Genomic DNA, 144,179 nt, shown 5'->3' on the forward strand with positions numbered 1-144,179 from the left:
TAAATTATTAATTCAATTATTCATTATTTTTAAAAATAATTATGACATTTGAGCTGTGCTACCACCATTAACACTGGATAAATTATAACTAATCTTTGCATTTGAACTCTTCTGTAAAGAACTTAATTGGTCAAATACTAAATTCTTGGCTCAATGTATGGTGTCTTTCTAGGCATAATGAGATTTTAGGTCTAACATGGAAGGGTTTCTTTCACTATTAAAGTCCCCTGTTTCAGCTTAAATATGTATATTTCTTCTGCATTTATCTATTTGGGTTTATTTGACATTTGACAAATTTTTTCATTCAAGCAGGTGGGGAGCCTTTACTTTCTGGCTTGCAGTGTTTAGCAGGACAATTGCATAGGAGAAAAGTCAAAATGCTAATTGAGTTAAAACTATCTAGTGAATGTCTATGACAATATTTTTGCCATGTCTACAGGAATCATGTGTAGGTAGTTTAGAAATTACATTAAAAACTAACAATTTTATTTTCTATTATCAGGAATTTTTTTCTAAGAGATATAGAACCAAAGCTGTGGAAGTTTTTAAGCTATTTGCTTGAGATAAAGTGTTCAGTAGAATACATTAACTTTCAGGCACAAAATGCTTTACTCAGGTCGAATGTTTGATTTTTGGACAGAAATACTATATTTTCTGCATGGATAGGAAGGCATGGTACAAAATTGGTCTGAACAGGTAGACTAAATCTGAAATATGTGGAATGGGTGCACAGACCCAAACAGAAGAGTTACTTTTATAAAATGGTGTATTCACAGTGTAGGCTTGCACTGCAGGCCCAAGGTGCCTGTTGGGTGTCTATACTTAATTAAGGTTTTCTTGATTCTCTTTGATACGCAACTGGCACTTCCTACTCTATTGGTTTAAAGTCTTCTTTTAACAATGTCTTAAGCAGTGATTTCTCAAAACTGGCAGTAGCCAACATAGCCAACAATACCTTCCAAAAGCAAATGTACTGATTATTTGGTAAGCCGTATAAATTGTAGGTTTTAGACAAGATGAATAGAGACTACTGAAATACTGGGGTTTGCTGTTCTTTGTAGGGCTTTATCTTACTACAAAGGATAATTGTGTCTAAAACTGCTCTAAATTTGGATCACATTGAGTAAACAGTTTCCCCTGATCTCTGCGGATTTTAAAGCAATCTACACACGTTTTAGAAAAGCAGTTGTTTTTGGAAGGAGGTGTTTCACAAAATGTCAGTACATGCTGCTCTTGGACTACTGTCTGCTGTCAGATGTTTATGTGCATATACCCTTCTGATGAGCTGGTTTAAAAGCAGCTTGAGTACATCATACAGTAGAAATGCAGTATGGTGTAGACATACATTTAGAACTAAAAGTAGAAATTTTCCAATGTTGTCAAAATAAAAAAAAAAAAGTTGCAGGGCTTGACCATTTCCCACACAATTCCTACAGGTAATGCACATTCAAGACAAAAATCTAAAGTGATACTTTTCTTGTTGGAATAGATTGATTGTGATTTTCTTGCTGCTCAACAAGTTCAGTAGGACAGTACCTGATTGGTAACCCGGCCCCACTCCTCTCTTCCTTTGAAGGAACCTGCAAGCAGGAGAAAGATGTGACGACTGGAGCATGAGTGCCCAAGAGAAGCAAAGGAGCTTTCAAGTATGGACAATTTGGAGGACAGAACTGATATTTATCTTACATACACGAGTTTATTTTTCTTTTCAAAGAGAACACAAAAGTGCCTTCTAGCTCTTGCCCTAGCATCTTTCTAAATCCTTAGGGAGACAGTGGCAGAAGGAACAAGAATTTCAAAGGTGTAACAGATGTGAACTTTTGACTGAAAGAAGTTCACTACATGGTACATGACTGCTACTCCATGTGACTGAGAATAAGGATTGTCCTGTGTTGCCCTGCTACGGAATAAGACATTTTTAGGTATGCAAGTAATTCAAGATAGATATTGATATGATCAATTTAAGACACATATTGGTATAATCTCCTGAAGTATTACTATACATGTGGAAAGCTACTCTAATGAATGGATTTAATTTTTGTGTCATCAAAGTTGCAATGAAATATAGATAGGAATTCAAATCCATTGACTTTTTGGATCACTAATTCTACATATTGAAGAATGTTTCACATGGATGGAGCTTCCATTCCTTATTTTGGTATAGATGAGACATTATAAAAAAATATCATTTTTGAATCTCAAACCTTGAAAAAACACTTCTTAGTGCACTGCACACCTTTTTAAAAGATGATCAGTTCAATGACACTGACAGTTCAATTACAAAGGGTTGAGCACTTCTGCCATTTATCTGCAGGGGGGAATGAGACTGATTTAAGGGTTTTGGGAGATTTGGAATACATTAACATTCTTTCTAATAAGTTTGTGTGGTGTTGACTTTATGTCTACTTTTGTATAGTTTTCAGTACTTTGTGTTAACACAGAAATATACTGAAGTTCTTCTTACGTCTTTGAAGTGAATGTCTCTGATTTATGAAAACTAAGGAAAAACACAGTGTTTTGATATGAAAATCTGAGAATTTTGTTTAGTACTGTGATGTATTTTCTCTATTCTTCCTCTATCAACACATCATAAAACAAGAGACTTGTTTCTTTTAAGAGGGTAAATTAAGAAAAAGATAAGAAAAGAGGATCATTTCTTTAAGGAAATTCTTTAATGTTTCAGGCAGTTGTGTATCAGGATCTGACCCTTTTACCAGTTCCAGACAGCTACATTTCTCCTTTCAATGAAATGTCTGTATTCACACTCTTCTTGTTTAGTTCTTGGTTCTTTTTTTTTTTTTTGTGTGTTTTTTTTTTTTTTTGTTTTGTTTTGTTGGTTTTGCTTGTTTTTTTTTTTGTTTTTCAACTTAAATGTTCTCTGTATTGCTTAGGCCCTTCCTTCCTTCCTTCCTTCCTTCCTTCCTTCCTTCCTTCCTTCCTTCCTTCCTTCCTTCCTTCCTTCCTCCCTCCCTCCCTCCCTCCCTCCCTTTTTTTCACCAAAAAGGGGTATTGCAGACCAAAACTTAGCCTTGAGAGAAGCAATACACACATTTCCTCACTTGCATGCCCAGTTAAGTGACATCTGTTTCCTGAAGAAATGTAGTAATTCTTACATGGTTTTTTCCAGAATCCCTCTTACATTGATCAACACAATCCCCCAAAAAAAGAAAGAAACAGCAAATCTCTGAGAAGCTAAGGAAAGGTAGTTAAAATTAATCTGTATCTCAGGAGGGAAAATTTAATAATAAAATTGCTCTAGTATAGAACTTAAAAAAGCTAGAGTTTTTCAGGGGCTATAGTCTGCTATTCATTTTTAATCAAGTTGGTATAGCAGGCATGCAATGTTATGTAATGATCTGTGTGAATTTTGAGTTTGCTTGTCCTGATTCCAGCCAGTAGTGGGCTTGGCCAGGCCCTGGAAGTTATTCTGTAGCACCTCGTGTCATTGCTGGGGCAGAGGGAAGGGTGTCACTTCTGGGCAAAGAGGTTCCCTTCCATTTGAGTAAGTGCAACAGAGGAGTGGTAGGGTAACACCAGTGCTGAGCATTTTGCATATGAATCACTTGCCTCTCTCTTGTATACTTTTGTTTTTAATATTGTTACTATTACTGATAATTGTCTTATTTAATTGTGGCTTCCAGTAAATTGTTCTTTTCTCAGCCTTTGATCATTCCCCTTTGTTTCTCCAGCTCTCCTATGCAGCCTGCCACAGGGGAAAGGGAGAGGGGGAGAAAGTGAGTGGCAGCAAGGCTTGAAGGGTCTCAGTGGGAACACTAGACTGGGGAGTACCATCCCTAAACCATGACACACTTTTTAAACAGTTGGTGCAGAGAACAATTGAAGACATAAAGATGTTTCTGACAACCTGGTAATTTTTAAATAAGCATAGTAGATATTGAATCAACTAAGATAATAAGTTTGAATATTCTTAACAGAATATATGAAGGTACGGTATCACCTCCAGGGGAGCAAAACAGGGTCCAGAAAATGTTGGTATTACTTTAGCACTGTCTTCTGTTAGACTGTATCATACCTGTCTCAGGGTCATGCTGGGAGTTCAAATGAGGTCTGAGTTATCGAGCCCCTGTGACCATCAAAGGCAGCATGCTGGTTTTTCATTATCATAATATGAGCTACTGCTAAATTCTCAGTTAGGAGTTGTTTTTAAACCAAATCCTAGAATTTCTAGGCAGTTGCAATATATGTAAACACTTTCATCTACTGATACACTCTAGATGATGAAATTGATAGTTTGCAATTGCTTCTCCACTCCTATGAAAATTGCTGCATAAATAGGTTTGATCAGTCAATACCTGTTAATAAGAAGTAATATTCAGATAGCAAAACACCATGTGATTCCTTTTGTTATATTCAGGATCTGGTGCTATGTCATTTTCTTGGTCTGTACCTGGAACTGTCAGGGTGCTCCTGAATTTCGGTTTAGTGTTTATGAAAATAGCTGCAGTGAAGATTAATCTCAAAAATAAAATGTTTTTCTTTTACTAATGTCAGTATAGTGGTGGTTATGACAGGAAAATAGCAATAATAGGACTGATTCTCTGCAACACTCAGCATACTGTGATAGGACTAAAGTATTTACAATACTTACCCTTGTTGCTTTCAGTTTGCTATCCTGCACAGAATATTGCACAGAAATATTTGATTCTGAGCTGCACTTGCACCTGGCATGTTTCTGTTTAGAGCCACACAACTCTTCTCCTTTCATCTCCATCTTCTCCATTGCTGACTGCTAAATGAATGCATTTTTTTCTTTTCTATTCCACAGTAGTTCCTACTTGTCTTACATTATTCTTAGGATATTGCCAGAGCAGAGCTGCCATACACAGGAATCAGTAAAAGTGGAATACTGTCATTTTGATTCAAAATCATTTTACACCTGCTGCACACTCAAGCGCTACTTTGTCTGGAGTGGATGTTTCTCTGACACCTTATTCCAGGCCACTAACTCTTTCCTTTTCATGTGGTCAGGCCATGTCTCTGCTACTCCTGTGGGTATGGCACCATGATCTAATATGACTTCAGCCAGACTCATGCACTGCAGTTCTTGTCCCCTGACTGCCAACCAAAAATCAGATTTGACATGTACAGAGTTTTGCTTTTGGAGCTTATAGGCAATAAGAATGTGGAGTGACAGAGGAATGATTTATGATTTATTTGTTTGAAGGAGAATAGAATGCAGTATGTTTATGACACACTTTATTAAACATATCTGGCATTTCAGTGAAGCCTGATATGATGTAGCCTTGCTAAATCTTGCAATTTGCCATGTCTCTTTGGGAGCAAAGCGTGTCCTAATTCAAATTACCCTCAGTCTTTCAATATGTCAGATTCTAGATGCTGTGAGGCAGATTACTCAGATGATAAGCATATAAACTCTATTTAAAATCTCTCTGTTCCTGTTTATATCCATGGAACTGATGAATTATCTCTTCACAGCTTTAGAAGAGAAGGATATGTTGAACAGAGTTCTTTAAATTACTGTCTTGGGTCTAGTCTTCTTCAGTATTCAGTTACACAGAAGGACACCACATAAGTATGCCAATTAAAATTTATTTAAAAGAAAAATTGGAAAGGTCTACAGTTACAGGAAGGAAACAAAAAAAGCCCAAGATCTTAAACAATCGTGAATAAATGTCCCAAAGTTGAAACAGTCAATAACCATAACTGCACATGTAGCATATTTAGAATACTTAGTTACACCAATGCCTAGAAATAATTTACCATATAGCTAGGTCTACAGCAAGGTTGAAATTGATCATGAAATGAAGCAAGAATCAATGTTGTGTTGCACACATTGTGTTAGCAGCAGTAAATGCCAAACAAATATGTGAATAATGTTTCAGTGATGCTTGGGAGCTGTAAGATTCCAGTAAGAGCAATCTGTGTAATTCTGGGCATTCCAGTAAAAGAAATACATAAACCAGTTAGGAGAAACCTAATGGACATTAACAAGAATATCTAAAGGTAGCAAAATGGAGGTTCATGAAGAAAGGTAGAATGAGTCATATATACATGCATATGTGTGTTAGAGAGACAAAAAAGGAGATAATATGGTCTTCAAGTCCATAAAAATTTTCTTACAACAGGAAATACTCTGCATATTCTTGGTGACCACAATAGGATGTAATGGAAAATATTGTAGAAATGGGAGAACTTTTGACAGTGAGGGGAGTAAAACAATGCAGAGAGATGGGGCATCCTTTGAAAACAAATTGGCTAAATATTTTTCAGGAGTAGTGCAAATGAAATACTGTCCTGAGAATAAATTATATTTTTTTCTTTTTGTTGTTTCATGAATTCTATTACTTCTTTATTTTTCTGTATGAATAGCCCAAGTATTTTGCAAGCCTTGAAAACAAACCCTTTTTGGACAAGAAGAATCTGGTGAACGTTGTATTGTATAAGAGCAGTGTGTGTGTGAGAGAATTATATCTATCCAAATGTAAATTGGATTGAAATAGAAGAGAAGAGAAAAAATTGACATTGGTATAAAAGATATATTATATGATAGGTATATTCCATCATAAGTTAAATCACACCTCCTGTCAGAGGAGTTACAGGCTGTTTTTATCATGACAGTCTTCTCCAAACATTGACAGTTTTCCCATGAAAGTTTTTTATTTCAGGCCAAAGGATTTATTTTATGGCACATAAGGATAAAAGATCTGCACAGAACATTTTGGAAGGTGGACAAATCCTTTAAAGGCTAGTACCAGGTGACGGCTGGACTGCAGGTAAGAGAGATTGTGCTTTGTTTCTGCCATCACTGTCATCGTGATATCCTTGTTCCCAGAAAGTCAGTGCTTTAGCTTGCATTGTCCATCATTGAATAATGGCTTGAGATTGAAATGACACTGCAAAAAACATTAAAACAATATGTTTTAGCAATGTGTCAAGTAGCTCTTATCAAAAGGGTTATTTTCTCCAACCTGCAAATATCATGACATTTTTTGTTGAGTTAAAGGGCAGATTTCCCATGTATTTTCTTGAAGAATTATGGCACTTTTTGTATTTACACATACTGTACATTTCAGTCCAGCATTTTCCCCTTTGTTGTAAGAGTAACACCAAGCTTAATGTTGTCTTTGGTTTATATACTCTTGTTTTCGGAACTACCTGAAATTTTACATTATGATAAAAAAAAATATTTCTTCTTACAGACATCAGATCTATTTAAAATATAACATATCCTTTATAAACCTCAGGATATAAAAATTGAGTCTGCATACAGATATTCAGATGTTTAGTTTTTAATATGAGGCTTTCATTAGTATGCCAGAATTTTTTCATAATTTTGGCTTTTTCTCTACAAAAGGTGATCACTTCCTGGCAATGTCAATTTATTAATCAGTATGATTCACTTAAGCAAATAATTCCTTGCTATAATTACAATATATATTATTTATTGCTTACTTCAAACATTAATAATTATTCTATTATTATTATTATTATTATTATTATTATTATTATTATTATTATTGGACATTTGAAAATAAATAGACTGCTTTTAATAATCCAGAAAACTTTAAGTTATCAACTGAAATGGCTGATTTTGAGAGCCTTTCAGGTCACATGAACTGTAGCTGTGATTTCTTTACTTATCTTTCCATTATGTATTTATGTGGTAGATTTTTAAAAATTATTGAAAGACTGAAAGGTAAAGTAACTATAGGTTAAGATGATCATAATAATTTCCTGACTTACTGAAATCCATTTTTAAGTGTAGTCTATTATGATGAATATGATTTCATTAGAAATATTTTTAAAATCTCAACAGTTTTGATTTGGAGAAGACATTTGCAAACCTTTTAAATGAAGCATTTTCTTCTGCATTTCTTCAGGCTAAATGAAGCCTTATTTTTTACCAAACATTTTTATTACCAGGGCAAATGTCAAAGGGAGTGTGTTCTTTATACTAGCAGAGAAGAAGCACTGCAAAGTACTGGTTTTTAAGTTGGCCATAGCAATTCAGCTCTATATAAAAAATGTTGTGGGTTAAAGTGATTTTGCTTCATAGACACTGAGAAAATAATGTGTAGCATTTAGATAGAACTATGCAGTAGCCATCAGAGACTGCAAGGTTCACAGAATCACAGAATACTCTCAGAACCACTTATTGGTTATTGTACGTAGACAGAAAAATAGAAGAATCCACAAATTCTGGTTGTGCACAGAGCTAGAACATGCAGCTGGTACTATTTTTCAGAAACATATTTTTAGTTTCATGAGAAAAAAAAAAAAAGAAGAAAACCAGGGACCTGGAAAGATTACTTTAAGAGAAGTATAACAGTGATTTAGGACATTTTATACTATCCGGTGTTACTTCCTAAAAACTTCATCACGTTTTTGTTGAGTGACACAAGCAACAAGCTTTGGTTAGAAAGTATGAAATGAATCTCTAATATGATATAAGCATTATAATAGCACAATATACAATAATGAAATTTAATACCTATTTGGGTCTCTGTAGAGATTGCAGTAAATTATAAATCAAACACCTTTAAGAATATTTAGAACAAGCACATCAGATTGTGAAAGTAAGACATAAAAAGTGTATTTGGATCTCTTGGAGCTCTTTCCCCATCTCATCTTTGTGTACTTGTCCTTGCCACAATTTACCCTTCCTTACCCTTGCAAATGAGGCTGTATAAAAACAGTAAATATATTTGCCCAGCAGCTTTTGTCTTGTTTTCTGTGAGGTATATCATAGAAGGTAGTTTCTCATGTAGTAATATATATCAATGTTTAGAACTAATCATGTCACTAATTAATTTGGTCTGATGGAATGATCCCTTTACATCAATTTGTTGATTTGAGTACGTATGTTCCAGAAAGTATTAAAGAGAAGAAGCATGTAAACAATAGTTCTACCAATGTAAAATACAAATCAAAGACTTTTAAAAAGTCTATTATTCTCTTTCATCCTCTATTCTCCATTCTATTCTATTCATCTATTCTCCATTCATCCTCTTTCAACAAAAATAAATCCAAGATGGAAGTGATATTCCCAAAAATTAAAATAATCCTATTAATTTATATTTCCTTCTGCTAGCGAAGTTTCAAACCATATCATTGGAAAAGGTTGATCTACTCGACCAGAGGAGATCTTTTCTCTAAACAGAAACAATAAAATTAAAGATTTTATGGAACAACCTTAATTTTCTTCCCAGAGGTTCAGATACAAAACTCTTCAGTCTACAGAATCCTCAATCTGAATTTTTATTATATACTAAATTTAAAAAGTATTTTGCTCAAGTGTGAATATTGCATAAATATAAAAGAAGCATTTAATACATATATATATATGTATAGTAATGGATAACTTCTCCCCAGTAAGCTTTCATAAAACTTTGTCTTGCAAACATATTGTTAATCACAAAAGACCTAAAACACCAGTGGATTAAAAAAACCCTTAAATTGTAATTGATAACTAGCCTTTGAGAGCATGAATATCATATTTAAAAAAATTTCCAGCCCATGAAGTAGCATGGTTTCTCATAAGAACTTTTACTACTATGTCCATAAATTTCTTTTCCCCTTCATCAAATCTTGTCTTTAATAAATTACAGGAACATTGCAAGAAAAGCATTTACACCACAGAAGGTCCATGATGGTGATCTGGAGTTCACCAAAATCACTTTTTGCAGAAGATTTTATTTGGACTATATGCCTCCACTGCATTTCTGAGTGGACTGATCCCCTGGTCTTCAGAAACTGGGGCAGGAAATAAGAATCACACTGATCTGCTACAATCAATATTATTCTTGTCACCTTCAGCTCCTAATATAGTTTTACTCTCCTTGGGATTACTTTTACCAAAAAATGTAGGTGAAAAACTGTAGACCTAACAGTCTGATGGAGCCACATGGGGTAAAACAAATCTCTTTCAAATGTGTATTAGGCATTAAGCTATCAATAAATATCAACTCCGTGTATGCTGTCAGACACACCATTTGCACAGCTGTGGCCATGAAGTGCCAAGGAACTCTGATGTCTTGTCAAACAACAGGTCTACAACCCGCATAGATCTGCAGCACTCCTGTGATGAGAGATAAGGTTCTTAAGAAGCATAATACATAAATGTCTATGTTATTCAGTTTCACTTCTAAAATAATTTACTGCTTGCTCAGTCTGCTTGTGGCAGTGTAGACATTCCACTTCTAAAGAATGTTTGCTCTTGGGAAAAAGGGAATTGACTGCAAGACAGACTTTGCAGACATCTGAAAGATAGTTTGAGGCTTGATTATTTCTTTCAAGATCTGAACACAGTGGCAGACAGAAAGTGTTTCCAGTTCTTCCCTTTAGCTGTCCATTACTCATGGGAGTGATTCTCACTTTTCTGTTCTCCCTTTGAAAATCTGTTGGCTTTGGTGTAGCTGTAGGCAGCACTGCAAATCATTGCATTATGTGACTTTTTTCCTTTCATGTAAAAGGTGAGTATTTGCAGGGATTTATACAGTAAAATCAGTTAAGCAATTCACTGTTACACATTTATTTTCCTTTTTTTTTTTTTTTTTGGAAAGTCACATCAAGTGTAAATTTCTCTGTTCCCTTCCTTGTTTAGGACTTTAATAATTTTAAAGTGAATGCAATAAAGATGATAAAGAGACAATGCCTTCGTATAAATAACATCTAATAGTGCTTAATACTATGTTGAATTCTAATTTCTATTAATATTTATAGTATATATGTCTTAGAAGTTAATTTAAAAAAGATGGTAAATTCATGTTTTGTCCATTCTTAGATTTTGGTATATTCACAAATAAATTTTTCAACAGATTTTTATAATAATTTTCTGTTTTAGAAAGATGCTACAACCCTTATTTTTTTTGGTAGTTTTTTGCCATTTTATAATTATTAATGCTTTAAAAAAAATAAAAATACAAAAAAAAAAAAAAGGTAAATCACACAGAAAAATGGAAGAGAAGGCATTTTTGTGTGTTAAAAGCAGGAAGAAAAATTTTAATGCTTTTTTTTTTCCTTGAAAATATAGCCAGCCCACAACAGTACAGAGAAATAAAAAATCCCCAAGGGTTGACTTTTGAAAAAGACAAGAACATAAAAGTGATAGAATTAATTCAAAATACTGACGATCATTTACAAATAATCAATTTACTTTTCTTTAAGAAAGGATATAAAGTTCAAAAATTATGACTTTTTTTAATGTCAGAAATCTTAATTTCTACTCTCAATATTCATTAGTAAGTGACAATTGAATAATTAGAGTTCCAGCTACATCTGCCAAGCTGGTAGTTGTGCCTGTGATGCTGCTTTGCTTGTCACTTTTATTGTTGAACTAAAACTAATTGCAGGAGAATATTGACTGTGCAGATGATATGAATAGATTACATTAGTACAAACCTTCTACAACCAGAAATCCCATTGAACATTAGGACTCTTATTCTTGCTGTGGGAGGTATTTGCCAGGCATGAACTGTGAAAAGTGTAAGTTTTAATGATCTATGTAGATTCTACTAATACAATCTATTTCATTTTACTTACTGTAGTCAAATGTAACACAACCAAGAGGATTTTTTCCACATTATATTGAAATATCAACAGGCGCCTAGCTGGGCAGTGCTTGGTGCTTGGGAGGGCTTGCCTGAGCCCGAGCTGGTGCCAGATTGCTCTAACAAAGATCTGGCGGCCACAAGAGCATTTCTTGACCTGTGTCATACTTCTGTGACAGCCAGAGGTGCATGAAGCTGGTCAAACCAGACACTCACTGCCAGTTGCCAGTGGTGCCTCCCAGGACTGGGGGAGGTTGTGATGCAGCACCCAAATAGGGCTGGAGGCCAGTCAGAGGCAATCAGGTGTGAGAACATTGGAAAAACAGCGCTGATCATGAAAAGAAAGAAATGTCCCCATTCCACCTTGAACACCACTCCCCACCTGTGGCAGCAGATCTCTGGCCACAGAGAGCAGGCACAGACTTTCCCAGGCATTTTCCTGGGGAAGGCTCTGAGAAGATCAGAGGGAAGAATGAGAAACAATTCTTATCTCCACTTGTTGCACCTGTTGTTGTCCACATGTGGAATGTGTCATGGAGATTTGTTTACCAAAGGTGGTTTCTTAATTGGACACTGGATGGTGTTTGGATTGATTGACCAATTAGGTCAAAGCTGTATGGGAATGGCAGTAAGAGTTACTGAGTTTCTGAATGAGTATACTATAATATAGTATAATATGATAAAGCAATTGATCAGTTTTCTGCAGTCATGGAGTCAATGTTCATTATTACCCAGCTGGGGGCCTGTGGCAACACCCACTCAGCACAGAGCTTGGAGTGCCAACTCACTTTGACACCTCATGGTCTCTGGGTGAAGAAGTCTGGTGCTGTTGAGCAGAGGGATATTGGGAGTGCAAGAACAACACCAGAGTAACAAGGCAGCTCAGAGTTTGCTCTCAGGAGTAACAGTTTGCAAGAATATTACCAATTAAGTTTTTCTATATTTGGACTATATGTATCATTCTAAGAGGACTAAAGAGAGATGTTTGCTAGACTTTGATCAGATCAAGATTTTAATTTGGTTAACAATAAATTCTTAGCTCTATACATAAAATATGTTCCCTTTGTGTTTTTTACACTTTGTTTTAAACCTTGTTAGAGCCCAAATAAACACTTCTTACTGCATACCATATGCACCTAGCACATTATTAGGGAAGGACTTCACAAGTCACCTAATTTATAGGAGAAAAACTGATTTGCAGAGATTTTGCAGGTTCAATGTGATCTTTTAAGCTAATGCTAGCAATTATTTTTACCTTAAATGTATGTCTTCATGAACAGTCATAAATCAATATAAAGTGCTAGACATCAGTAATAACCATGCTGTTTGATATGCATTTGTTTAGTACCAGACTTCTGTCAGGTTCCACAGTCACATTAATAAGAAATTCAGTTTTATTAGTATGTTTACACACAGTGGTTTTCTGGTGTGGTGTTGTTGTTGTTGTTGTTTTTCCCTGCTTTCTTTCTTTGTTTAAGAGTTAACTTGGGCTTTGCTCTCATCCCAGTGGAACCAATTCCCACAAGTATACCTGCACAGACTGCCTTTTGTGGGAATGCTGCTGAGGATAAAACTAGTGAGTAATAAATGGAGCATATGGCCTTAAAGTAGTACAGCACCAGGTCTGAGAGCAAGAGAGCACTGTCCCTTTTTTATACTTGTTCTTCACTTCATTAACAGGTGAACTAAAAAATGCACAGTGTAATATTATTTCAATTTCAGTGTTTGAGTATATAGTAAAAATATTATCATTTGCTTTCATTGGTTTTGTCTTTATAAATTTTTGCTCCTTAGTCAGGGGGAAGAAAGGTCCAACTTTTTTGCACTTTAAAAGTCCAAACTACATTTCACTTTAGGTTTGTTCATTAGAAGCCACAGGGACAAGAGACACATACACCTTTGTGGAAACTCACACTGGAAAGTGGTGAAGTAAAGGACATTGATAAGAGAAGATAACTTGCTGGAAGACCAAAATGGTAATACCTAGAAAAATTATGTGAATGTTTAAATAGGGAAACTTTTCAAACTACAGCTTCAAATGATTAAATGCATGAAATAAAGTGTGAATTAATAGAATCCTTAAGAAATTCACCTGCATGCTTTCTTTATTGATGTTGTTATACTGAGATAGAGGGGGAAACTAGCACTGAATAAACATTAAAATATACCTCTTCCTACTTTTTCAGCATTAAGAGCTTAAATTGAAATATGATCTGTAGAGGTTTTTAATAAGTAACTCATTAAATGTACTGCTTCTAACTTAAGACTGGGTGTTAATAAGTCAGCTTTGAGAAATCTTGATTGCAAGATTTTTCTGAGTGTACTTAATTTAATTTAGTTTATACTTCACATTTTTAACCAAAATCATTCCAGTTGAATTATCCTTTTGTGCCTTTTGTACTGGCCTCTTTTAGACAGATGCATAATACTTAGTGTAACCCTGATGCTACAGGCTGTATTCGGGAATAGTCCCATCAGTCAGTTGTTCCTTTTTAGAATAAATGCTTACAGAGTATCAGATGTGGTTTATACAGTGCTGAGTCACTCCCTTGAGCTCCTTGCTGTGCTCCTCACTGATAGAGCAGGTTGCTCTTACCATTGTCAGGTCACACTGATGCCTTGTGGTTAAAATCCTGTCTGCCAGGACCTCCAGAATCTTTTCAGCAGATCTGCTCTTCTACCAATGAGTGCCAAAACTGTATTGTTGTCCTTTTTTTTTTTTGTAGATGCAGGACTTTACCTATACCCCTGCTGAACTTCCTTTCTGATCCTCCTGGATAAGATTGTCTGGGTTCTTTTGAATTACAGCCCATTCTCTGAATTTGGCAGCTGATGTTATTCTCCATGTCTGGTGTAATCTTCAGATTTTATGAGGGTGCATTTTATCTTCCAAGTCACTCTTTAGAGATATTAAACAGGACAGGTACCAGGACAGACCCCCTGGGGAAATGCCCTTGATTGTTTTCCAGCTATAGAACAAAACAATAACTGGTTGTCCAGACATTCCTGATTGTCCAGATATTCAGACATCTTTGCGTGAGTACAAGAATATTGTAAGAGAAAATGTCAAAGGCCTTACTAATTTAAGGTAAAGAATTTCAACTGCTTTCCATTAATGCATGGATTCAATAATTTTATCATAGCTCATTTCACCTTAATCTGATAAGTTTGTGAATTTATTCTTGATAAACCCATGATGGTTGCTCCTAGTAACCTACCTCTCCATCATGTGACCAGGATAGACTGAACTGGAATTTTCTATGGATTGAAGTTCAGCTAATCAATCTTGTTGCACCTTCATTCCTCACTAATATTTCTTGCCCTATTTTGAAGACAGGTAAAATATTTTCTTCTGTTATTATGGCCTCTCCTTCTCTCTAGAAGTATGACAGAAAGAAGTATCACAATGACATCTGTTGTGTCTCAGCATTTTGATATCCTGTCTGGTCCCACAGGCCAGAGAATACCATTCTTATCTAAAAAAACCCCCCAAAAAACCTGAATTTATAGTTTATAAATATAAAGTGATGAAGGAATTCAGCATTCAAATATTATTTTAATTGAAAACAGTGTATCTTGATTTGCTAGAGTTCCACAGGGGCTCTCAGAGCAGTGGGTCTTCCCAGGTACCATAAGAAATGCAATGACCAGACATAATGAGACTTGATGAGGATAGTATTTTCACTTTATTTCTGACTGCTTGACTTTAACCAGCCTAGGAGCTATCATTTGTATCCTTCAAGAAATCCTTTTTCATTACACATGTCTGGGTATAGACTCAACACTAGTTATCTTATCTTGAAAATCAAGCATCTAGCTAAATCTGCACTCCATCAACATTCTATTTTCATAATATTCCCGAGTGAAATTAAATAAAAATTGATGTGCATACTTTAAAGGCAAACTATAGATTATTGTTTTTTTTATATTCACAGGTAATGAGGGCAACAGGAAGAAGTTAAAGAATTTCTGCTTTAAGTAAATATCTTCTGGTCTATTTAAAAGTTCTTTTTTGTTTGTTTGTTTGTTTGTTTTCTTTACCATATACAGAGAGAAATGTACTATTCTAATATTTCAATAATAAGTTGTGAATTTGGTCTGCCTGAGATGAAGCTAATTTTCATCACAGCAGTGCCCTTGGAGGTGTGCTTTGGTAGCTAGAAAGGTGCTGATAACACACCAGTGTTTCAGTTACTGCTGAGCAGTGCTCACCCAGCACAAAGGTTGGTTTTCCAACATTCCTACTTGCCAGTAGGAGGGGGGTGGGCAACATTTTGGAAGGGGACATAGGCAGGACACAGACCCAAACTGACTGCAGAGTTATTCCATACAATATCTCATCTGATCAGCAATAAAAGCTAACTAGAAGGAGAAGAAAGGGGGATGGGCACTATTACTATGTTTGTCTTCCAGCACCCACATTATGCACATTGAAGCCCCACTTCCCAAAATGTGCCTGGACATCGTTTCCTTATGGGAAGTAGAGAATAATTATCTTGTTTTTCTTTACTTTTACATATGACTTTTGCTTTTGCTGCTGTTTTATTGAACTGAATTTATCTTCACCCATGAATTTTCTTCAAACTTATTTTCTACTTGCTCCATCCTGCTGAGGAGGGGAGGGATAGAGTAGCTTGGTGAGCATCTGTCATCCAACCAAGGTCAATACACCACAATTCTTAGACAGTCAATTTGGTTTGCTCAATATAACTTTGCTAATTGACGCAACAAATCTTTCATAAATACAATCAGAATTTGAGCTACTGCATTTTTATCAATATTATGTTTGTTAATGTCAGCTCATTTGCACCAATGCATTTGATCATGAAGGAGTGACTCATGTTCATACAGTGAATGAAATAGCTGTTTATGTTCAGAATTACTAAATCTATGGTTTCATTATATTCAAAGCAGACCAAAGGATAGTTTAGTTACTGCATAGCAACACAAAGTTACACATAACCTTTTCTCCTCAAACTCTCTGTAGTATCTAATTTTTAATACACAGAGACACCAGGGAGACAAATCAACACATGCTAGATAAATAGATGCAGCAAAAATGTTTTCCAGTCTTCATTCTCTCTTATTCTTAATTTTATATAAATGCTGGTAAGTCTCAGAAAGAAACTGCAAAGCCAGGATACAAGGAATGGGGAGCCCTGACAGTAGTATAAAACTGGTGCTTTTTGTCATGGTCTGTCCATGATTCCTGCTTTATCATTCCACATCTTGGAGCCTGGGGGAGCTAGTGATTACACTGAGGCAGACCTCTGAATAGTAGCTAAGAACCCCATACCTGTTGTGAGTTGCAACTTGTCTGGAGGCTGGCCACCCTGAGCTGACTCTAGACCAGGAACCAGAGACCTTTGAGGAGCCTGGAGCACAGGGTAGGTTATCTTGCCTGATTCACTCCACTCCTCTGTCATCTGCCTATTATTGGCCCAGCTAAGACTATTTTACAGAAATACTGCTTCAAGTAGCCCAACTAGTAATTATTACTAGTTCAACTTTTTCTGTGCTATCGTGCAGTCCAATCTATCCTGGTGATGTGCAAGTTTAGTTTTCTTTTCTTGGTGGGAAAAAGACATTCATCATGATTACTTTTTCTTCTCCATATTTAATTTGGGTTTTTTGTTCCCCTGAATATAATTTGAACCATTCTATTGAATGGAATTTTTCAAGGCTGTAATTTATTCATGTATAATCCACAATTAGCACAAACCACTCTTGAGATATTAAATGCTGATTTTTTTACTCTATCTGCATTCTTAGTTGCTGAAATGTTAATGTTCTGTCAAGAATTCATCAGTAATAGATCTGGGTTTTTTTGCCTCATAAGCTATCTGTGCCCTTTGTGACACATAATACCAGGTACATAATGGCCTGCAAGCAATATAGACTGAACAATGTGAACATCAAAACACAGGTAATGTGTGCCTTCTGCTGAGGAAACATCTGCCAGGAGAGAGTGACATGAGGGTGGAAGTATTAAATATTTGAAGTTGGGCAGGAATGAATAATTAGTACAGAGCAGTTGTAATTGCTTTATTTAACAGATGATGGATAACTCAGTATTGCTTTTGTTGTCAGGTGAGTCCTGAGTGATTTGTCAGCAGTTGGCATCTTAATGGTCCCAGTGTCCATGGCGTATCACCCATGCTCATGTCAGAGCAGGGAATGTGGCTCTCTCAATGAGCTTCAGGCATTCAGTGAGTCAGACAAGTTGTTTCCTTTATAGCACCTGAGCAAAGTCGGTGCTCCAGGTGGGCTGCTAATTAACAGTGGCGATGGCATAAATTTTGTCACCTACAATACAATTTATCTGTTACAATGGCTTTTAAGTCTTTCACATGTTAGCAAAGGACTTTCAAATTCTGGAATAAGAGTCAGCTAGTTTTGCTTATACCTATATGGAGGACAAGTTGTGTGGATTATTCAAAAATATGCTCTTGCTGAACATAAATCTCTTTTTAATAGAAATACTCAAGATCATTTTAGGAAACATGCTAGGAAATCTGCCTTAAATATTTAAATAAAATGCTCTGTAGAAATACAGATTTCTAATTTTGGAAGATGAGTAGAGCTTTATTTCACTCTCAACTAATAGCAAAGCTATTCCTATACTTAAAGGTATTAGTTACACAATTGCAAATATGTGATCAAAAAATATTTAAATATTTGAAACTGAACAATTTCTAGAAGCAATTTTCTCAGATGGACTGCTTCCTTACCAGAAAAAAAAAAAAAAAAAAAACAACAACCAGAACATAAAAATAATAATTATACAAAATAAATCTTATTTTTATTTTTTTTTCACACAAAATATTCTGTAGTAATGAGATTCATGTATTGACAAAGAGATAACTTTAAATGTAAGAAAATGAGATTAGATAAAACTCATAAATCATTTTTAAAAATAGATTTGACTCTAAATCAAGTTGCTACCTAATTAAAAATTATATCACAGGTAATTATATCAGTATTACCAATATTTTTTGCCTCGGATACTAATATGTTTTTCAGAAATGTATCAAACTCCACACTAATAAAGAGTTGCTGTTAAGTCAGAAATGAATCCCATGTTTTCACCCTTACAGTGTCTTCAAAGTCAGAGTATACTCTAGGTGGAAGTCTTCAAATCATATCAAGGATATCAGCAAAATCCCAAGTCACTGGCAATTGCCTATCTCCCAGAATAATAAGACAAAGCCCTGTCCTTTGAATAACCAATTTTGTACTTTTATTCCTCAGCAAAAGCTAATTTGGTTAGAGCTGATAAAAGTATGTTATTACTAGGACATTGTGCAGGATGAGATAGTAAAAAATATGCCAAGAGACACAATGAATAATCATGATATTGTGCATATTTTTGTATTTAATTAATGTTCTTGGCACTGTTAACAGTCATAAACTGACAGACTTGTAACTCTTTGATGCAATGGCCACAGGACAGAATTTACTGTTCATTAATGTAGCTGGTAAAATTCCACTAATCAAGAAAGAGTACCACACCTTTCTAATGCAACAGTGATGACATCAGATTGCGTTACTTCAAGGGTCTCCAAAGTGTGCATGACTAGCAAGATACATGCCTATTTTTGTGGCAAATTAAACCATCTTACCAAGAGCCTTATTGTTGGCTTTTACTATCAATACAACAATCGTGCCACATCAATTTCTTTTATTATCTTTAGTGGAGTGCAATGACTGAAAATGGCTGAGGATTTACCTCTGCATTTTTGTACAGGAACGGCAAAGTACAGGTGAGATGTAGTCTTAGGACAAAATTACTATTGTTTTTGGTGGATCAGAAAGGACTAAGCAATAACATTGTAAATTTTTTCTCTCTAAAATTAACTTTAGTACAGATATCAGCACTAATATCCTGTGCAATGGAGTAAGGTCAGATGTACTTCATTGAAGCAGTTGCAATATCTATTTTACTATTATTGCTCCCAAGCCACATTATTGGCTCTAGAAACTGTGCTGTTCCTGGTTTCTTTTTCTTAATTTGCTTGGAAGCCATTGCCTGCCAAATAAAAGGTCACTTAAAATGGGTTAATTTAATAGTGATCCTGTACCAAGTATCTTCTCTGGTAGATTTCTGCATTATTTAATAAATAATTAGGTTATTGTGCTGGCCTCATAGTGAACACTTATAATGCAAATGAGAAAAACAAGACAGTGCAGCATTAGAAAATTCTAGAAGACAAGCACTGTAAAATATTCTGTAGACTTGTGCTTCTGTTTTCATTGAATATATGCAGCAAAATTGAAATATAGATGGTATTTGACCTCTGCAAGCAACAAAACTTCCTATATATTAGTTTTTTCTCCATAGCAGAATCTAAAAATAATGTATGCAAACACCTCTAATGGTTGTAACTGTGATTTGAATCAAAACTTTGTCTAAAGGATAAAGAATTTATTCTCAAGTAAGGTTCTTATAAACAGGAGCACAATGGTACTTAGTATTTGGAGCTAACACTACCTTAGAGAAAATTGAGGAAAACTAAATTACAACCTATAAGATAAGGTACAGACTGACTGCAAGACTCTAATTTTAGAAGGTACATATCTTCATTTACCAATATTTTTCTTCTTCCATACCTCAGTTTTTGTCCACCTGTCTCTATAGATCTCCACTGCATTTGCAAAGGTCAATTTAATTTGCTTGCCACCATAACACTGTGCAAGATACTTTTGGAATTATCCAAACTAGGAAAATTAATAGATCTAAAGCTGCATCTACAATAATCATTCAAATGCTCAGCACCACCTCATTGAGACACTTGAACAAAACAAAATTTCCAAGAATCAAATTGAGCTAACTACCTATTCTTCTCTGGAGGTGCACAGTATGTACCCATCCTTACACTGTATCTCTACTACCCAGTAGCAATTCCCACCAGAAATGAAATTCCAGTTCAGATGAACTAAGATATCATATACCAATTATATATATACCATATACCAATTTTGTATATATATTTATTGTCATCAAAATTTCATATAAAAGGAAAAAAAAACCTTCTAATACAAAGGATAACCTGAATTGTATTTATAACAATGCTGATGCTATGAATTCCGAAGAAATATTTAACTTAGTCTCCTTAAATGATGAGAAAAATCAACGTCCCTTACATAGCATGACTGTTAATACACACTTCTGTAGGGAAACCTTTATTATGATAATCTATGATGGCTTCCATATGACGTACAAAACGTATAAAGGATTAGAATAATATAGACATGAATAATCCTAACACTTAATATTCTTGGATATGTTTTTTTAAAATATAAGAGTGGATGAGAAAAGTCTATATGACATTAAATTATCAGTTCTAAATTTTCCTTATCATGTACCAGAATGTTTTAATGAGGGAATTTCTTTTAATTCTAGGTATTTTTTGAGCTTAAAAGACCTAAATCTAAACCTCTTTCCTGTTTTCTGCAGATTGTTTCAGTTGAAAACTCATCAAAAATAATATCTAGCATGTTATTTCTTTAATAAGCTTTTATCTATATTAATTTTTAAAATTTTGTGGGGAAGATAAAATGAAATAAATATAACTTAATTGTTTTACTTTATTATTTAGAACATTTTTTCCAGTGGATTGAAAGGTATGCATCTTAAAAAAATTTTGTTTGAGTCTGCTCCTCCTAAGCTGTATGAAAAAGTTTTTCATATCTTTCAATAACCATACATAAAATGAGAACTCATGTTTCATGTTGATGAGTTCAATATAAGCAACAGGAAAAAAAAAGAAAAAAAAACCAGAAATGAAACAGAGGAGGACCTTGTCAGAGGATGGTCTAGAAATTAAAAATATTAATAAGTTTGAAGAACAATTAAATATCTGCTAAACACAATAGTCTAAATATAATCTTTGGCTCAGAAAGTCTGTAATTGTCAAGCACTGGGCACTCAGAATATCCATCAGATAATTCTATATTTTCTATGCGTTATTTTTGGAATTTTTTTTTCATTCAACACCATTTTCTACATGTGTTGAATTACCATTGCCATTCTGTTAATAGAAGTTGAAAAAAGTGTTTAAACAGTAAAAATATGTCTGATAGTCACAATTTCCCTAAATTCTCAGCAAACTTGTTGTTGTTCTTCAAAAATACTTTTCTTATCATTGTTTAAAAAGTAATACATCCTTAATACAGGTGTTACTCATGATAAAGAAGTTTTAAAATACTGAGCTTTTGGTAAAAGGAATTTTAAATGTAAAGAATTCCACAATTATGTTCTATTTAATTCTTCAATTTCTTTTTGAGTGTAAGTAGCTAGCAGAAAAGAATGGTTTATTTATGACCTATTGAATCTCATTAAATTGCTACGTTTCATTTCACTGTATTATCTGAGTTCTCTAATCTGATTTGGTTCCACATATTGAATCTTAAACCCATATCCAGTACAACAGAATGCTCCTTCCACAGGAAGGGATGTCACTGAGAGCAAAGATCACCCTAAATTCTAAGGCAAAATATATTTTTTGTGTAATCTCAAATGTTACATTAGAAACATCAGCAGTTCTCCAAAGGTTTATTAATTTTACAGTTGTGTTTAAGATTGTATTCCTATAGGAGTGATTGTATGTAAATCATTAGCACAAAAATAATCCAATCCTTAATTAGATGAGTAGACATAGCTCTTAGTTTTGCCATTGCATCTTCCATAGTAATGTTCCCTTCTTCTGTTTTAATGCAAAAGTGCTTGTTAGCAGAATTAAATATTTTGGTACTGATAAGATATTAGTCATATGTATCATGGATATCTTCTTTTAACCTGCAGGACAAAATTCTCTACATATATTTTCAGCAGATAAAGATTAATATTTGTCCTAATTGTGTTACACCAGTTCTAACCAACTGCTTTGTATTGAAAGATGAAGTCTAGTTCTGTTTGATTATGTAAAAGAAAACAACGCAGAAATAATGAATGGAGGCTTCTAAACAACACAGTTTTAAGAAATGAAGAAGTATTCCAGATTTCACTACATTAACTGTTAGAGCAAGTAGACAACAAAGGACTGAGACACAGAAATAAACCACACATGAGAGATGCAGAAGTGAATGAAAAGCAGTAGTGGAATGGATGATGTTTTATTGCTGTGATGCTACTGGGGACTGGATCAGGTGAAACTTCAGACAAAGTAAATACCATGAATGTATCTTACCAGCTTTCTGGTGTCTTGCAGAATTCAGTTTTGGACTGAGCATGAACTAATTGTCATAAAACATGGTTTGAATTTCTGGTTAGAATTTCTTTAATTTACTTTGGTTTGTTCTATATTGATTTGTAGTTCCTAGAAGTTTAAAACACAATTCTCCTTGGTATTTCACATGGCTTGAATTTCTGGTTAGAATTTCTTTAATTTACTTTGGTTTGTTCTATATTGATTTGTAGTTCCTAGAAGTTTAAAACACAATTCTCCTTGGTATTTCACAAAACCTGATTTTGTAAATCACTTATATGGTTTCATAGGTGTCTGCATTGCCTAACATACCTCTGGTGAATTGTAGGATACATCAGAGAGAAAAGAGAAATAATACTAAAGATTGCAGCTGCAGCAGCTCTTGTACAATTGCTCAGTTACACAATACTAGTTGTGGCTATGTGCCAGATATCCTGCCTTTTCTTCTTTTTTTCTTAGCTCTAGTTATACCACTTATGAATCAAATAATTATGCAGCTGGATGCCTGTTTTGTCAGATGTGGAACAACTGCCAGTCTCTGCTATAGCAGTTGAGTAACTGAGTGGTCCAACAGGAGATGCAATACAAAAAACCATAATAATGCTCAAGTGATAACTACTTGGGGCTAGTCTTGGTAACAAAATATGATTATTTTCCAGAGGGAGAGGATAAGTAATTTATTTCAACTTTTAAAAATAATTAGTGGGACATTTTAATGGAGTCTTTTGATACTTCAGATGGTTGAGTTCTGCTGGCCAGCATCGCCCAGGTGAACAAATGTAACATTCAAATCTCTAGAAAGGCATGAGTTTTACTCAGGAAATATACATGCAGTTGGCATTAACCTTGATAGGAAACTTAAAGAACCTTATGTACGTTTTTTTAAAATATCTTGAAAAATTGGAAGATATTTGTTTCCCTTTATTTCTAGATATAAATTTAAACCATATGGAATTCGAAGTATAAGCAAATAAATATGTCTTAAGGCATTAGTTAATAACAAAATCTTGTTCCATATTAGAAAATAGAAAAAAAATCAAACCAGAAAACCAGAATGCACAGCTCTAACTAGATAATTCTATTTATCTCCCCATGAGGAAAAGATGTCACATAAAATATTTCAAAAAATGTTTAAGGTCCAAAATACAGGGAAAACTGTAATTTATCCTGACCTCTTCCTGCTAGTAAATTGAGATCCTAACCATTAGGCTAAACAGCTATGAGCATATTATATTTCTAAAAATCATGTTTCAATGGCATGCAATAATATTAGCAATGTACTTGAGGCCATGTAATTGCAAGCAAAAAACAAATACAGCAATATATCAATAAGAAGTTGAGCTTAAAACACAGGAGTTAAACAGAGAAGTAGAAATGTTTTACTTCTGGATAAAAAATATGCAAAGCTCTCAAGTATATAAAATAATCCCCAAAATTTCTTGCCATTGCAAATTAACATCATATTGAAACATGAAATCATATATCACATATGCAATTTAATGTAGTAAATAGTACCTCTAAGTTGCAGGTATATATTAAATTGCTGGTAAATGACACACAAGCCTTCAGTGTTGAGGTCACACGTGTAGTGAATTTGAAATCTTTATTTATAAAAGGCTACAATATTTATAGCAAACAATCCCATTCAAGAGCAGTGGTAAACACATAGCCATGTGTGATTTTTCTCTTTCTTACCCCTTTCAGAATTGCAAGCATCTTACCAAACCCAGTAGTTTACCCCGTCTTGCAGAAAGAAGTATCAGATTCTTCACACTTTATTTTTGACACCAGGTGGAATAGGTATAGGGCAAAAGGAACAGATTGAAATACCCTACTTATTAAAATTTCCCATACCTCTCTATTTATTCACTAGCATTAGGATTGCAAGTGGTAAACCAGAATACATCTATTCTAATCTAATTGCATCTAAGCAAGTGGTAAACCAGAATATATTGGTTATTGTATTGCTTTTATCCCCTTGGTTGGAAGTCCCTAAAGTTGCATTTAAGGTTGCCACCAGTATAGATTAAAAAAAAAAAAAACTGTGAAAAAATATAACAAATTAAATAATTCTTTTCATTGTCATGAAGGCAATGAAATCCTCCTCTTTTCACAGATTTTTTTTTGTCTCCTTTTCATTTTCTGAAGTGTATCTCAAGTATTTAGATAGTTGAAGCTTCTGCTATTTCATGTGAATTTTAGAATTTTATAACAGATATAAGACAGACATAATTGTGTTCTATAAGCACCATGGGTATATAGTACTTGGAGTTCATAGAATACAGTATCACAGAGAACAAAGTGTCCCTGCTTTGTTCTGGCTGCAACCAACAAGGTAACTGCAAGGCTTTGTAGTATTTTTTTCTCAATTTAATATGTATCAAGGCATGATCTGCAAATGGATCATTAACATGAAATAAATCTCTATGTACCTTTATCTATCTAAATATCTATGTATTGTTTTTAGCCTTTTCCCTCATTTTATGCACTGACAGATTTGTCTGTGTACTTCAGTTTCAATCTGTCCTAAAAAAAAAAAAAAAAAAAAGCCCAAACCCCAAGCCAGATCAGCTGCTAACATCTCTCTCATTCTTTTTCCCTCCTCCCATTTACAAAAGGACCCCAATTATTCTCTGCAGAACAATTCTATGTGAGTTTGATTAACAGCTGAATCTTGGCAGGATTGTTCCATGATTTTTTCTGATGACTTGCAGCTGCAGAATCAGCTCATCTCCCTTGTAGCTGATGAGGAACTGGGAATATTATCAAACAGCATCCCTGGTGGCTGAGTCTGAGCCACTCTGGCCCACAAAAAGAAAGTGGTGTGTGGTGGTGGCAGGAGAACCACTATGCAGGGGGCAGGGGCCCTCACCTGCTGACCAGGCTTGTCTCCTGGAGAGGTTTGCATCTTGCTGGGGGCTTGCATTCATGACCTCCCTGAGAGGCGACCAATGCCTCATCCAGCCTAGTGGTTCTATAGTTATTCCACATAGGCACCAATAATATGGACTGGGGTGACCTGGGAATTGCCAAAATATTTGTAAAGAGCTCTGTGGACAGTGTTTAACATCATACACATAATATTTGACTCCTGCCAGTGAGGAGAAGGGGCATTAGGAGGTCTCAGTAGACTTTATGGCTCAACAATAGTTTGCATAGCTGGTGTTTGAGTAGGGCTTCAGGTTCTACAACCATGAGGCTCTCTCAAAGGATCAAAACCTTCTTGTGAGAGACTGGACTCATCCTGACCCAGTCAAACGGGGCATCCTTCCCAACAGACTGAACAAACAAGTGAAGACAGCTGCCTCAAAAATCAAGTGTAGAAGTGTTAGGTGGAGTAGATAAATTAAAAGCTCAGGATGATGAGAAAAAAGGAGACACAGTGATCAGCTGTAACCACCCATGTGGGCACTCCAGACACTGGATTTATCCCACCAGGTTTCAATTTTGCCAGTGATATCAAATCTCTGGGATGGGGCCAAAACTTCAAGCTCCTCTTGTTTGTTCCTCATGCTGTTGCATTGCTGTTAGAAACATTTCAGGTGTGGTACTTTGTAGCCAAGACCTCATGAAGGTAAAAAATGATAAATAGGTAAATTTGTGGATTTTTTTTTTTTATGGTTTCACAAAAAGATTTTGTGACTCCTTGTGAAGTCATTGAGGGAGAGCCTCCTTCCTAAGTAGTTCTAGAAGCTCCGAGAGGTATTATATAACATGCATATCTTTTTCCATATTAACAAAGATATCATAACAATTGTAAAAGTCAAGATCTTAACTGCAGCCTCTGAGCTACTGGACTCTGGAGTAGTCTGTTTCTGCTGTTTAATTTTCTCCATTTGGTATAAAACAGTATTATAGCAGATATAATTTCAGTGCTCTGGTCACCAAGCTGCAAAGTTATTGCCTCTCTTTTGAAAAATTTGCTCTAGTATATACTCACATTATTAATATATTCATTTGCTTTTATTAAAACTGCTCAGAAATAAAATAGAAAAGAGGTTACATATTATAGTCAAGAAAAATATTATATTTAATGAAAAACTTTATTTGAAAAAATACATTGAGTTTAATCTCTTATCTTTGCTCATTTTATGAAATTTAAATTAGATTTTTGGGGATGGCAAATTTCTCCTAAGAGGTAGAAGTAGAAGTTAAACTAACCCTCCAGTTTAAAATGTAAAATCTTTAGTTTTATTACTGACCAAATAAAAAAAAAATCATTGTTAGAAATCTCAAAAAGAGTTCTTATATTTCTATTTACTTTTGCATTTATTTGAGCTTTCTAGTTTTTGTCTTGTTTATTATATTTAGGTATCCTAGTAGACTGTAGGTAATGATTCCTACCTGGGTAGGTCTTTTAATTCAATTTCATGTTCACACACTCATTCATAGCTTGATTCATCACACCTTCTTGTTTGATACTTTGTCCTCACAGACTTTCCTCATTTTTTTAATACTTCTGTCTGCATTTGAGACATATCGAGCATAGCTCTTAGAGGGTTTTAGTGGATTTATCTCTTCCCATTTGTCAGCTCTGAAAAACATCAGTTCTGGTATAACATGATGTCCTTTACAGGAGACTATCCTGTCCTTAACTACTGTCTTTACTGTCTAGTACATCTCTGCATTAGTCTTTTTCCCAAATCTCTCAGTACTACCTACTTCAATCCAAGACAACATCTGAGTCTGTTATACATCTACTCTTAGAAGTACAGCATGATCAAAACAGAGCTTTGAAAAAGCTGCCAGGACTTTCATCTAGTTTTTAACCGACAAAAGTGTGAAGTTTCTGTCCACTCCTTGTACTGGCTGAATAAAAAAGCTCCTTGTAGTTTCACATGACCATCTGCTCAAGGCAAAATTATGTTGTGCAGAAGTGACAAACAAGGTTGTGAACAAAATGACTACAATCCACCTCAAAACTAGCTGTTCTTAATACTCCTTGCATGTTCTTCCTTTAAAAAAAATGTCAAAATAAACAAGAATTCCTGCCATGGCTAAAAGACTAAAGACATGATTTTTAAAAATCAGCTCTTCCTAGTGCTAACATTTTGTCAAAGGGCAGAAGATTGCACAGTACTGTGCCAGAAATATATTTTTTTTTTGCAATGGGATTAAATAGTGTCTGGAATGTCATATGTAAGTAACCTTCATAGTTTGTCTTAGAAACAAACTAAGACTGACGTCAGCTCTCTCTTGTAATGAGTAGCAAAATAATCCAAATGAAAAGGAGAATCTTCTTTATCACCTTGTAGATACTATAGGTTTTTTTCCAAGAATGTCAATAGCCTTTTATATAAATAGACGTAGAATTTAATTGAAATGTATATTCAGATGAACTTTTGTTAGCATAAAATTGTAAACAAAGTTTCTTAGGCATCTTGGAATCTGGGAAGTGGAGTTGAGGAAGATGAAAATATTATATGCTATTTTCTTTGTGGCAAAAATTCTTCAGCTCATTACTACAAAGCTGGCACTGGATTCAGAAAACATTTCAGCTTCAATAATTTAATGTAAAATTCTCTTATACCTAAAGACTACTTTCAGGCAGAATGTTGGCCTTTGAATCTTTAGGACAGATTATATGGAGTCTAGATAATAAAAATGTGTATGTCAGATTTTTTAAAAATATATTTCATAATTTATATTATGAGAATGAGAGTCCTTGAATTCTTATTCCAAAGCAATATTTTCCCCTTTCAATGTAATAATAATTTCTACAATTTTTTCCACTGTCATAGATAATTGATACATGTAATTTATTTATTGCACCGATATGAGTATTTTTTTGAACTTAGAACAATTTGGTGCTGTTGTGATCAAGTAGACTATTTTTTTTCTTTTGCACCTGTGATATTTTGAACCACTGAATAAAAGGCCCATGAACAAAGAAAGATAAATTTCCATCTTTCATTATCAGGGTACAGTATAGTACCTATAAATACACAAGCTTCATAGAAAACGTTCAGGATGTAGAACTAAATGTTAGGTAGCCTAACTTTCTGTTTCTCTCTTTGACTGAATCTGAGACCTACAGAGCCTTCCTACTCAGCAGATCAATGCTCCTGTCCATCTCAGTGTCTTCTGAAAACTTAGTGAGGATGTACTCCATTCCCTCATCCAAATCACTGATAAAGTTATTAAACAGCACTGGCTCCAATACTGAGCCTTGGGGACCCCAGTAGTGACCAGCTACCAACTGGATGTGTCACCACTTGCCACCACTCTCTGGGCCCAGCCCTCCCAGCAAAGAGTGCATCTGCTCAAGCAATGGGCTGCTGGTTTTTCCAGGAGGGTGCTGTGGGAGAAGTACCAAAGTGAGGCACCTGGGTCCTGTGACCACCGGGCACGCCACAGGGTCAGGTCTTCAGGAGCTGGGTAGCACTAAAAAAGCTTCCTCGTGACGGCGGGATGACACTCAGGCGGCGTTGTTTCCAAGAGGGTTTATTGTAGGAAAAGACAGATCGGGGAGCAACAGCAGACAACCTCTCTGGAAGGGAGCTCGCACTGCGAGCCCCGAGCTGAGGGTGGGGTGAGGAATATACCTGCAACAGGGAAGGAGGGTCAGGGTAGGAAACATCCTATGAGGGAAGGGTTCAGGGGCGGAGTAGAGGGTGAGTGATGGAGCTACAACCAGTGGGGACAAGGGGAAGGAGTGGTTACAGGGAAGGAACCAATGTGGGTACAGAGAACGAAGAACTTTCCAGAACTGGGGGATGGCTTACATAATGATGGACAGGAACGAGGGGAAGGTACCACTAAAGATTGACAACAGGGGAGGCGGGAAGTTACATGTTGTTTGCCTCCCATGGCAACTCAGGGGGACTATCTCCCAAGCCCCCTCCCACACCAAAGGCTTTACTGAAGTCCAGGTGGACTAAAATCTTTCCCTCATCCACTAAAAGAATCACTGGGTCATAAGAGGAAATCATAAGAGGTTGGTTTGAAAAGAAAATAATTTTGGGTAAGCAGGACCTGCTTTTCCTAAACCCATACTGGCTGGGTCTGATCCCCTGATTGTCCTGAAAACATCAGGTACATAAAACTCAAGAAATTTCCATTACTAGCAGATTTCTTATAGATGCACCAGAGTTATTTAATGACTTCCATCCCATAGTCTAAACACTTTACTAAGCACAAAAACATAGGTCCCTGATGTACCAAGAAGTTATTCTGAAAACAGTCAAGCCGGACTCTTTTTCAGTCATTCCTATTATGCATTTGAGAGCAGTCTTTTCTCACAAATATTGCATTTCACTGCAAGGTTTATAGTAGCAAAGACTTTAATATTGAGGGTCTTGCAAATGTTAAACTAGAATGATGTTAAACAGAATTTGCCCTGAAAATACACTTGACCACCAGCTCAGGCCCCTGCTGTCCTGCTCTGGCTGTGGCCAGCACTGGGGTGCAGAATGCTCCCTTTGATGCAGCGTTTGTTTGAGTCCCAGCCCTGGCTGGTGGCCTAGCAGTGCCTGCTGGGACTCAGCCTTCCTCTGTGATGGACACACATGGATGTGCTCCCACTAAGGTGCTAACATTTTCGTTATTTGTCACTTTCTAACTCTCTTGGGTGGCACCAGTAGCCAATGGCTTCATTGGTCATGTAGTCCCAGATCAACCTCCCTTATTTTGTCTATATCGAAAGGCAATTAGTGGTCTTTTGGGTGGATGCAGCTAAGGATTCCTTTTCTCTCAGGGGTGGATCTGAGTGGGTGTCAGCCTGTGACACATATAAACATGTTCATTACTGAGTGGATGGGTTGCTGGAATCTGAACTTCTGAAAGCTGCTGGTCACTATGGCTGAAAAACCACTGAGCAATTTTAGCCATATCAGCAGTATCAAATATGGTAATGGAAAGGAAGCGAGTTGAATGCTGTTTTACAAAACAGTATTTCCTGCAATGTCCAGAGAATTTCCAAGGAAAGTACTCAGGGCTTGTGCTTATACACTGATTTTCTTTGTGTTCTGCATAGGACATCAACCTTTCCACCCACCAAAGAAGCAAAAACCAAAATCTTTTCTTAGTGCTACCAGTAAATAATTTTCATTCAGTCCCAAAGTATGGTATAACAGGAAATGTTAATAGAATATATTGATCATGACAAATTTTAACTATGGGATGAAATCTCTGCAGAACTTGCTTCTTTCTTCCTACCATCTTCCCCCTGGAGAAAAAGAAAAAAAGTTAAGCTATCTACTTGCAGCACAAGATTTCCTACTTAAGCAAATAGGAAAACTCACACACTGTATACTCTCAATGAGATTTTATTGAACTTTTCACTTTCAGGAACTTAATTCCATTCTGCAAATATTCATTGTAGAAAAGGGGAAAGAAATCTTAGGGCAATATAAAATTCAGATTCTCCTTCATGGATTTTGTCTCAGAGCATATTAATGTCTGTAGTTTGAAAAATTTGTCTTTACAGACAAGACATTGCATTATCTAGTTAATATATATAATTAACAGAAGGAAAAAGAAAATTGGAATAGAAATTCTTTGAAGAAATTCTTTGTTTCAAGGGGATATGTAATAAACTATATTAGCTACATTGCTCTTGCTCTTAAGGAAATCTTTAGAAAGATATCACCATCCAGGCTTCTGCTGAATTTATTTGCAAAATATAAAAATTATAAAAAGACTTCTGCTTTAATTCATATTCATATTTGCATTCTTTCAAAGATTTTTCACTATGAAAATTATGTGTATAAGTAATTGTAAACCAAATATGCTAGATCTAAACTAATCTAAAAGAAATCATTATCTGCAAAAGAAAACTTGAAAAAAAAAAGAGAACATACTGCAATTCTCTCTGTATGCAAAGCAACATAACTGCTAAAATGTGATTCTGTTGGACATAATTAATTAAATTAAAAAACTCCTAATAGCCTTCTGGCAAATGATAATACCACCCCCCAATGCATGAGTGCTTGACTTTTATAATATTTGATTTCTTGATTTAATCAACTATGATTGTTGTATTTTTTTAAAGAGATAAATTTTAAATTTATGTCTAAAGGGAACAATGGATTTATTTGGAATAAAATAATGGAAAACTTTATCTTATTTAAAAATTGACCTTATGAAACCTTTTTTCTTTTTCCTGTCATTTTTTTGCTCACTGTTGCTCAAAATCAGATTTCAGTTTTTCTGTTATGAGTTGAACCTATAAACATTTCTGAATGTTGGATCAATGAAAACCTTTTTACTTCCTTCTAGATGTCCACTGATATTTAGAATGGCTTTAATATTTTTTGTAATTCCTTAGTTCACTGATTTTTAAATGCAGAAGTTATTAAATGTTAGCTTTAGTGTATTTTTGTTGTAAATGATATCACTTACACCTATAAGCCATTATTTCCTGCATTTTCTCTTTGAAAGGTATCTCTCTTAAAGGAACATGAAAATCCCTGCTTAGAAATGAAAAAATGTTTTCTTTGGCAAAAAAAACCCTCCAAAATAAATGAACAACAACAAAAAAATCACCAACCAACAAACCAACCAACTAAAAAAAGCCCAAAAACCTAATACCACCAAACATAAAAATACTCAGTTGATGATCAAAAGGTGAAAAAGGAAAACTTTTAAGAAGGATAGCAAAATACTAGACATCAACAAAAATACAGGGAAAAAAACCACTCATTTTGGCTTCCCACTCATCCAGGGCAGCATAGTTCCCTCACAGTCTATAATATCATGTTGATAATTTTTTTTTTTTTTCTGTTTAAAAAGTGCCTCTCCTGTAATCATTTTTCCCTCCCTAATTTCAAATCAGAAATACTTCTAGATCTATGCAATGTGTTACACCTACAAGCTTCACTCTTATTCTCATATCGGCTGACTGTATCATAGCCTGGAACTTAGGAAAATACTTTTAAAATAATAAGAGACTAAGAAAATATGCTGCTTGCTCTGACTCAGACTGAGTGTTCTGGTAATGTGACCTCTTATCTTGGAAGCATTCAAAGAGAAAATGAGAGAACAGATTTCAGGACCATAAGCCTCTGGTAGAAACAAGACCTCTTCCTTGAGATGAGGGCTTGAGGACATAGTAGGGTTGGGGAAAAATGAAACCGAGTATCAAGCAGAGACAGGAATCAGAGTGCACAAGCAAGGCAATCTTTTGCTCACAGCCTTATCTGACTGATGCTAATCACTTGCCACCTTGTTGTCTTGGAGCTGTGCAGTAGAACAGCACGATTCCATGCTGCTGGCTGCAGAGGGACAGCTGAACACTGAGCCCATTATAGGGGAGACAGAAATGATTGCTTATCTAAAAAAAGAGGAAAAACCCCTAGAATCTAGCAGTCATATTTCTGTATGTAAGCACTAATATCTATGACTCAGTCTGGATATCTGATTCTGCAAATGTATGTTATGATGAATTTGGTCTAAGTACTGATTAGAGTGAAATAATTGCTAGCAGAGAAAATTGATGGGTATAATGGGTATAGGAGAGATCAAGCCATAATTTCTTCTTTTGTGGCAGAATCAAGACTGGAAATCTATAAATATCTGCAGAAAATGTATGTACAAACATATATATGGACACTATAGTTTTTTTTGTTTTGTTTTTTGGTTTTGTTTTTGTTTTTGTTTTTGTTTTGGCTTACCTTAAGATTAACTTCTCTGGTGGCATATAAAACACAGCAGAATCCATGGATTGTTATGGAATATTGTGGACCTGGCTCTGTTCTGAATATAATTAAAATTTGGAATAAAATTATGATCATTAAAAATATAACCCTTATTAAAATCAGACTAAAACTTAAGGCTAGAAGCCAGAATAAATGTTGAAGCTAGGAGATAAGGTCTTGGCTGATGCCAAGAAGTCTATCTAGGACTTGGTTCCTCAGGAAAAAAGCTCATGGAGTTGCTGTCTCTATTCATTTGTCTGTGAAGTGTTCATTAGCAGGAGCAAACACATGAAATATGAAGGTCTTGTGAGCTTTTTGGAAATTACTGTTTTTTGCAAGGCAATACTGAAGCTTCTTCCTCTTACGCTTTTCAGCTCATAGCAGGGCAGTTAATGCATGCATAGTTTGGAAACAGGCATAAAATTGTTACTCTCTCACTCAGTAATTAGGAAAGAGGAGCAGTAACTGGCATTACTCAAGGAATTAGAAAGAGAGAGATGCCAATTAAAGACTGAGAGAGGGAACCAAATTGAGAATTGTATGGAAGTGTCTTAATAGACTTACAACAGCAGTAATGTAGAAGAATCCTGTAGGGAGTAAGCTTTGATAGTCCTAATTAAGAAACAACTTCCCTGAAAAATATTTTGTTGCAGATGTCAAATAATCTTTAATTCCTTTGAGTCCATTGTTTTCAATAGTGGGTTGTACCAGACAGTACTAATTTCACCAACAAGTCCTGTGAGATGACATGCTGCTTGCTTGCACTTTGCATATTGTAAATGCACCCTGAAATGTTCCTTGCACCATACTTGGAGGCTGAAAGGGAAAGTAAAGGAGAGAGATATTGTCCGTCAGGAATTTTGATATTTGGATAATCTGGCTAATTCTTAATATATGTAGTTAAATATAAACACAATTTGGGGTATCCTATACATGCAAGAATCAAAATGGATTATTTGATAGTGGATTGCATGGCCCTTAGCTAACCCATTGTGAATGATGAAAAAATTAAACACCATACCTGTATCAATTGTCTGTCTTTGAAAATTATATAAAACACAATACACATATTCTGTGAACTCTGATAGTATTATCTGAAGGAGTCTTTTTATTTGCACTAAAATATGATTAGTACAGCAACCATGCAAGTATCTGTTATTCTTTTATGTGTTAAAAATGCTCTTAGGAAGTGTTGTTGATAATTATTTTTCTATGAAACATTAAGTTTTATTTTGTTTATTTTTAATTTAGAGAGTTTGATTCTTGTTCTTCTAACATAATATAACTTTTGAAAGCATTCATTGGAGGCCATTTCTCCAGATCCATGCTTTGACCTTTTTGTGAGTCTGTCAGAAGAAGGATCTATGTTTGGTGTAAACAGGCATAAAAGCTTAAATGATGAAGCTTTAGCCTACTGCTGATTTGAATCTAGTGTCATACATGAACTACTGTCTTAATTTGGGCCAAATATAGTTTCTCTTTCTTTGTCTTACCCAGAAGGAGTTGTCTAGAGCTTTATGTTTTCAAATCTGCTATTGAGAATCTGTTACTGTGAATAGAATTTACAGCATCTTCATATAGCTCTTACTGCTTAGAATAGCTGTGAAAATATTGCATATATTCCTATTTTTTAAAAAATATGTTATCACTTTCTATCAGTTAAAAATCACAGAATCACAGAATAATGAGGTTGGAAGAGACCTCTAAGATCAACAAGTCCTAGACTATAGCATCAAGTGCCATGTCCAGTCTTTTTTTAAACATATCCAGAGATGGTGATTCTACCACTTCCCTGGGAAGACAGTTCCAGTACTTTATTAATCAAGATGTGATCTTGATTCTCTCTTCTCTATTCATCTTCCATCTTTAATACTGCAATCTGTGAAAGAATATATCAGAAAGGAAATTGCTCTTGCAGAAGACTAATAAACACTTCAGCTGCATTATATGGAAACTATGTTTATCTGGAGTTGAAACAAAATATTAGCATAAGAGAAAATCTGAACACATCTTTGGTGCCTTTCATTTCAACTTTGGTTGGAAAAAACATTTCGTATTGTTCTTAAAACTTTTTTATCAAAATAAAAGAAATCTATCAGCATTTCCTGTTAAAAAGATCTTGGTTACCAGGAGTTTTTGGGAGACCAATTCTGTATATATATATAAATTCAGGACATGTGTACTTTGAATATTAGTTGCCATGAATTAGAATAGGCCAAAAGAACATCATACTATTTTTAAACTTAATTGCTTCCAAGCATAACAAACTGGTCTTTTGAAAAACCCGTGAAATGAGAGGAGTGTCTTCAATGCTATTACCTTTTTATGACTCCTGTCCCTTTAAGGACCTTTTTCAAAAGCTACGTTTTAAAAGATTAATGCTGGGGCTTTATACCTATGAAATGCCACCTACTTACTATTTTCTGACTGTGTGACAAGTGAAACCTGCTGAAAATTTGACCTTCGGCAGGAGAGAGCGTGCAGTTAAAAAATAACCAACCAATATCACATATGTAGTAACACAATACATGCAATATCACAACTTTCTCTTTTTAGAGAAAGAAAAGTTGGTGAAGCAAAGTCTGAGGAGAGACAGTGGAAGATGAAAAATGAGGTAAAGTCTGACAGAGTTTCAAAAACAGGCTTCAGAAGTAGACAAGATTAAAAGTAAAACAGTTTGTAATAAAAAACCAGCACATAACAAAACAACAGCCAATCTCTGATATCAGAATCTGGCCAAAAAGAATAAGAGATAGTAAAATGGATCACAGGCTGTAGTAAATAAATTAATCTGGTAGTACTGGTCTCCTGGGATTGTCTTTTGGTATTTGGTATGGTTTTTTTTAAATTAGACACACTCAATGCTCTTCCTACTCTCTAATATTTTCATTAAGAAAATACCAAATTAACTAAGGAAAGGTATGAACAGCCTTTTGCAAGATTTTGTTTTCACTTGATTAGCTTCTGTTAACCACATACATTCAGTCTCTTACCACTCTGACAGAAAACTGGTCTGGTTCATATGGAATTATTAGGTATGAATGCATTTTCTATTTTCATCTATAGTTCCTATATGCTTCAGTTTTTGAAGTGTCTTTGTCATTAGATCTAGCCAGAAAACAACGGAATGTTATACTAATTTGTGAGGTTTCAAAATGCATTTCCTTAATGCCTTGAAATCAAATCTTCCCAAATAATTTTTAATGCACTCTGTCAGAAGCTTTCACTGAAAATGGTAAATTTTGGGGCTTCTTCCTCCTTGTCTTCTCACTTCTTTCTGAATTTTTACAGGAATCTCCACCTTAGACTAAAGAAAACTATGCAGACAAAACACTGTTTAAATTGCAATGTTTTTGTGGGATGATTGTGCTCTGATACTCATCACTCTCATAAAAAGTGTTCCATCACACCCTCATTGTTACAGAGTCAGCAATATATAAAAGTTCCCCTGTATATTTAAGTGCTCCTGACTTACTATACATATTTTTTCTAGCTTCTGCTCTATCCTTGCTAGAAGTTTCCTATGGAATATTTGGATATTCTTTAATCCCAGTTCCCATTTTTGTTGATGAAGTCAGTATTCACACAGAAGTTGAATCAATCAAAAATTCAGTGATTAAATACTCACCTTGTAAAATAATTGATACAAGTTCATTTTAAAAGTGGATGGGATTTTGGATAAAGAACTCAACTTAGAATCTTAGTTTTTTTGTGTATATGAAGATAGAACTGTTGTTTTGTTGGTTTTTTAAATTTTTTTTTTTGCTGTGATACATTAATATGGGCACAGAATTTTGTCCCTTGACATGAGATTATCCATCTGTAACACATCTACAAATGCAGCTTTATGGTCTGGTTTGTACAATCCTAGGATGCAGGTGGTATATTCTGCTGCACTTAGACACTATTGGTGTATTGGTGTATCCTCTTATTTTGAGCACTGAAATTCCTCCAAACATATTTCTGCATCTGTAAATTGTGACCTCAGAAGTGTTCTGACAGGTTTGGTTTCCTTCAGTTTCCCTCACAACTTGATGCCCAGGTATGATATTTACCAAGCTGCACATGAAGAACTTTCCTGCCATTGATGTCTGTGGAGCACACACCATGCAATATATATTCTCCCATCATAAAAAATGGGATTTCCCCACACTGGCTGTGATGTATGATAAAAACTTAAGGCAGTATAGTAAGCTACCAGAAAAAGAAAAAATGTCTTATGACTTACTACAGAAGTAATGTGTGATTAAGTATGTCCCTGCAGCACAAATCCAAGGTGTGAGAGTATTTGGAAAATTATCCCGCTTGTGTTTAGGTTTTTCCTCAAATATGTGTTCTCATCCACACTTGTAGATATCATACTGTTCTAGAGACATCTTTGGTCTCACTGTAGCCAGTCTCACTTCTCCTATTGTTACAGCAGAAAAACATAACAAACTTTTTGAACTTTGAATGCAGTCGTCTGTGTTTTCTGGTAACATGTTGATAGCCTGTTTCAAAAACTATTCCCAGACCATGCTGCTTTCCCCCTTCTCAAGTTCCCACACATACTCCTTTGCAGTTACAATAGGGGTGAATTGTATTAATTGTTCCCACCTATGACAGGTGGTGAGATGCATGAAGCAATTTATTCTAGCTAAAATCAAGGATGTGAAAGTCAGTCCACAAAACCTTTACTTATTAGTTAATTATGTCCTTTTTCTTGCATGATCAGCTCTCCTCTCCTCTTATTTACCTCCTGCTAGTCACTTAAAACAAACTGCCGGATTTTAATTGTTTCTTTTTTTACATTAAGCACGACTTTTCTTAATGTATTCTCTATTACCTCCCATAATTGTTCCTAACTGAGGGTTGGAACAAGTTCTTAGTGGTTTTCAAGGTGGTGGAATTGTCACTAGAGAATATATTTTGTACTTCATACACTACAATTTTTCACTAATTCAATTCCTATATTATCCACAGCTTTGCTTCTATTTGCAATTTCTTTATTCCAGAAAAAAAAAAATACCAATACAGATTACCATTTTATCACAATGGAAAGCTGTGAAAATAATTGATACTCCTGTGGCACAAATTTTCCTTCAAGAGTAACTATAAAAATTTAAGTCTGTTTTATGTTAATAAATTAATTATTTCCTAAATATTTATGTATGTATCCATTTTTTCTTTAAAATTCATACTTAAACAACATATATAAAAAATTGAATTATTAAAACCTTTGGAAAATGTTATTACTTTAATCTTATCCATTAAATGACAATTTTCTGACATTTGCTTGTAGACAACATTAATACTATCCATGCACTTAATATATGACATTGCAACTCTCTTAAGTAGAAAAAAAATGTGCAGCTGTAGAAAAATACCAGTAATGAGAGCTCATTCAGGCTAGAAAAATACAGATATTAAGTTGTCAGCAATAATCCAGATAAGGGCCACATGAAAAGCTCTGCTTGCTAAAACCAGCAGTCTTTGAAAGACAACTTGGAATAGTTCACAAATCTGAAATGTAAAAAGTCTGCAAATAGGAGGCTAAAATTCAATGTATACTGGGAAATACAAAAAAATAGTTGGACAACGTAGTCATTCTGCAAAAAAACCACTCTAAGACTTAACAACAGCAAAATGAGTAAGAAATAGCATGAAAGGCTGGAAAGCAGAACACAAAATAAAATACTAAAACTCACACTATATTTTTAAACAAGGAAACTGATTTACTGATTTTTCCATTGTGCAGCTGCTTTTACTTTCTTTCACTTCAATAGAAACACACTTTAGCTTTCAGTTGCCTTTCAATATTTGGTAATTTATTTTTTAAATAGCTATTCTGTATATGGATTAGCTAGTTAATTGTCAGATTAAGTATTATTCTATGGATAATTCCTGTTAGTTTGGAATCAGTACAATATTGTGTGCAGATATTGTTCATAAAAGCATTTAAAACAGTATAGTTATGTAAAGAGTTCTGAACAATATTTTTGAAAATATTTTCATGCAAGTAGAGTGAGTTGAATGTGCAGATGACAGACTGAATATAAAAGGAATATTAAGAATTTGAATATTCATTGTCCCTGTCCTCTATGCTTAAAAGAAACATTGGTAAATTAGTATTAAAACTAATTAGTATTAGTATTATTAGTAACACTAATACTAATTAGTATGAGTAAGGTTCTTCTCTAAAACATAAAATTTGAAACAGAGTAAAATATCAAACTCTGAGTAGGTTTATCTCGACTTAAGGTCATGGCTTGCATAATGAAAATTAAATTGATCTATATGGTAATACTAGATTTATTGCTACATTAATTTGATAATAAGGTGTCTTCTCTGATTTTGTTTGTGTGTTTGACATTCATTTAGTAGAATTAACTATTCTGCAACTAAATTTTTTTGCATTAAAAAACTTCATTTATATTTATCCTTTATCTGATTCTTCTGTAGGTCTAGACCTTACACTACCCCATGTCATTAGAGAAGATATGTGCTGGAAAAATCAATTTATGAAATCTTGGAACTAAATGCTAAATGTGGATTTTATAGATATATATATAATACTTTTATTAAAAGGCAAATTTTGTATTTTATAGACTAACTCTTGCATCAAGGGGATGGGCCTAGTTTCATAGCCAGCATTTGGTTTTCCTGATTTTTCATATCTATGAGTTTTGTGCATATATCACAGGAAATTGTATTTCAAATACTCTTTTTATTACAGCAGTCAGAACTGAAATAGTTACTGCAAAAAAGCCAACCTATTATGGCCAATATGGAGGACCGTGTCTCAGGATTTTGTTCCTGCCCAGAAGAATAGTTCCTAGAATCTGTATGTTCCAGTTCCTAATTGAGCAGAGTCATCTGCTTATTCTTCCTGCTGCTTTCATTAAAAAAAAAAAAGAAATTTATTTCCCCTTGAAAATTTACATCATAACTATAGATAATACTTTAAAAAATATCCCAGCATCACTTCATTTTCCTTTGTTTTGTATCCTTTACCATTGAATTTATTGAAGTGTCCTGCTACAATATGGGGTTACACTTTTAATTAATGGATATTTAGCAAAATATTTCTTTCTGGATATAAGGGATTTGCTGAAGCTTTGCCTCTACTCTCCGGGTAATAAAGAAATGCTGTCATCACAAAAAGCAATTAATCTCATTTTTCTTAGACATTAACTGAAAGAATAGGTGAGCTTACAGGCACACCACCTTTCTTGAGCTGACATACATATTCATTATGAGCAGATTCATTTGTAGATTGGAGTACAGTAGTATTTTATGCCAAAGTCATGTTACAAGGCTTAGTTAATTAATTAATTATTACAAAGCACTTTGAGAACCCTGGAGAGAAGACATTATAAAAGTATGCAATGTTATTTTAATAATTTTCCATTTAGCTGAGTGGAATGAATTACCTCGGAGCCCTCAGGGTTCTGTGCCTGATTAAGGACTGTTGACTGCATTACAGAAAGTACAGCTTCCACTTCCCTTCTGCTTGGCAACCTCCCAACTTCTAGTTGGAAGCTAGTAAAAAAAGAAGACTCTGTAGATTTTTATATACGAGTGTTGAAATGCTAGAAAAGGTTTTAGAAGAGCAAACATCAGCTAATTTCACCTAATCAGAATACCTGGGAATTTGCTATGAAGAGAAAAAGCTGGATGAGTTTTAATGAAAACAGAGAGAATTGCAGCAAAACATTTTCTTGGTGGAAAACCTTGAATTTCTGGAAGGGGTTCATGACAAGCAGAACAAAGTTAATGCAATGTAGATTTCCTTCAAAAGAGCAAGAAGGGAAATTGTGACCAGTAAACCTCACCTCTCGGAGTAATGGAATCAATCTGTTTGTTTTGACATAAAAAAATAGGACAGAAATCAGGAGCAGTCATATGAATTTTTCAAGGATCATGCTTATTCAGTCTTCTTGCCTTCTGTAAAGGAATTGCTGTTTTTATGGATGACAGGAGAGTGGTGACTGTGACACTCCTGGATGCAGGTAGATCTTGTGACACCAACTCTTACTTGCATTCTTAGTTGGGAGCTAATGTTTTGAACAGAATACTGGGTGATAAAAATGGTTGTATTGCTAAACTCAAAGGGTGTGAGTGAATGAGCTGGTGTCCTGTTGGTGATAATAGCATCAAGGGGACACTGGAATCCATCTGGTCCATTATTTTCCTCAGTGTGAAAAATGTGAACAATGACAGAGAGCAGCTATAGGAAATTTGCAGAAACAATAAAGCAAAATAACTAACTCACACAATGAAAGAATGATCTGCGGTTCTGAGACACCTTGATAAAGTTGATTGAGCAAGCATAAAACTTATGAAGCCTTTCAAGAACAAAACTGGATGCTGTACTGGAGTTCACATTTCAAACCACAAACTGGACTTCCATTAGGAGAAATTCAGCAAAGTGGTTTTTGATCTCTCCCCTGTGCTAATAAGGTTACATGTGGGATAATTGCGTCCATTTCCAGAAGAGTGTTAAGAAGCTGGAGTGAATCCAATGGATTGACACTGTGCTGGTAAGGGGCCTTGAGCAGAGGACCTACAAGGGGGGTTTATTTCTTTAGAATGACTCTTAATAAAATCTTTCACTATGAAATACTGATGAACATCCAGTCTACAGGATCAAACCAGAGCTGATCTAAAGCAATAATCTTAAAACATACACAGTGTAGGTGTTAGTGACTCCATTTCCAACTCTGTCTTTGCACATTCATTCTTATCAATTTTTTTTTCCTAATATAGGTGGGGTCAAATCAGGCTCAGTGTAACTAGATTTCATCCTGGCTGTATAAATCACATCTTACTATCCTTATCACAACTTCTGCCTTGCTATGGCACTGTAGTCTCTTTTAGAGCTGAATATCCAACACTCAGGACAGAATTAGCCCAGGAGAGGGAATGAAGAAGAATGAGAAGCATGATCCTGCAGCATGGGTGGTTAGATGCACAGCTCTGTCCACATCCAAGATCTTCACAAGGTAATATCAAAAACCTGTCCTCTTCCTGCTCCTGTGTTTCTGTGTTTTCCTAAAAAAAGTTTCTGCTTCAAGGAAAATTCTCCACCTGTGTCAATGAGTTGTAATCTTTGTAGGCATGGATGTCCCTCTGAGAGTGAGACTGAAAAATTAAATCTGTTTTCCTTGTTTTTCTGTTGCTGATCAGTGAGCTGTTAGATTTCAATATCCTTCTGACAGGTCTGACTCTGCATGAACTGAAATGGATCCTAGATGATAGATTTCAGAGAAAAGGCCCCAAGTGTTTTATTTAGATATGGCCCATTGCCTCCTTTGCTAAAACTGCAGTTTTAAAAGCATCTAAATCCATGGTTCTAGGATTTTTAAAAGCTCATTCATGAATCAATGCCAAATAAATTGCGAAAATGCAGCAAGCAGCAGTGGAAAAAAATAAATAATTTTTAAAAAGGGAACACTTCAGAGTCTCCTTCAGAGAGGCTCATTCCTTATGCTGAGTGGCATAAGAAATAACAAATTAAATAAAAGGTATTCTAAAAGCCACAAATGTAATGAAAAATCTGAAAGTACATGGTTTCATTATGAAACCATGCAATGTTATCTCATTAAATGGTCAGAGAAGTAAAAACATCCAGTTACATCTTTTCAGATTGAACCTACACTGAGGGGTTTCATAATACAAAGAAAACCTAACAACTCTATTTCTCCCTTTCTAATTGAGTTATTATATGAGCAAAACCAGTTATGCATTTTGGATTTGTCAATTCACAAGTCAAAATAAATGGTAGTACAGTAGGGATACAAGAACAGAGAACTTCAAAACTATTTATATCCAGAAATTGATATGGTGTATGATGACATAATATAATTACATATACATTTTTGCTCAGGCTAATATGGACCCTTCACCTGTTTTTCTGAATTTCTTATTGTTCTGTTTAGTATTTTTTCTATATGTGAAGGCATTATAATTTTTATTAGAATTATCAATACACACATACTATCTAAAGAACATAACCAATTTATTTTTTTTTAAATCATCAGTTCATTTTTTTGAGATTTTTATAAGTAGACATAGACATTAAAATGCCCACACACAGTATATGTATTACTTAAAACTTTTCTATCCACAATGTTAGAAATGGGAAATTGGTAGCATATTCATTTCACCTAAAAAGCAGTCTTTATATTTTTCTGTTTCCTGAGATTGTCTCTTCAAAAAGCTGCTGTTCTAAGCATTTAAGTAAACTTAAGGAAAAGTAATGATTTTGTGATGCAAAATCTTCTAAAGGAATTGTCTTCATTTCTAATTCTGCTTCACTTTTGCATTTTTTACACAATGGCAGTAAATTGTTGACTTGCCTGAAGTTCCTTTTTTGCTCCTCACCTCACATATTTTTTAACCATTTTTTCCTATGTGATCTCTATATTGGTGTTTAGAGGAAGAGGGTAATTTCCTTTTATATCTTTGGTTTAAGCCATGTTTATACCCCTTTTCCAAAAAATTTAAAGACAAGAAAGAATATTTCTTTTATTAACTGTTATCTCCAAGAAAGCCTTATAACATTGCAATGCCAAAACAAAACAAAACAAACAACAGCAACAAAAAAACCCAAATCAAAACAAAACATCATTAATAAAAATAAACTAAGAATAGTTATTGTTAGTAGACTCCATTACAAAACAGAAAAACATTCTTATAGCCCTCTAATTCTTCATTTCTTGAATTTTAAAGCTCACTAATAAGAAAATTTATTGAGTTTACATTTACAGTTTGACCCATAGGTTGATTGGCTTATGCATGCAGTAAAATACATTTAACATGAGGTTTCCAGAATAAAAAGTCATGATAACAGTTTTAAAAATCATTTGCTATGAAAATTCTTTCATACTTACTTTAAAATAACCAAAGATTAACAATCCTTCCACTTCAAATACATGCTAGAAAATGCACAAAAATTTTATACAAAATCCTGCATTGAATTGAAAAAGTAGTTTGTATTGTAGACTAAGAAGAAATTAATAATAAAATTTTATATTTAAAAATATGCCTCAGGAATCTTACACCAGTAGTTTTACAAAGTACATATTCCTCTTTTCCTGGATGACTTCAACCTTTTCTCACTTGCTTGTGCAAGGAGACAGCAGTTAACAACAATCAGCAATTTCTAGGGAAAGCCATTACTACCATCACAGCAAATCAGTGGTAGCTGTGAAATAACAATGTTCACTACTATGATTCTCACATATTTTCTTTACACATTGAAGTTAGAATGTCAGTACATATTACTTCAGCATTTTACTCTGCATCCTGACAGGATATTTTACTTGGAATAGCACTGCTATTTGAGGCACAATAAAAAAGGCATTCCAATAAATTGAAAATGCTCTTAAACTTTTTGAAATAAATGGACTGTATATTTGTTCTTCATGGTAATCTTGAAGAGCTTTACAATCAGATGTCTTTTTGCAGCTGCCATCTGCATGTTCCTGAACTCATTCAGGATGTCATACAGCTCTGAATAGAAAGCCTCATAAGGTCATTTTCTGCCTTAGAGCTTTACACTTAAAAGATTTGGCATATCTGCAGTTGCAAAATGCAAAGCATTTCACCCAGAATAAATTTCCTGTCAAATGACAATTTATATCTATGCAAAGCACAGCTTTTGTTTATGCATCACAGGTCTGATTATGTATAGATTAGCTGAACCCTAGAGAGGTTCTCAACTTTTCTTAGTAGAGGCCAGAACCAGACAGTTTGGAGCAAGAAAACAGCTGGAAACCTGTGTGACAAATATTTTTTAAACTAACCCAGGAACTGAATTTTACATGCATTTTCCTTACTCTATTATCCCAAACTCTGCAACAGTGTTACAGATTTAGAATAATTCCATGTTAAATTAGGATTTTGGATGGAGCTGAGCTCACTAAGGACACATTGTTTGGCTTTTAATTTTAATTTCTCTGAGAGTGTGCTACTTTTTCTGAGAATAGGTTTTATCATTAGTTTTTATTTATACAGTGGAGAGCTTTGGACCAGCATCAGAAAATGAAGAAATATGTCATGAAAATCAAGGCATGCCTCAAAGATCTTTACAGATGAGAACCTTAGGATAGCAAAAATATAGATGCACAAAGTAAATTAACCCAGGTCTTTTAGAAGAAAAACAGTGAAGGACCCTTCTTTATTAATAAATATGTTTTATGTTAAAAGGCCACTTTCTATGGAAGTATATATTAGGAAATTAGCAGATCAAGCTATTATCGCATAAGAACAACAGACAGGTTTGAAGCATTCTGGAAACGTAATGTTTATTCAGCTTATCTGGGCATTTCTAAATGTATATTACCTTATCCTTTGGTGCAAAGGAATTATTTCTGCATTTATCCAGCTTTCAACATCAAAATATGGTCTTTCAAAAATAAAAATTTATAAAGATTGATATTTAATCTTTAACTATGAAATAGCAGAATTTTAAAAATGGTCATTATATGCACAAAATTAAAAGAATATGAACAAATGGGAAAAATACCACAAGGTTGCAGAACTTACTATTGTTTGTCATAAATATCTGTAAAAAGATAAGCCATGTTCTGCACTTGCTTCAACTATGCCATAGTTGCTTTCAACTATGGCATAACACAGAGGAGTGATTGTAAAAGCCATATGTGTGCTATATTCATCCATTTGCTTAAACTAATAATGCCTACCACATACACATGAATCAAATTTCATGACTGAAGGCTTATTCAGAGTCTAAGTTTCTGGAAGCAAATTATGACTTTTGAGTCACCAATACTTTAACTGATTCCTGATTTAAAACCAAGAGTGATTCCTGATTTTAAAGTAAATTGGGTTTTTATATTTTTGGAAGTAGACCTGGAAAATAATAATAGGAAGCCAAGTGAGTTTGCATTTGATATGGGATACTTTCTCCTTATTCAACAAACCCCCCCACCCCAGTTTCTGAAAGAGGCATTATTAAGGAGTCCTAGGTAAACTTTTTGTGATGTCTACTTTCTGTGGAAGACTAATATCACCACAGACCAGTGAACTATTGACAAAACCCATCTATGCTCTATTTACTAGAACATCAGCATAGTTTACAAAGTTTTAAAATAGAACATAACAAAAAAAATCAAATCAATCAAGTATGCAGAGAAGGTAATTTTTCTTTTCAACAGTATATGGACTCAGGAAAGAGAGATGGAGAGTTACAGTACAGCATTAGCCAGTGGGCTGGAGAGATAGCACTGTTAACTGAGAAAATAGGGACCTAAACAAATGATCCTGTTTTGGGGGTGGGCAGATAATTTTAATGTTGATAATAATTTTCTACCTAATGTGATGAAATAAATAGTAAAATGAAGCTTCCTATCACCTATCTAATCACAGTTAGCTATTGAAATGTGTTGGAACATTGTAAACTATTGGCGAAAAACTTAGAAAATAGCTAGAAGAAAATAATTCAAACATATCTTGATGAAAAGAAAACCTAAGTTTGGGGTTTTTCTTTGCCTGGCTACAACAAAAGAAATACAGAAAGTCACACATATAGTTTAGAAGTGAAATCTTGAAAGCTGTCAGTCTTCATTTAGAATGAAAACATAAAATACTAAACCATAATATATAAAACTACATAAAGCAATAAATAATTTCATGACTTAAAGATACTATTTTATTTTTTTCCATTGTCTTCAATGATGATCCCTCATCACTGTCCTACTTTCAAAAAGGAGTATTTTATTTGTAGGTTGAACAATGCATGAGAAAATAATGTCTTGAAGAGCAAGGCTGGAGTTTGGGTCTTATATATGAAGTGAGATTTTTCTCACTCTCATTCCAACATTTAAAAGACTCTTTTTTTCATTTAGGAAAAAGAAAATAAATGTTTTTAAATATTAAAAAACCCATTTGGATTGGATGTGCAAGGTGCTTGCAAATGAGCCTGTTTTTTCTTGTTTTTTCTTCTAAATAGTGCCATTGGAAGGTTACTGGAAGACATGGTGATTGAGATGAATACGTTTCATTTTCATCAACGTTGTTCATGTCTGAAATAAAACTTATTGAGCTAAGAAAGAAAATTTGTGTAGTACAAAATTTAAAAAAAATTGTAATATTATTTGGAAGAACAAGAAACAAAGAAACAAAACTACATGAAACAAAAGACTCTTAATTTACAGGGTTTTAGAATAATTGTCTAAATTTCCATTTCCCTTGTGGTTCACTGAATAGCAGATAAAACCTTGCGGTTCACAGAAAGTAGATAAAAATAATAATAATGCACTTTTTAATACTGTACAGAAGAATACTTATTCTGTTTCACGCTTTTCTAATCCTCAAAAAAAAAAAAAAGGTAGAATTTATGAACAATACAGATGTTTTTCAAAAAAGTCACAAAATCCTGATCTTTTTAATCTCCTTTCATGATTAATAGTTAGTTGACAGTCCTATAAATTGATGTGTCATTTCTAATTTATTGTCATATATATTAATCTTTCTATGAAAATTAGTCAATTATTGCCTGCAGTTTGCCAATAGCTTAGCTACAATTCTGCAATAATCAACAGACTTCCAATCATAAATTTTACCTGACCTAAGTTTGCTTTGGGTTGGTTGACAGCTGCCTAAGCTCTATTTTTATGAATTTTGGGGACTTTCTTCAGTATGTAAAGAACTTGAGATGAAAATGTGGTCTTCTGATTTAATTTACAGAAGTGAACTTCTCTGGAATTATCCCATTATTCTGGTTTTTACTGTGAATCTAAAGTTTCAGGTGTTTTAAAGTTACTGTTCAATTTGTATATATTGTTTAATGTAGCGTCTATCTGCTCCAGTGTCATTTCTGTGATCTTGATAAAAAATATGTTTTCTAATAATATTCTGATTTTTGAAAAGTAAGTCAATATATGCTTTTTTAAAAGTGGCAAAATTATGTTAACTTATGTTGGTCTGCTAGCCGAAGCCTTGTTTTGATGTATTTCTGCTATGTAATTAGAATTTGATATTTATTTTGATTGTTGTAATGCTTGATTCCTTTTTAAAGGAAATCTTTTATACTAGTGGTATTTGTAGACTTTTAGTGAGGCTGAATTGGGATCAACACCTAGCATGCCCATCTTCAGATATTAAATCCCTTCATATAAAAAATTTGTTTACATTTAAGCAAATTGTATCAAAATCTTAAAAAACAGAACTACTTATATTTATTTAAGAAATTGGAAAGGTTTTCACTTACTTTGGACTATGCTGTCACTATAGACTTTAATGTAGCCAGATATGAGTTGAAAGCTTGACCAAACAAACACATATTATACTGTGTTCCATACCAACCAACCTTGACGTTGGTACTTATCAAAACGGGTTTGGACAGGTATTTGTTAAATTTCTGTGGTTTCTCTGGATTGCATGCAACACTGAATGACATTTGGGTTCTAGGGTTTTTTTCAGTTATCACAATCTTCAGTCAATAGAATAGAATAATGCAATTACAAAGAGAACCGAAGCTAAAACTTTAACCTTGACAGCAAACACGTATACAAACACACAATAATTTCATGACAACATACACTTTATTGTTTAAATTTGAACAACCTTGGGGATGTCTTCCTCATTTTAAGAATATCATTGTGAACTTTAAATTCAGTTGCAATCTGGAACAAATATATGTTAGGATCAAACTGACTATGTTTGCTATTAAATTATGAATAACATTATGAATAAACTCAAATTAAAATTCAAATGTCTTATAGATTAAGTATAAGACAGTAGAAAATATTTAGAATTTTATAATGAAAATATAATAAAAATATAAAAATTGAAATATCTCTTGAAGAAAATTATTTACATGGCATAATAAAGGCATAATAGTCTTTCTCCATGTGGAGAAGACTTGGGGTGAGCATTAATGAAAAACTCAACATGAATCAGCAGTATGTGCTTGAAGCCCAGAGAGCCAAGAGGATCCTGGGCTGCATCAAAAGGAGTGTGGCCAGCAGGACGAAGGAAGTGATTCCTCTGCTCTGGTCTTGTGAGACCCCACCTGGAAGAAGCAGCCTTGGGAACCTGGAGAATTCCCAGCTGACTAAAAGCTGGCAAATCTTGTCCCAGTTTTCAAGAAGGTCAGGAAAAGGACCCTGGAAACTACAAGATTGTCAGTCTCATTTCAGTGCCTGACAAAGTTACGGAAAAGATAATACCTCTGGGAGGTATTGAAAAACACCTAAAACACAATGCAGTCGATGGTCACAGCCAGCAGGGCTTCATGAGGGGAAAATCCTGTTTATAAAACCCACATACTTGATCAAGGGAAGCCAGTTAATGTCATCTTTTTTGAATTTCATAAAGCTTTCAACACTGTCTCTCACAGTCTCCTTCTGGACAAAGTGTCCAGCACACAGCTGGATAAACATGTGATGAGTGAACAGCTGCCTCGAATGTGAGGCACAAAAGGGTTACAGTGAATGAGGTGATATCACACTGGTGACCTGTAACCAGTGGAATTCTGTAGGGCTTCATCTTGGGCCCTGAGATCTTCAACATTTTCATAGACCTGGGGCTGGAAGGGATACTGAGCCAGTTCACACATGACAGAATGCTGTGAGAAGCTGCTGGCTCCCTCAAAGGCAGAGAGGTCCTGTAGAGAGACAAGTTAGAGGCCTGGACAACCACCAAGCACATGAAATTCAGCAAGGGAAAGTGCCGGATTCTTCACCTGGGATGGGGCAACCTGGGATGCATGGACATTCTGAGATGTGTGGACAGAATGAGATGCTGGAAAGCAGTGCCATGGAAAGGGACTGGGGATCTTGATTGATGGCAAATTGAACATGAGGCAGCAGTTCCCTGGTAAGCAGGAGAGCCAACATTGCCCTGGGGAGCATCAGGCATTGCCAGCCAGGCAATCGTCCTTCTCTGCTCTGCACTGGGGCAGCCTCACCTTGAGTGCTGGGGCAGATATGGGCACCACAATATAAGAAAAAAATTAATCTTTTAGAGAGCATCTAAAGGAGGGAAACAAAGGTGGTGAAGTGCCTTTCCCAACATAAGAATTATATACAACTGTTGGAACAAGTCCAGAGGAGTGCCATGAAGATGATCAGAGAACTGGAGCACCTATCCTAGGAAGACAGGCTGAGAAAGTTGAGGAACTCAGCCTGGAGAAGTAAAGGCTGTGTGGAGACCTCATAGCAACTTTCCAGAATCTGAAGGGGGGCATCAGAGGAGCCTGAGAAGGACTTTTTGTTAGGAACTGTAGTGATAAGACAAGGAGTAATGAGTAAAAATTGAAAGAGAGGAAATATAGTTTAGATAATAGGAAGAGGGTTAGACAGTGTAATAGGTTGCTGAGGAAGGGTGTGAATGCTCCAACCCTGGGAATGATCAGAGCCAGGCTGAATAAGACCTTGAGCAGCCTGGTCTAGTGAGAAGTGTTCCTGCCCATGGCAGGGAGGTTTGGGACTAGATATTTAAAGTGTGTTTCAACCCCTTAACATTCTATGATTGTATGATTTTATGATTCTATCTATGCTTGACCAAGAACCAAAGAAAACTAAAAAACCACAAAACAAAATGCAAACAAACAGAAAACAGCAAAAAGGAAAAAAGAAAAGAATGGATAAGACTGGTATTTAAAAAAAATTAACATGAAATGATGAATAAAAATAAGTGAAAAATCTATTGTGCATATTCTAAATTCATTCATCTCACTAGCAACAACTTTTGCATATGTTTAAGAAAGCAGTTAAGTTTCTCAGGAGTTTTGGGTACATATTTGTTTCAGCTAAGTGAAGAAAGTGATAATTGGTTATATTTTTCTTTGATGCAGCTGACTAGTTGTAAAGGAAAATGCAAAATCCTCTTTATCTAAGCTCTGGAGAAATGAACCACAGAACAATTTGTCTGCATATAATAAAAGTGCTTTCAAAAAGCTGTCACTCCCAAGAGCCATTTTTCTAGACTTTTTCTGATATTTATATTTTTGGGATATATTCTCACTGTACTGGTTGTTTCTTTGTTTTTCCTGTGATGGCTGTGTTGGAATTTCTTTCTGTTTCATTAATTTATGTGGTTTCTTATAATGCCTTATGTAAACTAAATGTGGATGTCTGACAGATGCTGGCTGGCTCATTTCCCCCACCTCCTTGGCTTTCTTGTTTGCTTCCCTGCATCCAACTCATTGTAAAAGCACTTGTGAAAAGAGCAGTCTCAAGAGTTTGCAAAAAGATGTGGCAAAAGAAAGGCAGAGTAGAAATCCCCCTTCCTACAGTTAAATACAGCAGATTAGGTCCAAAGGCAGAACTATATCCTTGGATACCTTTAGCCAAACAGCACTCCTCTGCCCACATTGCTCAGATGCATGAGTGAATTTGCATGTTTACAGCAGCACACATTCTCTGGGAGATCTTAATTGCTACAGCTACCTACCTGTACAAAGAAAGTTCCATACAACCATCACATGTAGCAGTTTAATTTAGATTTAAGTGCCTAATGACTTGATGCATTATGTATAGTTCATATAGAAAATGCATATTAAAGCTTAATTTTTAAATCTTAGGGAAGTTTTAAGTAGAACAAAATGAAGACAGGAACAGATAATCCAGGATATTTGACCGAATCTAAAATGTTTAGAGGATTAGATGCCAAACAAGAAATTCAGTGACTGAGGAGCATTTAGATGATGCTCTTAGTTGCGTGGTTTAGTTTTAGATAGTCTTGTGAGAAGCAAAGATTTGGACTTATTATCCTTATGGGTCTCTTTCATCTCAGGATATTCTACGATTCTATGATCCTAAAATTTATCATTCCATACTACATAATCTATGGAATTAATTGTTTTCTTATTAATTGGTTTCTTTTGAATTGGGTGAAAACAAAAGGAATATTTTTTGTAACGCTTTGACAAAGAACAAAAGACTGATTGTGAAAGAACAAACATTTTCTTTCTGTTTTATACATTGAGATGCTGTGAGGCTAAAAATAAAATGTGGTATATTGTTATAAAAGAAATCAAACCTATTTTTCAAACTATCATAGGCTTAAAAAGTACAACCTATATATGAAGTCTTCATGTATAAAAAAAATCAGCTATAGTCCCCTAGCATAAATCTTTAATTTTAAATATGTATATTAACAGTACACTCATTCATCTGCTGTTGGAAATATTTTTAATCCTTCTTGAATTACAAGAAGGGGAACTTACACTGGAGATTTTCATCATCTGAAGCTAACCTGGATTTCACTTCAAGTTAGCAAGTGAATTGCTAATTCATAATGGAAATGACCCATCAATGCCTTGGATGAAGGGGCAGATGCCTACTCAGCAAGTTCACTGATGATATGTGAGTCATCAGTGGGAGAAGTGGCTAATATCCCAGGATGTGCAGCCCTTGATAGGCTGGAGCGATCACAGAGAAAAACTGTGTGAAAATCAATAAAGGCAAGTGCAGGGTCCTGCACCTGGGGAGGAGCAACTTCAGTTGGAATGTGGACCAGTACAGTCTCAGGGCTGACCTGCTGGGATGTGGCTCTGTGGAGAAGGACCTGGGGATCCTGGTGGAAAACAAACTGACCACGAGCCCAGCAGTGTGCCTGTGTGGCCAAGAAGGTCAAAACAGGCTGAGGCAGGTGATCCTGCCCCTCTACTCAGCCATGGTGTGGCACATCCAGTTTTGGGCTCCTCAGTGAAAAAAAGAGACCTGGAGATTCTGGACCAGGTCCAGCAGAGAGCTACTAAGCTGGTCAAGAGTCTGGAGAATCTCTCTTATGAGGACAGGCTGAGGCAGCTGGGACTGTTCAGTCTTGAGACTTTGGAGAAGGGATCTCATCAATGTCTATAAATATCTGAAGGAAGGATGTCCAAGGATAGATCCAGGCTCTTCTTAGTGGAGCCAAGCAATAGGACAAGAAGCAATGTGCAGAAACCAATGCCCAGGAAGTTCCACCTGAACATGAGAAAGAACTTCTTTAATGTGCAGTGTCCATGCACTGGAACAGTTTGCCAAGAGCGGCTTTAGAATCTCCCTCACTGGAAATATTCAAGATCCCTCTGGATGCAGTCCTGTGCCATGTGCTCTGGGATGACCCTGCTTGAGCAGGGAGGTTGGAACAGACAGGCCACCGTGGTCCTTTCCAACCTGACACATTCTGTGATTCTGTGAAAGGAAAATACTTGCATACATATACATGTGTGTATATATATATATATATATATATATATATATATATATATGTAGACATACATTCAACATATTTATAAAAATAAACAAAAATAATAAAAATTGTAATGAAAGAAAAAACAAATCATAAATAAAATATTTTAAATTGTATATTGGCTTTTAACAGAGATGTGCCTATTAAAGATATTTGTGATTACTTTGCTCTTTTTTTATAGCATAACCTTGATTTTGAAAGTTGCATAGCAATTAATCCAAAGGCAAGCAAAAAGAGTATAAACCTACCTTAAAGTATCTGTGAGAATGTAAGAAAATAATGTAAAATCTCTCATTCTAAAATATTTCTTTAGAGTTACATGATTCTAATGAAATTTAATGGAAGGAAACCTATAATGTGTATATGCTTCATGTACATCCATAAAGGAATTTCAGTACTCTCCTGACTTGACTCTAAATCTGTCTCTTCAGACATGCACATTGATTTTGAAGATGTTGTGGCACTAAGCATGAAACATTCTTGATCCCTTGCAGTGCTGTCACTGAGATTGATAAGCCACATTATGGTTTGGTGGCCATTTAACTCTTGTGAACTTGACAGTATTTCCCTGGAGCTGGAGAGCAAGGGAAAAAAATGGAAAGACAAATGTGCTTGACTTAGCTGTGCTCAGGATTGCTCTATATATGAAATGCAGGTTTTCTGACAGTATGACCAATTTCTTTCTTTTTTGTTACCTCCTTGCTATGGAATAGAGAGGAGGAAAAGTTTTCATTTAAAGATGCACAATTCAGACTTTTTATTCTCTGAAATAAAAAAAAAAAAAAAAAAAAAAAATAGAACCTCAGTGTCAGCAACAGCAATCTACTGATTTTGATAACACATAAAATTTGGACATGTTTGACTGACCATGTTCAGTTGACCTCTTCCCACTTCCAGGCAGCTCTGAGGGCATAAGGAACTACTAAATGAAACAAAAAACTTCTATGTACTCTTTAATCCTTCAGTAGAGGTCCAGATTGTTGAGATTAATTTCTAGTTCAGAACATAATTAAATCAAGGAAAAAAGACCAGAACCCCCATGAACTGGTTCCTGGAAAATTTACTTTGCATATATTGACAAACCTGTGCTAACTGATGAAACTTGACTTGGTTACCCACAAACTCCAACACCATTTTTGATGCTCAGGAGCATCCAAGTCAGCTGCCCATTGCTGGCATCTGAGAGACATAAAATTTCCTCCCACCGCAGCTGGGGGCAAGGGGAGACACCCTCAGGCATTGCAGGTGAAGCCCATGGTTAACAGAAGGAATTCTCAAGGGACAACATACTCCATCTGCAGCCCAAAGCTCAGTTTAAGGACAGAAGTTCCCTCTCAGTTTTGTGGTCCATCCTTATTTTTGTCCTTCATGTGCATGAGTAGCAAATGGATGCCTACAGACCACTGAATTCCTCTTCGTTTTGGTTCAAGGGCTTGAAAAACTGGAACATGTCTGTTATGTTTGAACTGTCAAAATGATGCGCCACAATGTGGTTGTGAGAGTTTCTGCTTTCAACTCTCAAGTACCTCAGGATCTTTTGTCCTAAAGCTGTTTTAAATCCAGTGTTTCATTTCTCATTTCTCTGGTTTATGTAACATAAGAGTGAGAGCATTTGTTGTCTTAGGGAAAGATGTACAACCTTCACAAAGAAATTGGTATATAACTGTATTTTATAAGTAGGTGTTATCTGAATTTGCTACATTATCAATATTGTGTATAATACTAACTGAAGAGCTAAAATTCAATTGTGACATAATTCAGCATTTGCAAGTAGAAGCAACAAAATGTATTAATTAAAAATGTGATGATTTTCAGATGCCAGAGTGTTATAAAATAAATTTTTTTTTATGATTAATTTAATCAAAATGTTCCTTAGCTGAGTTAATTATATTCAGCCAAGACCCATAAATACAACTAGCTATCAGTTTTATAAACTGTAGTGAGAACAGTTGTATAGAAAATTACTGTTATTTGAAATTTTGGAAGATTTTTTTCAGGAAACAAGAAATCAATTATAATTTGTTATTTAGTTTAATTTACTGCGCCTCTCTTTAGCTTTTTGTTCTCTTCAAATATTAGTATAGTTCTGCTCTACTGTGCTACTGTTCTGATCTGTGGTCTGGGAAATTGCCATGTAATTTCACAATTTTCTTACATGAGGCAAAAATTACAGACACATAAGATTCTGTAAAGATTCAGAAATCCTTCAAGATGTAGAAGTTTAAGTAGAGCTTTCAAAACTGAAGTTCAGTAGTATTTTTAAAATTTCAAAGATTTAAAAATACTAAAAAATATTTACATTTATTCCTGTAAATGCTTGTGAATTAAAGCATATATTAATAGTGATCTTGCAGAGTAGCACTGTGCCCAGGTTCCCAATGTCTGCAGAGGATGACAAGATCTGAATTACACAAAAGACTGGTCTGGCTTGGTACCTGCATTAGGGCGCAGGGACAGATACTAATGGAGCACACTTTTTAAGGACCCATATATTGCATGTGTAAGTGCAATAAAATATGTCACTTTTGCTGAGACAAATCTGTACTTTCCATCTACAGGCTACCTATGAAGCAACAGTATATAGAGAAGGCAGCTCCAGGGTCCAGCATTTTATTACAGATCAAGCAACAGAATTTCCCTGAGATTGAGGAAGATTTTTTTATTAGTTACAAGAAATTTGGTATATATCTCTCAAACTTTCAAAGAGTATAATTTCCTACCAAAAACTCACAGTTTTATATATCTATAAAGTATTTTTGGAATATTTTCTAGAAAAAAAAAGTGTGTTTAGTAAATCACAAGTTATTTACAGATTCTGTGTCACATAATTTCCTTTGTAATATCTTTTAATGGTTAAAAAGAATGGCCCAGTTAACAAGACTTTTATATAAATTAAATATGTATAGAAATATCCTAGGCTGTAGAAGTCCTAGATATAGTTCTTTGCTATGCTTTCATGAATATCAAACTTGTCATGAATCCCTTTGATTTCTAGATAGGTGGTTTTCACAGATTTTCCTGTTGATACTGATTCATGTTGTATGAAGTACTTAAACTTGCATTGCAGCAGATACTGCCAAAGACTTTCTCTGTATAAAAGATGAAACAGATTTTAAGGCAAGTACATTGAAGGAAATTCTTAAGGAAATACTGAACTAGGAAAACATACTTTTTGCAAGTTGGCTGTGCATGTGTGCAGTCTTTTGGGAATGTGTCGGACATCTGGCACTTTTGAGAAGCATCAGACCTACTAATGGCAGAATGACTGTGTCATGCATTCATAATAAGCCCAGTGTTTTCATATGCAGTGGGTAATCTGGATGGTGTGTGCTGATATAGCTCACCTCCCTATGGCCTTATCTGGAGACCTGTTATCCCAGTTTAAAAATTCTGTACATGTATCAGAAAGTTTCCTCTGATAAATACCTGTCAGATTGTAGATGTAGAATAGTCATCTAAAACCCCCCATTCAAGTTTTTGATGTAGGGAAAAAACTCAAAACTCAAATCTTAGAAAAAAAACCGAGAGTGTGATATTAGCACCATTTACATTCTCTTTCACTAGATTGATGAATATTTAAAATAAATATTTAAATTAAAACAGCCTCAAATGAGAAAAATAATGAAATGCCTTCCAAATACTGTACAATATGATGTCTGAGACAATTCATTTGGGTACTAGGAATTTAACAGATAGACAGTATAGTGAATACAGTTCTACTGTTGCAGCATGGTAGGGTGGTAGAATTGCTGCAACCTTCTTTGAAATATCTCCTTCGAAGGCCACTCAGAGTAAGGCCACAAGAACAGCCATTTCAAGTCCATGCACATTGCACACAGCACAGAGAGCTCAGTGGAGGAAAAACAGGAAGGATCTTTGCATTATATATTCCAGCAAGGTTTTATGGCATCCATCAGACCAAAGGGACCAGAATCAATACATAAAAAACCATGTGATCTGCAGGAGTTAAGAATGGAGTCAGCAACCATGACAGGGACGCAGTCATTGGCACAGGGGTGGGCAAAGGGCAGCAACCTGTAGGGATGAATAATTGGGGTGGGCAGTATCAACTGGCCAATGGGGGAGGCAATCTGATGAAGATTGGCAGTAGTGCTGTAGATCACCATGGGTTAAGCCTTCTCTATCAGCCTAGGTGGGGAAAACTCTATGGTATCACAGGATTCCATATCCTGCTATACTCTCAGTTTGTGCCTTAACTATTTGCACATAAAGGAACTCTACATAGCCAAACGTATAATTTTACTGTGAACTGTGTCAGTTTAACTTGCACCTCAATTCATTGTTGTTCAGGTTCTAATGAAAACTAATATATGGAAAACTACATATTACCACTCATAATGCATGTAGCATTGAAAATATCGCTAGTGCTCTTCCAGAAATTATGTTTATTGACAATTGATTTAAGGGGAATATTACCCCATTTAAAGCCTTGATGTGAATTGAATGTGTTTTTGGAGAATTGGAGAATAAAAGAAAAACAAACCTATGGTAGAACTTGCCATCACTGTGCTAAAGAAAGGACAAAACTGTAGGCAGCTGAGACAAATAACTGCCTTTGCTGTCATGTCCTGCTGATCCATCAGCAGTGACTGCAAAAAGAAAATTATATAAACAGGTTATAGGGGCATGTCTCTCCTTAAGTTAGGCAATGTCTTCAATAAATCACAGCATGCTTTGAAATAAACTGCTAGGACTCAGTCTGACTGTCAATGTTTCTCTAATAAACCAAGCCATGACTATTTGATATTAATTTAGGCACAACTGAGGACCATCAGAAATAACAGCAAACCTCAGAAGCTTTTTGCTAAATCAAAGGTCACAGAACATGCTATAAACTGCCTGTAATAGACTTCAGCTGAAGTAATTACCTGAACAAATGAAAAGACAAAGAATAAAACTGAAAAATATCTTGAAGTGAAATATGTGTGTATTTATATTAATTATGAGTAGTTCTCCAATGTTCTCCAGCTGCCATAGAAAAAATCACTGGGTGTACTGAGACATGCAGGATTTGAAATTCATTATGATTTACAGATGACAAACTACTGAAACAGGCTGCCTAAGGAGGTTGTGAAGTTTCCTTCTCTGGAGCTATTTGAAAACAATCCAGACACAATTCTGAGTGAAATGATCTAGGGAACCCTGCTTGAGCAGGGAGGTTGGGTTAGATGACCTCCAGTGGTCCCTTTCAGCCTTACTGATTCTGTGATCCAAGTCCAGATGAGAAAATTACAAAATACTGGGCTTAGCTGGAATCTAGAAAGGTACCAAAAATGAAGTGACCAAATGAAGTGTGACGTATGAAGAGGCAGATGTGTGGGAATGGGGAAAACCCCATAGATTCAGATAAGCTAGCAGAAGACACTAACTATGGAGAAGAAGGGCAAGAAAGCTGATATGAAGAAAGATCTTCAATCAAATCACACAGAAATCTGAAAATTAGTTGGATTTACTTCGGTCTTCTTTTAGGAGAAACGACAGGTGAGAAACAGTTCGATATCTCCAGAGTTTCCATTCGAAATACATGTCATCAGTCTTCAACTTGCAAGGTTCTCATACTTGAACTAAATATTTAGTGTAAATTGAGTATCCAGAAGATATTAAACTGCTTACACCTTACTTAACAAGGAATATGCAAGTGCAAAAAATGAATGTAGCAAAATACTATCATACCATGTTAATAGTGGTCCAAGAAAATTAATTTAAAATTGCTATTTAGAAAAAGAATTTCAGAGTTTAATTTTAAGAAAATGTCTTATCTTTTTCAAAAGCTTTATTTTTTACATTATAAAGCTTAAAAATATTTGATTTTTGCTGAAAGTAATAAGTAATCAGCTAAATGTTTATTTTTTTTATTCATGGACACACTGTGAATGATGAGTAGCCACAGATTTATTGCATGTTTGTGGGAAGAGAGCCCTGATTAGTATGAGCAGGTGCATATTGTCTGTCACAAGCCACCTACATGGTGATATGTTGGTTTTATTTAGCAAATCTGGTTTACACTGCTGTGTGTTCAGGTTGCAGTCTAATTGGAAATCTGGCAAGGAAACATTTGTACTTTTGTGACCTGTTTAGAACATACCAAAGGCTAGCAGTGTTTCACTTATTTAAAAACAACCACAGTCCACCAGAGAATTCTTCCTTTTAGCTGCCAAAAGTGGTTTTGGTCACTAGAGATCTAATCTGCTGATTAAAGAACACAGATGCCCACAAGCTATAGATAATTCTGATAAACTTGCGAATATCCCAAACAATGTGCTGAATTCAGTGTAGATTTACAAAGTAATTAAAAACATTAAAATTGAGACAAACACAGTGCTTTAAAATTGTGACTCTGAGTAATCAATGAATGTAAATTGGTGGCTGTTGTGATATTTTGTAATATAATGAGTAGACAGGTTTTCATTTTTTTTTTTCCCACATCACAGACTGAGATACCTGAGGTCATTAGGTATGGTAAAGTATGTTTCAAGATTCTTGTTAATATTCCCTTCCCACTTCTTGTAGGGGGTCTTTGACACTCATAAAGACGAAGTGTTAGTGAATTTAACAAATAAAACTAAACTCTTCAAGATTAACATTACAAACTCAGCAGGAATTTTGCAGTAGTAATTAAACTTTAGTCACAGTTGGAAAACTGTATGGTAGACATTGTAGAGGTCTAGATAAAAAAGAATATGTTAAGAGTGTGGGAACTATAGAACTGTAATATAATTACTTGATTGTCTTTCAGTGAAAGATAAAATTTAAGTAGCATAAATCCTGGTGCTGTTAATCACTTTCCTTTTGGTTTTATTTGTTTGTTATTTGGCATCCTCTTACAGATCAAATTCCTTATTTTTTAAATATACAATTTAAAAAATAGTTAATTTGGAAAAAAATCCCAGGTATAAAAATCCATTATTGTTTGTAAAAAGCTTACAAGGAGATTATAAACTCTGAAAATGTTCTAAAATTTGAAAAAAGAAAGTAATGAGGTTATTGAAAGAAAGGGCATTTGAAAGGAAGGGTGATTGAAAGAAAGGCTAGTGAAAGAAGGAGTGCAGATGCATTTCATTAAAGTCAGTAAAGAAACTGCATTGGAGGAGGGGAATGGAGATGGGGAAAACTGCATGAGTCACTGTTCTTTGACTATGTGCTCCCCTTCTTAAGGTAAATAAATTCAGACATTTCTTTTGTGTTTAGGTGAATCAGTTACACTAGGATGACAAAATATATTGATTTTTTTTCACACTGAATTACTGATAGACTCTTTTAATCAAAGACATCAGAGCAGATGATTAAACTTACTATCAAAAAAACATTTATTTACTGAGCAATACATAACATGATGACTGCATCACATCAGAGAAAATTTACATGTTTTCATTGAGCAATTATGTTACCCTTAAGTCTAGACCGAAAGTAACAGACATTCACTGCAAGCTGGGACAGAGCTTATCATAGAATCACAGAGTGTTTTAGTTTGGAAGAGGCTTTAAAGATCATCTAATTCCAGGCCTTTGCCATGGGAAAAGACACCTTCGGGTAGAGCAGGTTGTTCTAAGTCCCATCCAGCTTGACTTTGGACTCTTCCAGGAATGGGACATCCAAAACATCTCTGAGCAACCTGTTCTAGTGTCTCACTAACTGCACAGTAAAGAATTTATTCCTAAAATCTAGTCTAAACCTACCATCTTTCAATTTAAAGCTATTTCACCTCATCCTATCACTACCTGCCCTTGCTCTTAAGCTTTGTTGTAGGTTCACTTCACCTACTGGAAGGCTGCAACCAGGTGACCCCATGGGCCCATCTCTTAAGGCTCTCCAGGTCCCTCTGGATGGCATCCCTTCCCTCCAGCCTGTCAGCTGCACCACACAGCTTGGTCTCCTTGGAGAACTTACTGAGGATAAGTGGCACTCAAGCCCAGCGCACAACCAGCTGCCATTTTCTAGTGATGTGAACAATGACATTCAGTGTCCACAGCTTACACTTCCATAGTGTCCTTGGTCAGACTGGGGTACCACCAAAAGGGCTCAGCACAGTGATACCCTGTGAGATGCAGTAAGCAGAACACCAGATATTTTTGACAAATATTTTACAGTATGTATCGAGTTCCTTCTTTATTGTAATGTTCTGCAAAATTATTTTCTTACACCAGAATTTGAGGTACTGCCATGTACTTGTTATTTCTACAAAAAATTTATACCAAGAACATAGTGTTGCAGAATTTGCTTACACGAAACATAAATATTCCAATATTATATTCCTGGCTGTTCAGCAGTTTGTTGTCTAAGGTTGCAATGTTGACAGCAAATTGGAGATATCTATTTTTCTGACCTTATTGCTGAGCAGAATAGGTTTTATTAATTTGCTTTGAGATAGGAAGGCTTTACTAGCATTAAGCACAACATATTATTTTTATTATGTTTTCTATAATAAGTTATTTTAGCAAGTTTATCTCATTTTTAAAGGCTTGTTACAACTAAAGAGGTTTTTCATCTATTAACAGAGAGATTTATATTACCAGATTCATTAGGCATTGCTGGTCTTATTGTAGAACTGTATGTTTCTGTGCTTTACTTCCAATTAAGTAATTTTACAGAAAGAAACACATTTTTTTAAAATGGGAGAAAATTATACAAAATAAAAATACAAGCTCTCTATTAATATTTAATATTGTTAAACTTTAATTTAATTACAAGATAAGTATGATCTGTTTTTTAGATATTCAAGCACTTTAGCAGCAAAAGTTTTTTCAATAAAGAAGTCAATATGTTAAAATGAACACTTCAAGAATGAAATCATTTCTTCAGAGCTTCTCTAACAAAAGATTTTAAAGCCACTGTACAATAGGAAGGAGGACTAGTTTTACACAGAGGAAGATGGGTTGGAAACACTTAGAACATCCAGGTCTGTCACTTTTTTCTTCAGCTTTTACACCCATATCTGAGTATGTTTCTACATTGGAGGGGGAGGGGTGGAGGTTGGAGGAGGAGTTTAGAAATTAGGAAATAATACAATAATCCCCTCGAACTTGCTTCAAGTAAAGATTGATTTGACAGTTTTCCTTTTCTTTTAGAGGGAGTAGACAAGAGAAGGTCCCTTTAATAGAATTCAACATCCGTAAAATAGAGGAATGACAAGTGATGAGGTTGACCTTAACCTCCAGCTGAGCTTTGTTAGCTGCCTCCAAAGCTGAGACAAAAAGCAATTCAATTAGGAAAGAGACTCTGAACAGCATTAATGTTTGAACAAGAAGCACATCCTTTTAAAAAGGTAACAAAATATTGGAAAGGGCTAAAGTTTAAAATTAAGTGATAAATTGTCAGACAGCAAGGACTCAGATCAGTTTCCCAGGAAGACACATCCAGTAACATTTAAAGCTGCCTAAATTATCTAAGATATCCACATGGAGCTGGTTGATGTAAAGCCCATTAGGTTTCAACCTGATTGACAAGATTTTGAAATGTATCTGATTTTGTGACAAGAAACATTTCTGACCAAACCTTGGGCAATATTTATATCACTTATCTTTTCTACAAAAAATGTGAAGAAAAGATATTTATAATTGACAGATTAATAATAATAAACTTGCCATTATGACATCACTTTTCCTTTTGTCTGTATATTCATGAGAAATAATATTTATATCACTTGTCTTTTCTACAAAAAGTGTGAAGAAAAAATATTTATCATTGACAGATTAATAATGATAAACTTGCCATTATGACATCACTTTTCCTTTTGCCTGTATATTCATGAGAAACCACTGGCTAAATTTTGTCACTCACAGGGAATTAACAGTTGGGAAAGGTACCAATTTAGTGTGTTACTTATCTTCAATTGCTAAATATCCATTGATATTTTTCCATGACCAGTTTGTTCATGCACAAACATATTTCAGGTATGTTAATTTGTTCTGTCTCTATCAAGTTACACTTTTCCACTGTAGTTTTGTTCCATAAATCCTTAAAAAATATTTCCTGTTATTCTTATCTGATGATGGCAATATTACTAAACAAAGCTTCATACAACCTGAAGAGATGGTTAAAGATGTTTTGGGTACAAAAGCATTATTTGAAAATTTTGCATCATATCTGTTTGCACCTTGTCTATGCCTATTTATTGCAGATATCAATGAAGTTAGCAGAAAAAGAATACAAAAATAAGCCAGAGATTACAGGTCATGGATGCAGCACAGAATTCTATATTTGTGCACAAAGTCCTTGGAAGCAATGCTGAACTTACTGAGTAAATGGTGAAACTCCCAAAGAATTAGGTGGCTGATTAGCAACATTTATACAACAGTGTTTCAATGCTAATGTTTGAAATAGTGTTAGTATTCTCCTCCCTGTAAACTACCAAAATTATGATCTTTGAAAGCTTAAATATTGCATACATAAAATGTATTTACCTGTCTACTGTAAACCTGACAGTAAAAATTTTAAGAGGTTTTAAATTGTTAATAATTCAATTAATAGAGAACGACTAATCAAGCTATAAAAATAAATCAGAGCATGTGACTAGCATAAAATAGTGCCTAAGTTATCTTTCATCAGAGTACACCTGTGTAGGTATGTCAGGCCAGATATATAACTTCTAATTTTGCCATAGAGGACAATGCTAATCAGTAGAGAAAAATGAGTCTTGGCACCCACCATTTCACTGAATTGAACTGTTCAGATTACATCTGTCATGACTGTATTCCACTGTAACTGAGACACCTTCCATGAGCTCTTCCAGTAGGACCAGCAATAGTGAGGCTGCACCTGGAATGCTGTGTCTGGGACTGCACCCCTCAGCACAGGAGACGTGGAACCCCTGGAGCGGGTCCAGTGGAGGGTGACAAAGATCATCAGGGGACTGGAGCATCCCTCCTGTAAGGAAAGGCTGAGGGAGCTGGGCCTCTTTGGCCTTGAGAAGAATGACTAAGAGGGGACCTCTGCTGTTGAATTGGAACAAGTTTTTTTCCTTCTCTGATAATTAAAAGTAAGTGTTAAAAAGCAGCAATATTGATCTTGGAAAAAGAAGACTTAAAAGATAGCCGTGCTCTAGCATGGCTCCCAGCTAGCTATCATTATCAGAGAACAGGAGATTTTTCATTCAATTAGTCTACCAGGATGCCATTGCTCTGTTAGTTTTATTTAGGGTTTACTTTCAGGGAAAGCAAATATGAAATGCTATCTAAAGAGAGCCATCTATGCTTCGAAGGCTTTTTGTAATTGCTGGAAAAGTAGGGATATACCATGATTTTTCTGAGCTTAAGAGACCTCTCCCAATTACACTTTTGTGTCACAGTTAACTAGGTAATGATACTGTCAACTTAGTGGACATTTGACTTCTCTTCCAGATGACATAAACAGTAAAGATGCCTTTTGAATAATTGGTGTGAAGGGGGCTTTTGGCAAAGTTTTCAGAGTCTTCTATGAAAATGCATATTCAAGAAAAGAAGTCTGAGATAATGGAAAAAATTAAGCAGATTCATTGTTACACGGGTTGTATGCAGCCTGCATGTTTTAAATGTTTTATTTTTTTTATGCAGCATATCAAAACATCTTTCAAATATTGAGTTATGATTGTACTTTTTTCCAAGTTTCAATTGGGGTTTAAATGACTCATAAGCATTAGTAAACTTGAAATCACTAAACCATGAAAAACATTTGCTTTGACAGAAATGTCTGGTGATAAAATGTTCAGTTAGACTAATAAACTAGTTTTTATGTTTCAGCTTCAGAAGAATACAGCAAAGAATGAACACAAGGGTAAATCACAATATCTACTGAAGACATAAAGCTTAAAATTGGATATCAGAGCCAACTATTTTAATTGAGAATTACTTAAAGCAGATGAGACTGAATATATTGAATTACATTTCTGTGTATCTTTTTACATGTTTTTAATTAAACAAAAGTAGATTCTAATTATGTCTGAAAACAGCAGATTAGAAAAGAGCAAGCAAGCTGTCCCAGCAAAGGAATGAAAACAGCAATTTGAAAGTGGAAAGGCTTCATATCTCCCTTCTTGTACTCTGTGAGCTTGGAGTTGCAGCTTTCGTTATTTCTCATGTCACTGTCTTGGATATTAGAATAGGCTGCAATTCTCATTATATCAAAACAATTGCTGGAATCAGTGAAAATTTTGCTGCAGAAAAATGGCCAGCAAATTGGGTTCAATACACAGAATTTTTTTTTTCTTCTTTTTCTTTCTTCTACACTTATCTATCTCATTTTTGAGATTAGTATCTTCTTACTAATTAAAATAATATTGATTTGGTCTGCTTCAGACTAATTTTTATCCACTGAAAGTATACGTTCAGTGCTGATATCTTTTAAAGAATTATTCCTTATAGAGTCTGTTTCTTTCGACTTTTCCTGTATCTAGAAGGCAATGTTATGATGCATATACCTCAGTGTCTCCAGGTAATTTAACCTCTATATTATTTTATTATGCCTCTTTTCGTATTTCTTCCTCTTTTATTAAATAAAAAACTTTCTTAGACTCAGCAAAAGCTGCCTCATTCATCACAAGAAAATGATGTTCAAAAAATCAAGTTTGGAGAATATTGATATTAATAAACTTCCTAGGTAGTAAGTTGTTGGAAATTTGTCTGTTAATGGGATCGTGTTGCCATTCCATTTATTATAGTATCAATAATATTGATTTCTCCTTTAGGAGTTTTGTGTCTTCATCTTCTTTTTCACACAATCTATATTTGCAGTACAGTTCTTTTTGTTTGGTAAGATGGCTATTTTTCTTTCAATATTTTCAAGCCTGTCTTTAAGCAATTAAAATTTAGTTTCAGTTCAGAAATATATGCATGCATGAGAATTAAATAAAAATATTGTTACATAAAATATATGTATTTAATAATCATATTTAGTAAGACGTATTTTTATCCATATTACTGTAAATTTTTATGTGTTACAAAAAGATATGAGTTCAGATATGAGATTTGGCATTCATTGTATTTTAGCTGTGTCATGCTGTTATGGTATCCTGATGCTGTGACACTAATTTTGAAGTTTTCTCTGTTTGCCCACATGTCACTTCTGCCTCCCTCAAGGCTATGTCCAAATTATTAATATATAGCCAATTGCAAAAGTGGTGAATTATCCAAAAAACTGTTGCATGAAAATAGTGAACATTATGTGCTTCAACTGATAGAGAAACTATTTATGTGTATTTAATGTGTCCAAATATTCATTAGTTTCTACTTGTAAGTAATTGAGCCTTTTCAAATTTCAGAATTTATATAATCACATAAAACAAAACAATAAACTAAAATAGTACATCAAATAAAAAAAATCAAATTCTGCTTTTTTTTTTTTTCTTTCACATAAAACCATGACTGTATATCTATGTGATTTTGATTTGGGCTAAAATTTAGTGTTCATTCAGATTAAAGTGTTTTGAATTCTCACTATACTAATGAGATAACTAAGTGAAAACTGTTAATGCTTATGTACATCCACATTTGTCAATTTTAGCAAAATATCCTTGCACAGTATCCATGGTAAAGGGATCCTGACAGTGTATAAGAAAACTAATACTAATTTAATGAAAAAATATAACCAAGAAAAATAATAACCATGTGTTGTCCATGTCTAAAATCAGACTTTAAATTTCCTAAAATATTACATAAGTTAAATGGCTTCCATAATCATATTCATCTAGGAAAGTGATGCAGATGTCAGAGGAGATTTACCAAAGGAGGTGGAGAAGGTGGCTAAAATGGTCCTCTGGTCAGCACTTAATAGTAAGATACATGTCCATGCCATTATAGGAAAAAAAGTTTTATTCCTATGTCAGAATTTTCTCAGAAAGATGTATTTCCTACATAATACTACTGTGTATATATACAGCTTAAAAGCAAAGTTGTTCAGGAATTTACATTAAATTTTTATTTTTTAGAAAAGAATGATCTATTGAAAGCAAGATTCTGAGGAAGATTCAAATGTGCTCCTATGCTAGCATACTGCAGAAAGATGAAGAACGTGGAAAAATACTGAACACCATATGGGAAATACAGGTGCAAAACTATTCCTCTTCTAAGAGTTTGTCATTTTGCAGGTAGATGTCTTGGGGGTTAAACCTTTGGATAGCCTATTCCATTCACCCTTAGTGTTGGCTTATTCCACACTTTCAGCTCTGGTTGAAAGCCACAGAAAACTTGTGATGTTCTTATCCAGGCAGCCAGTGATGTATGTGATAAAAGTATCTTCTGAACAGTTGCCACTTTGGTGGAATTGTGATGCCAGACATCGTTTTTGTTTGTTTGTTTGTTTGTTTTTTGCATGTGAGAAGCCTGTAAAGTTAAGAGTGTAATGTCAATGTCTATGTCACTGCTCTCTGCATCACAGAAATGCTTCTCTGAGGACTATTTTGGGAATGTATGCTGTCACTAGACTATATTAAGACTCAAAAAAACATTTCCTGAACTTTGCAGATAGGGGAAAAATATTTGTTTTATTGATTATGTTAATTCAATGCAAAAAGTTTAAAAGATTTGCTGTATAATACTTATATATAATAAAAGTAATATAATATATATATAATACTGTCCTTACGTCTTTCTGAGCATTCTAATTATCCACAGTACTCCTCTACAGAATTTGATTTTGTATTTTGTTATTTCTCCCCAGATGTATTACCTTGTACTTTTCCAAGCTGAATCATCTCTATTTTTTTCCTGACTGTATTTCTACCATCACTTATTAAATTGGTCCCACTGCTTCTCTCAAAAATAGGTGGTTTCTTTACATGCTATTCTTTCAGAATGTAGAATTCAAATAAAAGAGATGCAAAACTGAGTAATGATTTTGTGATGATATGGTAAAATATGTCTCTGTTAGAGGAGTATTGAAAAATGTTTTGAAGTAATAAACTTGTTGACAATAAATAACCTATAAACTAAAATATCATTTTAGAGCTTTTTAAACAGTCTCCTTGCAACGAGGAATGCTAAACATATTTTGTTACCAAGTTTTTCAAAAATGCAGACTACAAATTCTCTGCAAGTACAATCTGCAAAACAGAGACTTGCTGTGGGAAGATGACTGGGGGTGAAATTAGTGAAATCTGCAAAGTTATATTCACATTCTAACATAATATGAATATAACGTTACAGATAATAGGGAGTGAACAGGTGAACTGAAGTTGCTACTTCCTGCATGGACTGCATTTGGCATTTGGCACAATGATTCCACATGCAACACAACCTGCACCCTTAAGCACATGGTAAGAAGGATGGAACAGAGGGTGGAGCAGAGTGGATACACTGCAGCCATGCTCTGTTGAAATCCTTACAGGGATTGGAACTTGATGGCATAACTGTGGCTGATAAACTGCGTAGAACCTGCCAACCAAGGCAGATAGGAGATGTCCTGATGAATCAGCAATTGTGGCAAAATATTTTCCTGCAAATAAAATTTCTTCATTATAATCCAATTTTAATATTAACATATGCCTCCATCCCAACGCTACCCACCTCCAAGGTACAAACACTCGTCAGTGGGTGTGTGCTCTATATTTCATTAACTATATCTTTAGCAGAGAAGTGACAGATTTTTCTACTTAGCAGTAACACAGGTATAGGACTATAGTCACTCAAGCTATACCTAAACACAAAGAAATGGCATAAAGGTAAGTTAAGGATGGGGAAAAGTTAGAGACTATTCCATTCTAGCTTCTGGGCTCAGATGACAGGCTGAGCATTTCTTTTCCCTTGTAGGGATGCATATGCGGTAAGAAACTCTATGCATGTTCTATTATCTCAAGCTACTTTCATTGGTAATTAGAGCTTGTCTGTATATTGCTTTAAATACATTTAAATAACTGACTGCAAAGTCAGTTACTATCAATGTCAATTTTCAAACCTTAACCTGATACAATTTTCTATTATCAGAGTGTCTATTAATTAGGTGAGTTATTCTGTAAACTGTTTTCCCTAAGTCCTGCAAAGGCCCTAGTAGTCATAAGCAGTCAATAACATACTCAGCAAAAGTGGCAAGATCTGTTAAGGAGTCTCTCTTTCAAAATTGTAATAAAAGATTAGGCTCTGATGTACTATTGGTACGTGTGCTTGAACAAGTCAATCAAAATGCCCCCAGATAGAGTGGACTATCAGTGGAGTCCCCATAACAGGATACTGACAGGTGGATAGGTCACAGGGGTTTTGGCTTTCCTGGGGCATTAGCAGATTGAACAAACATAAAGGGTTCAAGGAAAGCTCACTTTCATGTGACATAATAATATCAAGATTGTGTTCCTCTATACAGGTGTTTTCAGAATGAGACTGGTTGCTGAAGGCATTCTGTCCTGGATGAGGAACTTATGTAGCTTCAAATATGCCCTTTCACAGAAGACCAGTAACATAATGTTTTTTTCATAATATCTGCAATATTATCACAATAGTTTCTGTTCTTTCTGCCCACTGATTTAATAATGAAATATATTCTTCAGCACTTCATTGTCAGGCATTGGGAAAGTGTTATGCAAATTGTGAGACATTCCTTATTTTCTTCCTTGCTTTGTTGTTTTTCTCATTTATTAGGTAGCAGAGAGAGATGGTGGTAAGGATTTAGAATGAGTGACCTTGTAACTCTGTGTTGGTGAAGAAACTTTTATCATGCATGTTAGTGTGTTTGCTTATAGGCTGGACACCAGACACAGAAATGGAAAGTTTTCCTTGAGATTTACTATGCCTTTGAGAGGGCATAGTAAATCTCAAGGAAAACATCCATTCCAGAAATAATGGTGAGAAATTTTGATGTCTGTTTTCTGAAATGAAGCATTCGCTTTTCCCCCAAGATAATGCTGTTTTCTTTTCAGTATTTGAACACTAATGCATTCTCAGTTTTATTTTTTGTATTGTTGTGGTGTTTAAAAAATACAACACAAACATGCAGACCTTTTTCTCAGAAGTTTCTCCACAGAAGTTATAAATAAAATAAAATTGTCTGGATGTCACATTAAATGATCCTGCCCCAGAAGTAAAACACATAATTCTTCTTCAGCTGTACAGGAATAAGTGTCAGATATACTTTCAAAGATTAATGTTTTTTACATTCAAGATCTCAGATATCAAATCAGTTATTTGTTTCCCAGTGCTGTTGGCTTTGTACTTACACTTACTTTCACTGTGAAGAGAAAAAAAAAATTGCTTGTACTTGCACCTTTTCAGTTCAATAACATCTACGTCCCCACCCCCCACCCCAGCTATATTGTATCTATGCCATTATGTTTCAAAACACTTGCCTTCAAAAGCTGTACATAATCACTTGTCCAACCATTATTTTTTGATGCAGTAGCAGACTTATCATTATTTCTGTAAGGATTTATTCCTTATGTCATATGTACTGCGGTCAACTTCATCAATGTGAAAGCTATATATATTAAAAAAAAAAAACAAACCAACAACAACAACAAAAAATCAAACCCACCATGGTTTTTGCTCTGTTGTTAATTCATGGATTTTTACTGGTCAGTCTAGTACAGAAAGATCATTGTTTTTGTGGAATCATTTGATCTGGAAGTTAATCATGAAATTAAATATGTCCTTCCAATTGAATCAATGCAATGAATAAATGTCTCAGTAATGTAGATGATAAATACTTACTTTGGTTTTCAGCAAGAAAAAAGACCCCAAACACTGAGTGGATTTGAAAAAAACATCATCACATCATCAATGTTGAAAGAGGTCCTTAAGATAATTAAGTCCAAACATCAATCCAGCATTACCACTGTAATCCCTAAACCACTAAACCACAACACCCAAAACAGCAAAAATCAGATGGATCAAACACTTCCAGGGATGGTGACTCCACTACCTCTCTGGCAAACCTGTTCCAGTTCCTGACCACCCTAACAGTGAAAACTTTTTTCTGATACCTAATCTGAATCTCTCCTATCTCATTTTAAGGCTATTTTCTCTGGTCCTCTCACTGCAGGACAGCAGAAGAGACTGACCTCACTACAAACTCTTCTCTGCTACTTGAAGAGTGATGAGCTCCTTCCTTCTTCTTGAGACTAAACAAACCCATCTCCTGCAGCCATTCCTCATAAGATGTGTCTCCTAGATCATCCAGGAGCCTTTTTCCCCTTTGCTGGATAGGCTTCAGTATCTCCATGTCTTTTTAAACTGAGGGGCCCAAAACTGAACGCAGCGCTCCGGGTGTGCCCTCCCCAGTCCCGAGTACAGAGGGCGAGCGCTTCCCTGGCCCTGCTGGCTGCACTATTCCTGATAGGGGCCCAGATGCCATTGGGCTTCTTGGCCACCCAGGCACACTGCTGGCTCTTACTGAGCCAGCTGTCAAACATCACCCCCAAGTCCCTTTCTGCCAAGCAGATCTCAAGCCACTCCTCCCCAGCCCATAGCGCTTCATGGGACTGCTGTAACCCCAGTGCAGGACCCAGCAGTGGGCCTTACTGAACCTCAGCAGTTGTCTTCAGCACAGTGATTCTGTCAAGTTTTTCCTGTAGAGCCTCCATGCCCTCGAGGAACTAGCCTCACCACTCAAATTAAGTACTTTTATTACAATATAAGGAATTTGAAACAAAATGCACTACAAACTAATTAGATCATTATTTTCTAATTCTCCATATGGCTTTTATACTTATGCTGTCATAATAAGAAGCACTATTGAGGAGGAAACATCTGTGCAAAGAGTGGTTAACACTATGAAATGTTAAGAAAAAGGAATGTAGTGAAGAATTATTTTATTATCCCTTATGAACTTTTTATGAAAAGGATTAATTCAAAAGCATATTCATTATTCATAACTGACAACAAACTTTTTATGCTAATCCATTCCAGTCTATAGATGATTACAGTTTGTTTCAGGAGGGGTCATATTCTCTTGTCACAAAGTAATACAGTGAACCATCACCTTTTTTAAGTGTGTGCATTAGTGCTGTAGCTTTGGGTCACAAAAATTATCTTGGGATTATAAGGCTATTTATTTACTAGCAGGCAAAGTGTATTATCGAAAATTATTTCTACTCTCTGCTCTCATCACCATATAATTTCTAAAAAGAAAGAAATCAAAGTAAGATGTTTACACTGTCTTCTTTCAAGGATCTCTGAACAAATATATATTTTTAAAGTTTGTAAAACTTTCAGACAGCATTCTTATTAAAAAATAGCTGAGAAGTATTTTTGGAAGCTAATAACAATGGTTATAAATAATGTCAAAATAAATTTTTCATTTAAAATCCAGCACACACATGAAGATAGCTTTTGTAAGACCCATTAAGTTTTGACAGTCATTTATCACATCAACATTCCCCAAATGTTAGGAGGAATTATTCTCTGTTCTTTGTATCTTCACAATGTTTGTAAAGACCTGCAAGAATTTATGCTACTAGAGTACAACCTTTGGAGGAATGTTAACTAACTTGGTGTTGATCAAAACTTTTAAAGCAGTGTAGGCAAGGACAAAACTGAATTTACAATGTTATCAGCTAACAGTTATCCACAAGAAAAAATGCTAAAGTTTGGGATGTATAGCTTACTGAATTTTATAGTTACAGAAACCCAGAAGAATTCAGCACAAAACCCCAAACAAAAATTAATTAATCTGTTCTTTGAATAAAATTTTGTAAAAATATTTCTCCCAACTCAGGAGGAGTTATTTTCTAAACACTATAAAAATTTGCATTATTGCTTGAACACTCTGACAGTGCACAAACAGATGAAAAGAATGAGTTAACCAGATGTTTTGCTTCATTGTTATTTTTTGGGTTTTTTTCCCTAGCTAAAATGACACTCATGTAAAAATTGAAATTAAAATCCCCATTTATCCTTCATGAAAAGATACTCAATGAGGAAAGGACTGAATGAGGACTGCAATATCCCAACTTGTTAATCTGAGCACCAGTTTGCTTGTTGCCCACTAATACAGTGTATGATATGAATCCTGAAAGTTACGTTTCTGTATAATGTAGGCAGACTACATTAAAGTAAACTATATTTGATGTCTAGAAGTCCATTTAATTTAAGACATGTTTTCTGTCAAAAAATTACAGCCATTGAAAAAGACAGTTCTAACAGCAACTTTACCAGGGGTCTTGCTTTGATTGAGAAGTATTTTAATTATTCCATCATTTACTATTCTTAATGATATTCTTAACAAGTGCTACAAAGGTGGCTGATCAATCAACTATAGTATACTCTAAAAATTTTAGGAAGACTGTTTGGTAAGTGCAGTACATGTCTTTCATATGTCAAGGAATTTTTTCTGATAGATTAAAAAAAAAAAAACGTTACCTTGAAAAAAAGAGTATTTTTTTAAAAAATATTTTGAAATATTTGAAATTCTCTTTTTTAATATACTAATATATTGATAGTAAAACTTCTTTTCTTGACATGCATGTGTATAAATAAACCTATGTATATACAGAAAGAAAGAAAAAGAGAGAAAGAAAGATAATTATGTTTTCCTTCAGAATTAAACCAATTTCTGAAATTCTAATATACCCTCAGAAGTAGGGTCTGTATGCTGTGGTGATCACACAGCTCTGAAATAAACTGGAGTGATGTTGTGGGAATGAGGCTAAAGCCATGAGATGTGCCATGAGATTTGCGGTGCAGGGAGTACCATGGGCATGAGGCACAGCGAGGGGATGGCAGGTTATCAGGCTGAAGGCCAGATGACCAATCACTGAAATCAGCCAGGTGAAAGAGTGAGTGTTACCAATACATTACTCTTCCACTCCAGCCTTGTGCAAGATCCACAGCCTTTGTAACCTCTCTTTGTACCTCTCCGTATTCCTCACTATCTGTCCTTAAAACCATTTATGATGGCAACAACAGGATATTTGACAACAGACTCATCTCCACTTCTTCTAAAAGTATAAATCTGGCATTTGAAATCCTTCGTGGCAGTGGAAGAGAATGCAATCACCTTGCAGACAAGTCGATGGGCTTGCTCCTCTCTCCACTCCTAAGCAGTGACAATTCTTTTGTAAAGTTTGCACCTCTGACTGTGTCAGAGCAAACCCTTGCACATAGCACCATGCACTTATATCCTGTAGGTATAGTTATTCATATGGCAATCCAACAAGAATCTATAGACTGTTGCATCAATAAATTGCATTATTCAGGAGTCTGTGATCATGAAAATACTTATTGAACCTGACCGTGCTTACAGCGCCAAATTGATTCCAATCAGAAATTAGGTCCAGATGCATCTGGCCCCTCTGCTCTCTGAGGACCAGCCAGAACACAAGGGAATTTATTTTCTGCCAAATGTCTATACTCTCAATGCAACAGTTGTACAGGCCAAAACTGACGTGACTTGAGAGTTTGAACAACTTTACAGACAGGCCCCGTGAGAAAAATCTTCTGTGCTGCGGCTGCAGTCACACTCTCTAGTGGCTCTAGTCTAAATAAGCTCTACCTGCTATGGCGAGAGGAGGAGTCAGCTAAGTTGTTAATACTCTGTGAGTTGGGGACACATACAGCAGGGAAAAAGCTGAGGTCTTATTGGCATCTAAGTAATATATCCCCGTCTTCTGACAGTTTTAATAACTATAGTTTTGCATACTCCAAAATCAATCTCCTACACTTCAGCTTCTGTGGGATGCCTAGGGACTTTCAATTGTCATACATAATTTCTGAACAAAGAATTGGCACCAGATGTTAATAAATTTAAAAGTGTCTATAACTACTAGAATGACAGAAATAGAACACCCCTAAGTTCAAAACAGCTAAAAAACATGATGAAATTACACTTTTTGCATAAGTAGATTTATAAAAGCTAATTCATCAAAATAATTGAAAACAGCTTGAAAAACATTCCAGCAGATAGAGGTAGGTCATAAAACTCTAAGGACCTGAAGGATGGTTTTCTCAGTTCTGCCTGAGCAAAAAATGAAATTCAGCCCTTCCAGGACATTTTAATGAACTTCTAGTAGAATGTGCTTTAGAAAACAAGTATCTTTTTAATTTACAGCTAAAATTACATCAGAATAGTTGGGGTTTTTCTCAGATACCAAATTTAAGTGGTATAGCATTTTCATTATCTCATGAAGTTAATAACTTCTTCTGCAGGCTATTTTAATATTTTCTCTGGCCATTGAGCAGACTTTTCCTCAGGGCCTGGTGTAATATCCTATAAGGTCTTCAGAAGTGCATTGTCATTGCTGGATTTTGGGTTCAACTAAGAACTTTACCTTTGCTCACTGAAGTGACATTCAGCAGACTTCTGAGACCTTTTAGTGAAACTGTTTCTTATGTATCTTTTCAATGCTCTCTAGAACTTAATCCACTCACATTTATCTACTATTCTCTCATTGCACAGTTTCTATCTACTGCTTTAAAAAGGATACTGATGATGATATTCCTGCCATCGTCTGCCACCAAAACAGTTAAAGTGACTTCCACCCACTCTGCTCAAAATTACCTTCTAACTTAAATCACTTGGTAAATGATAAGGTAGCCAATAAAGTCCCTCCCATGGCTATTACTTCTAGTACAGTTAACCTGTAAAAAAGAAACTAACTTTGCTGCTTGAGCTCACAAGTAGTAATGATATGGATCATTGCTAGCAATTTTGTCATTTGTCCTGTATTGTCAGCATTAATTATGCACTTTTCTTGATTATTTTAACTGAAATTCTGTTAAAACAGGCATATTTTTGGAGAATAAATTCATGTCCACCTCATTCTATGATGACATCCTCCTGTTTGAGATGGGTTAGGACTTTTAATATCTTGGATGGGTTAGGACTTTTAATATCTTGTACCATCATAGGATGACTGCAAACCACCATAGCCCTTTTCCTGCCCTGTGGTGGGGCCTTGAGGCAGCTGAGTACCATTTACCTGAGTGCAGTGATACCCAGATATAAGTAGGGCCCATGGAAAATATCATCCATGGATAGGCTGCAGCTGCTACCAGATCTGCTGTGCTTCTCCCCTGGCTCGAGGACTATTCCTGAGAATAATTATTTCAAAAGCAGGCACAAAAAGTCACAGACAGCCTATGATTGCTGGCTAAAAGTTCCTCCTGTAGAACATGAAAGATATGAAGGAATAAATTTACCCATCCTCCAAGAGACCATTCATTGTCATCTTTCTTAGATGAAATCATCAACCCTTATAGAAAAGATTCAATCAATAAGAGCTTAAGTATCTGGCACAGACACTAATAAGAATTAGCTGAACTATACCTGCTAACTTTGTGCATGTTAGCTGTCACACAAATTTGCAAGAAAATGTAGCTACTTATATGTTAATGATTCATATGCAAGTCAGTACATTCCACCTCATTTTCATTCAGAACCCTTAGATACATGCAGCAGCTCAGCTAGCCTAAGATTATTCAGCTTTGTGCCAGAGTCCTCAAACAGAATACAACAAAATGGGGGGAAAAAAGAGAACAAAAAAAAGGAGATAATCATTCTCAAAAAACCCCAGAAATGGCATTTGTGAGTATATCAGCAAGTTCCTACAAAGCCCCATGTGCTTAACTGAGGTTCCGAGAAGATTGAGGCTTCTGTCCTAGAACAGGTTTTTGGAATGGAAAAATGCACCATTCATTATGGTTCAGTAATTTTAAGTAAAAATTTTTATTTGGAAGTGTTGCATACATGGCCAGAAGATTAGGGTCTCTAAGTCACCTATGCTTATTTGAAGGGATACATTAATAAATTTTCTTTGCTTAAGTCTTTCACATGGCTTCCTGCTAAGAGTAAGCTCTAGTCTAACAAATGACCTTTTATTGATTTATTCTGGAACTGTTTTCAGCTGAATGCAGTGTGATAAAGCTGAGGTTTAGCTCATAGAATGAAACCGCACACTAATCCATTTAATTCACCAAGGTCATAAGCTCACCATATGTGGCTGAACAGTGGATGTTTTTTTTCAATGCTAATTGGTCTTGGAGCTAGGCTAGTGATTACACAACCTCTTAATCATGAGTAAAGAAGCATTTCAAGCTGGGAATCATGCCTTTACACATACTCTTGCATACTGTTTATCCTGCCAGGGCTACTACTCATCTCCTGGACTGGTATGGTGCCTTCTTGCAAATTAATTGAGGACTTGCTCAGTAACAGATATGCCAGTCAATCATGTGTTTACAAAGGAAAAAAAATATTTTCATTTTAGTAAAGGTTCTGATTTAGCCCAAAGAGCTATTCTGTGAATGTAGCACCAAATCAGGCACTGTGGCCTTTTTGAGTTTCAAACCTTGACATGTCTTTTAAAAGTGCCACTTTGAATACCTTAAGAAAAGCTAAATTTAAGGGAAATATATACTTGCAACCAAGTTATATTTTGCTCTTGGTTTTGAGCTTACAATAAAATACCAATGAAGAGATTTTTAAAAGTCACTGCTATTCATAAGAAAAAGATTTTGTCATTATGATGACAACTGGAATTTAACATGACTTAAACAGGTGGGCAGGTGTACCACCCCAATAATTAAATTTGTTAAAAGAAGTGATATACAGACTTTTTTTTTGCGCAAGTGGCCTCTGAACTTTTTTTCCAGCATGAAAGGTGATTTGAGCACATTGAGAAATTTAGTAAAACATTTTACAGAGCTAATAATTAGCCCATTTTGGAGTACTTCATAACAGGAATGGTAGAACATATTATGATCTAATTTTTAGAACATTTTAATTTTTGTAAGTGTCACAAAAGGTGAGACGTACTGTGATATAACATAAGTGACAATTTCCTTAGTAATCAGAGTCAATATTTACATTATCTGGGAATTACAGTTCATGTAAATCACATGGGAAGAAATGGGTACAGCTGATATATGGTCTATTACACTGTAGCAGCTGGACAAAAACTTTGATGGTTTTGGTAAGAAAGCAGTCTTGGATAAAAGGTGGAAAAGGTGTAGAAAATGTTTGTGGATTTTTAATAGGAACATTTATTTTTATTAATTAAATTAATATTTCTGAAGTTATTTAATATTTGAACATTGACTACCAAGTCTGTAGTAGTAACTCTGCTTCCTGGCATGAAAATGCTTCTTATCATTGAAAGGGCTCTTGTTTTCTTATTTGGTGAACCAAGTTATTTGCTGAGTATTTTCAGCAAGTCTGCTGCTGAAAAGCAGGGTAAGACTTCCTGGCACCAATTCTGCATTCCTGAGTAAGGTATATAATTTTTTGCTTAGAGTACTAAAAATGTCGTAGAGGTCCCCAGTGATGGCGTTATGGTTAATGAAAAATAGCATATTTCTCCCCAGTCCTATGCTTCCATAACAGTGAATCTTCAATACAAGGGCCAGTTTCTTGCCCTATTTTTTTTCTAAAATATTTTTGTCCAGTAAAATATTTTAGTATCCAAATGCCAAATATTTAGATAAATGATGCCCAAACCCAGCATCATAATGTTGAAAACCCCTGCCTATCTGTTAAGCAATTTATGTGTCTGTTTTCAAGGTAAAAATAATTCAGAGTCTTCAGAGTTGTGATTTTACATACACTTAAAGCTATCACATGCAAGACCAAGTGATTGATACTTAGCTGGGTCTGAACTCTGTCTCAGGTGTAAAAGGAGAATATAGCATCAAATCATATAAGAGCTCAATTTTGGAGACCTGCCTAGAAAAGGAAAAGAGGTGCTAGCAAAATCAGACCTTTCACATGAGACACTGAGGTTTCCTTGCTGTGGTTAACCTTTATTTAGGAATATGCTGGTTACTCAGACACAGGAGATCTAGCTCTGGCCAACAACGAAGAGGTTGTTTTCAATCTCTTTACAAGATTATGCTTTACACAACAAGACCGATAATAGCCTATTTATATCTAGGTATTTCTTTCCTTATGAAGAATGTTTTTATACTCTTCATAAACTAAAAACTGAGTTTAAAAAATCAAATCATAAAAGAGCTCAGATTTAAAAATAATTATGGAGTTCTGAAGAGTGTGATAACTGAATTTTTTTGATCACTCACATGAATAAAACAGAATGTAAGAAATGTATTTGTATTATTTTAGCATGTTTCTAAGTAAGATCCAAAAAATAACAGCTAAATTTTTTCCAAGCAGGTGGAAAACATGCAAATAAGGTAGCATATCTTGTTGTATTTAAGGAAGATCAAATGGTATTCTAAATTATATGATTTCAGGTTTTGATAAATAATAATATTCTGAGAATAAAATGATATGTACTGGTTGTTAAATGGAAAATTTTAAAATCTTGAGATTTTAAGATGCATGTGAATTGGTTTTGCACAGCCTGGTTTCTGGAAATGGGGGGGGGGGTGGGCAGTCACAGGGGTGGAAAGCTTCTGGAAGCTTCCCCCATGTTAGCAACTGTATGTTAGCAAATGGCCAGAAACAAATAAAAATAACTGTATTTTACAATAAAAGAAAATTCTTAGGAATGAAAACAGGGAAACCAATTGTAGCATGTGTCAAGTAACTATGTAATTTTTTTTTTATGTCTGCAGGAGGAATTATTTCTCCTAGTTTGTAAAAAATGATGTGTGGTGGGCATAGAGAGATTAATCATAACATTCCAGAAACTCCTTTTAAATAAAGTTAATTTAATGCCTTTCCAGTATTTTAAGGAGTTCAATATTGAGTGTGGTAATGTTAATATCTCCATGAAACAGATTAAAATTGAACCAAGTAAAAATTAAATGTCTTGCTCTTAACCCCTGACATTATTCATTACTGTGAGTACAGCTTTCTCCTCAGGATCAAATCCAGTACAGTATGAAGTAATACCCATTTCTTTACCCATTTGTCTCTGCTTTGGATGATTGATTTCCTAATGGTTGTTCAGATCACAGACCAGAACACTGTAAGTCAGCCTAACCATGCAGAGCTTTCACCACAGTTCAGAGTCATTCTGTTAAATTCAGGAGGTTTTTGGTCAGATTGTTCTGTACAGATTGTTCTGTACAGAAGAGGTGTTAAATAGGTAGAGCCAAGTTTTGTCTATCTTTGGCATAACAATTAGTTTTTGGATAAGCTTGGAAGTTGTAAACATTTCCAGGATCTCCTTATATGTCATCTTTACCAAGCTAAATTATGAAACTCACCAGGTATCCATAAAACCTGATATTGATATATATGTATTTGCATATGTCTTTTTATTGTGTTACCTATTAATATAACATAATAAAATACATATACATCCCCAGCTTCCAACTGGTGAGAGAACAAATATATGTGACTTGCACAATTTGTGATGCCATAAGTGTCACCACAAGCCCCAGCTGGATAATAATGAGCATTGACTCCATGGTTGCAGAAGGCTGATCAATTGCTTTATTACATCATCTTGTACTATATTATACTATACTTATTCACAAACTCAGTAACCCTTACAGCCAGTCCCATACAGCTTTTACCTAACTGGTCAATCAACCCAAACACTATCCAGTGCCCAATTAAGAAATCACCCTTTGGTAAACAAATCCATGACACATTCCACATGTGCACAACACTAGGTGAAACAAGTGGAGATATGTTTCTTATTCTTTTCTCTGATTTTCTCACAGCCTTCTCCAGGAAAATGCCTGGGAAAGCCTGTGCCTGCTCTCTGTGGCCAGAGAGCTGCTGCCACAATCAGGCCATATTATATAATAAAGTCCAGTAAGAGGCTTAGAATACTCATCAAAAGAAGGCATAACAAATGCAGTTTTTATACCTCATTCACTACAATCTAATTCTCTAGCACCTGCCATATAAGAGTAGCTAATAAAGAAGTGTGGATATTTCCTCTTTGTTTCACCAGTCTATTCGGGAATCACAGGTAAAATCTTCTAGGTTTTAATACATACTCACTGCATAGGAAAGACTTTGACTTTCTTGCAATGAATCAATTCTTGCTATTAGAAGACTCACTTCACATTCCACTTGTTCTATCTACTTTTTCTTTTTGCTTCTGTTCCAGAAACCAGGATTTGCTTAAGCACTATGCAGCTCAAACAGAAGAATATGAAATTACCAAAGGGCTATTCACATTTATTTTTCTCTCATGCACACTGCATCTTGCACAAAGATTATATGTAGAACAAGAAACTTTACCATGCTGCTTTTATTTGGCAATATTTTCCTTAAAAAAACAGAATAGTTTCCCTTTCTCCTTAACAAAATCTCCTTTGAAATGTTTGCGACATACTGCGAAGACAATTTTGGGTGGCTTTTTGGTTTCAGTAATAATAAATATTATACAAAAAGCTGGTGTGCCCTTGTGGCCATGAAGGCCAATGGTATCTTGGGGTGCACTAGGAAGAACATTGCCAGCAGTTCAAGGGAGGTGATCCTGCCCCTCTGCTCAGCCCTAGTGAGGCACATCTGGAGTGCCAGTTCTGGTCTTCAGTAGGAGAGAGACCTGGAGATCCTGGAGAGGGTCCAGAGGAGGGTGACAGTGATGATTAAGGACTGGAGCATTTCTCTTACAAGTACAGGCTGAGGGAGCTGGGCCAGTTCAGCTTCAAGGAGAGACAACTGAAAGGGATCGTTATCACTGCATGAGGCTTCTGAAGGGAGAGTGTCAGAGGATGGATCCAGGCTCTTCATGGTGGTGCCAAGCAGTATGACAAGAAGCAATGGGCAGAAATTGATGCACAGGAAGTTCTGCCTGAATATGAGGAAGAAGTTTTTACTGTGCAGGTGACCATGAACTAGAACAGATTGTCCAGAGAGCTTGCAGAGTCTCCCTCACTGGTGATATTCAAGAGCCATCTGGATGCAATTTTGTGCCATGTGCTCTGGCATGACCCTGCTTGTGCAGAGATGTTAAACCACATGAGCCACTGTGGTCCCTCCAACCTTGTTCATTCTGTGATTCTGTAATATATATTTACATTCATAAATAAATTATCATTTGTTTGGAGATTTTTTGCAAAGTCTTAATTCACTGAGCTGGAAGCAGGATGATCAACAAACTTTTAATTATCTTCTTTCAAACATGTTTACTTTCTAACATATCAGAGAGATTGTTTTGTTTGTTTTGGCTTTTTTTCTTATAGATAGTATTTTTCCTCACCAAGTTAAGGTTAATACGAGTTCTTTCTCTGTTTGTATTAATAAACATTTCCAGGTAAGGTCTACGAAGTATAAATGTTATTATGTAATACATATTTAAATTATTATTGTATGTACCCTTTAGGGGCCAGATCTAGGTTCTAGAGAGAGCCCAATGGGATTGCACGCTGAAAAAAAAAATCTGTAATTACTATTCAACATATCATTCATGGGTCAGTGGTAAAGATAGATGCCTAGGGAACCTATTCTGCATATCCTCATGTTTATTGGTTGAAATGTTATGCTAGTTTTAAACTAAACTTTTCAATTAGTTCTTTTAAATAATTTAGTTGTAATATGTATACATGGGAAATCTGAACATTCTGCAGATCTTAAGGCCATATATTTATGAATTATTATATAATATAACCATTTGTGAAGAAATTTAAAGGAACTTGTCTAAACATATTGCTTAAGTTAATAGGTCTACAAGTCTTGATTGAATCCATGATATTTACTTGAGAGAGACTGGGCAATATGCATTCTCTGCAGCAGATATTTGATGTTGCAGTTTCTTTCCTCCATCAGATTAGTGCTGCTGTACTTACTAGATCTCTTTGTTGTGTTGCCTAGCCCAGCACTGAGCAAGTAAATATATAATGATTTTAAGTTTAATAGATTCAATGGATTACCATATGAATATGTTTCTGATGTAGTGCAGGAATGAACATTATTAGACTGCACTGCTTTGCATGAAGAGGGATGATGGAATTTTACCTTGCACAAGAAAATAAACCAATCATGAACTATAAAGGGAAACAATAACAAAATAAATAATTTTCTCATCTCAATCAAGAATTTACTTACAGGTTAAAGGGTTCCCACTAACCCTAATCTTATCAGTACAATGGCTTCAGACTATACAGCATTCACAGCATGTTCCTGTGGCCTAATCCATTGTAAGCACGGATCGCATCACTCTCTACAATTACCTGAGACTAAGTTGTAGTGAGGTGGTGGGGGTCAGTCTCATCTCCCAAGTAACAAGATAAGACAAGAGAAAATGGCTTCAGGTTACACCATTGCAGATTTAGGTGGGATGTTAGGAAAAATTTCCTTGCTGAAAGAGTAGTTAAACACTGGAATAGGCTGCTTGGGGAAGTTGTTGAGTCACCATCTCTGGAGGTGTTTGGAAGAGGGGTAGATGTGGCACTTGCAGTTTAGTGGTGGACTTGGGAGTGCTGCGTTAACAGCTGGACTCAATGAATTTAGAGATCTTTTCCAGCCTAAATTTTTCTATGATTCTATGATAAGGAAGGGAGATTCTAGAAGAAAATAATGCAGATAATTAATTTCTTCAGACAGAATTGTTAGTATGCAGCTTTGTGTTTATTATATAGGCTACAGTCACAGAGCAGGTAAATGAAGCATGAAGTGTGATGCATTTAACTCAGTGTAATACAAAAACCAATTGCATCAAGTTTTAGAAACTGAGATTAGCCTGAAGGAAAAATTTGTAAGACCTGTTGTTAGGAAAAATTATTGATTCAGAGTGGATCCTGTGGCTTTTGTTTTTTCTTCCTTAAATATTTCTTATGAGTGCAATAAAATACAGATAATTGAACTAAATTATAATTGAAATATTTTCCTACTTCCATGTGGGGTGATGAGTTCCCTATAGATTGCTAGACCTATGTAAAACAAACAAATGAGTAAAGATGACACTATGGATAGAGAAAAATGTTATTTACGTATAATTTTTAGATGGGGTAAAAAATTCTCTGTGAACAGTTGTTAGATAAAATAAACACAGATGCAAAGCAAAAGTTATCCTTTCTTATTAAAAAAAATTATGATATACACTTGAAGATGATTATTTTAAATGTTGCATCATATGGCTGTCACTTGATTGAAAACTATTAAAGCTGAATATTAATTTATACACATTTACATATATCAGATGCAGAAATAAACATATGTGTTTTTGGGAGTGTTTAGAAGACTGACAAATCAAGACTGTTTAAAATTTTAAAATTAAATTTTGCTAATTTAGTTCAACAATGTCACAAATTACACTAATGTTTAATTATTTCCTGTTATAAATCATCACTATTATACCTAAAATCTCATAGAGTGCTTTCTTTCTTCAAGGGCCTGTATCTGATGAATGAATGTGAAGATTGATCTCAATGGAATTTGAATATATATTGCCAGTCTCTTTGACACCAGCTTTGGTGAAAATGTTTCTTTTTAATAATGCTGGCATTATGAAATTATTTCAAGTCGATCACTGTTCTGTGTGCAGACTGGTAATGAAATGTCTTTTCTTTCTCTAAAAAAATGCAATGGTTAGCCTTCTTGCTTTGACCCATATCTTCCTTACTTAGCATTAGACGTTTTAAAGATTGGAAGTAACATTTATATTTTGTCTACTTTATTCCCCTCTACCAGGTTTATCTATGGACAAATATGTTAGCTTTTTCAGAAACTTTAGTAATTATTCAGATGACAGTAGTTGAACACTATGTAGCCTTCTAAGTCCTAAGATGAAAGAAGTAGACCCTTTATTAATATATGGGAATTAATTTTGACAGATTTAAATGAGTTTGATGTTCTCCAAATGTCAGTTTCCTGATGTTTGTACTTTGTGATAAGAATTAAGGTATTTAGAAGAATAACCCCACATCATGTTAAAACAAAAATTCATTCTTTGACTTCAGACAAAGTAAAAGCTGTTAAAAAACAGTTCTAGGTGATTTTGTTTGAATCACTGTGAGGTTTTTTTTAAGGTGAAGTTGGGTTATGCAAATTATTCTTTTGAGATTAATGATACATAAAAGACTAGGGTTCACTATTAAGGGAAAATGGCCAAACAGTTAATTTGGAAGGTCTATTGCACTAATGGACTATGATTTTTTCAACTATGAATTTTTTTATTATTTCTGTGAAAGAAAAAATCTCAGAGGAATGGAATAATTTTCAAATTTTTGTTGTAGCTCCCACTGTTAAATTTGTATAGAAGAAACAGATTTTATTATAATAACTTAACAGCCATAATTTCATTATAAATGTCAGAATTTTCACCTGTAAATAAAATACCAACATAAACTCTTGCTGATAATGTATTGATGATAATCAGCGTTTTTTACAGCATTATGACAGTTTGAACTTTTGAACTTTTACTATTTTTCTTTATATTTTAATTATGGCAAAAACTATTGTTATCTGAGTATACTACATCTAAATTTTTGATATTTCATTTTACCTAGTGGTTTAATTTTAATATTGAAATATATTCATATGCAATAAAGTTGTATGAATAGTTATCTGTATAATAGTTATTTGATATATTTCAGAATGGGAAAGTTAGTTTAAATAACTAACTTTCCCATTTAAGGAATATCTGTATTTAAAATATCTGTATTTAAAAGCCATGATTCCTTAACTTCCTCAGCTAATCTAAAATCCAAAGAACATGCCCAACTGTCAGAGTCAGATAGAAAATGCAGTGCTTGGGTAAAACATTTCCAGTTAACAATGCCTTGGCATCTAATTGGATAGCAATCTAACTCATTAGCTGAAATTCTTGGCAGAAATTGTCTTGGATTCACTTTAATATTGTATGAGGATTGAGGTCTTGAGAGGTTCAATATTGGCATTGAATTGCTTTGTGCTTTTGCTTCAATCACTTTATTCTTTCACTTGCATGAAGTGACCTGATATCAATCTACACCTGTCCATACTCTTTATACTTTTATTACATTGTTTCTCAGTTATTAGAAGGGAACTTTTAAGTAATAAGTTAAATGATAAGAGAAGTCATAATGTTATTTACTAAAGTATGGATTACAGTGGAGGAGAGTCCCTGTAGCTTTCGTGTTTTTTAATGAATCTGGAAATGGGTGGTTGACACATCTTCTTCATCATATATTGTCATCTTCATCATGTATTGTCATCGTCAGGTACCATGAATTTCCCCTCAGCCTTTATACTAGAGTAATTTCTGGTCCTCAGTAGTAAACCTAAAATATTTGATGTCCATGGTTTGCTAAGGCACAGAAACAAGAGAGCAAAATCCTGAAATGTATTTAAAATGAAAGAAAAAAGAAAAAGGAAAAATAAAGAAATTGTACTTTACTCTTTTCTTTAGGTTCTGTAGTGGACATCAGTGTTGGTGACTGATTCAGACAATTCTATTAATTTTTTTTTTCCTGAGAACATTTCAATGGAACTTATCACAGGACAGTCCTGATTGTTTGTTAAGTTTGAGCATTTTTACTTATCTTCTGCTGAGATAAATTATTCGGCAGATGCAAGACATAAAATATCATTATTTAATAACATGAATTTCTCTTGCTTCAAAGGTTTCCTTCTCTACTGTCTCCTTCTCTGACAAAAGGATCCCTCAAGCAATATTTGAATTATAAACTTACATTTTCTTTGGGTTAAGTTTTAGAATGCCTTCTGGTTGAAAAACAAATTTAAACCAGCATTTAAAAAGAAAATTAAAAGGAAATGTTTAAAATTTTATATTTATCTACAGAGCATTCAGCCAGCAGTACTGAAACCATGTTAGTAAGAAGAATGTTTAGAAGCTTGTGGGATAAAGAAGCTTTTCAGTTGCAAGATAAATTATTTATCAGAATATTGGTAAGCTAAAGATGTTCTTTCCCACATTATATATATATAATTTAGAAAATATCTGATCTGCAGGCCTATGTTCATCATCCAAAAGTAAGTCATCTGGATTCTTTGACAGGTTTCTTATCTCCCAGAATAAACCAACCTCGCTATGCAGACTCTTCTCTCTTCATCCTCATCTGTCCGTGGAACACTCATAGAGTTTTATCTCAGCACAAATTAAGCCTCAGGGAAGCTATGATACATAAATATATAAGCAGTATCACCATGTTTAAGGTTTGGGAGTAATTTTCTCACCTCAGAGTTAGTAACTAGTGAAAGTGTTGACATGACTCTTGAATTTTATTTTTTAATTAAAAATTATAAAATCACATCAGGTCGTGCATTTCAAAATAGCTGTATTTAAGGATATGCAAAGATTGGAGTACATAGATTTTTAAGTCTTTAATTCTTTCAGAGAATGCATTATAGGTTTCCAAAATAAACTCTTTTGTGACATTATTTAGCTTTGATGGATGTTTGAAAAAAAGATGCAGACTGGATTTCTGGATGATTCACATCACAAATTTGCAGAGACAAAAGTCCCCATTGGCCTGTCAAATTTATTTATATCTTGCAGTCTTAGTCACAGAAAAGCAGCTTTAGTTTGCTAACAATATCATTGTTACAAGAATATCTGACAGCTTCAAATACCTGTGTGAATAATACATTACTAGGTATGCCATGCCTTGAAGTATTCAGAGTAATTTTTAAGATATAATCCTGGTATTTCTTAGTGGGACACTTCACATGAAAATGTTTGGGAATAACACATGTCATACAGTGACAAGTTTCAGCAATGGGTAATTCTTTCAACAGTGTGTCATCCACTCTTGGTAACTGGAATTTCTAAGGAACAAATAATTCCTTTTACCTATTGGTTTTTTTCTTCTTTTTTTTTTTTTTCATGGAAAGCTAAAGCACAAAAAATTTGTCTTACCTAAATGGAATGACAGCTGGTCAAAAAGATACATTGGTTTTATACATGGTAAGAAAAAATGCATGAAAGTAAAAAGTTGAATAAAGGTTTTATCAGCATAAGCACAGAATGGCTACATCAGTCACAAGTGACAAACCCCATAGTCAGCCTTGAGGGTCATCCCATACATCTGTCAATAAACCTGGAAAAGCAACCTTACCCAGGCAGTTTTTAACTACTTCTTGTGTTGCATGTTGTCTTAGCTTCAGAATAGCTGAATGAGTAAGACAGGTATGTGAAAAAATGTCTGAAAATTGTTGGATTTATAAAATATATTTGAAGATGTAAACTTAGAGAAATTTGAGAATTATAATTTTACCTCTCCCAGTAATTGAAATAATCTTCTTCAGACACTGCTGTAATTTTACATTAGAAGAATGCCTTGTGTCATATCTCTTCTATGACATGAACTTAAATATAAATTTTGATAAACTATGTTTTTAGAAACTTCTGCTGACTAAGAACTAATAAGGACCTATGACATAAATCATATTACTTTATATTACTGCATATATTTAAATCTGTGTTACTGGTTATGTTTGGCTCTTGGTTTTCATACATTAACACTATGTTTCTAAGTAAGGATATGCAGAGATCTAGTAACACGCATATTATGAAATGTCATTCATAGCTCAGGGAAAATCATGTTTTGATAATTTCACACTGTTGATAATTTGAAGATAGGCTACACATGGTTATCTTTTCTAATTACAGTCTGAAGTAAATAAGCTAACCAACACAGTTGTTTATGATTTTGCAAAGAGAGTTCATGCATAGTCTAAAGCATACCGTAAAACATACTGTGCTAGGAGAAATCTCTAAATTCAAACTTTTTAACTTTAGAAGGCAAGGACAAATATAAATAACAGTAAACTAAACTAGTTAAAGTTATGTGTATGCATAAAAGTGAATTAGCACATATTTTGCTTATATATAGTGTAAAAATAATAAATAGACTTTTGGGTGGATGGAAAACTATCCTTTAGAATTAACTACATCAGATTATGATGTCAAATATTATAGCTGAAACATTTAAAAAGTGCAATAATTTTTTTATTTGCAACGAGTCTAGTGATAATAAAATATAACCATGTCTCTATGCACACTGAGAGCTTAGAGTATGCATCATATATTTATATTTTATTTTTTACAAAATTATATCATTTTACTATTGCCTTTTTTTTTAATCATTTCCTAGCCAACAGAGAAATGTGTTTGAAATTGTTATTCTTCTTCCATAAATCACCCATTAAACAGAATGGGCAAATGTAACATTCCATTATCTAATCTACCTACTGGATTTCTAGGAGATAGAATTGCTCATGACTTTTTGAAATAAAGTTATTTCCCCTGTTTTTATTCACAATATGCTTAACACAAGTATAACATATTTCTATCCAGGAAGTTCAACTGCTTGAATAATTTCACAGGGTACCAGCAATTGGAAAGCACAATTATAGCTATGTCATGGTTTAACGCCAGCAGGCAACTAAGCACTGGACAGCTGCCTGCTCATCCAAGGTTGCTTTTGAGATAGTATTCTTTTCTAGAACAGAAACCTGACATAATGTAGCCTGGTAACTAGAATTTTTTGTTATTATCAATATAGGCCCCCTAGCTTGTTGTATTGTATGTGTTTACTTGACAGTGCAGGAGCTCATCTAGTCTGGACTTCTTGGCCTGAGCTCATTTTAGTTTGCTTACCTGTAACAGCTAATATCTATGTGGGTTTTATCTACTTTTTTCCTTAAAATGGTATTACTTTATGCTTGATGCTTACTACAAATAATTTGCATACAATAGGAGTAGGAGTAATATAGTAGGAGCAACAGTTACTGTATGCAACTGACAGAGAATAAACACATAAAGCTCATTCAACATATAACAGGAAAATAATTAAAAGATTCCTGAGATGTCAAGGCTTTTGGCAATTCACCAATCAGTGGTGAATTGTGGATACAAAACCAAGTTAATAAAAACACTCTCAGTTGTGGGTGCAACACAAAAGATACATAACCAACATCTAAATCATATTCAACATATGATACCTAACAAAGTCAAAAGCAAAAGGAGTTACGGTCTAGTGCAGACAGGGCACAAAGCATGTCAGAAGAAAAATAGGACCTCAAGGGAACATTAGGGTGATGAGAAGGAAGCATGAACATCTTGCTAATCCTTGCAAAGTGAAGAAGGAACACCCACAGCTAATCTCCCTGTGAAGGCTTCCAGCTGATGACAGCTCACTGTTACCCTTCCCTGGCATTCCAAGACAGAATCCCTCAGCCTTAGGACTTGAGGGAGCAGTGTAAACATAGTGATAAACACAGCACAGGAAAAGGAGAGCTGTCAAACCCCCCAGTTTTTATTGCATAACAACTTTGAAATGTAATCTTGTTAGGCAAATACATATTGACCAAATTATTTCCTCTGTGAGTGTTAGTATCTCTGTACCTGACCTAGTAATAAACTTTTTTGTGTTTTAGTTATGCCATAAATATTTTGATTAGACTATTAATACATTCTTGGCATCAGTTGTATGTAGTTACTTTTCTGCTTGTCCATAGCAATATTTTGACCACACCATGCTTTCAGAAAATACTCAAATTGAGACCTATAGGGAGATGTATGGTGTTGGTCCAAATCTGGGGAATCCTTTTAAGAAAAGCATTTCATTTCTAAGAATATCTGTTATCTAGTTCTATTAATTTTTCTGAGGATCTGAAAATTAATATTCACAACCTTTCTCTGATTGATATTACTAATATCATAGGCTTTTAGACGTATTTTATAATCACCTATCCAATCCATGTAGCTGCCACATGGAAGGAAGGTACCTTCTAGGACACAAGAATGAATGATTAAAAAAAAAAAAAAAAAATTTCCTTGAGGTTAGAGAAGACAAAAGAGTTATCAGCTGCATAAGCAAATGACTGACCAAAGCAGCTCCAGATCTACTATTACAAACTGCTGAAGGATCTTGTCTGCCAGTTAGAGAGTACTGCTGGGAAAGAAATCTTTCCTGTCTAGGTAGCTGAACCCTATGATTCAAAGAAACAGCACAAAATTTGCTTCAGTTTGGTAAGAAAAGCATGCTGTATTTAAGATGCTTCATCTAATTAAGATAAAAAACCATAAAAGAAGTCTGAAAATATTATTGTTCAGAGAACTAGTGGTGCAACAGTTTTCAAGTGCCAATAGAAGTCTTTCTTTAGGGATCTGGAATGAATGTGGTTTTCTCAGGTGACATATAATAAAACACAAGATGAGAGTGAAAAAAATCCCATTACTAAAAGGAATAGATTCTTTAAAAAGGTACTTCAAAGCTATTATTTTTTAGTTTGTATACTGTCACTTTATCTCTGGATTTTGAGATGATGTAAGTGGATAAAACCCTTCCATTCCAAACCTTTCAAGCCAAGGTGTTTTCATATCCTGACATAAGCTATTGAACTATTCACAGGTCATGAAACAGGGTGACACGGCTGATAACAATCAACAAGACCAGCTGTAATTCAAAAGCTCACACTAAATAAAAGAGAAAAAAATTTTGTCTTTTCAAAACTTATATTAAATTGCTGTTTGTAGAGTTGGCTTAATGCTCTTTAAGAATCCATAAGGCACAAATAACATAATTTGCCATATATAAACTGTCCCTATTCAGATTTACTAATTGGTTCTGAATTTAATTAATTTAGATTTGAACATCAAGCTAAAAGGGCAAACAGTCTTTTCTGTGTTGATTTCTCAGATGTAATGGGTACAGCTTGGCTGGCTGACAGGTGTCCTCCAGGCTGCCCCCTCAGACTTCTTCCTCAGCAGAACACAAGGAGAAAATAAGATGAAAAGCTCATGGGTAAGGATAAGGACAGGGAGATCACTCACCGAATATCGACATGCACAAACCAGACTCTTCTTGAGAAATTAATTTAATTTATTGGCAATTAAAATGAGAATAAGATAGCAAAAAATCTGCCTTATTTGGACAATGCCCAAACACTTCCCTACTGTGATTGACAGATAGTTTTTTCCTTTTTCTTTTTTTTTCTTTTTCTTTTTCTTTTTCTTTTTCTTTTTCTTTTTCTTTTTCTTTTTCTTTTTCTTTTTCTTTTTCTTTTTCTTTTTCTTTTTCTTTTTCTTTTTCTTTTTTTCTTTTTCTTTTTCTTTCTTTCCTAATTCATGCAGGAACAAATCCTGCAGTCATTGCCACTACACTCTGTCAGGCCTTGCTTCTCTGTTGTCCTGCTTTGACTTCATCTTGACAAGTCATTTTTCATTTCCTGTTGCTGGATGTTCACCCTTGACTCACTTGAGGGATCCTTCTACCTAGAAGTACATAAGCACTGCACTGGCATCCTCTAGAGACCCTTGTCACTCCTGTGTTTGGTCATTCTGATTGATGACTACAGATGTAACTGTAAAACTGTTGTTTGCAATTAGGAAAAAATATGACCTTCCTTCCGACCTGAAATTAGGTAGTAATACATTATGTTTAGGTTGTTTATCTTTTATGGTCACTTATTAGATGGAAGTTTAGCACAATTCTTACAGTTTAATTGATTCCTCATTTTTCCTTCACACAGTCACTGAAAATAATAATTTAGACTGCTGGAAGTGTTCTATTCATTAAAAGGTTTGTTTTTTTTGTTTGTTTTCATTTCAGTCCTTATTTATCTGGGCTTTTTATGGCAAACATTGAAAGAAATTGAGTGTTATCTTTATTTTGTCACTGTTTACATGACTTTCTGATTCCAGCTTTTTGTAGAGTGATCCCCCAGCAAACTGTCATGTTCACTTGAGGAAAACTTGGAAACTTTGAAACAAGGAGCACAACATAGATTCCTCTGCAATTGTGTTTAAATTATTTTGTCCATGGTTATACTGCTGTCTACCACAATTCTTGTGTTTCACATTCACAGAGTTGGTTTGGGCCAGGAACTTTTCAATTACTTCAATCTAATTGTCATTGTCACGCATCCTTTCATGAAAAATACTTTAAAGAAAGACCAAACTAGTTCTAGTATTTAATTTGCAGTTATACTGAACTGAGATATATAAAAAGTTTAAAAATGCTAGATTTTAATAATTCTAGACAGAGTATTTTATTCTTTCTTTCATAATGGGTTTAGGAATTCCTGGTGCACTGTACTTTATCTCTTAAACACACAACCATACCTTTTCAGTTTCATAATAAAATCAGACAACATCACTGTAAGGGCTTTAGCAATATTTACATATAAGGACTTTTGAAGATAATCCATCAACATTAAATGAAAACTCAAATATTCTCAAGTAATCAAATACTGAAATAACTGTGATTTTAAAATCTACAAATAATAATGATGATAATAATAGTTGAAATGGAAATTGGATTGGGAAAAATATAGGCCTTATTCCTATTGAAAAATGTAAAAGAAACAATAGCAACCTTGAGACCCAGTTTCTGGAGCATTGTATGAAAACTTATTATTTAACTGCACTGAAAGTATTCATTGTATGAATACTTTCAGTGCAATTAAAAAAGGGTCATTGACCTCAGGCTTGCAAAACTGACATGTGTTGTTAAGTGATCTTTAAATTAAAGATAAAAGAGGGAAAGGAATCTGTCAAGCAGCACAAAAGAACTGACATGATCTCCCAACCCACAAAATAAGGAAACACTGAATGCATTAACTATTCTTTGTTTCAGAACAAAAAGATGAATATTAATAATATAAAATGACTAAATGAAGAGAAAACCAAGAAATGTCATTATACAATCAGCCCATTTTAACATGAATAACAACTTTGTGATAGTTTTGCATAAGTGGGTCATCTGTAAGTAGACATAAAAGCAACTCTACTATAAAGATAGCATATATAAAAAAAAGGGGAAAAAATATGGGTTCTTATTGGAAGTTCTTTGGTTTAATATCAAGAAAAGAAAAGAAAGATAGAACTGAAAGAGAGGAATTTTTTTTCCAGCCAGCCAGAAATTAGCAGTTTGCAACGTAGCTGATTGATTAGCTGCCAACAAAGAAAGTCAAGAAAACTAAGAAACCATGTTTCTGAATAGATGTAGTTTTCTTACTTAGGGAGACAATTATTAAAATGTAATGTAAATCATCACAGTGATATAAAAATGCTTTTAAAAACAATCAGTTTTTTTATTACAACAAATTTTGTAGAATTCCTGGGAAAGATTACATTTATTACAGTAGAAATTAAGTTTTAAAAGAAATAATACAGTGTTCCCCTGAGCATCATGAGCTAATGGCTTTAATTGCAAAAAATTTAACTATTCCAAAAGAAATTATAATTGAGGTTAAACATGCTAGAAAACCTTCAAGACAATCTATATAAAAACCAACTTTATTCTGACAGTGATTGCTTTCTGCACAAAAGCAAAACTTAGTCCCAAAAGGTTTAAGTTCTTCAGAGGGATTTTTTTTTTCATATTTGATTAAACTTAGCTTTAATTATTTACTCCAGTTTTATATGTGTGTGTGCCTGTATGTCTGTGTCTATACATCCTAATATGTTCATTGTGGCAGCTGTAGAGAATTCTCATCTTAACCAGGGCTTGTTAATTAACTTGCTCTCAAATGGGTTAAAAATGAACAGTGAGTTTCAGTTCTGTGATACAACCCAAATTAGTCAAAAAAGACATCCAGAGAGTCATCTTCTTATAAATATTTTCAATCTATCTCTCACTGCAATAATTAGGCATTCATTACAAAGTTTAGGAGAAGAATATATGACATTCCACTACGATCATCTTTGTTGCACTTACTAACAACTAGTGATGTTTGTATAGAACGTGAAAGTGTCCCTTTCTAGGTATTTTTATTGACTATTTTTCTCTTAATACTTTTATTTTCTTATCAGCTGAGGAATAAGACACCATTGAAATCCTGATGATTTTTTTAGACTTAGTTAACATATTTTTGCGATATTAGTGCTTGATTCATGGTATCAATATATGTATTTGGGGCAAATGTTTTTTCCAGCTGCAGGAGCATTCTTTCAGGGTGAAAATTCTAGCCAGACAAGACAGTTTGTTCAAGGTCACTCATGTATTTTAGAATTTGGCATTTTGTAGTTAAATATTTGACCACAGTGAGTGATAGTGATAAAGCCTGATACAAGGTGTCCCTTGTGTATGGAAGCTTTTCCTGGATTAGTTTTATTTCTGTATATTTCCTAGCTAATTATCACTTCACTTAGGTACCACAAACAAATGGAAAATGAGATTGTTCAAACACCCTTAGACTCACATAAGCACAGCTCATTTTAATTACAGCAATATGATGTCTTTTTCTAACCTTTGTTGTGACAAAAGCTGATTTTTTTTTTGACAGCCAAACCTTGCTATAGAGAGGTGATTCTTTGTACAGATGATAAAATTAAGTAGAAACTATCATTTAATTGGAAAAGATGCAGCTCTTATATTTATCTTCATTAGCTGAGTGTATTTCCTAAAGATGTGGTTATAATATGGAGTTAAGCAAACTGCTGAATATCCACCATTAGGACTAATTCAGATTCTGGTTTCATGGAGATTTGCATTTTGAATTGCTCAGATTTTCTATACTGGATAGATGATAAAATATTTAAAAATTATTTGAGTACTCAACAAATTGTGCTACTTGCTCTGGTGTAAACATCAAATATTTCAGTGTAGAACCTGATGCCTTGAAAATACGCAATTGGTGACTGAACTGATCTGGAAAACACACATATATTCAGCTGCAGTTTACCTAGATGTTTTCATTGAACTGTAGACAACATAACTCTTTATCGAGAGCACATTTTTGATGTTGTGTAAAACCAGTAGCAGAGCCTTTAATAACTCCAGTGGGAGCATGACCATGGTGTCATGGTCACTCCCAAGGCCAGATCCCCTCTGGAGAGGGGTGACCTCAGTGCTCCACATATAAGTTAAGTAAGGTCTTGCTAGTAAGGTCTTCACATGGAAAAGGTTAAATTTAACTGGAGTGCTGTTTCTTTCTCTCAGTAACTTCAAAAATAATTTGAGATATATTTGCTGGGGGTTGAGTGTAGTGCACAATAGGCTGGGGTTTATCAGCTTGAGTTTACTCGAAGCTGATAAACCTGAGTTTAACAGCTGAGTTTACTCAAAGTTTACTCGAGTCTGAGTTTACTCAAAGTAGGTTGTGACAGGTGGGTCTGTGCTCACCTCTGGTGTGAGGGGATTTGGGGTGAGAAGGCTCAGCTGTTCAGGGACCTGTGCCCGTTTTCACTAATTGGAGGCTTGTTCCTCAGGTCACTTCTCATGGGTGTTTGTAGTTCTAGTGTTCCCCCATGCCTCCTCTTTAATTTTGGCTGAAGGATTGTTTTAAAGGACTTTGGAATGTGCTTTTGGGAAATTGAAAGCTCATTGTCTTGTAAGGAGGTTAAAGATGGCTGTTACCTTTCCTGGTTATAAGTACAGAGAACATCTCTGACAGAAAGGTGTCTGTCTGGGGGCTGAAAGAATAAAGTTTCTATGATGACTATACTTTCTTCTAAATTATGCTCACTGGGGAAATTCACCCTTCAGTTATGCATACTTATGTATTTTTTTTAACTTCCTTAAATATAAATTTCTTAAAATTGATGTGCTTTCTCATGCAGCTTCTGTGACTATCTCATGAGAATTTCAGGGATAATTTGAGGGAAATAATCACTAATCCTTCAAGAATATTCCACAGGTTAGTTTGAGTACATGGGTTTTTTCATAGTCTTTTGTTAAAAAAAAAGAAGAGTTTTAAGTGTGAGAATAATTTTCTGGTTTGCATACATTTATGGTTTTATATTAAATTTAAAGTTTCATCTCTTAATGCAGCTCCAAGGAGAATATACTTCAGAAATATATTCAATATTTTAAAAATAAGCTTTAAGAAAAAAAACCACACTTTTATAGAACAATTACTAATTTTTGCAAATGATAGTGTATGAAAATATGAAGCTTCAAAATGATGGATGACAACACTGAATTACTTACAACAGTGCACTTGACTAGGTAAAAAGGTCAACATTACCCATTCAAATTTTGTATTAAAAATATTTTGAATTGCTTTTCTTCCTTACTTTTAATTTTCACTATGTATGTGTTGCTTGGTAACCTTGGAAAAGTTAGTTAAATATTTTTAGTTCCCCTGTGTAAGATCTCATGGTGAGAAATTATTGGCAGAGTGATACACAAAGGACTAGCACCAGAGGCATTAAACATGTTTTGCTATGCTAAGGAACAGCAGTTATTATTAAAAAACTATTAATGAAAGCTTTTCACCACTGAAAGGGAAGACATCATAGTCTCCAAAGAAGAGACATCTTTCCCTTTTGCCTTTTTACTTTACCACTACTTTGTGCACTTGGGCCACCATTTTCTAAATCTCTCAGTACTTTTGCAGAAGAGATTCAGGTATATATTACAAGGAAACATTTTATGGCACTTTACAAACTCATTTCTCATGTACTTTAAAAAAAGTATTTTTTTATTTATCCTACTTGATGTGCATAAAACTGTTTTCAGATTTCTTGAAATCTAAGTTCCTCCTTGAACCTGTATCACTTGATTTGATCCTGAAGAAGAAATTCCCAACATAGTCATATTTGGTGGTGGTGTTGAATGGATCAAGTTTATCAGGATCACTCTGTACCCTATCTGACTATACAAAGATGACCATACCACTCTGTGTCACTATGGGGCAGAACCTGTTTGACCCTGCCTCCCATTCTGGAACTTGTGGAAGGGTGATGGGCATTAAAATTATCTTCAGCACCTCAGTAAGGTAATGCTTGCACTCTGTCTACTCTCCTCATTTGTGTTAAATTTCTTAGAAATCTTTCACATTTTTCAAATTCCTCAAGATCAAATTTCTTTTCTCTCATCAGGCTGCTCCATGAGGCTTAAAGCTGTCTGGGAATGGTTGCAAGACAAGTTCCAAGTGATATTTGTATTGGTCTGGAATGAGACAAGCTGCAGATTTAGATACAGGCAGTGCATGAACTTCAGGTGATCTGAAATCCCATTTTTACATTTCCTGTGCCATTTCTTTCACCTCAGATATTTCTTCTGAATAGCTGAAGGTCTCATTTTTTTTTTCTGCATTTGCACTTTATTTTTTGCCTTTGCAAATGCAGCAAAGTAGTCTAAAAGAGTAAGACTGATAGACTTGTGGTTGTTCAGCATGGAAAGCAGAAGACTTAGGCATCACCTTAATGCAAGAAGACAGAAAAAAAAAAAATTGGTTAGAACATTTCATTAGTCTTTACAAGTTTCATCTCTAATAAATTTGCATAACATGATTCATACAAGTCATTAAAATAAAATATGGGCAGAAATATGGTGCAAGATAATTTTGTTAATATGGAGAGAGTTTAATTAAAAGTTGCTACCATAGGTCACACAAAGTTATTCTCAGTAATGACTCAGACTTTCTAATACTTGGCAATATTTATTAAGATACTTTATAGCTGCTATTAGGAATAAATTGCTTCTTCTAGATTATTAAAATAATTTTACTGGTAGAGCAGTCCTGAGGACAGAATCAAATAAATAGATGGACATACAAACCAAATTAGCTTACCAAGCCTCACAAGTTGCTGTGATTTTACCACCAAGGCATGGCTGAACACATAATTATGTAAATAATCACAACATATTTAAGCAGGCTTTGATCTGTTTATTACAGATCCAAATCCAGGTCCAGAGTCTTACTGCAGATTGTCCATTACTTTTTTCCTAAGAATGTAAAGAAATTGTAGTATGAGTTTATCATTCTTTTACATGTCAGTGACTGAACTGTAGAGTAAGAGAATCAGCTCAGTTCTGTGTCAAGTCTTCTGGGCAAAATTTTTCAAAGAAAGGACTGCTGGATTTAGCTTTCAATGGGAGATAAATTTATTGGCTTATTGGTTCAACCTAAAATTTCTAAAAACTGAAGATACTTACAGTTTTCTATAAGTACTTGTACATTTCACCTTATTATCTTCTGCTTGTAGAGACAAATATATCTGTCATTAAACAGGAGGCTCAATCTGTTACAGGCAAGAAATCTTCTCAATGCTGTGCAGTCTCCTGTATCCAGAAAATAATCTCTAGGCCCATTTCTACTGCCTGCCCCTCACCCTCCTGCCCATTACTGCCTGACTTTAATGCTAAAAGGCCCAGTTCTGCTACCTTGTCAGTGACAGATTATGAAGGGATGGTTTCTCACTTTTCATCCTTACTTTAAATCATTTACTGGAAGAATATATTCTCAATCTTTTTGTATGGGTATATAATTTTTAACTCTTGAATAACAATATCAGAAGAGTTTTAGGGTGCCATGACAATATAATTTCTTTGCTTGTCCAGAAAACACGAGTAAATCAATCAATGACATCCTCATGTGATTTCTGCTCCAAAGGATGTGAAAGTTTAATACTGCTTCCATTTAGCAAATATATGAATAGTGATTTCTGCTTTCATTTTTACATTATATGCCAAATCTCCCTGAAATGTCATTCTGGCTGTTTTTTATGGTTACTGAAGTGCTGATATACTTTATTGTTCTCAGTACCAAGAGAATATTGTGTTATATATATATTAGCAAATTATAATGCCTTTCTGAACACTGAGCTGCAAAAAATCTATTCTAGTAAAAAGCGTTTACATGTATTTGGAAGTTTTTTTAAGTTATCATTTATATAGTTAATACTCATGTGAAGAAGTTGGACTGACAATGGTTTTTTTAATCATATTTTAGATGAGCTGTTCCTGTTTACTTTCCTCAAAATAATCCTTAGAAAGTTTACTCACTGGAAAGGTAAATTTTTGTTTTGTTTTATTTTTGATATTTATTTTCTCTTATATAATTTTAGAGTACAAATGCAGTCTTGTAACAAATACAGCATCAAATTAACTCATTGCATCAGTAGAGTTATTGTATCCTTGGAAAGGTTTGTTTTTTTGTTGTGAATTCATTTAACATCTATGTCATTCTTATCTGACACTCACCTATTTATTCAGTGATGTCTCATCATTCTCTGTACTAGCAAGAGAAAGGCAGTAGACTTTAACTAAACCTAATTAATTGGTCACAATGGATTTCTCTGAACGTCATTTTGCATTTGAATTGAAATATTGACTTTTGTGAAGTGAAAAGCTCATTTTGCATACTCGAGATCGCAGCAACTCTTAAAAAAATCTCCAGACATGTATTAAATACGGTGTAGATATATATTGGTTCCATAAAGAGGATAAAATTACTTATCCTGGATTTTCCATTACTTTTTACTCTCAATTTTATGGCTTCTGAGATATTCAGGTACTGCATGCAGAAGACAAGGGATAGGGATACATATGCACATAAAATTATACAAAAAAATTTCTTTTCACTTCCATGTTTATTGTTCTCTTTCCTTACATTTGCATATATATAAAATTGGAAGCCAAAGTCAATTTGCAGTTTAATTAATCTGCATGGAAAAATATTCTGGAAAGCTCAATATCTTTCTAAATATGGTACTTTCTGAGAGGTGTTGCAGTCACAATGAATGACTCTACATTGTACTACCTCATCAGCATTTCGTCCTGTGGTTCAGCATGAGGAGTGAGACCCATAATTGTTTGTGACACAAAAATATCATTAAAATGTGAAGCAGAACACTAAAAACTTTGATTATCTTTTGTATTTTTAAATTACAGTCTCAAATTTAATTAATTTGAAAAATAAAGTGAATTTTACAATTAATCATACTTTCTCAGTAAGCAAATAACAAAAAACTATTATAACCAAAAGAAGTTGCTTATATTTTTTTACTTAAAAAGAGTTATTTGAAGTCAGTGTTATTCCACATGTATAGATGTAGCTACAAATTAAGGTCTTTTTATACAACTATTATTGAGAAAAAAAATACAATAAGCATTCATTTATTCTATTCCACTTATCTTTTGGAAGTTCTGTGGAAATATTTTTTTCTTTTCTTAATAATTAAAATATAGTATTAAGTTAATATGCCTAATGTAAAAAAAAAAGAAAAAAATAGACTCTAATTATTATTAAGTCATTTTAAATTTTGATAAGTAACCTTAGACTCTGCAATGAAGCTTCTAAAAGAGTTAAGAAATTTTCATCATATATCTTTGACATAAAAGGGCAAAAAATAAAATAAGAATTTAATAGAATTTAGTTGATTTATGGGTCAAGCCAAAGATGATTCAGGCCTTCTGCCTGAAAGCCATTTGAAGACATTTAGGGAAAAATGCAGTAGCAAAATATGTAAAAATAAAAACTTTCATCATTTCCTTAAAGGTCTCAGCAATGGCAGGACTTGGACCATCCTGTTAAATAACAAGAGAGAAAACTTTTCCATTTAAAATTTTGATTGATTTTGGATACATTTACATGTTTGATCCCCAGAATATTTTATGTCAAATGAATTCCATAATTAATTAGATGTTTTTTGGAAAATGTTTCCTTTTGTTCCAGTGCTCTCCCTGATTTTACTGGCTGCCTGATAATCTTTGAATTATGAAAAAAAATGGGCCATCACAGCATTTTTTTTTAATTGAAAAAAAAAAGACCTATGTTATATCTTCTGCTTCTTATGTTTGCCAAAGTAAAAACTTCTAGACTACTAATCTGTATTCACATGAAAAATATTGCATATTTTCATGTCCTTCTCTGTGCATTCTTTAATTTTTAAGATTGTAGAATAGTTTTTAATTTTTTAGGTTATGTTTAACATTTCTGTGTATTAAACTGTCATTTTTTAAAACTAACTGTTATGTTTCAAGATTTATTTTCTGAATGGCAATATTCTAAACTGATCCCTTTTCTGTATGACTAGAAATTTCATCTTGTGAAAAATTTTATATTGCTGTTCTTTTTATTCTCCTAATCACTCACTACTGTGTTGGTTTTGGGTTTTTTCCAGCTTTTTACAGTGAGCACTGACATTTCAGATCACCTGTAAGCCTTTTGTGGTTCAGTACTTATTGTATTTTACAGGTCATGCACAGATAAACATATCCTCAAACTATATAAAAAAAAAAAAGAATATTGCAAAGTTAGTTTTTCTGTTGGCTTTAAAGAACAGGTGTATAGTAGATAAAATTGTCTTTCACCTTTCTTCTTCAGTGATTTATGACACAAGAATTTCTCCTCAAAACCCTAGAACATTTGCAAAGAAAAGTTGAAATATATTCTTCAAAAATTATATATAATTCACTCCTTTGTAGCTTTTGTTACTGGTGGCAAATTTGTCTTCTCAAATATATGACTTTGAACAGAGAAACTACTTAAAAACTGTGAAGATACAGAAATCATTACAGAACCAGAAGTTCACTGGCTTTATAATATATTTTAAGATGTTCTTGGTTGCAAATTAAACAAGTGGTGCACATGATTCCAAGGCTTTAAGAGAAAATGCAGGAGAGAAGGCATAAGGGGGAATCTTTATTACTAAATTGGAAAAGATTTAGGGAAAATAGCTGGATACAAATATGTAAATTTCAATTATGACCTGCCCTCACAATGATAGTATTTCATTTTTAATTAGTTGAAAGTATTTATACATCTTCACGGAATCTTAGAATGGTTTGGGTTGGAAGGGACTTTAAAGATCATCCAGTTCCAACTGCCCTGTCATAGTCAGGGAACCTTCCACTAGACCAGGTTGCATCTTCACTTGAAATGTATACAAGACTCCTGTCCTAGTCCAATCTTTTGGATAAACACAAGTCAGGAAGCAAGATTTGCATTTCTCATACCTTGATATAGAAAATTTTACAAGATAATGATGTATCATTTTTGTATTTACTTATTTTCATTCAGTGTATGATAAATATTTAAGAAAAATAATAAGCACTAACATTTATTTATAAAATATTTTAAAATAATATACTTTTTACTTCCTTCTCTTAATGAAACTTTCCATTAAAAGTGATTTAAGGCCACTATTTATCCTGAGAGTCCATAATACATTTACAGATAGATAAAACTAATGCAGTCTTAAGGCTACTAGAGGCACTTTCTTTTTCCAAGAAGAAATCAGTGTTCCTGATGTTAAGGCATAGTAGGAAAATCACCTGAACTGCTTTAAGAATGTGAGATGAATATGCAAATATATGTGTATGTGCATGCATTTATGAAAAACATTATAGCAAATGTAAAGATAACATGGCTGAAAAAAGCCTGTCAAGACGGGCTTTTTGGTTAGTGAAATGTTGTCCCTTTCCCATCTGCAAGGCTGTGTGTGCTCCAAACATCAGTACAAGACAGCAGAGAAGCATGGGGAAAAGAAAGGTGGTGGAAAAGAGCTTTGCCTTGCTCTTTCTTCAGATGTGAAACATATGTATGAAACTTCACAAGCTGCCTGCTAACTGATTTCTCACATGCTGCAGAAATGGTTTACAGACATCACAGAGACTCCTTAATGAGACAAGGTGCAAATAAGGTTAAACACTGCAACAGCTCTGAGCAAGATGAGCAGCCTGTTTGGTATGGTAAGTATGTGCTAAACAGTCATGCAACATCAAAACATGTACACTCAGCTTTTCTGTGTTTCTCTGAAGCTTTTTGTGCTGTATTTTAAAGGAAATAAAACTTAAGTGTTTACCTTCAAGTGATCCTGCACTTACAAATATTTAGGAACTTCAAATATGGCATGTCCTCCAAAAAAAGTCTTCCTTTCTGATAGTGATCAATATTTGCTATTTCTTTGGTGGTTTTTTTTCTGCCTGTTGTGCACTTATCATGTATTTAGAGCCAGAAACTCTAGAAAATTAGGTATGTTATGAAAACCAATTTTTTGAGTCTCATCCTTCAGCTGCAAACTAAGTTTTATCAGTAATTTTTCCTAGAACTTTAGCATCATTGATCGTGTTTTATTATACAGTGTAAGATAATTTCATTCTGAAAATGTGAGACAAAATTTTATATTCCTCAGCCTCAATGACCACTGTTTTCATGCTGTTTCTAATTTTATTTGTTTTAATTTTTCCCTAAAAGTTTTCAGTACATTGGTTGAAAATGATGTCTTTAGTAAAAATCTGGAAGAAACCAAAAACATCTTTTACCCCATTATAATTTGCTAGTAATTTATTGTTTTTCAGCAGCAGATATTAGATATGTTCTTGCATTGGATGTCTTTAGAATCTGTTCTTCTAGACAATTTTTTTTCCCTTAATAATTTATGGTTTAGAGAATTCAGTGTCACAATTTAAGATTTAATTTATTCTGGCCATATAAATTGGAGAATGATTTCATTTTTTTGTTAAAATAGGGATGGACTAAAAAAAAAATATAGGGAAAGTAACAGGTCCATTAATGAGAGCTGCACCAGATCAGTGTCAGTAAGATCCTATTGTTTGCTGTGTTTTATCTTGTATTATACACCTGTACATACCTACTCTACCAGTTTCTTTCAACTGCTGTTTGAAGGTCCTTGCCAGGAAAAATGCTAATGAAACCTAGTTTTGTTCTCCTAGTGCCAGTAATAAAGACCACGTTTGTAAAACACAAAACGGTAGCTTTAGAATTTTTAGAAACAAATTTTCATTTAAAGAGAAAAATGCTGCGTGCAAGAACAATATTGTTGCAAAAGAGATGAAACAGCAAACATGAAAGTACAAAACTGTTTTCTTTAGTGTAATTACATATAGTATCCTAAAACAGCCATGAAGTTACAGCTTATTTCTGAAAAAAAAAAGTGTGAATATTTTGTTAATGACTGAATGATTCAGGTTTGAAGGTTCCTCTGCAGATTTTTGAGGCAGAACTTTACTCATCTGTGAAGCAAAATTGTACATAAGAAATAAACACAGACCACACAATATTCTTAAATTATGTGTCTGTTACTTCAGGTTTTTGGAGAAGATGGTATTCTGCCAAATCTTATACCTAATTTGTATACCTATATTTTAAATAAACTCATACTGTAAGAAATACCTTTTTGCATCATGAACTAACTATCAGACAGGGAGTAAGTAAAAAGGCTTAAGACTGGAGCTGTAACTCCATTTCTACTAGCCAATAGTTGAAACTGCCTGCCTTTTCCCTTCAGAATTAAACCTCTGAGTCAAGGTACACCACCCACTAGGTATGATGCTCTATTTGTGGTTCGAAATATGCCAAGGTCAACCCACCACATTCTAATTGAATGTTTTCTTTGTTAAATTACACTTTGTTTTATTATTGTAGTAAAGAATAAGTATTTTTATTCTCTTATTAAAATTACTTTATATATTTTAAAGGCACAAAGTCTGGCCTCTTAGGAAAACTGGAAGGTGTTTTTTGTATAAAATATGAAATCAATATGATCTTTGAAGTACTTCATGGATACATGCTTCTCTCTCTTATTAATATCCAATTAAAATTAATAAATTTTCAGGGAAAAAGGAATATATAACCTTTAATTGTAAAATCTTATAGCCACTTTGTTAGCCACTTTGGGTAAACAGTGGATGAAGTGCTATTTTAAAGGAATTAGGGGTTTTATTTATTATTAAGTTAGCTAGTGCTATTTGAGATAGACATATCTTGAACCTCTGTATCGAGTGTTGGTGTTAAGAACCCTTTCTATAATCTTTAAATTTACTTAGATGCTAACTAAAGGAAGAAAAAATTACATAATGAAACCAGAATTGTATCCCCTGGTACATTCCCTTGCTAATTGCACAATGTTTGAGTACTTTGAGTAAGTGGAATAAGCTATATGAATTCTCTTGCCTTTAATAAAGATGTTGGCAAAAAACTTCCTGCTGTCTTTTTAATCTGTTTAGTCATTACCTACAGAATAACCCACTCACTATGATAGGAATGGTAGATTCTTTGAAAAACAGGTGATTTCTCTTGTGCTGTTACTTTACATTCAAATATGCAGGATGATGTAAAGTAAAAGAAAAATATTCTGAACACATGTCTGAATAAACAAGATAGTTGCTATACATTTTAATTGGAGGAAAACATAGTTTATCTGGGAAGTAAAACAATTCCCAGAGCACAGGTCACCATTTTGCCCTCAGATATCCTAAACTGAAGAATTAGCTACCATAGGTCACTCAAGCTTGTTTTCTACCCATTTCTGATACCCATATAATGGCTAATTAATTGAGCATGCTGCATTGAAACTTAAAAATATATGGACTATTTAATAGAGTAACAGGTAAATAAGAAACATCAGGTCAGAAAGGTCTTGTGAGGGTGAAAACAGGCCTGCAAGTACTACACATACACAGTGAAATCTATAAAGAAATGGTTTAAAAAATAATGTAATTTTTTACTCTATTTATTTCCAAATGCTTTTAAGGATTACTTACCCTACCATATTTTCATATGCTACTATGCTAGATTGGCCTTCACTGGCTGCCAGATATCCACCCAGTGATTCTTACTCCCTTTCTGCAGTAAGAGAGGAGCAAGAGGAGAAAATAAAATTTAAAAAGTCAGTAACTGAGATAAATATATGGAGATCAATTAATGCTTCTACCATTAGGGAAGAACAGTCTAGACATCATGAAAATTAATTTAATTTATTGACAACTAGATTTGGAAGGTGAAGGCACCTTCCTCTAGACATTTGTTTTCCCCTCAAGCTTTTCTTCACCATTTAATTTCTTACTCTCTGCCACCTCATCCTCCCTGAGAGGTGGAGGGTGGTTGAAGAATGGGTATTGCATTCAGTTCATAACAAATAATCTCTCCTTCTTCAGGCTGTTATCCTGTTCCAGTTGGGAGCCCTTCTTCAGGATAAAGCTGATGCAACGTGCTGCAAATGGTCCTTCACCAGCTGTGGTCCTTCACCAGCTGTGGTCCTTAAGTAATATCTGCTCCAGCATGGATTCTTCATGGGAGTTATTTTTTCAGGCAAGATCCACCTGCTCAGGTGTACTGAGCTCCATGGGCTAGAGCTGCCCCAGTGTGGTCCTCACCTGGACCACTGGGGACCTGCTGCCCTTGTGCCTGAAGCACCTCCACCCCCTCCTTCATGTATGACCTTCCTGGTATTTTGCCTTTATAAAAATGTCTTACCACAGAATCACCACCAGCTTGGCTGAAGGGCTCAGCTGTGTTTGTCATGGCAGGTGGGACCAGCCACATCTGGCTATGTGCAAATGGTGAAATAATTGTTCATTAGAAATCTACATTTTTTTCTGGTGAATCTATATTAAGAACTGTTTATCCACAACTACACACATGTCATCTGAGACATAAACGAGTTTGGGTTTGTGTTGGGGTGTTGTTTTCCCAGTTACTCAAAATACCTATTTGTCTCCATCTATTACCCACCAAGCTTTGTACCAATCTCACAAGAATATTTTTGTGTTTGAGTGTTGTCCATGACAGTAGCTGAGTTTCAGTAAGCACAGACACAAAGAGCTACAAACTTAAAACAAACAAACCATAAGATAAAAAACAATTTTAAAAATCCTGCCATGAACAAACTCAGTTATTTTTCTTCATTACTCCTGTAAGTCTGAACACTAATGCTTATTGGACAACAGTTATTCCACGATACTTTGACTAACACTTTTCTGACAGGTTAAGTCACTCAGTTTATTTTTGTATTGGTACTGGTATGCTAGAGAAGATTCTTCATTCTTCACTAAAATTATTCTTCCTGCATAAAATTTCAACTAGATTAATTTAATGTCTGCCCATAATAAGATTGTCATGACACTGTTTTTCCAGATTGCTGCATTTAGATAATAGTGTAGTCTAGATGATTGCTGTCTCTTTTACTGAAGTCAGTCCTAAAATCCTCACTCGTGATTAATTTATACTTTTCTCTCCAAAAATTTGCCCTTATGAATAAGATCTATGATGGCTGAAGATGTAACTCAATTCTTCTGGGAGAGAAGATTCCTCCAGGGAAGCCGAATCAGGCTTTTTCTATTATTATAAGCATATATGGTCTTATATTGCAGACAACCTCTTTTCAAGTTGTCTGCCCCACCCCACATTTATTCTGTAGTCATCTGGTCTCTACATACCTAGTAGACCATCAAAATTTACTGAAAGGGACAAATGATAAAAAGGATTTTAAAAATAATGAACATTATGCTTCATGTTTTCTGAATTATATGTTTGGAGGGGAAACAGCCAGGACAGATGACACCAAATGATCCTAGGGATATCCCAGACCATCTGCTGTCACACTCAAAATATAAAACATAAATCTGGAGGTAGAAGAAGTAAGAGGGAGGACATGTACTGCTATGACATTTCTCTTCCTGGAGGAGTCTCAGGAGTGACCTTATTGCTCTCTACACCTACCTGAAAGGAGGGTGTAGCCAGGTGGAGGTCAGCCTCTTCTCCCAGGAAACAAGCAATAGGACAAGAGGATACAAGCTGCACAGGGGACATTTAAGGAAGATTTTTTTCAGAGGAAGAGTAATTAGATATTGAAATGGACTGCACAGGGAGGTGGTGGAGTCACTGTACGTGGAGGTGTGTAAGGAAAGACTGGACATAGCACCAAGTGACATGGTCTAGTGGACAGGGTGGTGTTGGGTGATAAGTTGGACTTGATTTTGCGATTCAGTGATTCCCAAGTAATCTTGATTTCTTGAGGATGTCTGGACACCTGCTTGCCCACGGGAAGGGGTGAATTAATTCCTTTGCTTAAACACACAGCTTTTGTTATACTGGTTAAACTGTCTCCACCCACAAGCTCTTACACAATTATCCCCTGATTGTCTCATGCATCCTACTCATGTTTCCATTTTTTTTACAAGAAATACCTTACCTTTCTCAGTTCTGTCAGGCAAGTAATTTACAAGGTAGCTCCATATTGAATTGCATAGTTTTAAAAATTAACTTTGTCTCCCATCTAAAGAGATTTATTGTTCTTATCAAGAACACAGTTTGTGAGCAAAGAAAGTTAAGTTGTGCTTTGGAACAAAAGTTAAATGTTTATTCCAACTATTTATTTCCTTTATGTCTTTTGTAAGGCTCAGCATACTTATATTTTTAACACATTTGTTTCTTTCTAAATATGTATTTCTCTACTAATTCTTCTACTTATAAATAGGCAGTTTCAATGTATAGATAGGATGATTTAATTACATTAGATTGAATCGTAAAATACAGTGGTTTTACTTCTGGAATGAAAAAATACAGTAGCTTCTCTTTAGTAAGAAGTGAATAGTGATACTATTTTCTATAAATAATGGTATGCATCATCTTTGCACTGACTGCTATTTTCTTTTTCTTTTAAATTACATTTCTCCCAATCACAAGATATTAACATATATCTGTTAATTAACCCGCAGAGGGTTACATACCATAGATTTTGTTTATAGCAACCTACACACATTTACAAACTGACTAGAAAGTGAAAGAACTTAAACATATCAATATAATTCAGTTCTGAGATTATTTTTAAAATCAGAAGTTGTTCTTTGAAAGTGTAAATATGTGTTTAAAGTTTGTACCAGAATTCTGACAATTCCCTCCTCTGTTTCTCATGTTTTCAAAGTTTGTCTTTTCCTGTACCTTTATAACACATTAACATATTTAATTTAAATTTCACAAATAAAGGCTTTTTGATGCCTGGCCAAATCCATTTTACTGGAAATATATTATTTTCTGAACAATATGTATGATTTAAACTATAAAGAAGTTAAATTAACTAATAGTTTTGATACAGAGTAATTGCACAGTCTCTGTACATATCATATTTAATGTCTCAAAAGACTAGCTAGCAAGGCAGATAGCTAGTGCTTTGTGCTGTGCTTCAGTTGAGGAGGATAATTCACTAACAGGTTAGTACTGTCTTGGTTTAACTCCAGCTGGCAGCTAGGTACCACACAGCCACTTGCTCAACCCACTCTAAAGTGGGTTTTATTTAATTAAATTTATTTAATTAAAATATATTAATAACAACAGCAATAGTAATAATATTTTCATGAAAAGGAAAATAGGAAAGAGAGATGTAACGTAACCCAAGAAAGACTATCTGAAGGGAGGTCATAGTAAATTGAGGGTTGGCCTCTTCTCCCAGGCAGCTAGTAATAGGAGAGAAAATGGACTCAAGCTGCTCCAGGGGAGGTTTAGGTTGGACATCAGAAAGAATTTCTTTGTGGAAAGGGTAGTCAAATGTTGGAATGAAGTACCCAAGGATGTGGCAGAGTCACCATCCCTGGAGGCATTCAAGGAATGGCTGGTTGTGGCACATAGTGCCATTGTTGGCAAGGTGGTGATCAAAGGTTGGACTCAATGATCTTGGAGGTGTTTTCCAACCTAAATGATTCTATGATTCTGTGGTTCTAAGACAAGTGATGGAAATGAAAACAATGTCTCACTACCAACAGATCAATGCCTAGAAAGCCTCCAAATCTCCAAATTTTTATGCTGACCATGATGCCATGTGTTATGGAATATCTCTTTGGTCAGTTGGGGTCAACTGCACTGACTGTGTCCTCTCTAAACATCTCATTCACCCCCAGCCTACCTGCTGTAGGATGAGGTGAGAAGCAAAAGTCTTTACTCTGTGCACTGCTCAACAATAACGAATACATCTCTGAATTATCAACACTGTCTCCAGCACAAGGCAGAACTTAGCCTCTTGGAACCCTGGATGCTGAGAATTTTAAACTTTCTTGTGCTGAAAGGAACAGACTTGCAAGAGAGTGCTGCATTTGACCTGAGGCTGTGGAGAAGACTTCCAAAATTGATTAATAGCACTAGGATTACAGTATGTAGTTGGTTAGAAGTGTGCAGTATCACAGGGTGAAAAACTTAGAGTTTGAGGTTTTAGAGTATAGAAATAAATATGAAGCAAGATGGAGGTTTTAGGGTGGAGGAAGGTTGTTGTTTTATGCCTTCTTCCTTTTTCTTCATGGGTTTGGGTGGTTTCTGATTGGACATATTTTGTGATTGGACAGAAAAGTCCACATTGCAGGCTTTGAGGGATCAGTTATTGGGTTAAAAGGGAAAATAATCTAGGTGTCATTTATTAATTGGGTAGTTTAGTTTTAAAAGACCTTGTAACAAACAATAGTTAGCCATTTTGTATCTTACTAATGAAAGACTACAGAACTTATGGCTGTGGGGCTGTTTCACTGATAAGAAACAATAAACAACCGAGTCTGAACATGAAACACTATCACATGTGCCTTCGATCCCGACCTCAACAGAAGTAGAAGAAACAAGCAGAGAACCCACACTAGGCCACTAGCTCTAACATGAGGAAATTTAACTCCATCTCAGATAAAACCAGTACAAGTACTCATCAAAGATCTTTCCTGTTGGTATGTATACATGCTGACAGTGGTCAGAAGACTTCTTTATCTTGTTCCTGGATCACCTGAGTTTCTTTAATCCATTACTATAAAGATTTTCATACATTCTTTTCTGACTTTTCACTTTTGCAATCTATTTTTCTTACATATATATGCATATATAGTGCTTCTGCAACAGTGTTCAAGCGCAGAATCCCTGCTGTTTTTACCACATTGCAATCCTCCACTGTTTAGATAGCCAAGAATTGCATAAAATAATTTCACTGCAGGACCACACAGAGCAATCACATTTGTTCGTCATAAATACACAAGAAATAAGTACAGTTTTACTGGGTAAAGGTCAATCTAGAAGAGCATTTGATGATGGCCAAAAGTGCATATCTAGACAAGAATTTAAGAATAGAGTAAGCACATATGAAAAATCCCTTGAAAACTCCCCCAGTTTTTGACCTTTTTCAGTTGAGGCTTACTTGTCTGAGACTCAATTTCTATGCATTTAGTAACCCTCAAAAAGTTGCTCAGCTTTCTTTCCTTCAGAGCCAGTTCTATTAGCACTGAGGTCCACAGCTCAGTCACCTGACATCTCAAGTCCTTTGACTTTTTGTGAGTGCAGCTTTCGATTACCTTTCATGCTTCTTTTATCCACTGCTGATACTGGAAAAGAGAAACAATAATCATTACCCACACAATCTTCCCAGGACATATGTTTTTGCTAGACCTCTCGTATAGTCCTTCTCATTTATCCTTTTTTTTAACAGAGCGAAGTTTACTTTCTGATGTCTAATACAGAAGTCTTGCTTGCTGCCTTTGACTGATAACTTTTCCATTACAATATATCACTTATGACATGTGACCACAGACAGGATTAACATAGAAAATTGATGTTTTCTCCAGTATTAGCAAAGGAATGAAAAATCTATTAATGTTTTTTAAACAACAGTTATATACTAAAATAGTGTTTGCAAAGCTAACTATCTTAACTCCAGTAGTTCATTCATAGTAATTATGGCAAGCTTGGATCCAGGACTTGCTGTCTTAGTTTAGGATTGGGGTTTTTTTCTCCATCAGTTAGAAATTATCCCCACTAAGTTTTGCACAATATTTGTTTAATTAGTGGTGTGAGACATTTTTGCATTTCTTTATGGCCAGTGCAATCTTTATTGCTTTGATAGATGAGGCTTGATATTCCAATGGCACTCTTTCCAAAAGGGAATCCCTAGTCTGGAGGTCTGTCCTGTATTCGATGTCCTTGTGTTTAATTTATTTTAATTTGATTTTATTGAAAAAGAGCTTGTAAAAAGCTTGCAGCTGATTTCAATGATGCCAAATACAATACCTGAATGTCGAAGTAAAATAGTTCCATATTTTAAAAATACCACAGCACATGGAACACAACAATGTGCAAAAGCCTATAGAATTAAACCCACTGATATATCCTGACTCTCTATTTTACCTTGTAGCAATACTGGTATCTTCCTTAGATCTTTGTTATAAATTATTTTTTAAGTTTGGCTTGTTATTTTGTTGGGATTTTTTTATTCTTTTTCCAATGTATTGAAGAATATTTTCATTGATATTGTCTTGATTAAAAAAACCTTGTAAAGCATTCATAATGGCGACCTAATTAAATTTCTTTTACCATTGGTAATTCAGAGTAATTTTACACATTGGTCATGGAGTCTCAGAATTATTGAATCTTTAAGTTTGGAAAAGACCTCTAAGATCATAACGTCCAGCATCAACCTAGCACCACTAAGCCGTGTCCTCATGTGCCATATACACACATTTTTTTAACATTTCCAGGGATAGTGACTCCACCACTTTCCTGGGCACCCTGTTACAATTCTGGTTATGAAGAAATGTTTATTTTTATTTAATTTCAAGTGGGCCAAGCACGACCTGTGTTTCATAAATGCACTCTGGCTTGGCCTGCTCCCTTGGTTTCCTTGGTATGTGCCATGTGATGGCAGACAAGATGACCAGCTCCATGACCTTCCCCAGCAGCAAGGTCAGGCTGGAAGGCCTGTAGTTCCCTGGATTCTCCTTAGAACCCTTCTGTAAATGGATCTTATGTTGGGGATGAGATAGAAAATTCTAAGGTTAAAAAATAAATGTGTTGGTGATGGGAAAAAAGACACAGTGATGCAGTGGTATAGTTTTGAGCTCTCCAGGTGTTGTTTTTTCTCTTCCTTTTTCCCATGCAAGCTCCCCCCTATTTTAATTTCATTACAGATAAACCAGTGCCTTCTGATTGGTCCCTAGGGCCTCTGCTAATTTAGTAACACACAAAGCGTCTCAAGCATTCCATGCATTTGATTATATTTGATCACAATAAGCCACACACACGTATGGTGGGTTTTCCACCAAAATAGTTTTTCCCACAGCACCTTCAATCACATGGACAGATTAGCAAAGCCTCTAGGGTCAACATTCTCTTCTAATCTTGGTTAAGATGCAAGTTTTTGGCACTATTCCCACAACCTTATATTTGCTACCTACAGTCAACTGGTACCTCTCCAGGTAAACCTGGACTGCTGGTAAGTCAGGCAGAAACATTCCTATTGATGCTGGAAGTGACCAGCCTCAAACTTCCATCTTCAGGATTTTGCTTACTTGGAGAGCCAGGGCAGACACTGTCTTGCTTCTTCACTTACTTATGTATACAGAGCTGTTCTTACTTCAGCAGAGTTAGAAAAATTATTTAGGGAATTTTCAAGGAAAAGGGATCCTCACTCTATCTCAGTTTAATATCCATATCATATAGGAATCAGCATATGCTAAATTTCTATCTACATGTCTTTTTTATCTTCTTCAGTATGCTTCTTATTTTGTTGTGTGACCAGTAGTAGTATCAGAAGGGGAGACCAGCAGACATTTTCATAAACTAAGGTCATGTCAGAGGTTAAAAAAGTAATAATACTTACCAACAATTATTTATAGTTGATCAATAAATTATATAATAGCTGCTCATTCTTTCAGTAAAATACCTCCCATTTTCTCTATATAAATTATATAAAGTACCTCCCCTTTTCTCTATATAATTCTTTATATAAATAACTATACTGTACTCTTTTCTCAAGGTTTTGCATCATTCCAGATTAGCAAGAGCACAAGGCATTTTCATTTATTGCTCTATATATCTTGACAGAATTCACAAATTATTTTAAAAAATGAAACTTGACTTGGAAAACGTTAGTTTCCTTAATCTCTTTTCCTCCATTTTGTAAGATGAATATATATAAGCGTGCAATTTTAAAAATTCAAGAGCAACGCATATTCTTTTCACAGCATCTATTTACATCACCTTTAATAACAAGCTGCTCTACAACATGTTTTTGCACATCCTTCCTTGTTTCTTTCTTAGTAAAATTCTAAATGATCACAAGCCTTCAAAATGTCTAACAGAGAGAAAGGACCTCTCATAAATATGATAGCTCAGTTCACTGCATTCTTGTGTGTTATTATTAAAGCTCAACATGTGTGGCCATCTGTATCCCACAGACAAGCCTACATGTTGTGTGTGAACAGGCCAATAATAAATGTTGTGCATTTCATTAATCTGCAGCATTGTGGTGTTGATACTGAAATCACTCTCAAACCATTGGTTTGAAAAAGAGAATGAGTAACAAGTTAGGCTTAAATAATCCTTCTAGAGAAGAAAGTGCTCAATGTAGGCAGGAATAGAGAGGCAGCAGAGCACTACAGAAGGGGTCAGCAATCAGTTCAGTCTTCTACAAAATGAAGTTTCTGTCAGAACAGTGCAAATACATACAGGCAGCACCAACATTTGTTATTGTTGATGTGTCTTCAGAGACACATCATTAAACTGGACCCAGAGAGCTCTATATTTAAAGAAAAATCAAGGCCAAATTTGTAACCAAAACCAGCAAATGAAGTCTGACACTCTAAAATGGCAGCAGGCATCAACTTGGGCTGCCAGGGCAGTGCTTGTCTTGTGGCAGAGCCTCCCTGGGCCAGCTTGCTCTAACACCAAACTGTTGGCCACAGGGTCATTGTCTGGCCTGAGCTGAACCCCTGTGATGGTCACAGATAAATAAAGTCAGATAACTTGGCAGTCACCATAGGACAGGCAGTCACACATTACGTCCCCTGGAGCTGGGCCAGGTGGCATCACAAGCAGGGCTGGGAGCCAGTAAGAAGGAAGCAAGGCATGGGGCACTAAAAAAAGACAAAAACTGAGGAGGAACCATGAATTTAGTACATTTCCTGACAAGAATCCTGGGAAAATCCTGCCTGCTGCAAGTATTTGTTGTGCTTATTTTGTCCACAAGGTAGTTTTGGGAGTAACGAAATGTTCAATTTAAACAATTCTACATCTTGACCTGTGTAATTTGCAAAAAGCTTGGTTTCTTCCACAAAAATTTTTAGGGTCTAATCTCTTTCTGCCTTTTTCAAATAACTTCCTTATTGGAATCTTCTAGTTTGTATCTTGGGGATGGGTTATAGAAAATTTCACTGAGATTATTTTTTAAATTACAATTTAGTTGCCTGAAGTTAGATTTTTAAAATCAAGTGTGTTCTAAGGAAAAGCATTTCTTCCCCCAAGGTAGCAAGTATATAAGTCACAGTGCTGATGTATATGGAATGGAACGCAGAAGAGAATATGTTTTCAACACAAACTTGGTGAGGTTTTGGATATAAAGTTGATGTAATAAAAGAGGAATAGTATTTATATTTTAAATTGGAGACTCAGAATCTGGGGGATGGTGTGAAAAGACCATTGAAATTCTTGATTTATAAGACATACAATTAAGCATTAAGGACTTGATTCCCTTGCCTGATTGGAAACATTTATCCTGCTTGGAGATGACCCAGGTATCCTGTTTAATCTCTGAAATTATCTGAATGTTGTGGTTTGACACAGAAAAAGAATCTTCTCGGAAGGAAGAGGTCAATTTGGATATTGACCAATTGAAGGTGGACACGCCTCTGAGAACACAGAGGGGTTAAAAGCAGAATTCCCAGGGGAACTTGCTCTTTTTGGTTCCGGTCAGCTGCAGTGCAGCCTCTCCCCTGCCCGGCCATGGCTGGGTGGGGAGGGGGAGGCCCATGAACTGACTAAGGTGGGCCCAAGGGTGGAGGGACTGGAACCCCCTGCAGATGGAAGGGTGGAGAAATCTCGGATGTCTCCGTTCCCCCCCAGAGTCTCTCTCTCTTGAGAGAGAGAAAGAGACATCAGCAGGTTTGTTGGCAGTTCACCGTGGGGAAGGAGAAGAGCGAGGGGGGCGCAAGGTGCCCAGCTGCCTGTGGGAGCTGGAGCATGGGCAGTGAACCATCCCTGGGAGTTGGGACTTTTAACCCTTCCTGAGAAATGAAAGCCTTGTGAAATTTTTCTCCTCCTCGGTTTGAAAGAGAGGAAGAGAGACAGCTTAGACCCTGGGATGTTAGAAGGAGAAATTCTAGGTGAGAAGAGATGATGGAGTGGCTTTTGGCTGGACTTTTTCTTAGTAGCCACAGACTGAACTGATCTTCTCCTCCAAGAGAGAGACTGTATTTTAGGAGGATGCCGGTGAGCCAAAGAGACCTGCTTCAGCTAAGAAAGGACAGAAGTAGAGCAAACAGATAAAAGTTAGAGAAGTTTGTGGTAGTGCCCCCTGTCTTCAGAGAAGAAGAAGAGAAGAAGATCTCTGTTCTTAGACCCTCGGCCACAGGGGAAAATGGGGAGGACTGTGGTCCCAAAAATAAAAAAACTGAACTATTAGTTTTTTCCCATCTTGGCAGGGCATCCTTGAAAAGAAAAATCCTAAAAGCAGTCTGTCCATCCATGCATTAGTAGTAAGACCACTGTACATAGAAAGAAGAGGGTCACCATTAGCAAACTTTTTTCTCTGGGTGGTGCCATGTGTGACATGGAAGCACAAGATGTGGCAGCTGTGTTTCTTAGAAGGTCTGTGGTACAGGAGGGGCTCCTCTCTCCCTTGATGGACTGAGTATCAATTGTCTAAAAGGCAAAAACCTAATGCGAATCCATATTGTGTCTAGCTGTAGTTTGTTAAAATTGGGTAGTAAGAAGAAGAATGCTTTAGAAGGTTTTAATTTTGAATTTTGGATGTATTTCTTTTTCTTTATCTTTCCTTTCATAACAGTATAATAATAAGAACTTAATAAAGTTTTTTTTTTTTTCCCTTGTTATTAAGCTTGGGCCTGCTTTACTCTGTTCTCAATCGCATTTCACAGCATTCAATTAGAAAATTATATTTTCATAAAGGCACTAGCATTGTGCCAGTATTAAACCATAACACTGAATTTCCCATATTTGAGTCCCATGCAACTGTTTCAGATATTTAGGGGAACACAAACAGCATGGAAATCTTCCTTTAGGCAGTTGAATGGATCCCTGACTGAATCATCAACTGTAACAAATCTTGCTGAAGTTTGATCTATTGCAGTTTTACAATTTACTTTTCACTTTTTACTTCAGGCAGATGGACAAGACATAGAATCACAGGAGTTGGAAAAGACCTCCAAGATCATCAAGTACAATCTTCCACCATGTCCATTAGCATTTGGCCATTTCACCTTTATTACTTAGCTCCTTTCTGACAGAACTGGGGAACTTTTGGCTTCCAAGATCATCTGAGAGCCAGAGGGTCTCTTTTGCTAACAGAGTAAATCACAATATCCTCATTATTTCTCCTCTTCCCATAACTGACAATGTCCCCTCCAAGACAAACCTAGTCACCCTTATTCCCCATATCCACTGATGCCATAAATAGAATAGATGTGATTTGCCACAAATATAACACAAAAATAGAGAAGGAAAAAGAGAAGAGAGCACATCCCTATTCCTGCTTCTATAATCCGTGAGGAAAGCAAGAACGGGAGGCATTACCTTGCCTTATCTAATATAATGATTTTGCTTCATTTAATTCTACTTTTTCTGTTCCATTCAAAATTTTGGCCTGGAAAGAGGATATCCCTGGTTTAGTCAGCTGAAATAATCTGTTTTCTACAGACATTGGTAATATTTGGTGCTGCCAGCATTGAGCATTAGCTTGTGTTTATACAGGAACTTAAGCACTACAGTACTATACTCATGTAAATATGCATAGTGGAAGATACTAAACTTGTGATTATATGGAAATGGGTAATCAGCATATCTTAATTTGGTATTTTTTATATAGGAAAAATGTGAACAGATTTTGTAGCAGGGGATATAGCACTAATATTTGGAGTTGCATTTTAATATTACTTTAAAAATTAGGTAATGATAGGACTTTTTCTGAATAAGAGAGATACAACAATCAAGATATATTGTTGGTCTGGGATTTTATATCAGCATGTGTGTACATACGGTGCAGTGATAAACAATTAAGAAAACCACAGTGTTTTCTGTAACAATCCATTATATTCAATATTAGCTTTTCCAGAATTATTAAACTGGTTATTCTTAATGTATAGATATTTGAAACGACTGCATAAAATGAGACTTCTTTTTTATACTTTTCAATTATTTTTTCTTTTTAAATTTTTTTTTAAAAATAATTGAGTTCTTCAGAAAACTAGTAGAACATTGATTAGTTGCTCTGGAGACTGAAATCCTGTAATTATCTTCAGAGAGGTGGAAGAGCTTCTGTGCATTCCCTGTGATAGCAGGAGGCAGCATTGTAGCAGCAGGACATCGTGGAGAGCCAGGAAGATAAATCACTAGAAAAGCTGGATGCCTACCTAAAGGCAAGGTAACTAAAAGAGCAGGTTAAATATCATTAGTTCATTAGCAAGTGAAGTTTGGATATGTGGGATGCATACAAATACCTGATGGCTTCACTTTCTAAGTAATTTTTTATTTTGCTAAACGAGCAAGAAAAAGGGAATTAATGAAGATATGCAAGTAGTTCTAGTAACACCTTGGTTTTAATGCATTATATTATTCTATATTAATATTTTATGTCTATGGACAATATTAAGCTGATTAACATGGTTTTGTCAATGCACAAACTTATTACTCTGCATGGTAAGTACTAATTTTCTATAAAGATGGCTTCCTTTCATCTTCCATTTTTTTGTAAGCAAAGAAAATAGAAAAACAAGAAAGAAAACATTTCAGGAGTTTTGATGGAAGTATTAAAGTTTTAGAGATTTTATATTTATAGGTGAAATCCATGTAGAACTCTTTCTAGTGCAGCTTACCCTTTTTATATATTATTTATTTCTATTTACTGCCTTTCATTGAAGTAACTGTTGTTCTCTGAAGTCATTAATTATTTAAGTCTAGCAGAATTTGCCTAAAAAATTTGTAATTTATGTTTAATTTTCTTAATAGTAACAAAATTACAATTATAAAATTTCTTTGATTGCAAGCACTAGGATTTTAAAATATCTCATGAAATATCTTTTTTCTGTCTCTACTAGTGTTTTTATATAATCTAGCTAATGTTATTTTAATTCCATTTTCCTCTCTCTTATATTGGGCTGCAGACATTCTTCAACACTTATATTGGATTGGCAAAGAGACATTTTCCTGCCCCCATATTATCTTTTCTCCCCCCAGATTATTTGATTTATCTTCCAGAATAAATGAGAGGTAGGTAAAACTGAGGCCAGTTGTCTAAAGAACATGTACATAACATTCTGTAATTCTCTATAACATAACAAGTTTAAAACCCAGACAATCAAATCAAGAAAAACCTCCATACTTTTACATTCTGTTAATTTTAGCTGTGCACAGCCTATACTTTTTCTACAAAAGACAGAGCAGTAAACTTGTAGTTATAAAGTGTGATCTACAAAAATGTAAACTTTACAGATAAGTGCTTTATATTTATTTACACTGGTAACAGCTACCACTACTTCCTAAAAAGCTTTATATTTTCTGAAATGAATTTGTTTATTGTTCATAAACTCTCCATTTTCATAATTGAAACAATATGACTGTTTCATACAGGGGCTTCATAAGACCTCCCAGAGCTATATGACTTACCATCTATGCCTAATGTTCAAAAAGCCCATAAAAGTTACATTTAAAGAGTGAAACAATTCCAGAGGTTACACCATGATGCAGCCAATTGCTCTTATCATGCAGAATACTACCTTGGATTATTTGTTTAGGCTTATTCAATTTAGTCAGAGTACTGGTTATTTTAATTTTTTTTCAGAGCATAGAACAAAATAGAATTTAAACACATTATTTCCTTGAAGGACTTGGAATGTTGATGACATTTTTTGACCTTCTTGATGACTAAATTTGCCTTTGCATCATAAAAATTTAAAAGCCTTAATCAGATAAATTCAGCTTCTCAAGAAACTAATGCTTCTCCAAATGTTGCTTGAGTAAAACATTTGAAACACATAAATCATCTTTCAGTCTTAAAAGAAAATTATTTGCTGAATGCAGAGGTGTTGAACTTCTCCAAGCAAGAAAGCCAGGTAAGATTCACCAGAAGGGTAAACAACACCTCCTGTAGACGTCAAATATGTGATTTAAGAATTAACCCTCTCAGATTTCCTGGAGGGTTTTCAGGCAGTGCATCAAATTCCTAGTACATTGTCAGGAGAATGGATGGTGGTAGCAGACACATCATTCAATAGATATCCAGCAGTGGAGTGTCTGTCTTTAGAGCTACTGTTCTTTGTGGTGTTGTTGGTTGTGTTTGAGAGAAAGTGTTGAGGAATGTTTTGCCTGGCTCTAGAAATGCCCCCAGAAGCTTCATATGTGGGTTTTCAACATACCTATTTTGGTTTTCACATCAATACCCACACACTTCCCAAAACTATGAACAGGGTCCTGCACTTATAAGTAGTCCTTTACAATACCATTTTGATTCAGCAAAGTCATCTAATTTTGCACAGCTTTGCAGATACCCAACTGCATAAAAATCTATTAATAAACTGGGAAAAAAAAGTAGATGAAAATAAAATTATATAGCAGGCCCATTAATAGATGAGATCAGTGAGAATTGTGAAATTACTGACTTACTTTGTAAAACAGTCTCTAAGATAAACAAATTAAGTGAAGAAGTAGGGGGAGGGAAATGTCTAAGCACAGGACAATAATGCAAAAATAAACACAAAGATGATTTTAGTACTTGCTGATCAGACCTGCATGATAGCCAAAGCTAGTAGAAATGTTCCACTCATAAAATTGAATGGGATTAAATACTATTATTAATAGTTACTGTAACAGTAATGGTGCCTTGTATACACACAGTCATAAACAAGTGGCCTTTTGGAATAATGGGGTAGAGGACATAATCTTAAATTGCTATACGCAAATTGATTAAAGTATTTCACAGAATAGTCTGGAAAATTTTCCCATTAAAAAAAAGACCCATATACAAATCTAAGTTACCTGTAAGCACTGGGAATTGCTGTGAAGATAATTTGTTACTCAAATTAACTTCTCTGAGAACTTGAGCTAGAAACAGAGCCAATTTATTTTAACATAAGAAATTCAAGTAAATTGAAGCAATTAAGGATCATGTCGCACCTTTTATTGCCTTAGTCCATCTGAGCAAGAAAAGGTGAATTGTTTAAGTAAGGCCTGTGCATTGTATTTTGAGAAGATCTCTGAAATGTTTTGGAATTAGAATGTTTAGCTTTTGTGGTTTTTACACACATCTCATCTTTTATATCTATAAATCACAGAATTAAAGACTTTTCTTGTCTTTTAATTTCAATTTTCTTCTCTCAACCTTTTTACTTTCACTACTTTTTTCCTGAAAATTTTTCTTGTGGAAGTAACAGTCCCTGAGAGATTGGAATTTCTGTGGAACTCTGAAAGGGTTTGGACAAAATCTTATTACTAAAATGTATTTCTTTTATAAGTATATCAAAGTGTTTAATTTCTGTGCATTATGATCATCATAATAAAACATCTTGGTGTTTAGCAAAGTATACAAAAGTACAATAAAGAATGTTCTAAATGAATTTAAGATAAATACTTAATGTGTAGACAAAAGAAATGTTGGTGACGTTACTAATATTTAAAGAAAAAAATGAAAACATGATCTTCAAGAGGAAGTTTGAGGCTGGAAATACCAAGGCAATGGCAGAGTTAGAGTTGTCCTGGCAGGACATGAGAGGGAAAGAGATATTTTTTTTTTTTTTTTTTTTTTTTTTTTTTTTTTTTTTTTTCCTAGAGGAAGGTGTAGCAGTTAGGAATCCCAGTGCTCATTATTCTGGTACTATTTCTTTTACAGAATTAATAATTTTTGGCCAAACATCTTCTATTCTTGATAGAAATGAAGTTTCCAGTTTTTCCAAAATAGATTACATGAGGTGCTACAAGTCAGATCTAAGTGGTGTTCTCAGTTACATTTCACAGCCACACAGAATCATGGAATATCCTGAGTTAGAAAGGACCCATCAGGGTGACTGAATCCAACTCCCAGCCCTGCAGAGCACCATCCCCAGGAGACACACCATTTATCTGAGAGCTCTTTCAAGCTTGGTGCTGTGACCACTTCCCTGGGGAGCTGTTCCAGTGTCCAAACACCATCTGGGTGAGGAACCTTCTCCTGATGTCCCACCTAAACCTCTCCTGACTCAGCTTCATGCTGTTGCCCCAAGTCTTGTCATTGGTCACAAAACTGAAGACATTTCTGAAACCCTGTGCTCAGTTTGAAAAGGCATATTAAGAAGTGAAGAATTGCATTGCAAATGGAAGGTTTGGCTTTAGTGTTTTTCTCATCTAGGCTGGCAGATGCGGTGTTTTTCTTCCTGGAAATTCACTCTGGTCAGTAGTAAGTTCAACTTGAGTTTTTTCAGGTACCTAAAAAATTATTTTTTCTATGGGGTCTATTTTCGTCATTAATTAGTCAACTACTTTCTCAAAATATATGGGAAATTTATATCTGTGAAATCATTACTCCTCTAAGAAACTGAACTGGATTTGAAATTTACCAAGATTAAAAATTCAGAAGTGAAAGATGAATGCAAAGTTCCTCAGATAACACATACATACACACCATACATGCATAAGTGTGGTTTCTGTAAGAATCCTGAACTGAAGGTGGGGTTTTTTAATAGTTAATGCATTCAGTATAACATACATACTTTATTTTATTTAAATTTATCAATTAATAAATTTGGTCAAGCAAAAGGGGAAAGCAATATATTTATCATGATGTTCATATCAAATGTAAGAAAAAAAAAATCTCAGCACAAAAGCTCTTCCAATCCTGTAATTTCTGTAAAAACTCCTCTTATTTTAAAGTAACAGTAGCTTTCAAACACAAGTCAAATATAGCCAGTGCATCTGAATACATAAGAGTCTCCAGACACCCTAAAATTAACTTTGAGAGCTGAGCATGCCTCACAATCCTAGGAGGGGATATTATCAGGATTCCCTGCTCCTGTTCAGAAATTTGTCAGTAGCTCACATTAGATAGCCTGTAAGGATGTGGCAAAAGTAGGAAATTTGCCAATTAACCAAGAAGCTGTGGCAAGGCTGTTGACCTCTCTTAGGTGTGAAGTTTCTGATTGCACAGAAGGCAAAGGGAATCACTGATGACTTGAAGTTTCTCATACCTGAGAATATACAGGCTGCTACTGCTGTATTTTCTGTTACTCTCCTAGAGTGAATAGCTGTTGTAAAATAAAATTGTAAGATTTTTAGTGTTGGAAGCTCCTAATCAGACCTTCAGTTCTCAGGCTCTGGGGCTAGACTTGTCTTTTAGGCTAAAGAAAACTGGGGGTTTCAAAGTATCACATAAGACAGACAGAACATATCCATTGGAATCATCAATTTGTTTGAGTTTTTTGCTTTTGTTTTGTTTTGTATTTTTGCCAATGACCACAATCAGGTATGCTATAAAACAATGAGGCCTTTTGGGAAAATATCACTGTTCATTATAACCACTTTCTATAGAATGTTCTGATCAGATATGATTTTTTCCTAGTGTCCAAAAAGGTTAAATGGAAGAGTAAGTTTTAATTTTCCTGTTTCACTTTCCACTGAATCCAAATTTCAGGAGCCAAGTAATTTTTAAAATGGGAATGGTTGAAGTATTGTGTAACTCTAAAGTAGTATTAATTGGGGAAAAAATCAATATGATCCAGTATAATCCATAATTAGTTAATTAGATCTAAATTCATGCCAACATAAAGAAAAGGGAAATGTTGCATAACTTTTATTTCTTCATCCACATTAAGGCTGTTTACATTAATTTATCAAATGTTTATGCATTCTATGATTTTTCCATTTTTTTATTAGATCTTAATTTTTTAAATTAATATTGCATTTTTAGCTCTTCTTAAAATAACTGTCAGAAGAATTTCATTCCAGACAGTAAGAAATTTGTTAGGTTTTATGAACATGAATTTACTTTAAAAGATAGTGGAGGTGAATAAAATAACTCAACAGCCTTCAAGACCTTTTATATCATATTGCTGAATTATAATGAATTGTTTGTAGAGCCTAAGAGAGTTACAGACTGAATAGTGAAAAAGGTATAAAACTTGATTATATTCCTAATTAATTCAGGCTTCACCTTGAAGGACATCATTTTACAATAAAAAAATACTTCCTATAGTTAGATTACTCAAGACATCCTTAATTGAATACAGACAAAGAAATTAATAGTTCATATAATATTTTTCCTTGACATTTCCTTGAATTACAGCTCAAGCTAACAGTCTGAGGATTTTAAAAGCAAATAAAGAGTAGGTGATAGAGCAGTATACTCTTTTTTTTTTTTTTTTAGGAAACATTTTTTAGGAAACATTTCATTTATGTTTGTCTTATGAAAAAAGCCCAAAATGCTTTCAATACTTATTGATACAAAATAAAAGAACGCAAAAACGACTATAGGTAAAATAGGTGCATTTTTTTTACTCACAAAGAAGATTGGATGCAGTTATACAAAACTTCTCTCTCCTGTGTGCTTAAAATTCAGATCTTTAAACTGCATTTACACTTTTAAATGTGAATTTCCTGAAACAAATGGTGTTCCCTTTGGCATTGTAAAGACTTTATGGTTCTAAGCTCCTCTTTAAATAAGACCAACTGTAGATCAAAAGTGACCTTTTACCAGAGTCATAGAAATGATCTTGATATTAGGAAGGCAAAAGTGCTTTGAAAGGACAAGTAAACACTACATGGCACAAAAGGGAGTAACTAACACTTAATGAAGATTCACAGGTCTTTAAGGAGAGAGACACAGAGAATCTCAAAACCCTCAATGTTCAAAATTTCCTAGAATTCAGAATAAAACCATAAAACCATATTTTTCTTCCTGTATCAACAATGAATGAAGACAACTTAAAGCAGTTTTAATAACATTTCAAAATAGCATACTTCTGTTTGTAGCTAGTTATTTAATACATACAGACCCATATTTAGCACATCTGCATTAGTAGAGGCACTGCTTCATTTATTTATTTGTTTTAAAGGGGAAAAGGACTCTAAAAAAATCTCTTTTCAAAAGCAAATCAAAATTATTTTCCAAGATAATGAAATGTTATGCCAGCCTGAAAGAATTGATCTCAAATCATTGTAGCTGTGCAACTGAAATAGTATGGAACTAGTTATGTTAGGTAACTGACACCAAAGCAGATCGTCTGTAGAAAACACCAGTGTTATGTGAAGAAAGTATATAAAAGGAGAAATCAAAAGCTACATAATCTAAAGATATGTTGAATGATTGCAAAATGTGTTGCTGCTAACAATGAGAATATCAATACACATTTAGTGTACAGATAAACATTTAAAATTGCATTCAGGATGTGTGATAGAGTAGAATAAGGAACAGAAGAATGTGTGATACAACATATAATGACTTACTGACCAGAACTGTGGTGTCACAGCTGGTTTTGTCAGCAGCTGCTGAGAGCCATGATGCCAAGCTATCATATTGCCTGGACAGCCAAGCAAGTAGAATGGCCCCAGGGCCAGATCCAGCTTCTGTCCAGGCAAGGGAGTATCTGACCTGGGGGAGGCATGCAAGGGACAAACTATGGGTCAAGGAGAGACTGGAATGACAAGGGTTAATGACTCAAGCAATCAGCTACTTTCAGAAGCAGCAGGTGCTTTGCTGAGGCCAGGTTTGTACACACACATATCCAAACCAAGGGGAGGAGGAGAGTTTTTGAGTGTGTGGTGGCAAAACCTCTGATCAGCGTGAGAACAGGCCAGATGAAGACCTCCACCACTGAAGATGGCCTCATCAAATATTTAATTAGCAAAAGGCTGAGTTGTGAGCCAGGTAAAGCTGACAAGAAGCAAATCCTGGAGGTGGGATAATACTTTATCATGCTAATGTCCTTCTTTACACAACTGGCTCAGGTGTAAAAGCTCCCTGCTACACCCTCTGGAAAAGGTGCCCAGGCATTCACATTCATACATAGGCCTGGAGGTATTAATCCCTTCAGATGTGACATAACTCACTAAACTATGCTGGCTTGTGTGAGAGGCATTTGTCATGTCTTAGAAGGTGTTATAAACCATCAAAGACCCCTGAGGTACACCCAGACTCATTTCTGGGGCCATCCAACAGAATGCCGCCTGTGATCCAGTGCTATATCAAATACTGTAAACCCCCTCTGCCCCAAGGGAGGTACCTGGCTGCTTCCACCTGGACACATTGAACATTATGTTGTATGACCTTCCCCACTCCTGTTGGATCAGGAATGAGACTAACATTCTGAACACCAGCTGTAGAAACTGTAACAACCAATTCTCATTGCTGGATCCATGGATGGTGATGTCTTTCCCATCTGCTATCTATTCTTAACCTTTCTTTCTCTTTATACCTTTTCCTTATATATTTACTTAAGTGATATCTTTATACTCTTATAATTTTTCATTTCTATAGATAATAACAAAAATGGCAACATACCTTTTCTTGTGCAAGCAAATTGTTCTAAAATAAAGCTCTCACAGATATATATATAAACATCATTGATTCAGTGTAATTTTACACTAATCTACTCCAAGAGATCTATTCACAAGAATGTCAATTATGCACCTGGTGGTGGGTTATATCAGCCAGGCATGAGTGGCTCATCACTGAGCAGCTGCACCTATGGGTTTTGATGTGGCCTGGCAGTGCTGGAGTGAGAAGCAGAGTGAACAGCAACAGAAGACAACAAAGAGAAACCAAAGCAATTGATTTTATTGATTATAAGCAGAATTCTCTGTCCCTTCTTTTGATCTCTGTTGTAATTATAAGGTGATGGTATCATTCTCACCCTTAACCCCACTTTTGAATGTTAAGAGATCTTATCAGGTGTGTTAAATAGGTGTTGCTTAATGCTTATGGAAACCTTTTGTACTTTGTCCTGCTTGGCAATTGTTTTAGATGAGGCTCCAAAAATCACATCATACTTGGTATAGAATCTTGTGTTTTACAGGTCCTGGCTCAAATTTGCTTGAAACTGAGTAAGGGTCACCTGCCCAGATGATCACCAGAGACCAGCAAAGGAGAACAGACATGTGCAATAACAAGTACTGAATAATGTTACATGAGCTAGATAACTAGGTAAGTGGTAACTCTGTATTAGGTAGATTTATGTAATTTTTAATGTATAAGTTCTTTTGCTTTTTGCTCTCTGTTGTGCTTGATTTTTTGAAAACTTTCACCTTGCACCCTGCACAGAATAAACAGTGTCTCCTTTTAAAACATGACTCTTTTCCTTGTTTAAAGGGTTTCTAAAATTTGGCAACAATTTGATTAGGGATGTGCAAAGAAAAGAGAATTTAATTTGCAAGTCCTTAACTTTAAAATATTCTTGCGTACTTAAATCAGGAGATTTTACAAAATTCCTTGTTGATTTTTCCCCAGCTCTTTTATAGTAATAGTAATTGATTATAGAAAAATTCTACTTCAGTAATTTTTTACATTACCGGAAATAATGATGTATGTGCTAGCTATGTTACTATTGTGCTGTGCAACTCTATACCAGGACAAGCATATACCTGATCCCTATCTATAACTGTAAAACTAGACTCTCATTTTTCAGTTAATAAGAAACCAAAACACTTTCATACATCAGTAACATATTTATCATATTTATGGTAAGAAAAATGATGCTTGAATGTAAAAGCTTTATCATCCTATTATTGATTTAAATTAGCCTGAAACAGTGCTTTGGAGTCCATTATTCTTCCACTGCCTAGTCTCAGACTACTCTACATCATCAGTACATCAGTTGATATTGTTCAATGTCAGTAAAAAAAAAAAATAATCAAGCATTCAGTGGCTGTGACTGAATTAACTTCTCATGTGTAGTCCCTTGCTAACAGAGGTCTATTAAAAGAACAGCTTGCAAAATTGCAGCAGATGCATCTACACAACCAGTTTTCTGACCTGTGAAATAAATCATAATTTTAAATTCACCTACCTGTAACTCCCCTCAGCCACAACTTTACATTAAAGTTAGAATTTATTTGTTTGTTTTCTTTCAACTTAAAATAAAAAAATACTTATATTGCCATAGAAAGTACATGTCCAATTCTCCCTTAATTTTCCCAAGTGAAATAACTTTCCAAGTCCTCAGATGGCTAAAAATATATATTATCACATCTGAGGAGTTATTCCAATTTATTTTAGCCTAATCTAGAATAACATTTTCAGTTTTTCCATAAAGTATAACACCACTTCAGTGCATGTCAGGTGAAGCAAGTGAATTTGCCAGTTCTATTTTAAACATACCATCTGCAACATTTTTGCTGTAAATGTTGGCAGTGTACTGACACCACATTACTAAAATGAATGAGACATGACATGTGAAAAAATCCCAGGTTTCTGTTACAGCTAATATATAGATATGTGAATAAATATATATGTAAATTGGCTCTTATTCATTCTTTAGAAAATGGCAATGCTATTAATAGAAATGGGGTAGACTGTACTAGTATTCTAATATCTGTTTAAGTTCTGCTGATCTTGTCAGAAATTAAAGGAAGAGATCTTGCTGAATAATGATTCTTGGCATGGTAGAGTAAACCATCTATGTTGCTTTCCTGATTCATGCTGTCAGCAGCAAGAATTTAAAGTGGTCACGTTTTTGTGACAATCACCTGATGGTGCTTAGACTCCTGAAAAGTTGAAAGAAAATCAAATATTTGGAGATTAAGGAGCATGACTTAAAATGTGTGTATGAATGTGACATGGGCAAGTAAGATAGCCTCTTAAAGTTTTTTGCCATCCCTTACATTACCTATAAAATATTTGTAATTATGATAGCTAATAAAGTTAAATGGTTATACAGCTCTTCATGCCATTTTACTAATATCACTAAAAGCCAAACCATCACTTCATTGACAATTTGGATAGAAATTTGCAATGTTGCAGATTCCCACAACATTTTTTTGCATATTAATTCACCTTACAAGCTCACTTTTTTCCTGAACTAAAATATTTCTTTTCTTTCAGAGTAAAAGCAATGTGAGAAGGGACATTTCCAGAATTCTTGAATATCAGGCTAAGAGAACAAATATAGTGTTATGTACTTTTTTTTGGTGGGGAGGCACTTAACTGTACCACTTAACCAAATAGTACAATATATGATTATCAGAAGCTCTGTCACATTAATATCCTGTCCATTCTTGAAAAACTCCTTCCACTGTTTATAGATTACTCCTACATTTGTGTGCTCTTTTAAAGCAGAAGAGGGCTCTGGGACAAAGTTTGTGTATACAACAGCAGAAGTGGAGAAGTATTTTAATAATCCACAGCAAAAAAAATATTCAGGTCATAGAATTATAGAGTCATTTAGGCTGGAAAAGACTTCCAAGATCATTAAGTCCAGCTGTTAACCATTAAACAAGTTCAACACCAGCCAATGTCTCTAAGCAATACCTCTGCATGTCTTTCAAACACCTCCAGCGATGGTGTCTCATCTACTTCCCTGTGCAGCCTCTTCCAAGGCTCTGAAAGCCTTTTGGTGAAGAATTTTTTTCCTAATATCCAGCCTAAACCTCCCCTGGCACAAATTGAGGTGCTTCTTCTTGTCCTGTTCCTTGTTACTAGGAAGAAGAGACCAATCCCCCAGGACCTCCAGGACCAGCATTTATGTAGTCGTAGAGAGTGATACCATTTTTATTCAGCCTCCTCTTCTCCAGGCTAAACACCAGCAAATCCCTCAGCCACTCATCTCAAGACTTGCTCTTGGTCCTGTCCTCCCAAATGCTGCTCCCTGTCCATCCTTCTGCTGGTGCTTGCACTTACAGACCTGTGAATTCACCTGCAAAGCAAAAGGACCAGGGTGAAAGAAATAGGCTTGGGGCTACTGCAGGAGGGTTTTCAGACCCATTTGTGCTTGCAACCCTTGAGTCAATTCCCTTGATCTATTCCCCAGACCATGGAGAGAGCACTTTGTTCTCTCCCACTGGCATGCTCATATGGATTCTCAGCCAAGCATTATTTCTATTTTTTTCTGTGCATTCCTATCTTCTAATGTAAATATGGAATAGAATTTCTATTGTTCTATTTTTCTAATAGGATAAAAAAAACATACATCCTAGGATTCTATCCCTATCAGGTCCGCAATAATTTCCTATAATCTTTAACTCCCCACTGACACACTGGCTGGTTCCCTGCTAAGTGTGAGTGTTTGCTTCATACGGTGTCAGTACAATGCTGTAATCATTGCTTTATATTTCCAATGAGAACACAATTTACCTTCTTGTACTTTTATTGGAGTTTGTTCCAGATCAATACCTAAATGTAATACTAACAAAACAAAACAGAACAAACAAACAAAAAAGACACAAACATCTTGATATTAGGTCTGGACCACCTCCAGCTTTTAACTGATTAAATTTATTGGCTTTTAAAAGATGTCTGTGCTAGGCCACTCTATTCTTCATGAACTGGCCTTCTTTTATATTAACCTAAAAATACAGGGAAAATAGAAAATAATTTTTAAAAAGTAAATATCACAATTCACTGGTCAGTCCCTGCAGCTGTCTCTACTCTTAATTTTTTTTTTTGTGTTAAACTCATCAATTGTAACCAACTTGAGAAGTGCAGAAGTCACAGTATGGTTTGGAACAGTGTATGTGTGACTCTATATATTTGTAATAAACATAATTTATCTAATAACTTCTTGGTGTTTAATGTAAGTGACAAGGTTTTGGTAATGGGAGATGTGGGGAGGGCCTTTGTGAGCAGAAGCCAGAGATTTCTCTGTGCTGGACAGTCAGTTCCAGATGGCTCCAAAATGGACTCACTGCAGGACACAGCTGAGCTTGGCAGAGGAGTCTGTGGTTTCTCTTGGAGAATTTATGTAAGACATGATAAAAACCACTGCACAGCAAGGAAGAGGACAAAGTGGAACAAACAATCCTGCTAACACTGAGGTTAGAGAAAGAAGAGGAGATGTTCCAGGTGCTCAAGCAGAGACCACAGTTTAGCAGATATCCACACTCCAGACCATGGAGAATCTCCCACTGGAGCAGCTAGATAAATTCTAAAGGAAGTTGCAGCCTAGCAGTCCCTACATTGGAGTAGAAAAGGACTGCAGCCCATGAAGAGGGTGTATGCTTTAGCACGGGAAAAAGTCTGAGGAGAAAGTAGCTGAAAGGAACTATTATTACAGACTGGCTGTAGCACCCACTCCCTCTGTGTTGCTTGGAAGGGAGACCATACTGTTGTGCCTTCATTTCTCACTGTCTAACTGTCTTTTTAACTGGTAATAAACTAAATTTTCCCCATGTCAAACCTGTTTTGCTCATTATAGAAATGAGTTTTCCACCCGATTTTCAGGGAACTCCAATTGCGAAGTGGGTTAAGGATAGCTGGGTGCACATCTGGCAATCAGCCAAGGTCAATCTATCGCAGTTATAAAATGTATTAAAGAGATAAACCCCCCAAAACCCATAGAGTATTTAAAATCCAAATGCCAACACTTGGATTTGAAATAACACCTTAAACTGTTCCTCGTCTTTAAAGTCACAGAATGGTAAAACATCTTTCTGCTTTATTATTCTTAAAGGGCTTCTAGAGAAACTCACAGAAAATATAGTGCTGTTGGATTCAGTCTTTTGGATCAAAGAATGCTTTCATCTGAACAGTAGTAACACCATTGATTCTTTACTTTCCAAAGTTTCCTTGGTGAATCCTCAAGTACTGGCAGCAGTTGGGGTTTGGATATGGCAGGTGGGAGGGAATTACAGGATGTGCTTACCCAGATGAGCAGCCTCCTGTGGGCTGTAGTGTGTGCACCTGCTGTGGTCTTAGTGTAAACTGAAACAATGATCTACCCCTTCAGATCTTTTACAATTACTCCATTTTCCTGGTACTTTTTGGGAGATTGGGTTCAGGCCCAGAGATGCTCTCAAATCTCTGCTGTTCCTGTCTGAAATAAAAGATCTGTGAACCCTTTATGTAAAACCCTCCTAAGAAGTAGTCCATTGAAATAATCAGAGTAAGGGGGTGCTAGGTATACAATTGAAACAATGCCTAACAGGAGAGTGGCAGAACTGCCTTTTGGTTATCAACAGCAACCTCTCTTCAGTCCTTGGTCTTTGTTTGGTGCAGATGCTAATTCTCAGGGTGTCTTACATGACAAGATATTACTCCCAAAGCAGCAAGCACCTTGAATACCTAGACAACAGCATCACAGCTAAAGGTGAACAGATGAAAGCCAAAGAGACAGTTGTAAAACACTTCCTGGAAAAAAAAAAACAAAAAAAACAAAAACAAAAACAAAGAAAAAACCAACCAAACAAAAAAAAAACATCCCTGCTGCAATCACTCTACACTTGCCTTTAGGTTCAAATTATATTTATGGGAAAATTGAACTCTTTATAAATTTTTATAATAAGAATTACATGTACAGCATTTTTGAACAAATAAAATCCTCTTTGTAAGGAAAATAGTATTTCTGTAAATTTATGCTGTTTCCTTGCTAAATCCTGTGTATTTTTCCATAAAGTTATCTGGTTTACAAGCAGAAGTTCTATATTATGTGAATAAATAGAATAAGAACCTTATCTTCAGCTACTAGCCATATATTATTATATAAATATATTTCATGTTCTTCTCTGATGTTGCAATAGCACTAGCAGATCTGGTAGTCCTAGTAGTTTGTATCTCTTACAGAAAAAATAAACTTTCAGTTCTGCAGACAAAATCAGTACCTGCATAGAATATCAGCAGCGTTGTGATGGCTCACTACACAATTTAAAAAACCTTCAGTTTTCCCACTTCATCAAGCTGCTTCCAACAATTGATCAGCATCACTTTCACCTTCTCTGAACTGTTTTTCAGTCTATATTCTGTCAAGGGTTGCAGTGATGGAAAAAATTGCTGAATGCATCTTGTGTATGTTCTAGAAGGTGGATCATTATGAAATATTGTAAAATGGAAAGGGGAACCAAGAGGTCTACACTGTCTATGGGGAAAAAAAACACTTTTTTATCTTTATCAGTCACAGAAGAAATTATTATGGAACTAAGAAAAAGAAAAAGTAGCTTTTGTTTTGAAAGATTTCAAACATAATTTAGAAGTGATAGAATACTACACAGCAATGCAGAATCTAGATAGTCTGTCTATTGCCATTCTCTAGAAGAGATACCAAACAAAAATTTAAAAAATCTTTTTTGAGTTATTTTGTGTTCTTTCAAACTAAATTCTTAAGAAGCTTGTGAAAGAAATTTGACCTTTGTCCCTTTTAATGGAGATACACATCATGTCTATATTATTTTCTTTGTTCAAATTCAGCACTTCTACCTTCATATTCTCTCATTTAAGATGAAAAATAGAGATGAGTTTAAAAACTGTAATCTTTCCTCAGAAGATTTTATTTCCTGATATTTTTTCTTCCTTTGACAAAATACAATATTGTTTTCTCTGATTAAGTGTTTTATTATTTTTCTGACTGTTAAAAGTTGTTTCATACTGTGCTTTCATGGTACAAATGTGAGCATGCACATGACCACCTCTGCTGTGGTCATCAAGTCCCATTAAGTGGAGGGAAGTGGATTCAGTGACCCCAAAAGGCAACTTCAGTCCTAGGGTTTTTATTATTTTTCCTTCCAGTTCTGAAAACAAAACCTGAAAAAACTTGAGCTAATGTAACTGACCATACATTTCTGTTGAAAGTGGCAGCTCAGGTCAAGGAAAAGAATTGGAAATGTCAACAGACTGTTTGAGAAACCAACAGAGGAGAGATGGGATTGGGAATGTCCCCGCATAGTGACAATGACAAAGCTGTGACTGAGCAGCAGGAAGAGAGTCAGAATCAGTGACAAGTTGAAAGGATGTCACATTATCAGCCTGTCTGTGTTGCAGTATTGATCCACGCCTGCAATTCCTCACACATCCAGGGTACTTGCAAACAGCTGAGTTAGTTGCTCTTATTATGGATGCAGAGATTCCCTGTACAAATGCAGGATAGCTATGTTTTGCTAAGAAATACAGCTGAAAAATAACCTTCTGAGTAGGAATAAGTTATTGCTTCATCAGCATTCAGTACCACAGCAGGAGTTCAGGGTAGATGAAAACCAAACAGAGGAACAAAGAGGTTTAGAAGAGTAGATAAAAGGAGAGCAATGAAAAGAAAAACATTGCACTTAATGTGCTCAGGGAAAGGTAGAGGACAGGGGCAGAGCCGGAGGCTCTGTACTCATGGGATCTTCCTTCCAGCACCATGTGTTGCAGACTAGCAGATAGTGTGGAGATCATTATTTTATTGATAGTGTGTAGTAGTGGGATTTTGAAGTTTAAGAAATTATTTAAAATCATTGTAATGGTTTGTTCCTATTTACCCCTGTTCAGTTTTCCTAATACTCTCTCCCCAAAGTTGTTTTCCATTTGTTTTCCTGTCTTTGCCCATGTCAGTCGTGGAGTATATCTCCCTCATTTCCAGACCCTTCTCTGCCTATCTTCCAAATCCTGCCCCTGCAGCTTGTCTGTCATTATTTGCTACACCCATTTATCTGGAAGCTTCCCCATCAGTTATGATATTTTCTTTCACTCATCGGTACATTATGTATGCACTTTCTCCTTCCCTATTGGTTTTATGTTTACACATATCCACCCCATAGTCCTCCTATCTAGCCCTTGATTTGTTGCTTAAAAGCTGCCGGTTTTGCTACTTCGTGCCTTTTGCCTTGCCTTTACTTCGAGTCGTGACACTGCATCACCTGTGCCGCTGCCCCCTGCGCGGGGAAGAGAAAAGATTGTGCCAAGATGCAAGCAAAGGGTTCTTCCTTCTTTTTCTGCCTCGGTCCCCCGACTGTGGGTGAGGGAGTGTAGCCGGTCACTGCTGACCCGGGGAGAGCGGGGCTGGGCTCGCTCACAGCCAGCGCCGCTCCCTTCTCCTGCCACAGGGCGCGGCGTCAATAGCGGGTGAACACAGGGATCTTACTTCTGTCTCTGGTATCTGGAATGCCGTGTCCTCACCCCAAATCCTTGGCCCAAATTCCTCAGCCCCATAGCCTCAGCTAGCTTTTCGATGGGGCAAGTAGGGCAGCAAGAAGCACCCTCCGTTGCACCCAGATGGGCTTTGGAGAGTGCTTTGTGGGTTCTGAGGGTGCTGCAGATCCCAACGGTGTTGAAGAAGGAGAGACTCTTGCTGGGGGCTAAACTTCGAAGTTTACTGTGACCCAGAAGGGTCCAACAGCAATCGGACTTAGCCAGCCAACAACAGCACTGGAGAGATGCCTGCAACAAGTTATATACAGGGAGGGAGGGGAACCAACCAGCCAACGGGGAGACATTAGGGAGTGGCTCTTGTGGGGATCCACATATGAGGGAACCAGTGAGGGATAGACTGGGGAGGGGCCCAGGTCCTCATCCAATCACCTGGCGCCCTGGATGGAAGCTTCTAGAGGCAGGGGAAGGGACACCGAGTGACGGACAAGGCACCTGGGCGGGGACAGGGGAATGTCTAAGCAGTTTTTAGGTGACTGACACATGAGATAGAGCGGGAAAACCCAGGGAGAAACCACATAGGATGCGGGGGTACATAAGAACAAACCATTACAGAATAAGAATATAATAAAATCTAAAAACGCAACTCCACACTGGAATACTATAATCATGCTATAACCTGTGCTACAGAGGTTGAATGTTTATATTTTTTCTCTGTTTAAGGTATTTTTGGGAATGTGAACTTATATCTAGAACTCACTTTATGTGGACAAAAGTGTGTAACTGACAAAGAAATTACAGTACAGTAATTTAATTTGGTTTCTATATAGAAGGAAGATGAGAAAAACCACTTGCCCTTTACAGTGTAAAAACTTTATATATTAGACTTTATAATGTGTCTGACAGCTGTTTTTCTGTGCCTTAACTGACTTATGTGCATATAGTTTGCTATACATAGTCTGCAATATATGTCTTACCCTATTGTATTAAATAGGCAGTTAGGGTGCTGTGGATATGCTAGTAAAACCTGAAGATACCAAGTCTCAAACAACAATGAATGACTAGCAAAAGTACCTTCCTGAGAGAATTTGAATAACTGATCTTTTCCATAGTTTAGCCTTAAGAACAACAAAAAACAGGGTTTACCAGTCTAAAATGAGAGGAAATATGTCTGGAAACAACAAAATGCAGCAGGAAAACATGTTCATGGCACAGAAAATATGCCTTGGACCACAAGTTTTTGATTGCAATATCTTGGCATAGCACAGTCTCAGTAACATAAATAACATAATTACCATACATGTTTGTCATTAGCCTGCATAGAACTGAGCTCAGAATCTAGGTTCTCCCAAAGAAAAGATTTAGCCCAGTTATCTAAAATGGCTCATCCATCTATCTAGCTATCTATCTATTTAATCTATCTATCATCTATCTATCTATCTATCTATTTATATATCTATATATCTATCTATGTATCATCTGTCTGTCTATCTATCATCTATCTATCTATCTATCTAGTTTGAAACACCATGTATAGGAATTAATTTTACATAATAGTAATAGTACCCATATAAATGACAGAATTTATTGTATAAATATTAATATTTATAAAGCACAAAAAACAAAACAGTGGTCCAAATACTCCCAAAAGATAATGCTAGGAGTTCTGAGGCAGACAATTATGGAATAACTTGTGAACAAGAGGAAAAACAGAAGTTTTAATCTAGATATGAAAATGGGTGGATTTTGTCCCGCTAAGAAAACTACACCTGCTCATTTCAGGAAAATTGGAATAGATGACCTTTAAAGGTCTTCTTCAATTCAAACTACTATGAGATTCTGTGATTTTATAGATTAGTCTATATTCTCTATTGTCTATAGCACAAAACAAGTGCCATTTTGACAAGTGATAGAGCATCACACAGGTCACCACATACACGTCAGAAATGTTGATAACTACTCTCTTTCTGGTTTAATTGCTATTTTATGTTCTACAAGTTAACCAAAACTGACACTAATAAATTTAACATTTTGAACACCAAGAACTTCCTAAGTAGATAATCTAGATGGGTGAAAATATTTCAAGCGAAAAAAATAAATTGCCTTTAATGACATATCTAAGTTCCTACAAGCTTAATTGTTAAGTAAATTGTTAAGTAAAAGTGTCATGTGTCATACATTATGCAACATTTAGCATCTAGCTAAAATAAGTACAGATACAAAGTGGTAGACCTTAATGAGGCAAAAATGTCCTCCAAAATAATGCACAAGTATAATTTTAATTCCACTTAGAGGCCAAAATACAATAATAGAACAGAAAAAGGAAAGCTTGAAAGGGAAAGCACCCAGCAGCTCTCAGACTTTGCTTAGCTATTATGTTTATCTCTTCTCAAGAAGACAGAAGAAAGTTCTAAATTACTTTTTCCTTCCCTCTAAAATCTCAAGCATTGATTTTTGTCTCTTGAGTCTTTAAGGTCTTAATGATTTCTGAGAGTTTGACATCAGAACTTTCACAAAATTTAGATCTCTATGTTCCTTAGGAGAAAATCTCGAATCTCTGAAAATGTTGGGTTGGTTTTAAGGACAAAATATTGAAGTTTTATGAAATGTAATATGTTATATAAAATAAAAATGTTTCTTTGTTGCAACTTGGGTCTTACACGTACTGTTTAATGTTTCAGTCCTCTGACTGTATCACAATGTAAATTCACGAATGAGTATGGCATAACCTGAATTTAACTTCACTCACCTGTGTTTATGTCTCTGTGCAGATGTCTATGTATAAACACTCCAATTCAGCTAAATCTGACTTTAATCCCACATACTGGGAAAGGTCAGGCTGCATTCACTGGGCCTGAGGGAATATGGAACAATATGGTTTATGCCCATGTGGGTAAATTCTCTTCCCCTTCAACTCAGAGTGCCTTGCAAATATTTTCTTCTTGGCTGGTCCCTTGGATCAGTGTTACATGAAAAGAGATTTCCACAACTTAGAATCTATTTGTCTGTCAGTGTTGCAGGAAAGCTGAGGCCCTTGTGCCCAGCCAGTCTGCCAGTGTCCATTACAGGAGCCTTCACTGAAAGCCCTGGATCAGAGGGTGGTGGGACTGGCTGAGCCAGGGACACACCAGCAGCATAAAGGAGACTCCTCACTGGATCTTCCCATTTGGAGTGTGTTACCTGCTGCCAGTGACTGCTTGTGCCCATGAAAGATTCAACACAGTTTACAGAATAACACTATTAATATAAAATTGTGGCGGATTAAGAGTCAAGAATTGCCAGTGATAGAACATGATGAAGAACTTTCAGCAAAGCTCTTCAGTGTTTTTTGCTTTTAGTGGCCTCCTGTCAGGTTGTTTTCTTTGGATGAATCTTGGGTTTCTGTTCAGTACTAGAAATGGAAAGAAATTCAAATATGATGCTAAACAAGAGATGCTACTAGCTGCAGTGGTTAAGCTTTTCTCAACAACAGTACATTGTGTTTATTCAGATATTTCTAAAATGAGCAAATTAAGAGTGGTTTTTGAAGGTTCATGAGTATTTACCAGAACAGCCAAACCATTAAAACAAAGGGTTGCACAAAGATTATAATCTAATTTATCCCATTAATATTTTTCTTCCTTATTTTACCTCATTATATCAAATAAAAAAAACTTGACTGAATTTAAAAATTGGAAAAATCAATCAAAAATACTAACAGAGATGTTGTAACTATAACTAGTGTTTTTGTTCAGAACAAACTGATGCAACTCCCACTATCCTCTCCAAAATCTTTCCTTGTAGAATAAGCAATTCTTACTCTGATTTCCTTTGAAGTTGTTATGAATTTAGCTGTAAATTACTTGCATTTTGGTCTAGTTAATTCTTCTTTTATTTTTCTCTCCTGAAAGAATGAAATTTTATCTGTATTTTCTCAATGAATAGAGATATTAATAAGGAAAAAATAAGAAAGATGGAGTAGTTGTTTTAATAAGTTAATCACCCTAATAATTTTTCCAGTGCATTTTTTCATTAAATATCAATATGATTTGTGATTACAGAAAAGGTAACTTTAAAAAGTGGAAAAAATATATGAAAAACAGGATAACCAAAGAGTGACAAAGCAGCAAAATTAGCCAACCCAAAATGCTGAGAAGTGTCATCAATTTAGAGGTTATGGTTTGAATCCCTTCTTTCATTAAGAAACAAACTTTTGGTACAACCTGTAGGAGACAGTTGTCCCTGTTGACTTCAGATGTAGCCTTCACATTTTCTTTAGATGGACTAAGTTTCAGGTAATGATAAGATTACATATTTACCTATATATCTATATAGATAAATGCATCATAAAGACATTTTGTTTATTACAGGAATTGCTCTTATTTTGAGTATGACCCAGGGCAGGGTGACCCTAAATTGATACACTGTAATTTTTCACTTTTGACTATAAATAGAGGATTATTTGTTTCCTGGCTTGAGAATCTGTTGGAGTTATATGAAGTAGAAATATATAAACCACATATATTACCAGCAAAGCTCCTCTTAAATGTAATATTTTTTTCATCTGTAATACCTCTTTATTTTTCCTCTTTGTATAACAGAAACTTACAAATTTGAGGAAAAAAATAAGAAAATAAATTTAAGAAAAAAATTAATTATTTATCATAGTACTAAAAAATCCCAAACCTCCACTGCTATCATAAATAGCACTGCTTCATAAATATGATAATATTTTAATACTGGCATTAGAAAGCCTATGTAGTGTCAGTTCTTATGTGCCTATTAGTCTAAGTTAAATAATTTTCAAAATGCTAATTTTGAGCTGAAGGACAAGCAAGCAACAAAATTCACTCTGCTATTCTTACCAGACTTCACATCTATCAAATAAAATGTAATGTCATATTCCAAGAAGCAGATCTTCAAAATGGTGTATAGGGAGTTACACAAACAAATCTCTTTAAAGTAAACATGACTTGAGCACATAACCTCCCAAGAGGGATTTATAAAAGGTACCTCTCATCATCTCTAAATGTATTTGAATCAAAAGACAGTCCTGAAAGAATAGAAATACTTTTTTATGTTAATTAAAAATGGTAGCTCTAGCAGGTTTTTTTTTTGCCACTACTATACAAACATGAGAGAAAGAATGAGGGAAGGAAGCAGCTATTTTGTGGGGATAAGGAAAGGTGTTTTAAAAACCTCCAATAAAGTAATGACCTGCATAAACCCAGTCTAGAAAATATCTTTTATTATGATAAGATAAAATGTACTTTTTTTTGTGCATGAAAAAATTAAAATTTTTAAATGCTGTATTGTCAGTTTTATATAAATGTTACCTAAAATACAGATGCAACATGTTTAGAGCATGAGCATCTTCTCTGATGGAGAAGATCATCTTAGATTACTCACTGACAGTCCAATACTTTTGAAACTCAATATCTGCTTGAAGATTGAGAACAACATACTATTGCTGTGGCTTCTGTTCTGGGACATTTTTTATAAATAAGCAAATTAAATAGTAAATGATTAGGACAAAGAATTCACTCCATATTGAAAAAAAAAATAGATTTTAGAAAAGTATTTCAAAATAAATGGAATTCAGGAATGATAAATACTCAAATCAGACAATAGAATACAATCATAAAGGTGTAGATAGCAAAAATAAAAAGGAAGAAAATACAAAATCCATCACAGATATTACTTGTTCAAGCTAGTGAAGTGAAACATAATTAGAAACTGGAAGAACATGAATGCTTATGGTACTTGAGAAAAAATGGACATTATTTTTAAAATCCTAGATGTTAAATCCTTTACACAGTCTTACCAGACTAAGATGGAGACAGTGAGTCAGTCCATGGAGAAAAAACATGGTCGTAGCTTGCACTGCAAGAAATAGATGAATACTGAGCCCTGATATTTTCTCTGAAAAAATTGAGATAATGTCACAGATAATTTGGAAAAACTTTCATCAACTCCAGTATTCCTTTTCTTTAATTAATTGGTGGCAGCTGTAATAAATTATTGCGTGTCAGCTGAATTTTACATAGTCTAATTGGAAAGCTATTTTAAATGTGACTTATCTCCAAAATCAGAGGTTGCATTCACTATACCAAAGCATAAATGTCAGCTGGCCTGGAATTTAATATAATCACATTAAAATAAAGTTTCTCAATGGATGAGATAAAGTAAAGTGAATGATGACATCTTTATCTATCATAAATATATGTTCTTATTTAAGTTATATACAGTCTGGAAGAATAGTTTGAAATATCAATCAGGCTAATGAAATAAGACTTTGAAGATCAAGAATAAAATAAATACATATCTAAAATTGCTGTGCTTCATTATTCCTGTGATAGGATTTTCTCATTTGAAATGTCAGGAGATAAAACTGTTTTCCTTATTTAGAATGTGTACCACTTAATTAAAGTTGCACTGTATTGTAGATCAAAACCCACCAGTATTTCATTTCTAGAAATTGTATTTGGATTATGAGCAGGATAGAAAAGAAAATATTACAACTTTCTTTCTGGTTTAATGAACTGTCTTCCTGAAAGCCTCAGTCCTACTTTTAACTGAAAAGTAGCAAACATAGTACAGTAATTGTCAGTGAAGAACATGCATAGACTGATATACCTATGTTTGAATCCCTGAATATATTAAAAAATACATTTTAAAAACATTCAAAATAGTATTTATGAATATCAGCAAGCTCATTCTGAATTAATTTTAAAATAATAGTTTTGATTTTATTCAACTGAAACTGAAAGCAACATTTAAATTCATTTGTTAAGCTGTCATGTGTGAGATACCATCTGTCACATGAAAAGTGGAGATTTACTCAAACCCTCTGTGTTCAATTTGTCATTCAGCACCCCAGAAAAGCTGAGACCCTTTTTCCCAGCCAGTGTGTCATTGTCCCATTACAGGGACCCTTCACTGAGCAGTTCACTAGATCAGAGGATTCTTCATCTGACTTCCTCAGGGTCACACACCAAACAGAGAAATCCCCACCTGGGTCTCCACACCTTTACATTCTTCCAGGGACTGCCAGCACCCTTGATGGACTCACACAAGCAGTTTGCTGAACAACATTCTTTATTAATCAAGTTGTAACAGATTAAGGTTTGAAGATGTGTTTGTGTGGAGCATGAGTGGCTTTAGTTGTGCATCACACTCAAAGAGGGGTGGCTGTACCCAGGGGTGGCTGTCCCAGCATGGTACCTGAGACAACCTTGGGATCGGCTCATGTGTCAGTCCAAGGAGAGCGACTTCACCAGTGACTTGCTGATTCAAGAACAGAACATCTTCCTTTGTCACCCTTGGTTTTCAGCTGCTCTGTGGCTTATGATCTATGAAGTACCACCAAGCTCCCTCTGCAAGGGTTTCAACAGAGCCTGGCAACAGTGTCTCCACTCTGTTCCACCCTCCATTTGGTCCCATTTAGATTTTATTGTGTATGGGATGTTGGGTGTGCTGATCCTGTTCCTTCCAGGGAGCAGCAATTTTATTTTTTCCTGTAACTTTTGTACCATTATGTTTTTACCCTCAGTCACGTTCCCACACAATCATAAATGTGTTATTCTATCATATTGGTTATTGGCATGCATTTATCTAATTGACTGAGGTCAATTACTCTGAAATAATGACTTCAGAGACTGATGGGACTTATATAAAAATATTCTAGACAAGACTGAACAGCTTATTTTTCTAATTTAGAGGGTGGTTAGAGGTATTGCCTTGGAAAAATATTTTCTAAAATATTTCTCATATTTTAGATCAGCTATAACAGAATTCTTTTCAGTAGACTCACTGCAAGGAGGAAACCTTTATTTTTGTTTCTCTAAAAGAGAATATTGCTCACTGGATAGTATCCAGTAGCTGCACTAAGCTACCAAAGCAAGCATTCTTCCATTTCTTGATATTTTTATTTAAAACTTGGAAAATATAATAACCTAAATCCTGAAAGAGCTTTTGTCTGTTGCTTCATAAAAAGCCATTTTCAACAAAGAAAAAGACTACATCGAATTGCAGTGCTCCTGCAGGCAATGAGATTATTATTTTCTTTGACATATAGGAAAAACAGAAACCATTTCTTCAGACTACTGAGTCAAAGAAGAGAAACAAAAGATTCAAACTTCAACAGGTTAGCCAGTACTGGGGACAAGCAGCCATTTATTCATCAAGAATGTCCAAAGAAACAAAAACCTTACAGGGTTTATATACGTTGCAGCATAAAGGTTTCCCATAGCCTCCTTTCTTGTTGTGAAGCCCCAGTTTTTCATTTTACTGTTTCAACTACTGTTAAACATTTAATCCATCACTAGTTAAAGGATAACTCAAAGCTCAGCTTGTTTAACAATGTATATTAATATAAATTTCTTAGGTAAGTAGTTCACTAGTAAGTTCTGTAGGTGGATACTTTTGGAGAGTGTGACTTTGGAGTTACTCCATAGATTTTCTATAATATCTATCTTATTTTATTAGAGCAAAGTTATCTATTAACTAGAATTAAGAGCAGTGAAAG

At 35.0% G+C, this 144,179-nt stretch overlaps 2 long non-coding RNA genes across 2 annotated transcripts; both read left to right on the forward strand.

Moving 5' to 3' along the window:
* The first annotated feature begins 39,525 nt into the window (after window positions 1-39,525).
* Window positions 39,526-68,678, forward strand: LOC146768451 (uncharacterized). Its single transcript, XR_014953029.1, has 3 exons — window positions 39,526-42,359; window positions 67,484-67,601; window positions 68,215-68,678. It is a non-coding gene; the product is annotated as an uncharacterized LOC146768451 (long non-coding RNA).
* A 27,574-nt stretch (window positions 68,679-96,252) lies between these two features.
* LOC146768452 (uncharacterized) lies at window positions 96,253-115,203 on the forward strand. Its single transcript, XR_014953030.1, has 6 exons — window positions 96,253-96,561; window positions 96,791-96,867; window positions 98,054-98,174; window positions 99,910-99,969; window positions 103,396-103,652; window positions 106,860-115,203. It is a non-coding gene; the product is annotated as an uncharacterized LOC146768452 (long non-coding RNA).
* Window positions 115,204-144,179: the final 28,976 nt, after the last annotated feature.

This window comes from Lonchura striata, chromosome 2, assembly GCF_050655825.1.
Source record: "Lonchura striata isolate lonStrDom1 chromosome 2, ASM5065582v1, whole genome shotgun sequence".
In the NCBI taxonomy this organism is placed as follows: Eukaryota; Metazoa; Chordata; class Aves; order Passeriformes; family Estrildidae; genus Lonchura; species Lonchura striata.